The sequence below is a fragment of the Gopherus evgoodei genome, chromosome 5 (genome assembly GCF_007399415.2).
Source record: "Gopherus evgoodei ecotype Sinaloan lineage chromosome 5, rGopEvg1_v1.p, whole genome shotgun sequence".
NCBI lineage: Eukaryota > Metazoa > Chordata > Testudines > Testudinidae > Gopherus > Gopherus evgoodei.
In genome coordinates this window covers 45,696,756-45,840,934 of record NC_044326.1, presented here as the reverse complement: position 1 = coordinate 45,840,934, position 144,179 = coordinate 45,696,756, and the positions used below count along the sequence as shown (strand labels likewise).

Genomic DNA, 144,179 nt, shown 5'->3' with positions numbered 1-144,179 from the left:
GATTAGGGCCTGAATTTTCTTAATTCATAGAAAGATTTACTGTGAACAACTTTTTTATTCTTTGCAGGTGCAGAGTACATTTATAGCCAATATGCCACTCCCATAAAACACACCAACTACATAATGCTGAAATATGGCTGCCATGAACCGGTGTGATCTGATGGAACAGGTAAATAAAAGTTCAATAAAACCTTTTTGTCTCAGTGAGCCTGGTTAGCAATGAGCTTTTGGATAAGTTCCTGGTCCTTGGTAGGTGGAGTTGAAGGAGACTAGCGATGTAAGAAATCTGGAGGGTCCTTTTGATTTAATTTACTTTCATATTTTTAAAATGTTTCAAAGCATTGACCAGATATCTGCCACCTAACGTCTCCAAATATTAAAGTTATTACAGCCACACAAGCAAAACACACTTTTAATACCAATAAATGTTACTTTTTTTTCCCAGTGCTCTGAACTTCTTTGGGCGAGTCCATTAGCTAAATAATGTATTTACATTTGTAAAGAAGGGAATTATACTAGATGTAAGTTATAGATTCAAGGGTTATATTATTGGATAGGGCTGGACAAAACTTTCTCTGTCAACTTTTTTTCAATGGAAATTTGGGTTTTCAACCAAATGAAAACTTTTTCAGAAAGTATCTGCTGTCCTCAAACTTTAAATTTTTCACTGGAAAACCAAAAACCCAAGCCAAACTTTTGGTTTTTGGCTGAAAATGTTTTGTTTTTTCAACAAAAAGCTAAAAAACAGTATTTTCTAGAAAGTATTTCATAGTGCATTACAATGAGAGATTTTTTTAAAAACAAGACAATGCTTTCCAGGGGTGGATATAACTCTTATCCTGACATGAAAGGAAACAAGGACAGGGACTATCTTGTGGCTAAAAATCTGGATAAGGAGTCTGACACTCTAGGGTCTGTACCCCTCTCTACCACAGTGTTCTTTTGTGACCTTGAGTAAGTCAGTTGACCTTTCTGTGCCTTGCTTTTCCCATCTTTAAAATGGGGGTAAATACAGTGCTTTTGTGAGATTCAGCATGTTGAGATTCTTCTATAGAAATCTGCTATATAATGCAGAATTTTGAAATTTTTGATGAAAACAATTGCATATAATTTTTTCAAAAATGTATCCCTTTTTAATCAGCCCTATTCTGAGTCCAAAGCATTAGACAAAATACAAGTATAAAGCTCAGTCCCCAGTTGTGAATTCTGTTCTTTGTGCTGCTGAGGAAGTGCAGAGCAGCCAGAAAGCTGACCTAAAAATGGTAGCCAAGGATTCCCCCCCATCACAAGGGAATCCTTGCATGGCACAATGTTGGCCTAGCTGGCTCTATACCACACCCTTTCCTGGTACAGAGTTTTTTTGGGGAAGGGGTAGAGGTATTACAAGATTCTTTATGCTCCAGATTAACTGCCGCAGCTGTTGACTTTAGGTAGTATAACTTAGAACAGCCCTGAAGCTGCTCTAAATTATGATGAAGATCTTTTCAGCCCCCCATTTGGCCTAGAATCATGAGCAGAAAGGTGGCATGGAGCCTCCTTTTCCCCCCTCTCCTGCATATTATTGAACCCAGAAAAGCAGGTTTAAGAACTGTACTTTAAAAGCAATAAAACAGAAATTCACTTACACAATTGTAAGTAGAAAGCGTGTCTAAGGAATGAAGAGAAAATTAAATCAGATTGGCTGAATTAAATCAGATTGGATGAAAATTCTGCTATCAGAATTTCATTACCTTTATTTCATTGGACGCACACCGCTTTTACACCAGCATAACTGAGATCAGACTTTGGCCTTCTGTGTTCAGGATGCATTCTGGCCGATACTTTAAACTCTGTTAGAAATCTGGTTCTTTTCCAAGCATTTACAATACTAGAATATAGTAATAATATTGATCACTCACTTTCTTTCTTCTTTCTCTGAATCATGGACAATGGCTTTTTCATGTGATCTTCGGCCACTTAAGGAAGTTGTTCACAAATGTCAGGGAGGGATCTGTTGAGCTATGATTATGGCAATTTATATAATGCAGATCTTCCATTTCACTAGCATCGTGTCTCAGATGATTAAAAAACACATAAGAACCAGCCCTGAGATCTTCTGGAGACTCTGTGCTTCGCATCAGTGAGGCATTTGAATTTGATTCCCCAGCCACACCCCCACACCTTAGAGGCAGCGTGCTCAGCCTCTTGGGCAAGGAATGTGTCTTGTTGCTCACATATTACACACGGTGGATACATGGGAGGGGCCCTTACTCAGCCCTCCTCACCCACCCCATGGCATGAGATGTTTGCAGATGCAGTTGGGTGCTTTTAGCAGCCCAGTCTTGCAACTCAACAGCAGTTGTAAATTGGCAAATTCCCAATTCTATTATAAGGCTTCAAATCAGGGCACTGGAGAAATGAGGAGAACATTAACAAAGGTAAATGGTTAAGGATTAACATAAGAATGTGTCTGACTTTGTAATACTTCACAGTAGAGTACACAGAAACAGGCAGAACTTATCGAGATCAACTACTTGAGATCCCTAGGTCCCCATTACTAATAGTTGCAAAATTTCTTATTGCATACATAGGACAAAAGTAGAGAGCTGCCCCATGTAATTTAGGTTTATTTGTCAGAGAGCAAGACTCTGTGAGTAGAACAGCAAACTGGTGATTGTCCTAACACTTCAAACAAGCCAGAGGCTAGATTTGCTACAGCTGGCTAAGGGCAGTGCAAATTTCACCACCTTACACCAGCAGTGTAATACAGGGAGAGAGAGAGCTCATTGGTTTAAGCATTGGCCTATTAAACTCAGGGTTGTGAGCTCAATCCTTGAGGGGGTCAGTTAAGGGTCTTGGGCAAAAATCAGTACTTGGTCCTCCTAGCAAAGGCAGGAAGCTGGACTCAATGACCTTTCAAGGTCCCTTCCAGTTCTTAGAGATAGGTATATCTCCACTACTTTAAAGTGCCCCCTTTATGCCATGAGATATTTAAGCCTTGCACAGGCATTTGGTGTTTCTACTGTCATCCTCCCCCACACTCTCTGTAGAAGGTTAAGTATAACTTCAAGGTCCACTAAAGGCTCTTTAGATCCTCTGCCAGTAGCCACTGAGGAGATGAATGGATGCTTCCTTTCCTTCCAGCTCTGGCCACTTTTGGATGGTACTAGCCTTCCGAGTCTTCCTCCTCTGCAGGAGAGAGGCTGCAGCTTTTTGTGCCGTCACAACTTCTTCCTTTGGAGTTTCCACATGCAAGATCTACGCTGGAGTCTACATCTGCAGAAGTCATCACGTGGTGCCGCAACCATCATCTTGGCCAACAGAGTGGGGACTGAACTGGAGACTTCCAAAGCAAAAAAAAGCAGCTACTGCTAGTGCCAGGGCTATAATCGACTTATTTAGCCTCTGCAGATCTGGCACAGCTGTAACACACACTTACCAGTAGATTACACTGCCTCTGTGGTTTCCACCACAGCTTGTATGAAAAACTGCTGCAAAGATTGCTCAAAAATAGTAGTGCATAATATTGTGCCCCTTACATGGCATAGACAGTGTAGTTGTGCAGGCAGACAAGGGAGGGGCCAGCGGGAGTACAGCATTGCCATAAAGAAAGGGTGAGGCTTAAGGGCACAAGCTGCCTGGGAACCTCAAGCACATATAACCTCCTATAAACAAAAGCATTTAGTGGCATATGCAGGCACATAGAAGGGATGTGATGGGGATAGGAATGAGGGAGAACAGGAACAAAAACAGGAAACCAGGACACTCACCCAAGCACAGTACAAACCAGCCAGCAGCACCTCTGTGCTGTACCTTTGGGACAGTATGAGGTAAAGGGAAATGCTTTATGCTTGGTCTCTTACTTTACTAAAAGTATCACAAAAGTACTCTCAAACATTTTAATTGTTGTTGCCACTCCTCCAATTCACATCCTAGCTTCTCCAATATTAGAAAGGTGTGGTAAGCCAGATTCATATTAGGGAAGGAAGAAAGAGACCTATTAATACAAAATAGTCACAGAAAGTCTGAAAGTCCAGTACAAAGCATTGCCATTAGGCGTGTTTTGTGATTTTTTCCTATAATAATCAGTACAGTTACAGTGCTAAGCCAGAGGGCCTTTAAACACATGAAGGTGAACAAATGTGTGTGTGTCTTTGTGTGTAATGCTTTAAGGAATGTATAAATGACTTGAATCGCTTTCAAGGACACGACTACCTTATTGGACAAAGCCAGCATTGTAAGTCTCATTATGACAATGCAAAGTGCAAGTGCCAGATCACAAGACTAACTTTCTCGGTAAGTAATTTGAGTACTGGTGTACATAAAATTAAAAAAAAAACCAACTGGCAGACATTTAAATTGTGCAGTTTACTTTGAAAACATTAATGTTTGTCTTAGCTTGAGAAGTCTTAAGAAATTATAACTTTGATCTTAAGAACAACTTGTAATATGAGGTCTGCTGCAATCCAGGTCAGTTGTGATGCCATCAGCATAACGTCAGAAGTAAAACATATAAACATATCGCTAATTTATCTAGATGGCACCTAATAAGCCAGGCTCATGGAAAACTGCAATAAAGATATGGTACTTGCATATCATTTTCTGCAAAAATTGATAGGGAACTGCTACCTTGGTCCCATCTCATTGATTTTTTTTACCAGTAAGATGTTCTGTGCCTTCTTGTGTCCAACTAGACATTGGCCTGAACCAAAGCTCCAGACAGAATTACACAATGTGTGTTTGAATTCCAATAGGAACGTTTTTGCTGTGCTCTATTTCAGTATCAAACCTAGACAAGATCCTTAATGCTGAGCACCCCTGAATTTTGAAAACCAGATCTAGATCCAGTTTGCTGCTGATTTACTAGAAACAAAAGCAAATCCACATAGGCAAATGGGGGGAGGGATAACTCAGTGGTTTGAGCATTAGTCTGTTAGATCTAGGGTTGTGAGTTCAATCCTTGAGGGGGCTACTTAGGGAACTAGCACAAAATCAGTACTTGGTCCTGCTAGTGAAGGTAGGAGGCTGGACTCATAGATTCTAGGGTCAAAAGGGACCAATATGATCATCTAGTCCAACCCCCTGCACAAAGCAGGCCACAGAACCCTACCCATCCACTTCAAGGTCCCTTCCACTCCTAGGAGATAGGTATATCTCAAATTATAAACACTTTATGTATTATCACCTCAAAAACCACAATGCATTTTTAAATCCTCCCACTGTATCTATGGGCTTGGAAAGATTCAAGTGTTATTTGTTTATGAATTTTGATGGATAATATTGATATTTTGAAATCTATATATGTACATTTGTTTTGACTTCCATTTTTTATAAATAACAGTGTGATGGTGCGTTCACCCCTCACATGCCCTGAAAGGGCTAATGTAGGCTAAAAGGGGAGCCAGTTTACCAGACAGGCTCCGGATGAGGGGAATGACATCACTGATAGAATGAAGAAGCCCAGCTGAGGAGGAACAAGCTGGGTTGGATTTATAAAGGCAGGAAGCTAATAGCAGAGGGGGCTGCAGGGAAGTAGGGTGCAGTCACTCCCAGGAAGAAGGAAGGTGTGAGGCTGGCAAACCCAGAGGAGAGCCAGAAGGTATGGAAGCAGCTCAGGGAAAAAGCAGTAAGTCTAGGAGGGAACAGACCTTGGCTGCTGACTAGAGGGTCCCTGAGCTGGAACCTGGAGTAGAGGGTGAGCCTGGCTCCCCTGCCAGCCACAGGGGAAGTGGCACTATTAGGGTTGCCAACCCTCCTGGAATCAGGCTCAATCTCCCAGAGGCTACTGAAGCCAAACTAGGAGATTTTAGGCTACTCAAAGTCTGGCAGCACAGTAGGGCTAATGCAGGCTCCCTGTCTGCCCCAGCTCCTGGAAGAGGCAACATGTCTGGCAGCAGCTCCTAAGAGGAGGCACGGCCATGGGTTTTCTGCATGCTGCCCCAGCCCCAAGCACCAACTCCGCAGCTCCCATTAGCTGGGAACGGTGGCCAACGGGAGCTGTGCAGGGACAGTGCTTGCAGGCAGGGGCAGTGCGCAGAGCTCCCTGGTTGCCCCTGAGCCTAGGAGCTACTGCTGGACATGCTGCTGCTGCTGCTGCTTCCAGGAGCCCACCTGAGGTAAGCACTGCCTGGCTGGATCCTGCACCCTGAACCCGCTCCTGCATCCCCATCCCCTGACCCAGCCCACACCTGAACTCCCTCCCAGAGCATGCACTACAAACCCTCTCCTGCACCCCAGCCCTGAGCCCCTCCTGCACCCAAACTCCCTCCCAGAGCCCACACCCTAAATCCCCTTTTGCTCTCCAACCCCCTAGCCCTGAGACCCCTTCAGCACCCAAACTCCCTCCTGGACCCACACCCTGAACTCCTCTCCCATACCCCAACCCACTGCCTCAGGCTCAGCCCAAAGCCCCTGCCCACACTCTGAACCCCTCAGCCCAGTCTGGTGAAAGTGAATGAGAGTGAGCAACGGAGGGAGGGGGCAGGGCCTTGGAGAAGGGTTGAGGCAGAGTACGGGGCAAGGGTGTTTTGGTTTTATGTGATCAGACAATTGGCAACCCTAGGCACTATAGGGGCAGTGAATGGGAAGACTGCCTCAGAGTGCTGGTAAGGAAAGATTTTGATACATCAAGGTGGAAATATGCATCGTGGCCTGGCTGGAGGGCCAAGTCATGAAAAGGAAACACCTGGAGTTGCAGAGGCTGAGGCCTGGTCTACAAAATTAGGTTGATGTAAGGTAGCTTATGTCGACCTAATTATATCAGTGTACATACTACAGCCTTGCTCCCACTGATGTAAGTGTCCTACTACCCCAACATAAGCACCTCTCATGGAGGTGGAGTTATGTCGGTGTAGTTAGGGTGATGCAGTGTCTGTGTAGACACTTCCGGTTACGTACATAGGCTGCTGGCTGTCATTCTTTTCAATTTCATAGAGCCATGAAATCAACAAGAAAGCCACTCACAGGTCTGTCATCCTGGGGTGAGGGCTCCAACTAGAGCTGGGGTTCCAGGCACAGAGCTCCCCACTTGGCAGCCGGGCACCCAGCGGGAAGCTAAGAAGTGGGGGCAGCCGGGCTCCCAGTGGGCACTGCCCCTCTTAAGTCACTGGAAGCAGTCCTGGTGAGGACATGCACCTCCATCAAAGAAAGGCAGAGTGGACATGACCCACTGCAGTAATTACTGTGGTGGCTGTAATGTAGTCAACCTAACATAGGTTGACTTACGTTTGTAGCGTAGACATGCCCTGAGAGAGCACAGCGTCAGGGCATGCAGTGAGCAGCAAAAGGGGCCCTGGACTTGAGCCGAGCTAATCCCCAGAGTGACCAGGAGGAGGTGCCCCTAGTGGTGAATGGATACTGTGACAAACAGTATCTTTTGTGGGGGGTTAATATCTTGCTAATGCGGAACTGTAATGATTGCAGAAGTTGTAACAGATTCAAAAATAATTTATCTGATGTTTCATAACACATTTCTTAACATTTAATAATCAACCATAATAATAAAATAACCTTCTTTCATACTGTAACAAACGCACACATTTTTATTAACTCATGAGACATACTTACTTTCCCTTTTCAGACATTTAGAGTATCAGTGATGGAAATTTATTTTCCAGGTTCTAGGCAGCAGATTGCAAGGGCAGGGACTGTTATTTTACTGTGTTTGTACAGCACCAAGCACAGTAAAGCTCTGAGTCTTGATTGGGACTCCTGGGAACTGCTGTCATATTAATAATTATGCAGCAGATATTGATTGTCAGCTAAAACCAATTTATTCCAGCCCTATATGCCTACTGGTTGAGGCTATGGAGTGGAAATGCTGGCCCTATCGCTAACCAGAGCACCCTGTGGCTACATTTGGAATTTCAAAGCGCTGCCGCGGCAGCGCTTTGAAGTGTGAGTGTAGTCAGAGCGGCAGCGCTGGGAGAGAGGTCTCCCAGCGCTGCATGTAAACCACATCCCTTACGGGTGTAGCGGACTAGTCCCCGGAGGAGGCTATGCAAATATAGAACCCCTTTCATGATTTATAATAAGTTTGCAGTTAAGCAGTCCCCTGCCTTCCCGGCATTTGCTCCCAGTCTTGATTACTCCCAACACAAACCTGTTCACTAACTAATAGCCTGGGTTTCTGATTACCCTGAGCTGTGGGAGTTGTCCCAAAACATCTCTTCTGTTGTGACTGCATTAACTGGCATCTCTTTGAAATGCAGACTCCTGGTGATTGACTTCCAAACAAGTGGAGCTGAATGGGGGTTTAGACAGATTAACATTCTAACAGCAAGTGGCAGCCATTCCAAGAAGCTAAATCAAATTCTCAAGTGCTCATTAGCAAGCCCCTCCCGCCACAAAAAAAAACTATTTTAGAATGAAAACAAGGAAAAAATTGCCCCATAAAGGACAAATCTTTGGGGCAGCCGCTTTCTTTACTGAATCAGACTTTCATTCTATCCCCTTAAAACAGTGGCAACTGCAGGGTAACATTTTTTTATATATAACTTTATGTATGGAGGCTAAAATGAATCAATATTCAAGTTCAATTCAAGTTCAGATGCAGCCAGGCAAAGTTCTTATTGCACTATACAAGAAAACAGAACTATGATACTTCAATGTTAGGAAGGTAAACAGCAGCAGTAGTGTTTATCTTGTGCTACAAGGTCTGTTACACACTTAGGCCTTGTCTACACTGCCACTTACAGCACTGAAACTTTCTTTGCTCAGAAGTGTGAAAAAACACCCCCCTGACAGATGCAAGTTTCGGTGCTGTAAAGTGGCAGTGTAGATAGTGATACAGTGCTCCCAGCGCTGGTAGCTATTCCCCTTGCAGAGGTGGTTTTATTACAGTGCTGGGAGAGCTCTCACTCACCACCTGGAAGTGCTGGTGGATTCAGATAACTCTGGTAATTTCATGGACTTGGATTTGTGCAAGCACATATGATCCTTGTCCAGCATAAAAGCTTCCCAGTTATCCTCAGCTTGACCTGGTTTGCCACCCACTTTCTGCATATCTGTTAGCAGGCCAGTGCAATACATATCATCTCTTTGCACTGTCAGCAGCCTTGTCTCCCCAAACCTAGTCACATCATAAACCCTCTGCAGCTCAGTTTGACTCCTTGGAGAATCCAAGAGAGAGGCTGTTATTTTTCAGGGAATCTGCATTTTCTCCTACCTCTTCTGCAACATCTGCAAATACCAGGACATCAACATGTTCAATAAGAAGACACTTTGCCACCTCATCAGTTAAGACTGCCTCATTGACCTTCACCAGGGAGCAGAGATTCCTTTCAGTCACATCTATTCCTCTCAGAGCCTGAAATACAGGCTCTGCAAAGCTACCTTCATGAGAACTATCAAAAGGGTTTTATTCTGATCTACTTTGTAAAGAAGGACAGATCTCTGCGGCTCTGTGTAGACAACAGGGTGCTAAACAAGGTTACCATCTGGAACCAGTATCCCCTGCCCCTTATCAACAAGCTTTGTGAATAACTACACTCTGCCAAGGTCTTCACAAAGTTAGACCGCCGCACAGTTTATAACCTGGTGCAGATTAGGAAGGGAGACCTTCTGTATTCATTACGGACATTTCAAATATCTAGTTATGCTAGTTATACTCCAGCAACCTTCCAGCACTTCATCAATGGCATCTTCAGGGGACATGCTAGACTATTTTCTAATTATCTGCCTTGATGATATTCCCATCTTTCAGAAGATCAAGCTCTTCATGATCATGTATGCAGCATCATCGGGAGACTCTGTCAGATCATCCGTATGCTAAATCTGAGTATTGCAAGTTCAACAGAGATATAACTGAATTCCTTGAGTATATCATCTCTCCCAAAGGGCTAACCATGGCCCCAGGCAAGATGGCAGTCATACCTTACTGGGCCACGCTAAAGGAACATCCATAGGCTATAGCGATTCCTAGGTTTCACCAGTTTTCCTAGGTGATTTATCAAGGGATTTTCTAGTTTTCTTACCTCTATGACTGCCCTGCTGCCTAAGGGAGCCTGGTTCACCTGGTCACCGGAATTTGAATCCGCCTTTGAGCAACTAAAAGAGAGATTAATCAGGGTGCATATCCTGACCCACTGAACCCCACAAAACCATTTACAGTAGAGGCTGACATGTCAAACTTAGCTCTGAGCATGGTGTTGTCCCAGCCAGCAAGCCCCCATGTCTGACTGCACCCCTGTGCCTTCTACTTACACAGGCTAACCCAGGTGGAGAGGAAATATAATATGTAGGACAAGGAGCTGTTAACCATCAATGTCCTAGAAAGAGCCAGGTTCCCAGTCCAGGTCCTTACAGTTCACGAGAATTGGAAATACCTCCAGATAGCCAGGCACATTAACCAGTGCCAGATCTGCTGGTCTCTCTTTGCCCAGTTCGATTTGGTAGTCACCTATCATCCAGGGGAAAGAAACGGAAAGGCCAATACCTTGTCCTATAAGGACGAGTACATTGACTCTGGCAGGGAATCTCCATCCATTATTCTTAATGCAGCCAATTTTTTAAACAGGAAAATAGACAGCAATCTGTAACACATCCATTCCTCATTGATCAATGGCCTGTGCACCAGTTGGATATGCCAGGCCTTGGAGGGTGCCAGTACCCAATCTGTGGCCAAGTTCAGATTACAGAAGGCCATATTTATGTCCTGGAGGGCCACCTCAGGCTTCAGATCCTCAAGTTATGCCATGATAGACCACTAGCTGGTCACTTCAGCCACCTGAAGGCCTGGTGTCAAGGGCTTTCTGGTAGCTTGGCCTACGCATGTCTGTCAAGAACTGTATGAGATTCTGCAATCTTTGTTCCCAAACCAAGAACCCATGCTTGAAATCACATGGCGTCTCCAGTCCCTGCCTGTCCCATCTCAGCCATAGGTCACTGTGACCAGGGACTTCATCATGTAGCTGCCACGCTCTCAGGGTCACAGCAATCTAAGTCAAACTTTTCACCAAGATGGCACATCTTGTCCTGTGCTGCCCTGTCCCTACTATCACGGAAATGGCTCACCTTGTCTTAGAGAATGTTTTTGTTTTCACAGATTGCCAGTGTGTATCGTGTCAGACCAGGCTCTGTTTGTCTCCCATTTGTGGCAGGAGTTTCTAAATCTTCTGGGTTTAGAACCACTGATCTTGTATGTGTACATAGTGAACTGGGGGGGTTACAGTTATGATGAATGATCCTGGGAACCAGTAGAAAATATTCACATCCCAGACCTGTAGTAGGAGATGCATGAAACCTATCCTGACAAGCCTGGCCCTAGGTTCCCTTGGGACTCACTCTCAGAAGGGGAGGCATTGTCAGGAGTGTGGACCTTCAGCTAGCAGACCTCCCACCTCTCAGGATCCTACAGTGTGGGCTGCAGCCTGAGCCTGGAAGTCTACAAAGCAATGAAACAGCCCTGCAGCCCAAGCCCCGCAAGCCTAACTTGGCTAGCGTGGGCCAGCTGCAGGTTTTTCTTTACTGTGTAGACATACCCTTTGTGTTCTACAGCCCCGTCAGGCACCTAAAGCAAGAGAAAGCAAAAGAGATCCTTCAATCTTCTCTCCCCTTCAGAATTTATTTACACTGATAAATGGGACCTGTAATTCACCACCAGGATAGCAACAACGGAAGCTGTATCTGAATGTTTTACCGCTGCTTTTAACCTTGCTCAGAGACTGTATGCTAGTGGAAAATGGATATAGCTCTGCTTTGCTCTACCACATCCTCAGTCCACCTGTCCTGCCACACCCTCTCACCCCCTTGCACATCCCTTATGCCCCTCCGCTAGCTCCCCCAGCTTTATGACAGTTTGTCTGATGAAACAAAGTATTTAATTTGAACACATGCCCTATTCAATATATCGCCTACTTGTGAAATGTTTTTGGTGTATTATTTTTTGCTTTATATTTCAGAAACAATAAAGACAGACCCTGAGAAAGTCGTTTGTCAGATCATTCCTCAGTCCTCCCATGCTGATTGGTTTACTTTGAGAAATATTTTCTGTTTCATGCAGAGATAATGAGTTTAAAACCCAGTTGGTTCACACCAGCTATGTGATGTGAGAATGTAATGCTCAGCTGTACCAAATGTACAGACTGGACTAGAGAAGAGAAACAGAACAGGAGGAAGTCATATTTTTTTTTCAGTAGTCAGATTACATGTTTCTGTTATGGGTTAAGCTTGAGAGTTATTATTACACTGCTCTTGGTTTTCAAAAGAGAAAGAGCTGGGGGTGATTTTACACGACAAATTCCCATGACAGCACTCAGATGATATGTATCTACCAAGAAAGCCAAAACAAGCTAAAACCATATAGCTTCCCCTACTTGCTGTGTAACTCAATAATGTCACGTAGTGATGGCTTAACACAACAAGATCCCTTACAGCTGGAGATGTTAACATTAAAATTATATGTTATTGAAAGATACTGATCATTCAGTTTAAACCATGACCCTAACCCAACTCTCACTATCCACCTATCATCACCGTTCCCTCTTCTGGGGCACCCTTTCTTTCCCCTCTTCCTAGTTATTAAAATTCAGTTCAGTGCAGTGCTAGAGACCAAAGTTATCCACAGGACAGTACACCACAGTTTCCTTACTATTGAGCCTTCAGCCTAACCTGGAGGAACCACCTCCAAAGGGTTTTCTGCACTGACAGTTTTCTCCCATCATCAGTCTGGCATGACTGCAATTCCACTCACAAAGGTGGAAATGTCAGAGTAGTTCCACCGCCAGCCGTTTTACTATTGTCATCTAGGTTGCTCACTCTGCAAGCTACTTGCAGTTGCTCCAATTTCTGAAAATTGTCAGTGTAGACAAGTGCAAGAGTTTAGTTCAGGCTTTGTGCGAATGCAATCCTGGGTCCAATTGTTGATGCTGCTGCAAAGGGAGCTAGCTACATGTAATGGCGTCATATCTACACTTGGAACTGGATGGATCTGATCAATGCACTACAGCCAGAAGATGGCAATGACTTTCAGTGAATCAGCAGCCCTGAGATGAAAGACAACCCTGCTGTCCAGTCCTTTGGATTTTCACTATTTCTGAAACTTGCAAGCTATAGGCTAATGTCTCTGAAAATGGCTCGCATTGAAGCTGTTGGGACGGTTAACTCTGTAAAAGAGTATATCAAAATTTGAACTAGCTATAAAATCTACCAATTTCACAAGGCCATTTGTCAGCCTACTCATGTGGGAAAGTAAAACATTCCAGGCGTCCTACCAACACCTCAAATGAGAACAAACATAGGAAGAAAGTCAGGCAACTACACACAAAGTCTGATTCATAAATAACAGAACATCCCTTGGGAAGAGTGACTTGTTGAAATTAATCTATGTTGCAGAGGACCAGTGCAAGGCCCCTCTGCAGCACTTCAACCATAGAAGGGAGGAGCATGGCCATGGGGGAGAGGGGAGCCGAGCAGCAAGCAGAGTAGCTGTGAGAGTCCATCTCCTATGCACTGCACAAAAGGCCTTTTTACCAACCCCACAGACAGCACAGAAGGTCACAATGGGAGCAGGCAGGAAGAGGAGCTACAAGCTTAGTGTTATGTAGCTCTCATAGACTCATAGGTCAGAAGGGACCAATCTGATCATCTAGTCTGACCTTCTGCACAAGGCAGGCCACAGAACCCCACCCATCCAATTTTATAACAACCCCTATCCCAGGACCGAGTTATTGAAATCCTCAAAATTGGTTTGAAGACCTCAAGCTGCAGAGAAACCACCAGCAAGCGATCCGTGCCCCACGCTGCAGGGGAAGGCGAAAAACCTCCAGGGCCCCTGCCAATCCGCCCTGGAGGAAAATTCCTTCCCGACCCCAAATATGGCGATCAGCTAAACCCTGAGCATGTGGGCAAGAGTCACCAGCCAGCACCCAAGAAGGAATTCTCTGCAGTAACTCAGTTCCCATTCCATCCAACATCTCCCCGCAGACCACTGAGCAGACCTATCTGGTGGTAATCCAAGATCAATTGCCCAAATTAACGATCCTATCATAACATCCCCTCCATATACATATCAAGCTTTGTCTTAAAGCCAGGAAAGTCTTTTGCCCCCACTACTTCCCTCGGAAGGCTGTTCCAGAACTTCACTCCCCTAATGGTTAGAAACCTTCGTCTAATTTCAAGTCTAAACTTCCTAATATCCAGTTTATACCCATTCGTCTAGTGTCCCTAGTATTACGCAACTGACATGGGGCAGCCCCAGACCCTGGCCTCTGGTTGGAGGGTGGATTTCAATTCCCTTCCCTCCATACACAGCTTCTACATAGAATAGTCAGGCTTTCTGTAGGTGGAATTCACTCTTGCCACAGAAAGAGCAGCTGTTCTTGAAGGCACTCTGGTACTATAGAGACAGGCTCAGCATACAAACCTGGGGAGACAGATGCTTAAATATTTCTCTTGCAAGCTTGTATTCCTTTTTCTAAAAAGCGGTTGTAGCTGAAAAAAGCTGTGAAGAGAGCAGGACAACTAGGAAGCCCTTTTGCTGACAAGGTGAAAAAAACATATTTTTCTTATCCAAAATGAGAGAACAAGCTGAATAAGCCACTTCATTTTCCTTCCTTTCCCCTTTTCACTCACTAAGACTCTCACATTTATAAGGACACTCCAGTCATTTGGTATCCTCCCTAGCGTTTCCCAAATCAGACTTTACTCTCTTACATATTCAGCCCCAGGGATCATTCAAAAAGTGCTTTTACTGCCTGCACTGGACAACTATAACTTAGCTATTGCTGTTCTTAGACTCCACTGTCTGTGACTCTTATTAGTGTGGAAATTTAAACCCTACTTGTAGGTGACTCAGAATTTTCGGGGCCTATAGAAGCAATGTTTCTTAGCAGCACTTAATATGGTGCTCATATTCCAATGTTTTCATTTGGCTTTTGCACAAACACAGTTCCTATAATGTTTGTGATGATGTTGCACACTTTGTGCTAGATCAGATTGTGTGGTTAAATTGGTAGCCAGTTAATCCTCTTCTCTGGGAGAAGTTCTAAAATGATTGTTGCTCTCGGATCTTGTCTGATTTGGTTGACTATTTGCAAGTAGTCAGTTTGTGGCTCTGAGGCAGAAGTTATGTTTGGAAGAACTGCACACAGTTGAAACGCCGCAGGAATTCTGGCTGACTTCTGCATGGAGATGTTTTGTGTTGCTTCCAGTCCAGCTACCAACAAGTATGTCCCTAATATAAAAAGTGACTAAATTAAAAATGGCTGCCTTTGTATTTAGAGTCATATCTCTTGACTTCAATAATTAAAGTAAGTGTTAATTGCTTTTACTCCTATAAGCTCTGTAGAGCAAACATAGGTAAGGGGCAGTGAACTGGACTCTATTCCTTCCTGTACATCAACGGTTGTTTAAGACCTTATTAGTTACTCCTGTGCAACCTCCATTGAAAACACTGAGAATATCATTTGGCCTGCCGAACCTTTATTACATGAGCAGGAAAAAGCCCAGCTTGACTTCCAGATCCCAGGTTAAGTTTTCAGGGCTGGAATTTAGAAACAATAAATCATTTAGACTGTAAATAAAGATTATAAAAAAGATGTGAAGAACCTGGACAATATTTATATTATATTTATGAATATCATATGTATCTCTATTTGATTACTGTCATGATGTCTGCTACATCGATGCAAAGGATTAACTTAGTCCCTGCAGATGTGCAAGCTCCACAGAAGGCAGACAATGGGGTACGGATAGCCCAGTCATTGACACTTAAACAATACAGTACTGGTGTCAAGACTGGCTGTCATTTTGCCCAACTCCAGGTGGGGCACAACTGAGCTTTTTTGTCTAACTCCAAAGGGAGACTACCATCCAAAGACATAGAGTCAGTCTCTAGCCAGGGCTCAGACTCATTAAGCTTAAAAGCACATGGAATCCAAGCTTTGGGTCGAATACAGACAGTGACCATCCATAAGGAGGAGCTTAGCCAAGGCTCAACATAAGACTATAGACAGAGCCCCACCATGCCATTTTTACGTAGGGTAAAATTTCAGAAGTGATTTAAGAACTCTTGAAAATATTACCCTAAGTCATTTTTCAGTTAGAAACACACTTTAAATTGAAATTATGATTACAAGACTTTCTGCTAATAGGAACCTCTCTGCTAAAAATGGCATTATTTGTGACATATACAGAATGAGAGCCCAACATCAGCCATAAGTCAGTTTCCATCTTGCTACCTTTAAATTTTAGAAATTTCTTTTCTAAACCTCCCAGAATGTGTACAGACTTGGGGTAAGCAAAGGAGAGAGAGGGTCAAGGAGAGAAGAGAGACACCGTGAGTTAGGAAAGGGAGGGTGAAAGAGAAGATACAGATAAAATAATGGGGGAAAAAATGGGAAAATGGAAATGGAGTTTGGAGAAAAAAGAAAATCCATCCCTGCAGAAACAGCACCCCTTGCCATTCAGACAGGAAGCACTATTCACAAGAAAGCCAGTTCAGGTATTGGCAAGAAGGAAAGTACTTTTGTGTCACAACTTGAGGTATTCCTTTCAGAATTTTTATTGTTTAAAATAATTTAAAATGCAAGTTGCAGTCTTCACTTTAAAGTTGTCATTAATAACCCACTAATTACTATGTTAACAGTAATAAAAAAAATAAGGCCTATAAAATTCACATAAACTTCACATCTTCGTGGAAACCGGATGGCACAGGATTGTGGAGTCTTTAAGCCTGCATTCATTGGTGTCTACTTTGCCTTAAGTCACTGAGTGCTGCCATGCAATAGCATAACATAATCTGAGATTCATCAAATGTTTTAGAGTTCTGTGACAGTTTGTCTCAGAAAAAAAGTTGGCAAAGCTGGTCATTACAGAGTAATAATTCCTACTTTTGAATTTGTATCTGAAATGCTAAATAAATGGAGCGCATATCTAGTGGTTATTCTGACAAGAGCTATACCAGCAATATCTAAACTGGTGTGGTTGCTTCCCATCTATATTTCTTTCCTTATAGAGGGACTAAATTTGTAAGATAAAAGAACTAATCCAGAAAGCTAAGTGAATACAAGTACAGATGAGTTAGTACTGGTTTCTCTTAGCCTCTCATGTCAAATGTAAGTTCCTTGTCCTCACTTTCAAAGCCCTCATAACTTTGCCCGCTAGTCTTTACTTTTGCCTCCTTCCACACCCTTTCAGTCCACCTAAGCTGCACAACTAACTGTTGTCTTTGTGTCTGTAGTGAGGCGCCCTGGCTCCCTGCAGCACCTGAGAAGGACGGGCCAGAACTGACACCAGAGTGGGCGGAAACACCGCTGCCTGTCACCGCCCCCCGGAAGTCCGGGGCAGGACAGGAAGTATAAAGGCCCGGCCCCAGTGCTCAGTTAGGCGCAGGCTGCCGGAGAGGACAGATGCTGGTGCTTGAGCTCCCGCCGGGCCCAGCCTGCCCCGTGCCCGGTACCCTGAGGAGCACTGGCTGAGCCTGCCCCGTGCCCAGTACCCTGAGGAGCGGCCGGAGCTTCCCTACGCCCGGTATCCAGAGAAGCGACCTGAGCTTCCCTACGCCCGGTACCCAGAGGAGCGGCCTGAGCTTCTCTACGCCCGGTATCCAGAGGAGCGGCCGGAGCTTCCCTACGCCCGGTATCCAGAGGAGCGGCCTGAGCTTCCCTACGCCCGGTATCCAGAGGAGCGGCCTGAGCTTCCCTACGCCCGGTATCCAGAGGAGCGGCCGGAGCTTCCCTACGCCCGGTATCCAGAGGAGCGGCCTGAGCTTCCCTACGCCCGGTATCCAGAGGAGCGGCCTGAGCTTCCCTATGCCTGGTATCCAGAGGAGCGGCCTGAGCTTCCCTACGCCCGGTATCCTGAGGAGCCCATGGTCTGGGACCCACCAGACGACGCCGGCGAGAGACAGGTACCCAGAGAGGGGGAGGTTGGAAGTGGTCCGGGGGTAGCCGACCCTGGTTTGGCTCCCGAAGAGCCAGAACCCATGTCAGTGTGTTGCGGCCAGGATCCCCACTGACAGCAGCGTGCCTTTGCCGCTGCTAGGGCCCTGGGCTAGGACGCAGTGGAGTGGGAGGGCCTGCGGTCCCCCTGTCACCCTTCCAAGGGTGGCAGACTCCCCCTCCCCCTGGCCTGAGGAGGCCTTCTTTATAGACTTACTGTGGGAACTGCTGCTCAGCCTGCTGAAAGGCCTGAGCCTGAACTGCTTACTGCCCTGCCCTGCCCAAGGGCCTGGGCTTATATACTGTGCTTGCTCAGCCCTGCTGAAAGGCTTGAGCCTGACTGCTTACTGCCCTACCCTGCTTTAGGGCCAGGCTTATAGACTCCGCGTTTACCCGGCCCCTGCTGAAGGGCCGGGACTCTGCCTTGTTTAAAGACCATTTGTTTGCTCAGCTCCTGCTGAGGGGTCTAGGCCCCGAACAGGATTGCTGCCGGTAGCAAGGCGCCCTGGCTCCCCACCGCGCCTGAGAAGGATGAGCCCTAGCACCGGACTCTTACAGTGTCCTCCTCATTTCTGTCTCTCTCCATGTGGCCCTGTACAACTGGAACCCTCTGTTTGACAAGTCCACCAGGACTCCATCATCTCCTCCTTCAAGTCCCTCCTTAATGGACACACATTCTATGGGATCTGTAGACCTGGCTCGCTAGGTGGGGAGCTGAGACATCTGCATGATGTATTATAACTTAATCTCTTTTCTGTTATCTTATCCACCCACTCCTCATTTGTTTGTCTCATTTCACCCGTTGCACCTTAGAGCTGATTATCTGAGCTTACAATATCCCAACTTCTTTTGACTAAAAATCTTGTGACAGGTTTTTCTGCAGCTGTGTTGTAAAAAGGTTTGATGCTTTATTATTATTATTATTATTTGTATTGCAATAATGTCTCATTATGGGTCAAGACCCCACTGTGCTAGGTGCTGTACAAACACAGAATAAAAAAAAAGACTGTCATGGACTGTGGTAGAAATACGACACAAGAATTGGCTTTTTCACACCATTTCAGTATCACATGTCCTGATCAAAACCTGGAAGTATGAAAGCTAAACCAATATGAAAATTTACAAAAAGTTAATAAGCTTTTCCAACCCTTATATACAGCTTGCTTTTTCTGTGATCTAAGGTCACAGCCATGTTTTGGGCTGGTTCTTATTCTGTCTGAATCAATTCACCCACCCCTAATTACCCTATTTATAATTTCCTAATGAAACAAAGAATTAGAATATAGCAATAAAGAAGCTTAAAACTATATGCTTGTGTGACAGTTTGTGGGTATAAATAATGTGCACATACACACTGTATTTTACTTTTATATATACATGCATAGGAATCTGTAGCTTTCAAGTTTGCTGGGTGGTCAGATTTTAGTATTGCATATTTTTAATAAATTCATAGAAAGTAAAGATGGAATTAATCTCTTGAATCATCCAGTCCAAATTTCTGAATCTAGTTGGAAGGAACCAAAAATAATAATAAAAAAAAGCAGTCATCAAACTGCTGATAACTAAGTAGTAATAGAACCTCAAAAATAATATGGAACTGAACTTGTGCTTTGATATCAGCTGTTGTGAATATTCACAGCCTCTTTAAGGAATTCTGAGGTTAGTGTATACTTCTACGGATGATTAATTTGTTTTCATCTTACAATACAAGGTCATGGGACACAGAATATCCTGTTCATGTATTTTTATCACCAACATTATGTCTTTGTGTGTAATTGTAAAAGATTTGCTCTACTAGTCCTTTTTCTGGAATTATAAAACCAAACATTTCAGCTTTCTATTCCAGTCATGGACAAATTGATTGAGCCTTTCTACCAGCAGGGGGAGACAAATCAAAACTGTACTTAAAACATTTTTGCAGAGTTTCCTACCAGAGCTGACCATGCTGTCTAGGTCTCAGGTTGGCTAGACACATAGTCATAATGTTTTTAACTACACAGTGTCTGATTTGAGACATCGCAATTCCAGTTCTCCTGGTGGCTTCTAATGCACTATCTGAAAAGTAGGGGATGAAAATAATACCTGCCCTGAATCATTATGAAGATTCATTTTCATTTAAAAGAAAATAGAAAAACAGGTTCCAATCTGTAAGCTATCCTATGAGGCAGCCTACTGTACTTATTTATCAGCAATTGAGTGAGCATTTTATTGCATTCAGTTACTTCTTCAATCCCCATCGTGACCTCCTGTAATTTCAACTTGTATTAGCAAGTGCCATCTAGTCCTTTCCTATTTCACATCACTAGCACTGTTAGATTTTGACACATGTTCATTATGATCAGAGACGGAGGCCCTCAGACTGTCAGGCTTTTGCTATTGCTTAGTCAAGTCACATAACCTGGATTTTAGGATCTTCTCGCTGATGGTGGACACTGATTGGTCGCTGGAATACTATGGGATGTGACTTCAGAAGTGATAGGCCAGATCTATCTGAGGTGGCCAAATTTATGTCTTTCTCCCTGTACATCATCCCAGTATTTGATGTACTTATATGACTCCCATTACTGTATCTGAGTGCCTCACAAGCTAGAGGCACTTATCTGCACATGACCCTGGTGAGATAAGGATATGCTATTATATGGGATTAGGACTCCTCCTTGGGCCATAGATTTACTTTTAATAACAAGAAAGAGTATAAAAGGGCAGGGACACCAGCCCCAGATAGTTTCCCTGACACAGCCACACAGCAGCAAATGGCCCTTATTTCCTTTGCTTTGTGGGCTCTCATGCTCCATGCTTTAATCTGCCAGGGGAATTCTGCTGCTGTGGTAGATTATATTCATCAGGCTACCAGCTTTACATATTTTCCACCTAACAGCCACAAGCCTCTAGCGTGTGCGTGTACACACACACACACACACAATCTCAGAGTCCATATTTCTCTCTCTCTCTCACGCACACACACACACACAAACGTGAGATCTGAGTCGGGGTCTCACAGGCCCAGAGTCTTTCACATGTTTTTGTACTTAAAGATTGGGAATTTTTACATGAATTTTTAGGGCAGATTCTCCCCTGAGCCTTCTCATTTTTGAATGGATTAATTATGACCGTATAGATGATTGGCAACTAAACTCTGCTAGAGCTGGTTTCCCATGGTCTTGGAGGCTGCTTCAGCATGAACGCTGACAATTTCCTTCTGAAAATGCTTCTGCTGCACTTTTTCTCTGTTTCACTTCCCTTCGAGCAGAATGACTTTGGAGTAATTATCACACCAGTACTCAGTCACCCAGCCATGGTTAAGTCTAACCACACTGTCTTATGATTTGACCCAGCTCCTGGTTTCATCCACTGCAGTTTCTACTCTGTGCAAGAGTTATCAGACTTTAGCAATATGTGCAACCTGGTCTTTAGAAGGGGCTTATTGAATCTATAATGTCCCAAATATGAAGTAACCACTCTGTTTTCTTCTGGGAAATGTAACAGGGATATGTCCAGTTCTAGATTCAGAGCCTTTTATTCTATCAATTTCAGATCCTCATTTTCTTACGGGACTATCAGTTTCAGGAACAAGAAAGCCATATCTTCTGTGTAGGAGAATCAAGCAGTGTGCATAGGAGTTTAGCAATATTATTATTTGTAGTTAATATTTTGACCCTGAATATGCTAGGTGATATCCAGGCCCATATGGAAAAAAAGGCTCAGTCAGGGCCGGTGCAACCATTTAGGCGACCTGGGCGGTAGCCTAGGGCACTGGAATTTGGGGAGCACCATTTTCTTTGGCAGTGACCGCTGCGGCCAGATCTTTGGCCGCCCCGGTCACCACCAGCATTTAGGCGGAGGGAGCTGGGGCAGGAGAGCATGGGGAGGGCTACCTGCAGCAAGTAAGGGGGGGGCGGCACGCAGAGGAACTGATTGGCGTTGCAAGTGGGAGGTGGGAGAAGTGAAGCAGTGACGGCGTGCTCAGGGTGCTCGTGCGCAGAGCAGGGGTGAGCTGGGAGGGATGCCTCAGGGCGGAGGGGGGAGCTGCCGCGAGCAGGGGCGCCTAAGGGTGAGGGCACGGGGGAGGGGGCGCAAGGTGGAAGTTTTGCCTAGGGTGTGAAACATCCTTGCACCGGCCCTGGGCTCAGTACTCTCCTGAGACCAATGGAAGTGGAAGAGCCACAAAGCAGCTTGTTGCATAGGCTTAACGTAGAGCAGCACTGGGCTATTTTTCCCCTCTGGCTATAGCAGCTCCAAAGGCATTGTGTGCTAGCTAAGGTTGCAGAAGCACAGTGTACTCCAACTGGCTACATCAAATTTATACAATCCAGAGAAAGCCCCTATACTGGAGAATCTCTAGCAAGGGAAGTCAGCCTCTTTCAGCCTACAGTCCTTACCCCAAATCACATACTGTTAAGGTGACCAGATGTCCTGATTTTATAGGGACAGTCCTGATTTTTGGGTCTTTTTCTTATATATGCTCCTATCACCCCCACCCTCTGTCCCGATTTTTCACACTTGCTGTCTGGTCACCCTACATACTGTCTGAAATCTAAGTGCTTCCATCTTGTGTAGGCAGTTACTCCTGCAAAACCTACAAAATAAGAAGAGTAGTATTTTATTCCCACTTTGCACAGGAGTAACTGACCACACAAGATGCAAAGCAGTGGAGAATCAGGCTATAGAGACTGAAGAGAGAGTCACTGCAAGAAGAAGGGAGGGTAATAGGATGTTTAAGCATTAATAAGCTATACCATTCAATATTGCTTTGTATGTCAGCTACTGTAAAACGTTACAGCTAAGGAACCATCTGGGAGAACAAACAATTGGCAGGACTGAGGGAGGGAGGATTAAGTTACTGACAGTAGGACACAGGGGGCTGTATAGATTAGTTATGTGCATGGCTAGATGGGATGAAGCAATTTAATATTTTGAAGTAAGCGATCAGATCAAAAAAACAAAATAGATATCAGGTAGATGGCTATTAGAGGCTAAGACTATGTTGGCAGTTTCCTATGTGTACCATGGTAGAAATGGATCTTAAGGAGTGATTTAAGGAGGACACAGTAGCAGTTTTATTTACATACAAGTTTAGAGAGGGTGATGTATATATAAAGAGCAGCATGGAAGAAAGTGTAAAGACACTTGTGAAAGAAGCGGACAAAGGAGTGATTGGGGTTGGCACTGTAGATGGAACCAAGGAGGCAGGGGCAATGTAATAAGATGCAAGGGTGGATAAGTACGCAGAGGCTAAGAGGTGAAAGGCCTTGGAAAGCCTTAACTTAATCCAGTGGAGAAAGGAGGGCCTGTGGAGGGCTTACAGAGGGAAGTGACATTGTCAGAACAGGCCAGGAAGATGATCTTAGCAGCAGCATTTTGAACAGGCCTGAGGGAAGTGAGGGGAGTATGAGGAAGGCCATGGAGGATGTTGCAAATACTCAAGATGGGAGATAAGAAGGACCTGGATGTGAGTTTTAGTGGTGTGAACACAGAAAACTGGTAAGTGAGAAACCTCAGTGTCAATGACACAAGAGAAGGGGGAGAGAAGTGTCAGATTTTATGATCCTCTCATCTTGCCCCCTACAACTCTGGCTACTACATGAGACTTCTCCTATAGCTTATGCAATGAGATGTGTTCTCATATGAATGTGATGAAAAGAGACATGATTTTTTCCCTGCTTGTAAAATATTTTTGTGCGAGTTCCTCTCTACAGGCTGTGACACCATCCACTAGGTTATGTTGTTGCATTTTGTTATTTGAAAGGAGGTTTTTCTTATAATTATTATATCATGGTCCTGGCTGGAATATTTCATTGACCTGGTATGTTTCTAAGTCAGTTTTGCTGGCAGGAGGCACTATGTCCTAAGCTAAGGGCTGGTCTACACTTAAAATGCTGCAGTGACACCACTGTCGTGCTTCAGTGAAAACGCTATCAATTCCAATGGGAGATGTTTGTCCATTGGCATAGGCAATCCACCTCCCCGAGAGGCAATAGCAAGATCTAGAGAAGAATTCTTCCATCCACCTAACACTGTCTACATTGGGAGTTAGGTTGGTTTAATTGAGTCACTCAGGGAGGTGGATTTTTCACACCCCTGAGCAACATAGTTATACCGACCTAATTTCCTAGTGTAGACCAGGCCCAAGTTTGAGTAAAGTGGACTATGGGGAGAAGGGGGCTAATTAGGAATTACAATAACTGGTGCTTTCCCCTGATATTATAGGTAAAGATGTTTGTTCTTTATATGGTACAACCCCTAGAAACACATTATGATTTTATCTATAGGCTTCCAATCAGAAAATGTCCAGTTCCTTATGACTCATTGAAAGTTCGTGAAAAGTTAAGCATTGCTGAATATGTTAATTTCATTGGTTTTGCCAGCAATGTAGTTCACTTATCTGTATCTACATTTTTACACCATACACATCATTAAGCTATCTGAATCTCTTAGGTCCAACAGGGAGAAATTAACAGTGAATCTGAAGGTGAACGGCAGTTAGGATGAAATTGATCATGAAATGAATGATTTCCTGATTCTAAGGAAAGGAAGGCATGAGAAAAGCAGAATAAGGACAACTGACTTCAAAAAAGCAGACTTTACAAACCAGTAGGTAAGGTCCCGTGGGAAGAAAATCTATGGAGTTCAGGAGAGCTGGCAATTTGTCAAGGAGACTATATTAAAGGCACAAATGCAAACTATCCTGGTGCCAAAGAAAGATAGGAAGAATAGTAAAGTCCAGTATGACTCCACCAGGAGCTTTTTAATGATCAGATCAGCATCCATGTTGCATTCCCTGTCAGTACCCAGCCCAGGCTGAGGAAGCTAATGAATCGACTGGTGGACCAAATTGGGTGATGAATCCTGGTCACGAGCCACCTGCAGCATGTTTCACATATGCTAAGAAGAAGAATGGCCTGAAAAATAAAAAAATAAAAACTACAAAAAGTGAAAAAATGGATGAATTACTAAGGAGGAGGACAAAAGAATAGCACAAGCATGTAGAGATAAAATCAGAAAGGCAAGGCACAAAATCAGTTGGACCTAACAAGGGACAGAAAAGTCAATAAGAGGAGTTTCTTTAAATACATTAGGAGCAAGAGAAAGATGAAGGAAAGTGTAGGTCCTCTGCTTAGCAGGGAAGGAGAGTTAATAACTGATATCAAGAAGGCTGAGGTATTTAATGACTACTTTGCTTCTGTCTTCACTAAAAAGGTTAGTGGGTGACCAGATACTCAAACACAATTAATATTAACAGAAAAGGGAAAGAAAGACAAGCCAAAATAAGGAAAGAGCAGGTTAAAGAATATTCTGATAAACTGGATGTATTCAAGTTGGCAGGGCCTGATGAAATTCATCCTAGGGTACTTAAGGAACTAGCTGCAGCAATCTTGGAACTATTAGCAATTATCTTTGAGAGCGCATGGAGAACAGGTAAGGACTGGAAAAGGGCAAGCCTAATACCTATCTTTAAAGGGGGGAACAAAGAGGACCCAGATAATTATGTCACCCTAAGTTTGATACGTGGAAGATACTACAACAAATGATTAAACAATCAATCTGTAAGTACCTAGAGGATAATAGGATTATAAAGAATAGCCAGCATTAATTTGTTAAGAACAAATCAGGCCAATCCAACCTAATTTCCTTCTTTGACAGGATTGCTAGCCTAGTGGATAAGGGGAAGCAGTAGACGTGTAAGTAAAGCTTTTGACACAGTCCCCAATGACGTTCTCGTAAGCAAACTAGGGAAATGTTGTCTAGATGCAATTACTATATGGTGAGTACACAACTGGTTGAAAGACCATATTCAAAAAGTAGTTATCAATGGTTCGCTGTCAAACTGGGAGGGTGCATCTAGTGGGGTCCTGCAACAGTCAGTCCTGGGCCTAGGACTATTCAATGTTTCCATGAATTACTTGGCTAACAGAGTGGAGAGTATGCTTATAAAATTTGACGATGACACCAAGCTGGGAGGGGATGCAAGCACTTTGGAAGACAGAATTAGAATTTAAAGTGACCTGACAAACTGGAAAATTGGTTTGAAATTAACAAGAAGAAATTCAATAAAGACAAGTGCAAAGTACTTCACTTAGGAAGGAAAAATCAAATGCACAACCACAAAATGAGGAATAACTGGGTAGGTGGTAGTACTGCTAAAAAGATCTGGGGATTATAGTTGATCATAAATTGAATATGAGTCAGTGTGATGTAGTAACAAAAGAGTCTAAAATAATTCCGGAGTGTATTAACAGGAGTGTTGTTTGTTGGAGAAGGGTGGTAACTGTCCCACTGAACTTGGCACTGGTGAGGCCCCAGCTGGAGTCATGCATGCAACTGTGGTTGCCACACTTTAGGAAAGAGGTGGACAAACTGGAGAGAGTTCAGAGGAGAGCAACAAAAATGAGAAGAGGTTTAGAAAACCTGAACTACAAGGAAAGGTTAAAAAAACTGGGCATGTTTAGTCCTGAGAAAAAACTCAGTGGGGACCTGATAACAGTTTTCAAATATGTTCAGGGCTGCTATAAAGAGGACTGTGATCAATTGTTCTCCATGTCCACTGTAGATAGGACAAGAAATAATGGGCTTAATCTGCAGCAAGGGAGATTTAGGTTAGCTATTAGGAAAAACTATCTAACTTTAAGGCTAATTAAACACACGAATAGGCTTCCAAGGGAGGTTGTGGAATACCTGTCACTGGATATTTTTAAGAACAGGTTGGACAAACAACCATCAGGGATGGTCTCTAGGTTTCCTTGGCCCTGCCTCAGCACAGGGGGCTGGACTTGATGGCTTCAAGGTCCTTTCCAGCCCTACATGTCTGATTCTATGATATTTCAGCAGGAAGTCCCATAACTGTTAAGATAAAGCATGTAAGTATCTGGCCAGAATTTTCAGTTACAATTGGCAGAATCAGTTTTGAAGGGCACCTTCCTCGATCAAGTGCTTTTGCTTTTAAGGTTAGTGTTCATAGTCTAATCATGCTACACTTAACTTAATTCACTTTGCTGTGAACTCATTAAATTCTTTTCTTTTAGTTAGAAACCCTACCATGGCTTGGCAAAGGAACAGGAAACCTGTGTTGACTACTACAGAGTTCTGAAAGCACTTGGCTCATTTAACCCGACAGAGTGATGGGTATTGCAGCAAATTACAGCACATCTCATTTACATTCCTACGCTGGATCACTTTTTGCTCAGCACTTAAAGAGCTCCTCACAGCTGGATTCACTAAACATATAGGAAAAGAAAAAGAGACTCTGATTCCAGGTTTGGCATTAGTGTCTTGGATAAATTGTTCTGTGTTATATCTTTAAAAATCCAATAATGTATATATATTTGATCATAAATCTCCAGGGATACTTTAATCCAATTTTAATTATTTAGAGCTAAGCCTTAAGTTAACAGGGTCAGTAAGAGGTTTTTCTCAAGTCCTCATTATCATCTGAGTCTCCTATGGTATGCTGAATAGAGAGCGAGGACTTCAGGATATGGCCTTCACCCACCTAGTGTCACATTTGTGAATACACACTTGCAAAACGCTCAAAATTTGCTTTGCAAAAGTCTCAAAATTTCCTTTGCAAGAATATTTATTCTATCAGTGCTCAACTGCCCAAATGTTCATGTGAAATGGTTATAAATACATTTCAATAACATTCACACTTTAATTAAAATAAATGCTTGTGGACAATTTTTTTCTCCCATTATTTGCTCAATAATACTTGTGACTTTCAAAAACATTCACCACCTTTGGGGTCAAAATTTCCTATATTTGCGTTCTTCCTCAAGATGCATTTTTGGAAAATTTGAGCTAATCCTTTTATCCATTTTTGAGTTATGGTGCAGTGGAAAAAATACACTTCTCACAACAAAAATTCTAACACTAATCTATTTGAGCAGAGCTACAGCAAAAAACAGCTGACGTTTAAACTAACATTTGGCATAATATAGACTTCTTTGAGGAATAGTGTATTTGATTGGTTAGGGGTGGAAATGGTTTTGATTACATAAAAATTAGGAACACTGAAACTATGCATTGAGCAAGTGCATGAGATTCATTCATTAGGCACTCATTCCATGACTTCAAATTTTAGGCCATGTCTACACCTACAAGCTTACAGTGGCACAGCTGTACCAATACAGCTGTGCTGCTGTAAAAGTGCTCATGTAGCTGTGTTATACCGACAGGAGAGAACTCTCTCATTGACATAATAAAAACAGCTCAACAAGTGGCGGTAACTGTGTCTGCAGGAGAGAGTCTCCCACAGACAGTGCTGTGCACATGAGCGCATATGTTGGCAAAACTTATGTTGCTCAGAGTGATTTCTTTCACACTCCTGAGTGACAAAAGTTTTGCCAACATAAGTGCTAGTGTAGACGTAGTCTCAATATGTGGCTGTTTGGTTTTATTATAGTAATATGGGCCCAATCCTGAAGTTCTTATTCAAGCAAAACTCAGTAAGAATTACTGTAACTTTTGCTTACATAAAAATTTAACAGAGAAACTTAGTCTTAAGGGACAGAATGCTGTAAAACATTGCAGGTTTATTATCTTCCCAGGTGATAAAACTGTCAGCATTTTATAATACTTTACAAATATGGTCGCAGAATATTGCCAACAGTAGCTTTAACCCTCAATACTATCTACCTTAAACATTTTATTTTTTATGACTTGATTATTCTCCTGTTTGAGTTCTTATTGTGTGTAAGTATTATACAGTAAAGGTACCATGTACAACTCTCATAAGTTACAAAAAGTAATTTGAAAATAAAACCTAGCTACAGAAACATCCCTTCCCCAAAGCAGGAAAACTAATGAAAACGTTCCATAGTATTCTGAAAAAAAAGCAAATATTGTTCTGTCAAGTGTTTGCATGCAAATGATTAAACATCAGAGTATTAAACTTTTCACACACAAAAGTGAATTGCCATTGAACAAAAGACTCTAAGGAGAAGTAGAAACATTTTTCAGTTGCATGACAATGCAAGCAGGAATTAGTACTTTTTATAAATTTCTGATGTGTGCTTCCTGTTCCAGTTTGTTTAGTCACAAGTACTGAATTAGATTTCTGTTGGCTGATTGTATTTATTATAAACAGGTTTTGTGCTTTGTTTAAATACATCAGGCTACTTAACCCTTGCATAGGCAGCTAAGGTATAGGGAGTGGTAAGGGAAAGTTTACTCTCTGGCATCACTGTTTCTTTTGAGGTTAAAAAACAATTGTCAGAGAGATCACAGAAAGGTTAAAAGAGGGCTTGGCTGTTGCTTCTAAAACTAGTTTCTCTTTTGTTCCTTTTCTAGAAACTAGATGTAACTTCAGGTCAGAAGGGGTTGAAATGAGGCACTTATTTAACAAGCACAACTACTGTACTGATGAAACTGGATCAGAAAAGTTTGTGTGTTTCTCCTAGTGCAATATCTTCCTGTACTAATTCAAGCCATGCTATGCCTCAGGTGAGTACTATTGATTTGTTTTCCCTTTAAATCTACATCTCGATACTGAAAACCTACATTGTTTAATACCAGGGGGAAAGAAACCCATGATTTAACATTTTGTTCCTAAAGGCTTTGTGCAGAGATAAAGCAGGTGACTCAGCAAATAGGTGGTTCCATTTTAGTGAGGGGATATATTCTCCCTTTCTGATACTCACATTGGAACTCCACCTTTTAAAAAAAATACAAACATGGGGTGTCAAACAATACTTAAACTGTTTCCAAGTGTCTCTCTCATGCCAGCCTTTACATATCTTCAGGTTATCCTTGCCCCCGTCCCAGTCCCCCCGATTTTATTTTTTTTTTTAAAAGCAAAGATATCTGCACTCCTAAAACAACAGGAATGCTGCGCTGGCCTTGAGCCAGCAAAGGCTCTGAACAGGATAAAATTTCAGTGCAGATTTACGGGAAGTTGCTGGTGTCGGGAGTAAAAATCTGGTTTGGTGAGTTTAAGGGCAGGGAGTATACAAGAGACAACCTTGCTACTGTGAGCAGGGAGAACAAGAGAGGGGGAAGAAAAAAAGAACAGAGAGAGGAGACACTTAACATTTTCCTCTCACAAGTCACAGTATGTGCTCCTGAGTCCTGAGATATCGCAGGCTTTACCAAGCCAGTAGGCAGAAAGTAGGCTCTGGTAGGGCAATATCTTAGCTTAACTTTCATGCTTTATGTCTAGTCAGGAATTTAGTCTAAAAGAGTGCCTTCTGATTAGCACTCCTGTTTAGTACTTTGGAATGTGCAGCTTAGGTCAGTGAGAATCAAGGGTTTTAGCTTAGCGGTATTACTAATTGCAAGTTTCTCTGCAGGCATTTCAGTGTTCAGAAACTCTAAACTGGCAGAGAGTGAAAGGAGGGGGTTAAACAGCATTGTAGGGAGTTGCTCAACACTCCTCATTTAGCAGAACATTAGAAAAAGTAAGAAGATGCATTGCTGCCCAGAAACTTTTTCTTCTCTGTGAATAGTGCTTAAGTGTAGAGACTGTCTTCAGAAACACAATACAGGTAGGTAAATTTTTGTGTTCACCTTGCTATCCCTGTGTCCTTACTGCAGGGTTTACTCTCTTGTGATTGTTTTAAGAACATGGTGGGACATAAGGTATTTTTGAAAAATTGTTTTATGTAATCTCTGTAAAAAAACAGAAACAAAACCACAAGTTGAACTAAGTTTTGATAAATCCTTTCAAGTGATTGAGCAATGGATTGGATTCTTTCTTTAAAAACTTGTAAGATTAGAGAGGAAATGAGAAATATCAACTAAGAGAAGACTGAAAAGTGATTTTTGGTACATACACTATTTCAGAAGCTAAGTTTAAAAGAGTATGTACATCTTCATATCAAACAAATTCTAACATGCCAGTATCTTCTTATCTGATGAGTTAAATAGTGTTGAAGTAAATACATTTGTATTTGTTTTTAGTTAAAATCAGTCTGCGTAGAACATGTAGTGGTGACATAATTCTGATGGATGGTAAATTACAAATTAACAGGGCAGCTAGCTGGGATCTCTGATTAGAGACATTAAAATGAGGAAAACAAGACTTTTCTAATAGCTATTTAAAAATAAAATACATTATGGTAGATCTCACCTTCATATGCCTTTAGTTAGATTCATGTGTGATTAGATGAGGATTGTTGGGGCATGTCTCTCTCCCTATACATGTAAAAAGAAACAGTTTGTGTTACAAATTAAAATTATACAGTTCATTTCCCATTGAGGCTTTAAAATAAAGATTGGGGCTAAAGTCACAGAATTTTAAAAGTTGGATATAGCAAAACGAGGGATTAGATTCTGAAATCTGCCTTAAGTTCTACCTATGCCACCCAGCTGAGGTCACAGAGCAGAACTTGGCCCCAGGGGCTAGTTTGAATCTAATAGTGGTTTCTTTATGAGCCTTCCAGTTTTATGTAATAATAATTTGGACAATCTTGCAATATTTCTTTACAAGTCTAATGCTGAGTTCACATGGTGGTCAGGGGGAGAAAAGAAAAAAGCATACATCAGCCTGTTGCAACAAATATGTAGCAAGTTGTTGTACTTTAGGACTATTGCCAGAAAGATATGCAACATTATGTACTAAACATCTCCAAGTACTGCAGGTGCCAGATCATAAAGGTGAAAGATCACTTGTGGTATTAAGCAGAGCCTGGTATAAAATTGGAAAACTGAAGACAATGTGCACTCTTGAGAAAGGAAAATAAGATAACACCAGAAATATACTGCTATTCGGAGTTTATCTAACAGAGATTCATGTTTAAATTACTAACAAGGCTAAAAATCAAACTATACAGTCAAAATAACATTAGAGTCTGAAAAATAAATTAGAGGAAAACATTTTGCTTGTATTCTCAGTTTCTCTCCTGCTCTTATATTCAGTCACTGGGTCAGGTTCTTCTTTCACTCATGTTTTACCCCAAAGAAGTAACTTCATTGACTTCAATGTAGCTATTCCTGATTTACAATCTGTCTGAGATGAGAATTGGGCCCTCTCTTTTCCTCATATATCTTGGGATTTCAGACACACACAACAAGGCAGGCTAGCTTTGCCATGTAAATATGACTCCTAATAATATCTGTACCTTAATATTCCAGTCCAGTCTGAAAAATCAATGTTGGATTAAAAAAATTAAAGGAATGTGCTGTAAATCAGCAAAGTATAAAATAACATCAAACACTTTTGGATAAGAGTACTTATTTTAAGCAACTAAAATGGCAAATGTTTATGGAAATATTGTTTCAAGAAAAATTTTAACTAAGAGCCTGAGCCTGCCAGGAGGTCCATGCATGGAGCCCCATTGATTACTGTAGGACTTTTCATAGGTGCAGGAGTCCACCTGCATGGAGATTACTGCAGGATCATGGTTTCAGTCTGTGGCCCATGGCCATCCATATCTCTAATGGTTGGTGTTATAATTTGCTGTTCTACACATTGTACAGACGTTGAATTATGCTGATTCAGTCATCACTGTCATATGATAGAAGCCTGTCTGTGAAAGCTGTATATGTGTCTGATATCAGGGAAATTCATAAGACTGCTCATGAGGATTTTTTAAATGTCTGCTGTACTTTCTCTGTTAACTAAAAGCAGGTGCTCAGATCTAGTTTGAGCTGGTTGTCAATGTAAATATCTAATAACAAAAGTTAGATGGCACACTATTTAGAGCTGAACACTGTTAAAGCTATTCTGAACATACATATGCATGCTCATATTGGTTTAGAATAATGAGTTGTGGATGTATTTTTCTGGACTTTGGCAATTGTTATATTACACTTATCTGAATGTATAATTTCATCTCCCACTTTTATAAAATTCAAACTCTTTTCTCTGAGCGTGCATGACTGAGTTCTCAAATTAAGAATGATCCAAATGACTAAGAAGTATACTAAAAGTGTCTGCATTACTACCGACAAACAATAGTAGAGACTTAAGGGCCAAATCCTTTCCCTGCTGAACACAGTGGGAGTATTGCAATTGATTTCTATGGGACCAAGGAAAAGGATTTGGCCCTTAGGGAGGCAATACATCTGCCAGGCCTTTACTTGTTAACTTTCAGGACATTTACATCTCAATATTGGAGACGAGTATAAAGCAAAAGCCCTAATCTGAGCACCCTTTGACCTAAATTATACTTGGGTCACTGAGAACTGTGTTCCCATCTATCATTTTTCAATTTTCATGTTTCTAAAACTGACCAGTGCATGCTATACACTTGTAGTAAGGACACTGCTCATTGTCTTTCCTAGTAAGAGGCCTAAAAGAATATTTCTTTTCTGTTGTTATTTTTTTTAATAACATGGTTCTGGGTACACCTAGCTCCTGCCAAGATCAGGCACATCTTCTCAGTATCCTTGTCAAGACAATGTAGGCTTTGTATACTTAAGACTTGCAAGAGATTGGTGACACAGTAAACTCAATAGAGCACAACTTATTAACTGCAAAGTCGACAGACAGCCTCATGTTTGGGGAATTTTTTGTTTGTTTTCTTTTTACATTTTAACCGCTGAAAATCATAGAGGAACTCTCTCTCAGCAGAGAGGACTTTTTTTTAGAATATACTTTTCACAAGATAATATTCAGACTCTATTTTTTATTTTTTACCTAGTTAACTTGCAGAAGATTTGAGAGGGGATACAGGCAAAGGTGGGATATTTTGGAGAATGAAGGGGTGAGACAAACTACAGATGCATCAGACTTATTTCAAATAGAATATTAAAGAGCCGTTCAGATAGTAACAATTTTCAATCACTAACTAGGGTTGCCAACTTTCTAATCACACAAAACTGAACATCTCAGCCCTGCCCAACCCCTTCCCAAGGTCCTGCCATACCCTGCCCCTTCTCTGAGGCTCCGCCCCTGCTTGTCCCATCCCCCTTCCCTCCGCCACTCACTCTTCCCCACCCTCACTCACTTTCGCCAGGCTGGGGCATGGGGTTGGGGTGCGGGAGAGGTGTGAGGGCTCTGGCTGGAGGTGTGGGCTCTGGGGTGACGCTGGGGATGAGGGGTTTGGGGTGCAGGAGAGGGCTCTGAGTGGGGCAAGGGGTTGGAGTGCAGGGGGTAGGGTAGGGGTTCTGGGCTGGAGGTGTGGGCTCCAGGTGTGGCTAGAAATGAGGGGTTCAGGGTATGAGAGAGGGCTCTGGGCTGGGGCAGGGGATTGGGGTGGGGGGGATGAGGGCTCCAGCTGAGGGTGTGGGCTCAGGTGGAGCTGGGTATGAGGGGTTTGGGGTGCAAGGGAGAGCTCTGGGCTGGGACAGGGATGCAGGGTCACGATGGCGCTTACCGCAGCTCCCAGGAAGTGGCTGCCAGGCCCCTGCAGCCCCTAGGTGCATGGGCAGCCAGTGAGGGTCTTCATGGTGCCCTCGTGCCTGCAGGCACCGCCTCTGCAGCCCCCTTTGGTGACGGTTCCTGATCATTGGGAGCCGCTTAGCCAGCACTCGGCAGCCACTTCTGGGAGCCCTGCGGAGCCAGGGCTGAGCTGTGGACTGGACTTTTAATGGCTCAGTTGGCAGTGCCTACTTGAGCTGCCAGGGTCTTTTTTTGCCCAGGCATTCTAGTTGAAAACTGTACACCTGGCAACCCTATCACTAACACACTGGGCTGGATTTAACTGACAACCCAGAAGCAGAAAGCTCTGATCCTATTTACTAAGCCCTGAAGTCATCTAGTCCCTCAACTGGATTTACTTTGTTGAAGCACCATTCCAATTGTAATGCATCTTACCGAATGAACGAGAAGAACTCCATGTACAGACCACGGAGCTAAAAAAGTTAAGGATCAAGTTTAGCTCTTTCCCACTTTATACAAACAATAGGGGCCTGATCACCCTCTCGTTTACACTGGTGTAAATTAGTAGTAACTCCACTGAAGTCAGTCTACTGTACTGATGCAAAACCTGTGTAAATGAGAAGGAGTATAAGCACTAAGTAGGAAGTAGAATGACTTGCTTCATCCAAGACAGGTTTAGGTTTGTCGGTGAGTAAACAGTAAAGCCAACTTGGATAAGTCACTGTATAAATAAAATATCTAGTTATCAGGGATGATCACAAAGCACTTTATAGAAATGTACTGAGATACACATAGGGATAATAAGAATACAGATACCTTTGGAGTGGAAATATCACCCATTTTACACCATCAATTACTTTTTTTTTAAGAGGGTAAATGAAACCCTCAGCAGCTAGACTAGGCCCAGATGCCAGGGTTAATACATCCACTCTTGTGAAAAGTGCCAAGGCAGCTTTAATGACCACAAGATTTTCCCCCAACTAGTATTTTCTGAACCCTTGAAAAATCCATTTCCATCTAGACCTGCAGTAAACCTTTATACTTGCATGGACAAGTATGTTTAAAGACTGCAGAGTAGACCAACAATCCTGTGATTACTTATTAGCACTGTGTGAAACACTGAATTTTCAATTCAGAGAGGATTAGACATATTTTGTTGTTCGTGTCCTGTGAGTATCACTGTGAGTTCGAGTCAAAGCAGAACTCCAGCAAAACCATGGGATTTAAGAGCTTTATTAGAGGTGAATCTGTACTGTGTAGAGTACAGTATATAGTACAGAATTGCTGGCTGCTATTGTCCCTTTGTTTGCTCCCCCAACTTTCTGTATGTATCCAGTGCCAAAATGAGGGTAAGGCTAGTGAGGCACTTGCCTCGGGCGCGGAAAGTGAAGGGCACAGAAAGTCTCTCCTTCAGCGGCAATTCAGCAGCAAGTTCTTCCCTCCAAGAGGGACTGAGGGACCCGTCGCCGAATTGCTGCCGGTCGTCAGCAAAGGAGAGGGGTGGCACATCTGACTCTTTGGCGGAAATTTGGCAGCGAGTCCTTCCCTTTGAGAGGAACCCACCGCCGAAGAGCTGGATGTGCCGCCCCTGTCCATTGCCTCGGGCACAAAAATCCCTAGTTATGGCTCTGTATGTATCCACTTGTTGCCTCTCTTCTTATACTTAGTTTGTAAGCTCCTTGGGACAGGGACCCTCTTTTTATTCTGTGTTGGAACAGTTCCTAGTACATTAGGGTCCTGGTCCATGACTGGTGGTCCCAGGCACTACCTCAACACAAGTAATAATGGGCAGGGCTTTAATAAATAAGATGAGCTAAAGAGCTGTTTTTATTTTGATTAGAGATGGTTCGGATCTGGGTTCTATTTTATCCAAAATGCCAAGATTTGGATGGAAGGGGGAAGTCTGATAAACGGTTCTGATTTTTGGCCTGTCTCCAGTCTGTGGGCCTGGGCTTCAGGCCTCCGTATGCAATTAAAGAATCTGAAAACAGGAACCAGTTTTTTTGTTCCTTCCAAATACTCTAAACCATCCCTCCACTTTTAGTGCATATTCCCCTCCCGTGTCTTATCCATTTGCCATGTTGTACTTGCATGTGTAATGAGACAAACTATTTATGATGATGTTACGCTTCCCTATTTCCAGATCAAAGTATGATCTTTTGCAAAAACCTGGAAGCTAATTCTACTAGCACTTCATTTTTAAACCTGTCCTGGGTTAAGCACTAAAGATACACAAAGAACATTGATTTAACAACATTTATTTAGAATTTATTAATAATTTATATAGAATTAACAATTGTCTAGAAAGTAAGTGCCAGTGGACGATTCTTGTATTTTCAATCTTGGTATTTTTGAAGTTTTTCCCAAACTCCAACCACAGCTGAAAGGATTCCCTCTGAAGTCACACACTAACTTTTCTGTATGTTATATACACACAATAGGTTTTAAATCAGTAGCTGAATGAAAAAGAAGAGAGGAATGAATGGGCCAGTAGTTGCAGCACAAGCTTTAGACCTGGGAAATCTGGGCTTAAGTCACTTCTCCACCACGGACTTCCACTGTGATCTTAGGCAAATCACTTAGGGTATGTCTATACTGGAATTTAAAGATCCGCAACTCACTCAGGCTAAGGGGCTTGGGCTAAGGGGCTGTTAAATTGCAATGTAGACATTCCAGCTTGGGCTGGAACCTGGGCTGTAAGATCCAGCCAGGTGGGGGGGTCCCAGAGCTTGGGCTGCCGCCTGAACCAGAATGTCTACACTGCAATTAAACAGTCCCGCAGCCCAAGCCCCATGAGCATGTGTTAGGTGGCATTGGCCAGCTGTGGATGTCCACTTGAAGTGTATACATACCCGTAGTGTCTCTGTGCATCAGTTCCCCATTTGTAAAATGGGGATCATAGAACTTCCGTACTTCACAAGGGTGTTCTGAGGATAAATATATTAAAGATTGTGAGGTGCACAGAAATTATGGTAATGAGGGCCATATAAGCATAAAAAGCTCCACATAAACATTTATACCACGGGTGGTGACGATATCCGTGTGATAAACTGCATTTATCTTATACCTTTCTGTGGCTTTTCAGCACTATATGCCCCCTCATCTCTCTCTGCCAAGACTACTACTAACAGCTTTCAGACACCTTTCAGAATGTTAATATTTAAAGATGGTTTCCTTCTTTCCCCCTTCTTTCCTCCTTCCCCCCAAAATTATACTGCCTTGAGATTTAGGATGGGCAATGTTAAGTCCTAAACCAGCGACAGGTTAAAGGTCCAATGTCTCCTGCACTGTGAAGTGACAAATGCATGTTTTATACTAGTGGTTCTCAAAGTGCAGTGACACCAAGGCTGAGACTCCAGACGTAGTTGCGTTGGTCAGGATTAGGGCCTTAAACACTATATGTGGGATTTTCAAAAGCACCTGAGGGAGTTAGGCAGCCAGCTCCCATTGCAAGTCAGTGAGAGTTGGGTGCTGAACGCCTTTAGACGCTTTTAGAAATTTTGCCCTGTATCAAATGATCATTTTAGACTATGGGTTCTGCCGGGGCACAGGGGTCCATGCACATGGACCCAGTGGTAGGTTTGCAAATTTGGACCCTAATCTAGAGAGGTGCTGAGCACCTGAAGAGATCTTGTAAATCCTAATAAAGTTGATAGGAATTGCAGAGTCTCAGCAAGGACGCAGCATGCTTCAAGATCAGACTCTCACACTACCCCTCATATTGTATATTACTTACACACACACGCGTGCATGCACACACTGTGACTGCTTTGTTAAACATAGGAAATAGAGTGTAGAAATCCACTCTGTTCCACTGAGGGTTCCCCCCCGATAGACAATTATTCATAAATTAAGTTGACATACCATTTACCTGAAATGAACCTGTGTTTTCACATTAGAAGGTAATGAATGGGATATTGGAAATATGATCTCTATTCATTTATTGTCCTACGTGCTATAAATATGGTACAAATTGATTTGGACCTTAATTTTTTTATATATAAACAGCCTTACAGTATTGAGTGTTTTGGCGGCGACGTGATTAAATCAGAATCAGCAATGTTCAAATTGCTCCTACAGGGTGGGATTTGCATATTTGCTTGACATGAACGAGCCAACTTAACAGAAGGGGGGAAATGTGAGTCTAAACTTGTTTAATTCTGAATAGTGAAGGAAAGGGCTTTTTAAATATTCTTTTACAGACAAGTTAAGAGTACTGAATAGGAGTTGGCCCGTAATCATTAGCAGTTAGAGATTATGTGATTGCAGACTCAGATGTATGTGTGTTGTTTAATACTTTCTCTCTGCTTTGCCGAATGGATATCGCAATTGGCATTTTGTTTATAATCAGACCCAATGATGAGGTACAAAGTTTCAGAATGGATGTTTTGTTCCTGAAAAAAAGTCTGTCCCTCTTGAAGTCAGTGGCAAAACTCAATGATTTAAATGGTGCAGGTTCAAACCCTTCGTATGCTAAACATACTTGACAAAATCCTCAGCTATGTAAATGGGCATAGCTCCATTCTTGTTTGTGTTTTGTTATAGTAGATCCCCATTGTTCTAGGCACTGTGTGCACAATGAAATGAGTCCCTGCCCCAACTAACTTGAAGCCAAGAGTCAGAAACAAATCACTTAGGTAACCATTCAAACACTATTCATACCAAATAGTTGAAGATAGAGTCCAAGCACTTCACAAATAAGATGAAATGCCATATATGCCCCTCAAGTGTTAATTTAACAATTCTGAATAGTGAACACCTTCCTAAACACTATCGTGTGGATAGTTCACAAGCAGAAGTGCTCATGTAAATTACTCCCTAGGAACAGTTTTCCAAGTTTTGAGGCTTGATCCTGCATTCCAGGCATACTTAAATTCCCATTCACTTATGAATGGAAGTTCACAAAGAACATGGGATAGCTCCCTTGGTATCTGAGCCATTGTCGAAATAGAGGGGTTAGCCCTGATTTCAACCAACAGCAGATCACAGCAACCACCATAGCTGCGCTAGCACAACTCTCTAATGTAGACAAGGAAAACCACAATCTACACTGCTTTGAAACTTACACACTATGCTGATTACTGGCCTCTGATGGCTGAAATCAGGGCTAAACCCCAGTGTACATGTACTCTGCAAGTCATCTTATTTTTTTACAGTTAGGCGATCTCAATACCTTTTTATATTATTTCTCTTTTTGGATTTTTTTTTATTTTTAGTATTCTAACAAAGTTGTTGTTGTTTAGTTTATTTCTTAATGCCTATAAGTTTCCTGCACTTATAGTCAATTTTTATGAAGAATTGTGGGAATACTTAGAGCTGTAAATTAGTGCCCTTTGCAGTTTTTTTAACAGAAGGAGTTAAATGAAACTATTTCTAATCTCTTTATCCTTGTCACACCACTCTGCTATGCAGTAATACACCAAAGAATTTCCAGAAAGCAAAGGTTGGTGACTTAAAGTAGCTCCCTCCCTGGCTAAAAAAAAAAATATTCATAGTATAAATTCATGTTCTTTTCTATTTGGTGCTGAAAGTTTGTTATGCTTGTGGATAAAGAAACCTTAAATGCAAAGGAGCTCGAGGCAGGAGAAAGACTGGAGCAGAAAAATGGAACTCTTTCTCATTTTTTATTAAAAGTGAATCCAAACAAACGATTCCCCTCTGAAAGTTAGATCAGGTTTTGAAATGCTGAAAATAAGACATTTTATAGGGAGATATCAATGGCACATTGCTAATCCCTGGCAGAGAGGTAAGCTGTAAAACAAATAGCAGTATGTCCTTGAGTGCATCAGAGTTATGTGCTAGACAGGTTTTCATTTTTTACCGTATTACATAATATCAGCATACTCATAAGGACACGTAGCATCTGAACGGCCCTTTCATTACTGGGCAAGATCCTGCTCCTATTCAAAGCCAGGCAGTACTCTCATGGACTTCAACGGGACCTGGCTCTTTTTCCATATTGGATTCTACCATAGCCTGCTAAAAGCTGGACAGCAATTTTCTAGAATGTCATCCTTCTTCCACTCTTTCCCTGCTCGCCCCAGCCTCCTCCCTCCCCACACCCACTCACTCATCCACACACACCACTACTGAAGTCACATAGCAACTGATGGTATTTGCAACCTGCCTGCTCCCCCCTTTTTTACTTAAATAGAGGCCCAGTTATTACTTAACTTTGAGATATTCAAGGCAAAATGCATATTGATTTTCTTGGCACACAGTAGTTACTAATCTTACTGAAGTTGCATGTGTAGGTGGTATTCTGCTTAAAAACAAACATATAAAAATGTAAAATGTGGGTGGAGGTGAAACTGTGGCTGCTACTATTCAATGCATTTGTATCATCATAAATCTCTCTCTTCTATTATGCAACAAGCTAGAAATCTACAGATTACTTGAATCATCCTTTTGTCAACGGACCAAAAACTGTGTGGATTAATGCTTATATCATATTAGCAAGATCCTTATATACTAAATTTATATTTCATACCTAGAGCCAGCACCAGCCCACACTGACGTGATGAAATGTACCAACAGAGAAAGATGTATTTTTCCTAACACTACATAAAATCAGTATCTCTCAGCTTCCCTCCTTCTGCTCCGCCTCCCTGGTGATCCTATTTAAATCCAGAGCAATGTCACTGAATATAGTACAACACTCTCTTTCAACAAAGTTTCCCTGAGTAACTCTGGCAAATGATATGTCATAGTAAAAGTGCACCTGCATAAATTATTCAAAAGAATTAGTTTTTCTAAACATACTTTTTTACTGGCAACTCGGGTTTCCATGGGACCATAATTTATTTCAGAGCCAGCGGTATCATATATTGGCAGAATTGGCAGACTCCTAAAATTGCAAAATATTAGGAGCAGCAAAATGTTTATGGACAGCTTTTTAAATGACATCCATACCCAACACCTCCCATTTTAGGCACCAAAAAAAGTGGCCGGATTTTAAAAAATACTCAGCAATTCCAAATGTTCTCATCCTCCCTAAAGCAGTAGAACAATAGCACATATATAACATGCCAAGACGTCCCAAAAACGCTAGCTATAGAACTCACGCCATGATTCTAGGACTTAACTAGGATCCTGTTTCCATGGGGAGCAGTATGGCTGAATGAAGTAGAATAGAAATTTGTTACAATATTCCTACACATCTGATCATTCTCTTCTAAATTTCCACAGATCATGGATAGGGTCAGTGAGCCTTGTCCACTAGAGTTTTATTTTGGGTGGTGGGAGAGGGGTTTAGTTATCTATTTTTGTTCTCTGTTGTCTCTGTTTATTCCTTACTGGCACTGGAAATGCACTTCAGTTCACTATTGCTCCTTCAAGGTCACCAGTGTTAGATATACATGCTTAATGCATCCTGATTCAAATAAGAGCGTGACTCGTCAGTTCAGGAATTATTACCTAGACAGCAGAAGTAAATCTTTCTAAACTGGGACTTTGGCAGAACAGGACAAAAACCTTGGAAATTTTGGGATCTCTGCTCCACAGGTCATCTGGAGCTCTAAAGGAGCAAGGCAGAGTAATAAGTGACAGCAGAGGACAATGCTGAGTGTTGCGGGTTGCCTGCTGAGCTGGACTGCCTCACTTGGGAATTGGCTCATGAATTTATGAGTGGGAATAAGACACTGGTGTGTTGGAAGACCATGAAGTTCTATTTTTGTTGTAGTTCTTTGGCAGGGTGGGAATGCTAAGTGGGTACAATACATTGGTAGAATTACATTCCAGTTAGCTGTTACCTACCCTGGTCAGGGCAGCTCTTGAAGCAATCCACTCCCAAAGGAACCAAAAGGTTAGTTTGGTTCTGAGTCACACACACACCCCTAAAATAAACTGGGTTGTTTTTTTTAACAACAGGGACCTAACTGAAAGTAAAAACATAATGTGGTTAAAAATCACAGACTCCATAGCTGGTAAATATAATATTAATGAGGCTTTATGTTATTCTTCAATCTGTTAACAATAGACAAATATTATATAAACCAGCGGTTCTCAAACTTTTATACTGCCAACCCCTTTCACATAGCAAGTGTCTAAGTGCGACCCCCCCCTTATAAATTAAAAACACATTTGTATATATTTCACACTATTATAAATGCTGGAGGCAAAGCGCGGTTTGGGGTGGAGGCTGATAGCTCACGACTCCCCATGTAATAACCTTGTGACCCCCTGAGTGGTCCTGACCACCAGTTTGAGAACCCCTGATGTAAACCAAATGATGGCCTGATATTTCAAGTATTATATGAGATCACGTACTGAAATGCCTGCTGATTTGTGATGGTTAAATATTCTTTGCTTCAAATGTTACTGGAAGGTGAGAATACTAAGAAAGGGTAGGAATTACACTGTCCTACCATTTTGATTGGGGCTCCTAGATCCTATAGTAATACATAATAATAATAGTTTTGATATTAAAGATCAAACAACTTTAATCAAGGTTGCTGAAATATTCAGTATGCAAAATGAGTTATTCCCTTTTTAGATGGAAGTGTTAAACTTTGTAAAGCTTGTCAAAGGTTCATCTGAGGAAGGTATTTTTTCCTAAGAAATATGCCAGTTGATTTACTGTCTTCCTGTTAATTCTCAAATGATAAAAATGCTCTGGGTTCAATAGCAGGGTTTTTTTAATTTGCCAGATTAATGTCATCATCCACCAACTTCACAAAAACCTGCTAACGGTAACAAATTTTAAAATTAATAGCAACAACTTTATTTCCTACTTATATCTAGTTTAACTAACGTGAAAACATCTAATCCTCTTAGTTTTTATACTTTCACAAACAGGGATTTGTTTGATTAAAAACTTTTAATTAGTCCAATCACATGGAGTAAGTATTTAACAACTCCAAGGCAAACCTATTACAGACATCAGAAGTGCCTCTCACATCCAGTTTCTAGAGCTTAATTCTAGGACTCTTTAACCATAGGCTAAAGAACTTGCATAGCAGGGAAGGTGAATGCTAACCCAGTTTTTCTGGGTTAGCATTCACCTTCCCTGCTATGCAAGTTTTTCTGGATAAGTGGGTAACATTCCTCAGAGGTAGCTCCCTCACCTCCAGAGATAATATTGGCATCTTTTGCTTGCCTGCATTATGTGCTCTCTAACTAAGGTAATATCTCACTTTGTGTATTGAAAAACACAACTAAAGAGAGTAATAACCTTCTCACAGATTTGGTGGCATTGTAGAAGAGCTGAGTGAGGTTACTGAGGCAGCTGATCACATTAAAACCATGGGGTGCTGAACCTACTGAACTTTTGAGCACAGTAGCGTAAACTCAAAATCAAGACTCCACAGTGAGTTTACAGGTCTTAACATAGAAAGTGTGGGGTCACCCCTACAGAAAAGAAGGCGAGGCTGGAAAAGGAATGCTAATCAGCAAATGGCCATGGATTTCGTAGTGAGTGAAACCAGATAAGAAAGGAATAGTTGATATAAAAGGAAAAAATAGTTACAGTAAAAAAGGCAATACAAATGTTTGCATAATGGGCTAAATGTGTACATTTATTTGTATCCCAATTAAATTCTAGAGGTGTCAGTCAAATCAACAGACTGATTCACTTTTGTATTGCTTTTATAGGATTTTCACTTGCTTTGGAAATCAAAGATGTGAAAATGGGGTACAATTCAAATGCAAGTAAATTAGAAAGTATGCAAACCTGAATCTGTAGAAATCATACACACAGTGAATATAGATTTGTGTCTAGTACAGTGCAAAGAGCATCATTAGCAGTCAGTAATAATAATGGTGCTAAGGTATGATTTCAGCACATGCACTTCAGCCCTCACCCTACGGATCCATCTCCCAAAAATGTAAAGGGCCTGATTCTCAAAGAGCAAAAACAAGCTGTAAAGCTGCCATGACAGAGGAGTTCTGGGCTGACATACAGAGGATCTGCGTGTATGGGAGATGGGGCCAGCCAGTGGCAGTACAATAACAAATATAGCTGAGCAGCCAGTGCTGCAGGGGTGATAAATAGCGCTGGTATTACCATGGATTTCTGTGAGAAGTGGCAGCCATGCTCCTTGAATATTCCTCTCTGCTACTAACCCAGCCATCAGCAAGGGTGGATGCAATAGAATATGAAGTACGCAAAGGCCATAGCCTGCAGTGTTCCCTCTAATATTTTACATCCATGTGCGGAATGAATTTTGTTATGTGCACCAGTATGGAGGTGATGTGTGATGGGGGTGGGGCCGAAGGGTTGGGGAGGGGGCTCAGGGCTAGAGCAGAGGGTTGGGGTGTGGAGGGTGAGGGCTCTGGCTGGGGGTGGAAAGTGTATCAGAGGCAGAGGTGCCATGGAGAAATCTGTCTGCAACCCCTCTCTACCATGGCATCAGAACCAATCCAGGGCACCCCACACATTGGCAGGACCAGGTGATGCATTTCTCAGACAGTCTCTATTAGCAGGGATTTTAGGGAGTCCTGGCCAGAATGTAAAACTGCCCCTTCCTCAGGCAGAATCCCAAAGGGAGGGTGGCAATGGTATCAGTTTGTGTCCTTTCCCAGAGTGAATCCTCCTCTGCATAGACAATAAGCAATTGGAAACCCCTGTGCCTACAGGAGTAAATCTGCCTGCTTTTGTGTAAGTATATGACTTCTTAGTACCACACATTTCTTCTTGATGGGAATTGCCATTAAAAATGTAATCTGACAAATTAGAAGAACTCCACTTTCTGGCTGGCTTTCCTAGCTGAGTTGAAAGTGAACAGGAGTAAAATGAAAATCAGGCAGAATAACTTGAGAAGAGAAAGAGAAATTATGATAGGGAGCATAACTGAAAAGCTAAATAATGAATCTAACTAATTCCTTCAATGGCACATGGTTCAGATATTGTAACTCACGAAGAAAAATGGACTAGAAACTTGCCTCTATAAAGAAGCAAGAAGAGAACAATTATGGGAATTTCATTATGAGGTTATCTATTAAATCAGTGAATACAAAGTCAATGTAATAGGTATCACAGGGAAGACTAGGTTGAACAAATAGTGACAGGGAAGATGCATGATAATAGAACTGATACCAAAAGCAATCTCAGACCAGAGAGCAAAGCTTTAAAGACACAATAGAGGTAATTCAACATCCATTGAGTAGATGATGTGTGGACTAGACTTGAATCAAGACAAACACATTTGGTGGAGAAATGTTCACTCAAATTTAAAAAAGAAATTTGTTTCATTCAAGTGACTGCCCTTCTTCCATTTGCCTTCTGTGAATATTCATGCAATATCGTTTTGCTTACTTTAGCTCCCCTGGAGAGCAAATGTTAGGCCTTCACATTTAAATAATTGCATCAGAAGCACTATATTCTGTGTGGGATGAGACACTGCTTGATCCAGATTCCCTAGAATTCTTTGCGAGGGTCCAGAGAGAAAGGCAGTCAAACAAGCCAAAAAAGGATCTAAACCTTCATCTTCACAATTAGATCATGCACATGCACTCAACTGCTTTGTGTGAATATGACCAAATAAAGTTTATATTCTAAACCCAAACAGCACTGGCAACTTTAACATCAAGATTGGAGGCTTTCCTAAAACATATTCTCTAGGAATCGTTTTGGGGCTATTCTATAGTTTGTGTTATGCAGGAGGTCAGACTATATGATCACAATGGTCTCTTCTGGACTTGGAATCTATGAATCCCCACAGTAATCTAATTTTTATACCAATGATGCTTTACATAGTACAGCCCCAAAAGGACATTTAATATTTTCTAAATTTCCCCTAGTCTTCTTGCTGTGGTTGAAACCCTTCCCTGTGCAGAAGGCCAACACAAAATGTATGCACTACTTAAATGGGGAATGTGCTGGCCCTCTGCATGGGGATGAATTTCACCTTCGGAGACATAAAGCCCAAGTGGCTTCATTAAACCTTCCTCCTGATTTAATAGTTATGCTCATCCAATCAGAGCACTGAAATAATACCATGTAACTTACGCAAGCAATCACACCTAACCAATACACTTCAGATTTCAGTAATAAATAGTTGCAGTGAACTGTATGTGATCAATTCATACAGTAAAATATGGACCATATTCCTTTATAAATCCACTTTTAATATCCGTCAGTACACTATAGCATAACTGCAACTGTTCTTTAGGCTAAATTTGCTATATGGTACAGCAATCAATTGTAAGCAGAAAAGTACTAACAAATTCAACCACGTCAGGGAGAGGTAGGAACACTCGTGTATAGAAAAGAATTTGACCAGGATAATGCTAAAAGATCATCATCAGCAGAAATTGAAATTTTAGGTGGAAATATTATCATAGGATTCAGGGACAAGATTAAAAAAAAGATTTTTCCAAATCTATCACCTGTAGGATTTTTTAAAAAAATTATTTTAGAAGTAAAGGGAAGTAAATGCTCTAATAAAGAAGAGCGTGAGAGAGAATAAGAACATGACAAGAAAAGGACGAATCTTTAAAACAAGCAGGTAAAGAAACTGGAAGAGAAAGAAGAAAGATGGAAAGTTTGTTTGTTTAAAAACTGATGGGAGAAAGAAGGGAAGGGCTGGGGGATTCATCACAGGATGAGGAAGGCAAGGCAGCTGAAAATGATGACAGGGACAGAAGTATAATGAGGAAAGGAAAGTGGTAGAGGACATAGAAAATAAGTATGTTAAGGAATGGAGAAAGAGAAACAAGAAGGCAAGAAAGCAAAGAAAAATAAGAAAGGGAAGAAGGTTTTGAGGATAAAAAACAAACTGAAGCTGAGCTGGAGGATGGATCTGGAGATTTTTAGGGTAGGGAACCCTTCACCTTCAGGCTGCCAGTTCAAAGCCAGCCCACATTAGCTGTTACAATCTGATGACTGTTAGATGGCCTTCATAGATTGATGGGCTGGCTTTACCTTACAAAATCCACCAGTTAGCACTGTTTTACAGAATCAAAAAGGTGGCAAATGCTCTGCCTAGAAGGTAAGCATCTCAGTGTTGATGCAACAGAAAAATCAGTAATACTCTCCATTTGTTTGCAGAAGTTCAGCCATTTCTACTTTTTAGAAAATATATGTAGAGGTTCTTCTTAGCATACGCACAACCTGCCTCAGGTGGCACGTGACAGGATTCATCACCGAATTTGGTCCACTGGTTGGATCATTAGCTTCCCCAGCTTGGGCCAGGTACTGATGGGAATTGCAACATAAACACTGATCCATGCCCCCATATGTAGCACTGAGACTTGTCTTCATTCATTCATTCATTCATTCATTCTCCGGCTTATGGAGAATAAAGTGCACACTTTGGATCACCCGTTTCCAGAGAGCCTGGTCTCCTGCCAGTGTAGTGCTCTATATTAAGGCTGAGACAGGCAAGGTCAGAAGCCACACCATCCCTCCAGTGTGTATGAGGCCATCAGCAAAGTCTTTCCATCCAGCTTCTGTTGGATCTACTACATAAAGCTGGTGGGCTGGTACTAGGGTGACCAGATGTCCCAATTTTATAGGGATAATCATGATTTTTGGGTCTTTTTCTTATATAGGCTCCTATCACCCCCCACCCTCTGTTCCGATTTTTCACATTTGCTGTCTGGTCACCCTAGCTGGTATAGACTCCTGCATGCAGAGCAGAAAGCCAAGCCACTTGAGCCAGTGTTGAGTCAGTGGAGAACACATTGGAGGTTGGTTGGTCTGATGCCTGACATTCTCATTCATAACATGATAAAACCACTATATGACTTCAATATGTCACATAGAAAACGTCCAGCAGCCACATGTGTGTCTCTGTGGTGGCCCAGGTTTCAGAACCATACAAAAGGACAGAAGCCACTGCTGCTTCACAAGTATGCATCTTAATATGAATTATATGTGGTGCTAATTCTACAAAGATTCCCCAAAAGTGTGTGTAATACCCTTAACCTGGTGTTGGGATGCTTATGTTTGACCATCAATATGGCCTGTACAAATCATGCTGGTGAAGATATACAGATGACCTTATGATGACCTCACACTGATGTAAATCAGAAATAACTCCACTGAAGCCAGTGGAATTTCACTGGTATAGAACTAGTGAGATTAAAATTGTGTCTGTCTTGCTCACTTTATTATGATGAGAAATGAACCTGAACATAAAATGAAATGGTTCATCAGCACAGCTTGTGATGACCTAATTTTATAACCCATTCAGTGTTTCAGGAAAGCTAAGAAAAAATGGAATAGCCGAAGTCTTGTAGTACTCTGCTGACTGAACAGAACTTTCCACTTGAGGATGCAAAACCCAACACCAAGAATGGTTTCAATATTGCCAATCAACATTCAAAAGCCATGAGTCAGACCCCCCAAAATCATGGGGTTAGCTTAAAAGATCAGGAGATTTTTTAAAAAGTAAATGTAGAGTTCTTTTTATTTGCCTTCTAGTTTTTGAGCCATTGGGGTTCACAATTTCAACTTTTCCTCTACAACCAGACGTGCTAGAAGCATTTGTTTAAAGAAAGTAAGGGCTTGTCTACATCACAAAGTTGCAGCGCTGGTGAGGGGGTTACAGCGCTGCAGCTTAGGAGGTGTACACATCTGCAGGGCATCACCAGCGCTGCAACTCCCTGTTTGCAGCGCTGGCCGTACTCCCGTTTTGTCTCGGGTGTAGAGGATCCAGCGCTGGTGATCCAGCGCTGGTAATCAAGTGTAGACACTTACCAGCGCTTTTCTTGACCTCCGTGGAATAAGCAGGTATCCCAGCATACCTGATGAAGCCTCTGGTAATCAAGCAGGTCTCCTTCCCCGGTTTGCTCTCACGTTCCCCGAACCCCCGAGCAAGCAGGTCTCCTTCCCTGCGGTTTGCTCTCGCGTTCCCCGAACCCCCGTGCAAGCAGGTCTCCTTCCCTGCGGTTTGCTCTCGCGTTCCCCGAATCCCCGAGCAAGCAGGTCTCCTTCCCTGCGGTTTGCAGGGGGGTTCGGGGAACACGAGAGCAAACCGCGGCGAAGCTGGTCTCCTTCCCCGGTTTGCTCTCGCGTTCCCCGAACCCCCGTGCAAGCAGGTCTCCTTCCCTGCGGTTTGCAGGGAGGTTCGGGGAACGCGAGAGCAAACTGCGGCGAAGCTGGTCTCCTTCCCCGGTTTGCTCTCGCGTTCCCCGAACCCCCATGCAAGCAGGTCTCCTTCCCTGCGGTTTGCTCTCGCGTTCCCCGAATCCCCGAGCAAGCAGGTCTCCTTCCCTGCAGTTTGCAGGGGGGTTCGGGGAACGCGAGAGCAAACCGCGGTGAAGCTGATCTCCTTCCCCGGTTTGGTCTCGCGTTCCCCGAACCCCCCTTGAAGCCGCCCAACAGCGCTGCAGTGTGGCCACATCTAACACCACTTGCAGCGCTGGTTGCTGTAAGTGTGGCCACTCTGCAGCGCTGGCCCTATACAGCTGTACTAATACAGCTATAACAACCAGTGCTGCAAAATTGTAGATGTAGACATACCCTAAGTTAAGATTCTCATGTAACCACATGATTCCAGGAGATGGGGCTTTAAGAAAAACACCAAATATTGTAAGTCTGGTAATAAAATAATGAGATGTGGCAACTCAGGAGTTTAAAACCAGCAATGGTAGGGTGGTCTATAAGACCCATTGGTTCTTACCACAGAGTGCAGGTGGGGCCCTGCTCTTGTGACACCCCACCCTGTCCGCTGCCTGGCCAGGGGTTATGGGATTTTTGTGTGTGTGCACGCGGTGGTCAGGGGGCCCTGTGCAGGTGTACTGAGTACACATTGGTTAAATCAGGGCTGCAGCTGAGAATCTGGCTTATCTAGTCTCAAGAGAATTATCAGGCAATGATTTGATGCATCCCAGTGACTTCTATGAACTTTGATTAATAAACTCTTTTGTATGCCTCTAAGCCTGTCTAGTTTTTTCTTTAGACTGCAGGGCATTTGACTTTTATACTGCCCCTAATACTTCTTAGCAAGGAATCAGGTTTGGAGACATTTAGGATTCTTCATAAAACCTAGAACTTTATGAAAGAAGAATACATGTTTTGTGAAATATTTTAGAACTGTTTTCACCACTCTTTCAAAGAGAGAAAAATAACCTATCTCCCCTCATCCCTTACCAACTCAAATAAAATCATCCAAAGTTTTGGATTCTAGACATGAAAATTTCGAAAAGGATATAAGTTTTAGGTTCTCCTGTCTCTAAAAAGGAGGATTCCTTGTATGGAAATGCAGCTTTTCACTCACCTTCCCTAGGATTTGTATTATTCTTGTAAAAGCAGCAAAGAGTTCTGTGGCACCTTATAGACTAACAGACGTATTGGAGCATGAGCTTTTGTGGGTGATATCCACTTCTTCGGATGCATGCATATTATTCTTGGTGTCCTTCCTATGCTAAACTCTGTCACTTATGGGTGGGATTTTCAAGAGCAATCGGCAATGGCCTAACTCTACTTCGGACGAAGTCAATGGGAATTTTTTTGGTTTCATTGGGAGCAGTTAGGTCAACATAGAAAATCCCAACCTTCGTCTCCAGTTTACTGTTTAATCGCAGGTGGTACAACAGCTCTGACTTTGGTGACCCCTTCTGTGGAGACTTCTCTTTCTACTGAAGTGTACCTGATGCCTCTTTCTCTCTGTCCTTTCACCTCCTTAGGGCCTATTTCCCTCAAAGGGTTAAACATATACAGTCTGCTAACACTGATGTTTATAATATCTTAGAATATATTATTATGAACTTCCATTCCCCTGATAGCTGGGCTAGAGGTGAGTATGGTTTGAGAGAAGGAAAACTGAAACAAAGTCAGGGTTGCATCGCTTGTTGCCAGCTCCGGGGGAGGCAGTCACTGCTTTGTGAGGGCTCTGGCTGCATTGAAGCTTGTTGGATTTGTTGATACTGTTGTCCCCCTGATGCTACTTCAATATGAAATAAATAACTGGACACTATCATCAGTTAACTGAAAGCAGATATTATAGTGCAGGATTCAGTTATTTATTTATTGTTGCATCTGATGAAGTGGGTATTCACCCATGAGCTCATGCTCCAAAACGTGTTAGTCTATAAGGTGCCACAGGACTCTTCGCTGCTTTTACAGATCCAGACTATCATGGCTACCCCTCTGATACTTGTTTATCAAAGTCACTTAGATTGTTATCTCCATGGGGCAGAGAACCATCCTTTTATTATAGACATGTACAGTGTCTAGTACTGATATCTGACTGGTGCCTCTGAGCAATACTGCAACACAAAATAAGAAAAAGGAGTTCCATGCACAAGAGTTCCAGGAGAAGTTTATATAATCAGATCTAGGAGTCCTTCACAGCTCCTTCACAGCTCCTTATACTACACCTAGTCTCCTTCCACCATGTTGAGACCACACAGCTCTTAGGAGTTTCTGCAGTTCTTGGGCTGTGGTGATTCGCCCACATAGCCTCTATATGGAACAAATCAGGCTACAGCAGGGATGTTCTATGTACGTTCAGCCCCTGACATGATAAGGCATGTTGTGCTCTGGCAGGTGAGCTATCTACTGGTCAGTGCAGTTTGAGTGGCTCTCCTCTGTCAGAGGTCTCCTATGCTATCTGATGACCAATTGTGCTGGGAAAGCAAGTGCTGCATGGTTCCCTTCTGTTTATATAGCTGACAGCTCCATTTCAGAAATCCACTCAGAAGAGGTGACAGTACTTCACATTTCTTCTATGGATGAATTACAATCTGTTAGTAAAAACCTGGGCAGACTCTGAGGGTTCACTGAGCACAAGTCTCCTGTGTCTGCCTATCAGGTATGAATAATAATACAGGAATAGCAATAGAGTAGGGTGGAAAATTATTCCACTCCAGGGAATAGGTCAGTCTAGGATAGTTGTAGAGGCATTCTGCAGCTGTTGTTTAGATATAAATACCATCAGAATTGGTTGCAACCTCAGAGTTCAGAATTTTGGAAACATGCCAAGTTTGAGGGCCAGCAGCATCAAAATTTGGGAATGGATAGTGTTCCAATTTAACCAGTGCCCATTTTTTGGTACAGTCCCAGAATCTTAAAACTGGCTCTCCCTCATTCTTCTCCCTCAATGTAAGTAAGGGCTTGTCTACATCAGAAAGTTGCAGCGCTGGTGAGGGAGTTACAGCGCTGCAACTTAGGAGGTGTACACATCTGCAGGGCACCACCAGCGCTGCAACTCCCTGTTTGCAGCGCTGGCCGTACTCCCGTTTTGTCTCGGGTGTAGAGGATCCAGCGCTGGTAATCAAGTATAGACACTTACCAGCGCTTTTCTTGACCTCCGTGGAATAAGCAGGTATCCCAGCATACCTGAGGAAGCCTCTGGTAATCAAACTGGTCTCCTTCCCCAGCTTGCTCTCGCGTTCCCCGAACCTCGAGCAAGCAGGTCTCCTTCCCTGAGGTTTGCTGGGTGGTTCCGGGAACGCGAGAGCAAACCGCGGCGAAGCTGGTCTCCTTCCCCGGTTTGCTATCGCGTTCCCCGAACAAGCAGGTCTCCTTCCCTATGGTTTGCAGGGGGGTTCGGGGAACGCGAGAGCAAACCGCGGCGAAGCTGGTCTCCTTCCCCAGCTTGCTCTCTCGTTCCCCGAACCCCCGAGCAAGCAGGTCTCCTTCCCTGCGGTTTGCAGGGTGGTTCGGGGAACGCGAGAGCAAACCGCGGCGAAGCTGGTCTCCTTTCCCGGTTTGCTCTCGTGTTCCCGAACCCCCGAGCAAGCAGGTCTCCTTCCCTGCGGTTTGCAGGGTGGTTCGGGGAACGCGAGAGCAAACCGCGGCGAAGCTGGTCTCCTTTCCCGGTTTGCTCTCGCGTTCCCCGAACCACCCTGCAAACGAGAGCAAACCGGGAAAGGAGACCAGCTTCGCCGCGGTTTGCTCTCGCGTTCCCCGAACCACCCTGCAAACCGCAGGGAAGGAGACCTGCTTGCTTGGGGGTTCGGGAACGCGAGAGCAAACCGGGAAAGGAGACCAGCTTCGCCGCGGTTTGCTCTCGCGTTCCCCGAACCACCCTGCAAACCGCAGGGAAGGAGACCTGCTTGCTCGGGGGTTCGGGGAACGAGAGAGCAAACCGGGAAAGGAGACCAGCTTCGCCGCGGTTTGCTCTCGCGTTCCCCGAACAAGCAGGTCTCCTTCCCTGCGGTTTGCAGGGTGGTTCGGGGAACGCGAGAGCAAACCGCGGCGAAGCTGGTCTCCTTTCCCGGTTTGCTCTCGCGTTCCCCGAATCCCCCTTGAAGCCGCCCAACAGCGCTGCAGTGTGGCCACATCTAACACCACTTGCAGCGCTGGTTGCTGTAAGTGTGGCCACTCTGCAGCGCTGGCCCTATACAGCTGTACTAATACAGCTGTAACAACCAGCGCTGCAAAATTTTAGATGTAGACATGGCCTGAGGAATGCATAAAAAACCTCCTCATTGACAACTCAGAGGCGCAGTATATCACATGGGAAAGATCGGTACACTAAAGCAGTTGTGAGCAAGGAGCCTTGACTTGTTCCTTTTTTCCTTTCCCATTGTATGATAGAAGAATATAATCAGAAATCTGAAGACGCCCACAACTTTGACTAATAAAGTTTCAACAAGCATTAATCAATGTGCTATTTAAAAAAAAAAATTTGTTTTCAAAAGATCACTGCAGACCATGCAAAATGGTCCATAGGCTGACTCATATCCTGGCATTTCACACTAATACACCATGTGATTCTACAAGGTTTGTATTCATAAATAAATGACTAGCGTGCACATATTTTATCTAAAAGTACACATACAGAATACAAACCCACAAGAAAATTATATTTGGCATCAAAGATTGACAACTGCAAATAAGCAAGTGAATCTATCTAATCTATGCTTATGAATTTTTAATGCATCTATCAGTTCAGTATCTAAGCACCAATTGCATAAGCAAAAAATAGCAACAAGTTTAATGGACCAAATTCTCCACACTTTTTGAGTGTGGTATTCTCACTTGTTCAGATTACCTGCGTGATGTTGCACAACACATTTCATTGGCTTTATGGACGGAAGGCTTGTATGAAGGAGGTCTTATTTTGTGCCCTAACTGTGGGAAGTCCAAAGCCCATGCTTAATTCTGGTAGTAGGGAGTTCCACAGATGAGTGCCTGCCAGTGGGAATGTCCAGTCCCCAGTTCCTGCGAGTTTCACCCTAGACTCTTTCGGACACAGTATCTCCAATATTGCAGCCAATTACAGAGCAAGTGGTGACCTCTGACATAGCTAAGCGCGAGTCTTTGAGGGCTTTAATGAATAATACCAGAACCTTGGGTAAATTTGGAATTGGATGGGGAATCATCCACAAGTTACACTTTCTGTCATCTCCGGTTCACTAGAAGACTCCATCCCATCTTGGTGGACAATGACTGGGCCTCAATTATCCCTGTCTTTGTCACCTCTCCTCTCAGCTAGTCTACAGCAATGCAATATACCTGGGCATGAGGCCTTCAACACTTAGGAAACTTCAGCCAGCACAGAACTGTGCAGCACATCTTCTCAGCAACACAGGGTACCACGAGCACATCAAACCTGTCCTCTACACTCTACACTGGCTTCCCACAGATTTATGAATCAAGTTCATGGTCTCAGTCCTTATCTTCAAGGCCCTCCATGGCCTGGGCCCCATGGAATCCAAAAGCTTAAAGCTCCAGATGGAGACGATAGTCAATAACTATGCTCTCTGGCACAATAAAACTTTCTACCCCCTGAGTATATGCAGGAGACAGGACTTTCTCAGGGGCCTGTCCAAGACTGTGGAATTAACTCCTGAAGGAATTAAGAACCATCAAACCTCACCACCTTCTGCTCCAAGTGCAAGACACATGTTTTTGATCCCACCTTCTCTAATATACACATCAATATGTATGTTAAAACACCCTACTAAAACAAGGCACTCTATTGCACATGCTTCTTTTCCTGGAGAGAGGCTGAAAGAACAAACACATGACAGATGCTAGTGACATTGCTTAATGCACTACTGGAAGGCACTTAATTACTGTGCTGATAAATGCAGTATAATAATTGATACAAAATAGAACTGCGTAAAATACAGAGCACAGGTCTGATGTATTCTTGTGCATTGAGCACTATGTTACCTAGCAGGCAGGGTACTGCATGGTAACTATGTGCAACAGCTCTAGAAGAGACGTTGCAATTCCAATTCTCTCTTGGGCTAAACTAGGCCCTGAATATGCCAGATAGCTAGCTGGAGAAAACGTATATTTTTAGTTGAAACAAAAACCAGGGAAAATAGGAGTTTAAAAATGGAAACATATGAGACCCCAGCACTGTAGCAGCACTATGAAAAACCATACACAAACTTGATAACAGTATATTCATCCCTGCTTCTTTTGTTGTATTGGATTTATGAATCTTGAATTAATATTCTTCTCTTAACAACTCAATTTTAGCCAGTGCTTTCCCCCCACTTATGCACAGTGGTAAGTACAGCAAGCAGGACTGGGAAACAGAAATTCCTGAGTTCTAATCCCAGTTCTAGCAGGTGGATCCCCATTTATGGTCTTGGATAAGTCACTTATTCTCTTTGCCTATTGTTTCCCCATAACACCACTCCAACTCACAGGGCTGTTGTGCAAATTGTTTGTGATGTACCTTGAGTATGAAAAATACAAATAATTAAGTATTTCTAGGGTTGCGTGTGTTAACAATCTGCTTAAATTAGTGTGTGAGACAGCATAACACAAAACTGCTGTTGCTGGGGCCAGCCTGGCAGTTTAGTAATACCCCAGTGAGTTGACATGTGGAGATCTGAGTTTGGATACCATGCTTCCAGGACAGCAGGAAGCGATGCTGCAAAAACAGGCAGGACGCTATGCCCCTGAGGGAAGGAAGGGAGAAATCTTGCATCACTCTTTAGCGCTCCTTTAGGTCACTGCATGGAATGGTGTTTACTGACTCCAGTGACAGACAAATTCAGCCCTTCTCTGGCGGAGAGAAACAGCCTCTATAAAGGACTTTGGAGAGAGGAATAGTAAAAATAGGGAAGTATAAATTTCCTTAAGTGGAACAGAGGGCTCTGATAAATATACTTGTTTTACTGTTGTCACATCCTTACTGAGACCTGGACCTGGTTTTGGATCTCTTAAATATGCCACCAAGCATAGAAATAACCTACCATGACAAATATATAACTGATCTAGAAAAGTTTTGTGGTGGGTTTTTTTTTTGGGGGGGGGAGGGGGAGGGGAGAGTGGCAAGGCCTTTTAAGAAAGAAAGTGACTTTTTCAAAGTGCTTTAACTAAATTTACAAATCATGCAAACCCTTACTCATATGAGTAGTCCCACTGAAATCAGAAATCATTAGATAAATAGGAATAATTTCATACCGTACTGACATAGAGCCATCTTAGGTATCTATTGCTTGTATTTAAGTATCTATGCTTAGATCTCTGGCGTAGAATGTCAGTGTACACAAATATTATTCATCAGTTCCGGACTAGGAAGTGATAAAAAAAATACTGTGTCTAATTTAAAGTACAAGGAAAATTCTAGGTAGTCAGAAAAAAATCTAATTTACTCCATCTGGAATTATTTTTTAGAATGCACCTTTTTATTTAAATGTCCAGAAAATAATTTTCAGAGTAATCTTTTTATGCTGGTAGTGGAACACTTATCCTAAATTCTACATTTGCCCCAAAATGACAGAGATGAGATGTGCTCTGTTTTTTATGTATAAAGATATTCTGGTTTGTGGAGCCAAAGAGCTATGTTGTATTTTGCTTTTTATTGCTTTACTAAAGGAAAGAGGCAGCCAATTATCACTTCCAAGGACTTAGCAGTAATTACGGTGAATTACTTTTTTTATTGTGTCATTTTCTTTTTGATTATCTGTCAAACTTTATTTAGACTTTACCTTGGGGAAATGGTGTACTCTTTTATAAAGAGTAGTGTGGCCTTATAAGAAGGGAAATTACCTTTTAAAACTTATCAGGATGCTCAGCTCTTCAGACACCAAAGCAATCACTATGCCACCAGTACTCTTCATCTGGAAGTTGGTGTAAACACTTGTGTCTAATTCAGTAGATACATTCTGCTTACCCAGAAACCCACTGTGATTTCAGTGGGATGTGGTATTATTAATTTCCAACCTTAAATGTATAGCACAGTGTTCCTCTCCAGAGATGGCTGCATTTCAAGAGTGGGTGAAGTAATTAATGTATAAATGTTGCAGTTTATCAAGTGTGTTGGGATCCTTCTAGATGAAAGACACTGTGTAAATTTAAGTCATCAATATAAATAATACAACAGTGCATAAATATGATGTCAAATACTAACCATCACTTCACAATACTTTAAGGTTATTTCAAAACACCAATAAGCTTTATATTTAGATTCATACAGTAGGTTTCAAAAGATAAAGGCAAGTAGAAGTAATTACAAAGCATCCTGTTTTCCACTTTGCAAACTCATTATCACACGCGTTGACGTTACTAGTAAGATAACATTTTGTTTGGGTTCAGAATTTGATTTTTTATTTAGGATTGGATGACTCAAACAGCTGTCCTGCAATCTGAACTTCCTGCTTTAACATTTTTGACAATCCAGTATTAAAGTGACCCTCCAGGGTTGGTAAACCCCCAAATTTGATCTACTTCTCCCCTCCTCCAATAGCTATTTGCAGTGCTTATGCAATTTTTTAATGTGCTTTGTTTCAAAACTTGCTTCAGTGGTCTCCCCTCCACCTTCCCCGCCCCCAAAAATTCTAGTAGTCTGTCACTTCTGAGTAATCCTCCAATAATAAAGCAGGTTTATATGCATAATGGAGACAAAAATTCAGTGCCCCTTAAAGTTTTCTCTTCTTCACTGGAACAAATGGGAACATTTAGATCCATAAATCACCTGATCCATCCATCCATTTTAGGGACTTAGATCATTCAGCTTTTAAGATTCAGAGTGGTCCCTAGAGCTTTGGTTCTTGTTCAGATGCTGCCGAAGCTATTTCTCCTCAGATTTTGCCCTAAAGTGGCAGAAGTCTTGCAGAAACATGCTACTCTCCTGAGATTTCTGCCCTTTAGTGCCAAAAGTTAGTGAGAACAGCTCATGAGATTTCAGTGTTGCTTATGTAAAACAAATCCAAGCCTTAAACCTGAACACTAACATAAACCTAATCGCAACTGAGATCCAAACACCAACTCCCTGGCACATCTCTACTTACAAATAGAAGCCCAAATCTGCTCTCAGGTATGCATACACAGCACCTATCAATTTCAAGGGAAGATGTATTGGTTTACACGAGGGCAGAACTTGGTCCACATGTCAGGTATCTAAAGACCATTTTATTTTGCATACGCCAAAACATTAAAATTTCTTCCTTCAGATAATCAGAAAAGGAAAAGATTCTAGATTCTAGAAATGTGTCTGACAACAAGATGTACCCTATAAATTGAAGTTTTAATCAATACATTTCCACTAACAACAGCATGATCCTTGGGAGAGCCATAATGAAAGGAAATTCAGTGTGGTTGTTGTAGTTCATAGTTAGATGTTTCAAAATTCATTTCAAAGTGCCTTGCCATAGTATGTATCCCCATGATTTTTTTTTTAACCTCTCTCTTTGCATGGAAAAATAGCTAGTAAGACAACTTGAGCTGTAATGGGGTATCCAGAAGATAGCAATAACGCAAAATTACTGTGGGAAATTTATATATTGGATAAATGCAGCAGTTTTCTGGTACAGAACACTGTGGTGTTCATCCCTTGAGCTCTCATATGATAGAATAGACCACTACGACCATAAAGTATTACTGGCTATGTGTGCGTAAGAGTAAGTGTTATCTAGTTTTAGTTCCTGCATAGAAGAGGAACAAGTTTTGCAAAATAGTTGATATGCACATGTGATACAGCTGATGTAAGAGGGTATTATTGATTCTTCTTGGCTTCTTTTATATAAAGATTCTTAATAAGTAAGAAAATCCATCTAGTGCTACTTTAATCAAGAACAGTGAAAAAGATACAATGTTCTCAGAAAAATCACTACTATCCAAAGCCCCTTCATCTCCCATTCTCTCCATCTCCGGCACTAGCAGAATCCTGGATCCTGCCCCTCAACTCTCAAAACTGCCTCTGCAGTAGCTCACTCTCTCAATGCCCCCCCGCAACCTCTCACTTCAGATTGTCCCCACAGGATTGTCAGGCTTTTCCTCTCCTGCTCCTCTCACTTGCGGCCACTTCCACCCTACATATTGTCCTCCTTCAAACATCTCTCATCTGACTTTGCTCTCTTTTCCCACTTCCCAAAGCTACATCAACCATCCTCAACCAGACTCCTCCTCAGCCACCTTCCACTCTGACTAGAACATCCAGCTTGCCTCTTCCTCTCCTCACAATCTCCAACCTTCATTCTCAGTGAAATCAACTTCATTTGATGTCCCACCTCACCCACTAGCTTTCCAGCTCCTTATCCTCATTTCTATGTTTGATCTTCAACGCTGAATCGTTTATCTCACTCATAGAAGAATTACCTAGTCTTCACTAAACACTGCCCCTTCTCTGACCTTTGAATATCTGAGTTTCCACTCACGATCAACTCGTCTCCTTTAGCATTGCCCAGCTGCCTGACATCACCTCTCCTCCTAGCTCTTCTGTGACCTTCAATACATCTGTGTCTGACTTCCCTACCTCTGTCTTCTCCCTGCTCTCTCCTCCTCTGGTGACAACTGTCAGATCCCTCCACTCCACTATGTCCTCAACTCCCTTCCCTGTCTTTCCCAGGGCAAAGTCCATTCTGCCAGCTTTTGAGCCTGGGTCACTTCCAACAGCCAATTATATGCTGCTGAATGCCTCTGGTGAAATCCCATGACCATGCAGATTTTCCCTACTACAAATTAGTTCATTCCTTCTTCAGTTCTGCATATTTCTTAGCAAACAGCACTATTTTTCTATCTTCACTGGCTCCCAATACCAGCCACCCCTATATCACTTACAGTATTTACAACTTCTGAGTCTCTCCTAAATCCTCCCCTCCCCTGCATCCTCCTTCCTCTCTGCCTAGGATCTTGCTGACTTCTTCAAACAGAATATCAATAAGATCAGCCCTGATTTCCCTCCTCTCTCCCTTTTTTCACTTTAATTTCCTTCTTGCTCTTTGTTTTTCCCTCCTCCTCCATCACAGACATCAAGGTTTCTCACCTGTTCTCCTCCAAAAACCTCCATCTGTCCCACATTTCCTCCTGCAGCATCTCACTTGCTCTCACTCTCGCCATCTTCTGAGTCCTCTCCTCTAGCTCCTTTATCTCACAATAAAAGCATGCTCAGATTTCTACTATCCTCAGAATGCGGACCCTCCACCTGATTGCCCCACAAATATCATTCCACTTGCCTTTTCCCCTTCATCAACAAACCTCATCCAAGGGGCAGTTTACAACCACTGCCTCAACTCCCTCTCCTCCAGCTTTACCCTGGATCTCCTCCAGATCAGATTTTACTCGCTTCACTTCAGTGAAAATGCTCTAACCAAGTTTTCTATTAACCTCTTCCCAGCCATCTCTCAGGACCTTTACACTCCATCCTAATCCTCTGTGATCTCTACCATTGCTGCTGCTGCTGCTCAGTTTCCAGCTTGTATTTGGCCCACATTTGGCTGCCACAACACTGTCCTCTCCTGAGGCCGTATTACCTTTTTGAAGCCTCACTCCATACTGGGGTTCCCTTTGAGAGAGGTCCTGGAAGGAGTATTATTCCTCTGGAGTGGGGAGAGAGGGTGTCACTAGGGACACAGAATAAAGGATCCATAGTGTTTGTGGCCAGCTCTGCAGCTCCGTGCCCCCCCTCCCTCCCCTAGCTCCACCACAGTGTAATGGTGCACCTTTAACAAACACCAGTGACTATCTGGTAAAACACATGAGAACAGAAAGGATTTTATCCAAATATTTTACAAATAATATGGTCAAGGTTCACCATTTTGCTGGCAAGACTGATTCAGCTGTAAAATCCCACTCAGCTGTAAAATCTCCATACACACGATCTTCTTATGTTTTATTCTTTAAACAGAAATTATGTTCACCTCTTGGAGTTCACTTACAGCAGCCAGTCACTGAGCCAGAGAAAGAGGCTGTATATAATCAAGTGTTTAGGACAGAATATTAAAGTTATATAGCAAATATTTGTCAATGTTTAACCCTTAGGATGCTAAGGAGTTTTTGTAGTTCACTGCTAACATGATCAAATGGCTGCAACCTAATCAGAGTTTGTATTCTACAGCCTGGAACAACAGGATTAATGCATTATAAACAAGTCTTTTTATAATTTCTTAGAAGCACTTACATTTTACTGCCCCTTATAACCAATGATGTTCCCCAAAACACTTTTAAAACTTAGTAGATCTCCCCTGTGTACCTATACATATAACTCGATTGTAATACAAATACATTATTGTATAGAATAAACCATTTATTTACTGTCTCAGAGAACTACAGTAATTTATCAAAATTGTAATCAAAACTTTCTGCACTAAACAGTGGCATATAATTATATAACTCATAGGAATAATACACACCATTTTACGTTATAATTGAAAATGTCTAAACTGAAAAAGATTAAATGGAAGACATCATTCTTCATAGTATTACTTTTTAAAGAAGAAAAACTATGAAGAACCACTATGATACTTTGGGAAAGTAATTTTTTCAAATTTTTACTTTTCTAAGCAACAAACAGCTATCTTTGCATATTAAGCAATTTACAAACATCCTTTTGCCTTAGAACACATAAATCAATCAATCCCTTATTTTTGTGGTATTTTCCCTGTCATCTACACCTGCTGATGAGGGAATATGGTTATGAGACTCTACATTGCTCAGGACAGTGTATGTGGTACTTACAATAAAAACCTCAGGTCCTGATTTTGAGCTACACCTCATGAGCAATGCAGTTCTGGAGTATTAGCTCACAGAGGGGGACAAAGGGAGCTAGTTGGGTCCTATGACTAATTTTATAAACAAGATAGAGCACAAATACTGAATTTTAAAGTACGACACCCGTCTCAGCATAGGCGGGATGTTGGTGGTTATCTTATAACCTTTAGCCCAGTTTTAAGAGCACTCATAGGATGTGGGAGATTCAAAATTCCCGCACTGCCTGATATAGATCAGGGATACAGGTGGAACAGTTTCAACAGAAGAGACTGAGAGACACCTACCCCAGATTACTCTGCAGCTCAATGGTTAGGACACTTACCTGAGAGCTACTGCTTCATATCAGGCAGAGTGGATTTAAATATAGGTCACATCCTGGGTGAGTGCCTAAGCAGTGGGTTAAACTCTGTAAGGGAACACTGCCAGCTCTGATCCAGTAGGCGTGCTCTGATCATACCTACTGGATCAGGCCCTGCAGGGAACACTTTGTTTGAAGATCCCACTGGGGCATATGTGTGAGGTAGGTGCCAGGACATCAGGGCTCAGGTGGCTTTGCATATGTCCAGAGATGTGTTGGGAATTCAGGTGCCTACAAAGTTAGGCAGCAGCTGAGTGGGGGAGAGTTAGTATCTACATTTTGGACTAAGGTGCCTAGTTTAAACTCTGCATAGATTTGCGAGGTGTGGGTATGTTCGTGGTTTGTTTTTTAAAGTAGCTTGCTTCCTGCTTGGACTTTTCCAGTTGATTACTGTTATAAATGTGACCCCGTGTGGTATGGTGCAATAAAGCAACACATGCAGAAGCAAGCTGGATGGCTACAAGGAAGTATTTTGAAATACTTGCCTGCAGTCAGAGCTTGCTGAATCACCGTTGTAGCCCTTTCCCACAAAATGCAGATAAAAGCTAGACATTTCAAACATCTTTGGAACTTCTAAACGAAATGTGCATGTCTGCTTTCTAAACTTTTTTGTAAAAAGCAACAAGTAAAGAAGTGAGCAGACAAATATTTTATCTGGTTTTTTAAAAATTCCTTCTTGTGGGGGATGTTCTCTAAGCCGTTATTGCAGGATTTTGTACTTCTTTTACCCATCTTTTGCTAGTCAGCTCTTTAAAGACAGAAAATGTTCTTGAAAACAGAATTGCAAACAACAAGTATTTCCTCCCATCACATTCAGTTTTTCTATGGATCGTGGACAATTTTTTTCCAAGTTGCATGCTCTTCCAGCCACAGATGACAGAAACCCTGCCTGGTGAAAACACTAATGATGCCAGCCTGTGGATCGGCCAATAGAGGAGTTACGTGAATAGCCATGCTATTATCTCCTTCTCCAAAAGCACTCACATTGCTTATAGCACTCATTCTCTGCTCTGGTGAGGACTCATTTTACACTGGCTCTGGACCTACAGTTCTTTGTCTAAACCCTTTGAGGAAGGCACTGAAGCTATATTCAAAGTAAAGAATAGGCACAGAAGTTGCAGATAAAAGCTAGACATTTCAAACATCTTTGGATCTTCTAAACGAAATGTGCATATCTGCTTTCTAAACTTTTTTGTAAAAAGCAACAAGTAAAGAAGTGAGCAGACAAATATTTTATCTGGTTTTTTTAAAATTCCTTCTTGTGGGGGATGTTCTCTAAGCCGTTATTGCAGGATTTTGTACTTCTTTTACCCATCTTTTGCTAGTCAGCTCTCATTCTCTGCTCTGATGAGGACTCATTTTACACTAGCTCTGGACCTACAGTTCTTTGTCTAAACCCTTTGAGGAAGGCACTGAAGCTATATTCAAAGTAAAGAATAGGCACAGAAGTTGCAGTGGCTGAACTCCTTGGTGGCCACGTAGGTAGGGTATGTCTACACTGCAGCTGGGAGTGAGCCTCCCAGCCTGAATAGACAGACTTTGCCAGCAGGGCTCACACTTCAAATAGCTGCATAGACATTGCTTAGATATTGCAGCCTGGGGTCTCAAGCTTAAGGGGTCGGATGGACGGCAACATCTACCCAGCTACTTTTAGTGTGCTAGCACGGGCCCCGCTAGCACAGTTTGGTCTACCTGGGCTGGGAGGCTTGCTCCCAACTGCAGTATAGACTTGCCCATAAAAATCCTAATAAGCACAAAGTACTATCTTAAAGTAACAAGCAGAATACATTCTACCCTGGTGAGTGCCATCTTCAGATCATTGCTAGGGAGCAAGTTGCCAATGAATGCTCTTGATGTTTGTTTTTGTTGTTATTTTCCCCCTGTGGTAGAGATGCTTAGGGTCCCACATGGAGCCTCAAGGATAGATGCCCATTATCCTTTCTCCTTTACACCAGTTCCCTTACAGCTTCTAAGGGCTGCCAGTCCTTCTGCTCAAGAGGGTGGCATGAAGTTACCTTTGGTGTTTGTCAACTCTGCCCTGATATTTATTGGAGGGGCCACTACAGAGAAGTTCAAAACACTCTTTTCTCCTAGGAGTGGGGATGAGTCTGAGCACATTATCTCCACAGTGCTTGCTATTCTAATACAGTAAGCTCTTTATTATGAACATCAAACTTTTAAAGCTTCTACAGCAGCCACAGGGACTTGCTCCTGGCTGCCATGCTGGATTTATCTGCACTTGGTGCATTGTTTATGGATCTGAATATCGCCATGAAGGATGAAACACAAACATACCCTGAATGAAGTGGGAACTATTTATCATTTACTAACTAGTGCAGAAACACACTAGTGCAAATAGAAATTCACCCAATCGGGTATTTTACCTGCAACATTTTAATTCTGTTGTTGTTGAGGCTATTAATATTTCCTGAGTAACTGACGTTTAACTGATAATGCTTCTTCCAAACGCATTATGGATTTTTAGGTGCTTTTTCCATTTCTGAAATGTACACCTTTCTCTTGCCTCCAAACCAATCTGAGGATATAAATTTTCTGTTCTAAGTTAACATTTGACTTTACAGCCAGAATGCTGTATGACACAACATCTCTTCCATTTCCAGTAAGCAAATATTCAAGTGTTATAATTGCCCTTGAAATCTATGCTCTGTGACAAAGGTTGGACTCTGAGAAGAGTGAAATGCCAAGTTTCTGTGGGTCACAGTTTCTTCTGTCACTGATATGTTAATCAAAAACTTGCCCTTGGTTATCTGTGTAACCATGATATGGGGGACTTTGCAATAGATGATGCAGAGATGGGCTGAACTGCCTGAGAAGTGTTTGGGTCACGCTGAATGCTGCAGAGCTCTGAAAAACTTCTGTTTGGAAACAGAAAAAGAGGAGAAATGAAACTCAGTCCAGGTTTATCAATCCTTACAAATAGTTTGGAGAGAATGTGACCCTGTTTATAGATTTGTGCCAAAACTGTGAGAAACAAAATCCATCTCTGGCACTGTCTTGCCACATCAAATCACTTTACCTCATTGTTTTCCTCATCTTCAAAATGAATGTATTAACATTAATCTTCTGACAGTGCTTTGCAGGATAACTTACCTCATAAGTTTAGTTTGTACTATGCTTTGAAATGTTTGAAATGAAAGAAAAGTGCTAAATATTCTTACTGCTTCATTCCAAAAGCAGATGAAACTCAGTGGTTTTGGTTGAGTTTTGCTGTGAGGTTTGGAGTTAATTCCTTGGAAATTAGAGAAAAAATTTGCACAAACCCATATGAATTAAAAACACTGAGTTTCACAAAGCCGTAGCTCCACACAAATAGGAGAGATACTTTATCACTTGTGTATCAACTTAACTTGTTAATTAACAATAGGTTCTTCTTCGAGTGATTGCTCATATCCATTCCAGTTAGGTGTGCGTGCCACGCGTGCACGTTCGTCGGAAACTTTTTTACCCTAGCAACTCCAGTGGGCTGGCAGGTCGCCCCCTAGAGTGGCGCCGCCATGGCGCTTGATATATACCCCTGCCGGCCCACCCGCTCCTCAGTTCCTTCTTACCGCCGTGTCGGTCATTGGGACTGTGGAACACAGCTTGGCTGCCTTCCACGTCCCTAGCTCTCCTTCGTTGTACAGTTCATAGTTGTAGTTAGTAGTAAATAGTTGCTAAGTATAGTTAGTTGAGTAGTATTTTGTAAATAGTTGTAAATATTTGTTAGCCGGTTTGGGCCGTAGCCCTTCCCGGCACCGGGCCCATGCCTGGTTTGCCAGGCTTCAAACAATGCACGGCCTGTAAGAAGCCGATGCCGACCAGCGATCCCCACAACGCGTTCCTAAAGTGCCTGGGGGAATCGCACATCTCGGACAAGTGCCGCATTTGTAAGGCTTTTAAGCCTAGAACAAAGAAGGAGAGAGACCAGAGATTGAGGACTCTCCTTATGGAAGCGGCACTCAACTCGGCAGCTTCACAGACCGTCACCTCTACACCAGCACCGGACCGCGCCAGCACCGGAAAGACTCCCCGGCACCATCCTTCCCCGGCACCGGGTCCCGAAGTAAGGCCCTCGAAGTCTGCAACTCCATCCAGGCAGACTCGAGTGGAGCGCCCGGCACCTATCTCGGCCGTGGCACCACCGACAGGGATCCCGTCGACTCCGGGCCCGGAGGGTCCATCGAGTCCGATCTCTCCTAGCTCCCCCATAAGATCTGGGGTTGAGCTATTGGTCCCATCGACACCGGAGACTTTTGCCTCGGCATGGGACCTAATCGCTCTGACAGAGCCAGCTCAGCCTCCACCCCCGGTACCTCCGGTGTGGGTTGTGTCCAGAGGCAAGCCGACGATGAGAGCGCCGTCTCGGGACTCACGTTCGCTGTCCAGGTCCCATCACCGTGGACGCTCCCGATCCCGGCGCCGCTCACAGTCCCGGCACCGCTCCCCTTGGCGGTACCGGTCGCACTCGCGGCACCAGTCATCCTCCAAACAGTCCCGGTCTGGTTCCAGTCACCGATACCGGCAGCGGGACTCTAGGAGCCGTTCCCGCCATCGATCAACTACCCGGTCGACCTCCCGGCACCGAGCTGGTGGCAGGTCCCAGTCGACCTCCCGGCACCGTGTCGGTGGCAGGTCCCGGTCCCGATCCCGGCACTGAGTCGGTGGCAGGTCCCGGTCCCGGTACCGAGTCCAAGACAGGCCCCGGTCCCGGTCCCGGCACCGGTATGACTCCCGGTACCGGTCCCCGGCACCGAGAACATCTTCAGCGTCAGGACGAAGGGATGGCTACCAGCCGCGTTCGGCTCCTCCATGGCCCTCCAGACAGCCGTCTGTATTGTCACAGGCAGACAGTGTTTATGCACTGGACACAGACGGGCACGCGGCCCTTTTTCAAGACCCTCCTCAACAGGACCAGGGACCGCAGCAGTGGGGATTCTGGACACCCTGGGCGTACCACCAAGCCCAGGGCCCCCAGCAGCTTCCTCCTAGGCCTGCGACGATGGAGCACAGGGCGCCGGAGGCATCGTTGTCTCGCCCCCCTCCCTCTCCGGATGCGGAGGACAGGTCCAAACAGCAGGACCCTGAGGTCCCTCCGGAGTCAGAGGCGCAGGCTCAGACAGACCCCCCTATGGACACTCTCTTGCCAGGGGTCTCCTCATCGTCTTCTCCCGATGAGGCTGTGGCAGGCACTTCTTCCACCAGCCCTCCCCCACTCGACCTCAGTGCACACCAGGACCTCCTCAGGCGCGTAGCGCAGAACTTAAACCTACAAGCGGAGGAGGTCTCCGAGATCAAAGATCCCGTGGTGAGCATCCTCTCCTCAGATGCTCCCACCAGGGTCGCCCTGCCCTTTATTCGGACTATCCAGGCCAACGCCAATACGATCTGGCAATCGCCGGCCTCCATCCCCCCTGCGGCGCGAGGCGTGGAGCGGAAGTACATGGCCCCCTCCAAGGGCTATGAGTACCTCCATGTGCACCCGACACCCTGCTCCCTCGTAGTGCAGTCGGTGAACGAGAGGGAGCGTCATGGACAAGAAGCCCTAGCTCCCAAAACCAAGGAGGCCAGGCGTATGGACCTCCTCGGCCGCAAGGTCTATTCGGCGGGGGCCCTTCAGCTCAGGGTTTCCAACCAGCAAGCCCTCCTTAGCCGCTACGCCTTTAACTCTTGGGTGGCAGCGGATAAGTTTTTAAGGAGCTGTTGCCACAGGAGGCCCGTCAAGAATTTGCGGCAATTCTTGACGAGGGCAAGAAGGTCGCAAGAACCTCATTGCAGGCCTCCTTGGACACAGCAGATTCGGCCGCTCGTACCCTCGCCTCAGGGGTTACAATGCGCCGCATCTCCTGGCTTCAGATTTCTGGCCTTCCACCGGAGCTCCAGTATAGCATCCAGGACCTCCCGTTCGAAGGCCAAGGCCTGTTCTCGAAGAAGACAGACCCCAGACTAAAAAGTCTAAAGGACAATCAGGTCATCATGCGCTCGCTTGGGATGCATACGCCCGGGAAACAACGCAGACCCTTCCGGCCGCAGCAACAGCAGCAGCGCCGGCCGTTCCCCCAGCTCTGCCAGCGCCAGGACCTTAATAGGCGCCGCGGCAGAAGTGGCAGGCGCAGACAGTCGGGGAACCAAGGTGGGCAGAATCAGAGCTCCTCCAAAGCCCCGCCTGGACCCAAACCTTCGTTTTGAAGGTGCGCCCGAGGGCGCAGTACCAGTTTTCCCCACGGATCCTTCCCGCCCATTTTCCAACCACCTTTCGTTTTTCCTCCAGGCGTGGACCCAAATAACATCTGACCAATGGGTCTTACTCACTGTGCAGACGGGATACTGTCTGCAGTTTACGTCTTTCCCTCCCTCCCGCCCCCCACCCTCGTCCCTCTTCAGGGACCCCTCTCACGAGCAAGTCCTCCGCCAGGAGGTGCAGACGCTTCTCGACAAAGGGGCCATAGAGGCAGTTCCGGAGAACGAGAAGGGCAAGGGGTTTTATTCCCGCTACTTCCTCATCCCCAAGGCCAAGGGAGGCCTCAGACCTATCCTCGACCTGCGGGAACTCAACAAACATCTGGTGAAGTTGAAGTTCCGCATGGTATCCCTGGGGACCATTATCCCATCCCTGGATCCTGGAGACTGGTACGCCGCCCTCAACATGCAGGACGCTTACTTTCATATCGCCATATTACCACATCACAGGCGTTTCCTTCGGTTTGTGGTCGACCGCCATCACTACCAATTCGCGGTCCTCCCGTTTGGCCTCTCTACGGCCCCGAGGGTATTCACCAAATGCATGGCTGTCATCGTTGCATATCTTCGACGCAGTCGCATTTACGTCTTCCCTTACCTCGACGACTGGCTGATCCGAGGCACATCGGAGCTGCAGGTCCGCAACCATGTCCGCAGGATCAGCGGCCTCTTTACTACCTTGGGCCTCATTATCAACGTGGACAAGTCCACTCTGCTCCCCACGCAGAGGATAGAGTTCATCGGGGCCGTTCTGGACTCCACCTTGGCCAGGGCCCTTCTGCCGTTGCCCAGGTTCCAGTCACTGTCGGCCATTATTCAACGCTTGCAGGCAGCCCCCCTGACCTCTATAAGGACATGCCTAACCCTCTTAGGCCACATGGCGGCCTGCGCATTCGTGACAGGTTATGCACGGCTCCACATGAGGCCCCTCCAATCTTGGCTCATCGCGCAGTACCGACCGACCAGACATTCGCTGGACACTGTTGTCACCATCCCCCAGGGGGTGTTGGATTCCCTCCGGTGGTGGCTAGACCAGTCCGTCATGTGTGCGGGTCTCCCGTTTCATCCGCCCCAACCCTTGGTGTCCCTAACAACGGATGCCTCAGATCTCGGCTGGGGGTCCCACCTGGGAACCCTGAGGACACAGGGCCTGTGGTCCCCGCAGGAGGTGGATTTACACATCAACATGCAGGAGTTAAGAGCGGTCCGCCTTGCTTGTCAAACATTCTCTCATCAGCTCCTAGGTCGTTGTGTCGCGGTGTTCACCGACAACACAACGACCATGTACTATATCAACAAGCAAGACGGCACCAGATCCTCTCCCCTATGTCATGAGGCGATGCAACTCTGGGACTTTTGTATAGCCCACTACATTCACCTCACGGCTTCCTTCCTCCCCGGAGTACGGAACACGCTGGCGGACCGCCTGAGCAGATCCTTCCACGCACGAGTGGTCCCTTCGCCCGGACGTCGCCCTCTCGCTCTTCCAGAGGTGGGGTTGTCCCCGCGTGGACCTCTTCGCATCCAGGGGGAACAGGAAATGCCAGGCGTTCTGCTCCTTTCAGGGCCGGGAACCCGGGTCTATAGCGGACGCCTTCCTTATTCCGTGGACGACCCACTTGTTCTACGTGTTCCCTCCGTTTCCACTGGTCCACAAGGTCCTTCTGAAGGTGCGCAGGGACAGGGCCCACGTGATTATGGTAGCTCCAGCGTGGCCCAGGCAACATTGGTACCCCATGTTGCTGGACCTGGCCATAGCCAACCCAGTCCCCCTGCCCCTTCACCCGGACCTGATCACCCAGGACCACGGTACTCTCTGTCACCCGGATCTCCAGTCGCCGCACCTAGCAGCGTGGCTCCTGCATGGCTGACCAGATCTGAATTACGCTGCTCTACCCCGGTACGTGAGGTACTCTTGGGCAGCAGGAAGCCTTCCACCAGAGCGACGTACTCGGCCAAGTGGAAGCATTTCTCCTGTTGGTGCACGGAGAGGGGTTTCCTCCCTATGGAAGTTTCGGTCACCGATATTTTGGACTATATTTGGTCCCTCAAGCAACAGGGCCTGGCGATATCGTCCCTTCGGATTCACCTGGCGGCTATCTCCACCTTTCATCCGGGTGGGGATGGCCGCCCCGTTTTCTCTCACCCGACGGTGACTAGATTCCTGAAGGGGCTGGTACGTCTATACCTCAACGTCCCCCCCCCGCCCCTACCTGGGATCTCAACCTGGTTCTGACTCGGCTCATGGGGCCCCCCTTTGAGCCGTTAGTGACTTGCTCCCTGCTCTATCTTTCTTGGAAGACTGCCTTTCTAGTAGCCATTACCTCAGCTAGATGGGTGTCGGAACTCCGGGCTCTCACAGTAGATCCCCCGTATACGGTCTTCCATAAAGATAAGGTGCAGCTGAGACCGCACCCGGCCTTTCTCCCCAAGATGGTCTCAGCCTTTCACGTCAACCAGGAGATCTTCCTCCCCGTTTTTTCCCCGAAGCCTCATTCCTCACGCAGGGAGCAACAACTCCACTCGCTTGATGTCCGTCGGGCTCTCGCATTTTATGTGGAGAGGACCAAACCGTTCCGCAAATCCCCCCAGCTTTTCGTGGCAGTAGCGGACCGCATTAAGGGGCTTCCCATTTCCTCACAGAGGTTATCCTTGTGGGTAACGTCCTGTATCAGGGCCTGCTATGACTTGGCTCATGCTCCTACGGGCCGTGTGACTGCGCACTCTACCAGGGCGCAGGCGTCGTCGCTGGCTTTCCTCGCCCGTGTGCCCATCCAGGAGATCTGTCGGGCAGCGACCTGGTCATCGGTCCACACCTTTGCTTCCCATTACGCCCTGGTCCAGCAGTCCAGAGATGACGCGGCCTTCGGCTCGGCAGTGCTCCATGCCGTGACTTCTCACTTCGACCCCACCGCCTAGGTAGGCTTGGGATTCACCTAACTGGAATGGATATGAGCAATCACTCGAAGAAGAAAAGACGGTTACTCACCTTTGTAACTGTTGTTCTTCGAGATGTGTTGCTCATATCCATTCCACACCCGCTCTCCTTCCTCACTGTCGGAGTAGCCGGCAAGAAGGAACTGAGGAGCGGGTGGGCCGGCAGGGATATATATCAAGCGCCATGGCGGCGCCACTCTAGGGGGCGACCTGCCAGCCCACTGGAGTTGCTAGGGTAAAAAAGTTTCCGACGAACGTGCACGCGCGGCGCGCACACCTAACTGGAATGGATATGAGCAACACATCTCGAAGAACAACTGTTACAAAGGTGAGTAACCGTCTTTTATTTAGTTCACTCTATATCTCCCCATATCAAGTGTGAAAAAGTGGTTTGTGTTGTGTGGCATTATAGTGATATGACTATAAAATGCAGTGTGTCACCCAGACCTCTACCAATCGTGATGACTGAACAAAAATTTGGCCACTTGACAAGCTAAACATTATTACAGAGAGTGTGTATAACCCACTGGGGAACATGAGGTTTTGGCCATTCTTTCTATAACAGCTGCTGGATACTGGCCTGGTCTATAGTAGCACACAAACTAAGGTCAACCTGGTCCTTTAGCTCAAGCAGCAGAGTCTCATGCTTTTACCTCAAGAGCAATCCCTGATTCTGACCCAGCCAGGGGTGTCATTACATAAGAGATACTGCGACGGTCTAAAGGAGTAGAAAATTTAGATTTAATTGACATTAATAAGTAGAACTAGTCAGAAATTAAAAAAAAAAAGGGGGGTGTTTGTGTAATGCTGATTCATCAAAAACCGAAACTATTCACAGAAACATCATCAGTTTTGACAAAACTTTTCTTGGGACTCAATCTCAGGTCCAGGATGGAATTTCTGGTCAAAACAGAAGATAAAGTCCATGCATCTCTCACATCCTAGGTGAATGCCCTAACCATTGGGCTAGAAAATAAGTTTCTTTCTCTCTGGCCCAATGGAGCTGTTTCATTTTGTATAAATAATTAAATATTCAACAGGAGAGACTGAGAAACACACCCCAGAATAGCCAATACCTAGTGGTTAATCCTGCACTTGGCTGTTAGCTAGTCTGGGGTGATTCTCCCCCATAATTTCAAAGAACAAGTTATAAATTACTTAGACAAGTTAGATGTCTTCAAGTCACTAGGCCTGATGAAATGCATCCTAGAATACTTAAGGCACTGACTGAGGATATATCTGAGCCATTAGTGATTATGTTCGAAAAGTCATGGAAGACGGGTCAGCTTCCAGAGGACTGGAAAAGGTCATATATAGTGCCAATCTATAAAAAGGGGAATAAGAACAACAGGGAATTACAGACCAGTCAGTTTAACTTCAGTACCCAGAAAGATAATGGAGCAAATAATTAAGCAATCAGTTTGAAGACACCTAGAAGATAATAAGGTGATAAGTAGCAGCATAGATTTGTCAAAAATAAATCATGTCAAATCAACCTAACAGGTTTTTTTGACAGAGTAACAAGCCTTGTGGTTACAGGGGGAAGTGGCAGATGTGGTACATCTTGACTTTAGTAAGGCTTTTGACACTTTCTCACATGACCCTCATAAACAAACTAGGGAAATACAACCTAGATGGAGCTACTAAAAGGTGGGTGCATAACTGGTTGGAAAACTGTTCCCAGAGAGTAGTTATCAGTTGTTCACAATCAAGCTGAAAGGGCATAACGAGTGGGGTCTCGCAGGAATCAGTTCTGGGTGGTCTTCTGTTCAATATCTTCATCAATGATTTAGATAATTGCATAGAGATTACACTTATAAAGTTTATGGAGAATACCAAGCTGGGAGGAAAGATTGAAAAACTGTTTGCAAGTACATAAAAGGTTGTTTCAAGGAGGAATGAGAAAAATTATTCTCTTTAACCTCTGAGGATAGGACAAGAAGCAATGGGCTTGAAATGCAGCAATGGCCATTTAGGTTGGACATTAGGAAAAACTTGCTAACTGCCAGGGTAGTTAGGCACTGGAATAAATTGCCTAGGGAGGTTGTGGAATCTCCGTCATTGGAGATTTTTAAGAACAGGTTAGACAAACACCTGTCAGGAATGATCTAGATAATACTTAGTCCTGCCATGAATGCAGGGGACTGGACTGGATGACCTCTCAAGGGCCTTTCCAGTTCTATGATTCATCCCCATGTGAAACTGGGAAGAGGAGGTGGGAAGACATCTTAAAAATGTTTCCTGCCCAGCTTTAATAGGTCACAGACTTCAGAGTCTGTAGCACATTTTAAAAGGAAAAATGTAGACTTGTGACTTTAAAACTCTGGCAAACTTGTGTGTCCTATTGAACTTGCCACAAGTCCTGTACATACTCCACGTGGCTAAGACTACTTTGGTCATTGCCCGTGATCAAATAAGCTTTTCTGTTGAAGAAGAAGAATTTGCATATACATAGCTCCTCCCTTATGAGGGTCCCAATGCTCTTTATCTATAATGAATTAAAATTCACAACACCTGTATAAGTTACAGATGGCAAAACTGAAACACAGAGAGGTTAATGTGACTTGTCCAAAGTTACACAGGAAGCCTGTTGCAGAGCTGGTAATAGATCCCAGGACTCCTGACTCCCCATCCTATGCTTTAGTCAAAAGACCACACTTCCTGACAGAAAGGAAAGCAAATGTTTTAAAGCAGCTGTGAGGTGCCTTGCTGTCAGGAGAGAATCCAAGATGATGATTGGGATTTAACAGGGCCCACACACTAAGCACTGCATATTTTTGTAGAGTATCCCATGGCATCACCACAGTCACCAGTTGATATGAACTGAATTAAATATGAATTGTCTGCAAATGTCAAGGACCACATTAATACCTGACTCCCATCCTGTATGGACATGGGCTGCTGGAATGACATTCTTAAATACAAAATGCTGAGAGAAGCTCATCAGAATCCTCCCTCTTTTTCCAACTTCCAGGCAAAGGACAGATTATGTAATGGGAAGTCTTTTGGGAACATCAGGAGTGAGTGAAACTAATAAAATATAATTTCTACATTGTCCTTAGCAACTGCTACCATGTTGACTGTTTCTGAGAACTATCTAGGCTCATTTACATATGGGCAGGGCTGTGCAAATAGTGCAGGGTTCAGTTACAAACCAAGCTCAGTTTGCTTGGAGGGATTGGCAGTGAACCAGCTCCTGTAGGTTCACATGCAGACTTAAGTTGTGTGACCACAAAAGGCAAACAGGAGCACCAACTCTCATCTATTCCCAGGTCACCCCATATTCTATCTTTGTGGTGCACAGGAGTGCCAACAGTAGGGCTGGGCAAGTGACTTTTCAGTTCACTGGTCATTTTAAAAAAAATTCATTTTAGGTCAACTAATAAATAAAAAATTTCACCGTTCCTGGCAAATGGAGAAGTCAAAAAAATCATTTTAGGTCAAACCAAAAATCTTGTGCTTTGTTTTTGAGCATTTTTAAAATGTTTTTAAAATAAAATTAAAGGACATTTCCAAATGAAAAATCATTTTGAATAAAAATAATTAAATGTTTCTATTTTTTCAAAATTTATTGTTTGTTTTTTGATGAAAACAATTTGGCAAAATTGACATAAATTTGCTAAATTGTTTCACCAACGCCAAATCTGCATTTTCTCCAAAAAAAAAGTTGGTTGAAAAATTTTACCCAGCTCTAGTGAGCAACTGACCAATCCTCTCTCCTCCCAGCTGGCCTTTCAGTCCTTCTCCTTGTCTTCAAGGGCTGCCTAATAAATGTCACTAACTTCCAGTCTTTACATGTGTTTTCTGGGGTTGGAAGCAGTTGCACATGCAAACTTCAGCATCAGCCCAGGTATGTGAACTGTTCACCTGCCCATTGCCGTTTTCTCATTACTCCACCTTGAACTGGGACTGGATTATCCAAAAAAATAGCAATTTGCCTTTATATTAGCATAAGAATAGCATCATGATGAAAAATTACCTGTACTCTGTGTTAGGAAACCTCTTTGATATATTGAGAACTAAGATGTTGCCTGTGCTTCACCATCTGCAACACGCTCAGTGAGCCTCTTCATTGCTGCTGGTGATATTGCTACCGCTTGCACAACCCAGTGCAGCCAGCACGGCTCATTCTTCTTATATGAATATAGAAAGGTTCCTAGGTTGTACATTTGCCCCTCTAATTTACAGCTGACTACAGAAGATGGACCAGAAAACTATTCTCCCTTTCTGTGACACATCAGGATGAGTCTACTCAAAGTCTGGTTGCCGACTGGAATGCTAACTAATTCATATGCGAACATGTGTGTCAGATACAGTTCTGTACATTAGTCATGCTCCTACTGATCCATTGGCAGAACTTTCCAAATGCCAGTGGATTGAATTAAGGTATCTGTAGGAGGACCTAGAAGCCAGAGAAAAATCAAAAGTAGAGTTGGGATTAATTTTTCATTAGAATTAAGCTATCAACCTAACCAGATCCTTAGCTGATCTAAATTAGCATAGGTCCACTGAAGGTAATGGAATTTCTCCAATTCACACCAGCTGAGGATCTGACTTACATAGTGCAAAATCCACACTCTACATAAAATCCAGAACACTGAAATACTCATCACCGTCATGTATACATCATGAAAAACAAGCCACCAAATAGATTGTTACAGACAGCTTGGATGTATGCATCAAGTGATTGATTATATATATATTAGTACAATTTAGGAACCTTAAAGAAATCAAATTAGACAAAATAAATCAAACTTACCCAAAACAAGATAGAACACAGCAGACAATATACTGTCTCAAAATACAGGTGGGGAAAGAAAGGTTTTTTTGTTGGTTCGTGTTCATGTGTCAGGAGTTAGTGAGGGTTCTTCTATTCTATTGCACTGTTGTGTATGATTCAGTCATTTGTTTAAACGCTCGCTGTCATTTTCAAGTTAGTTCACTGACCTCTCCTCTTTTGGGACCAGTGGTGGTAGTTTGTCAAGTCAGTGTTCACTGTTTTAATGCCAGCTGGTTTCTGCTGTCCTCCATTTTTAATTGTTAACTTGAATGGAATGCAAAAACTCTGGTTTGGGACTAGTAGAATTTTAACTTTGAGTAAGTTCAGGGAAGTTGAAAAGTGGGCAGGTTACTTATTAGGAAAGCACCTTGTTGAGAAGTGACTTTTACATTCATTTTACTTGTCACTATGATTTGGTTCTGTTCACATAATTTTACTGTGTGATTTCAGAGTCCAGTAGGGCTGGTCATGGGTTGTTGTTGTTGTTGTTGTTTGTTGTTTTTTAAATTGTAACTGTCATTGGGATGACTGTTCCTCTGTGCCAAAGAGTTATTTAGAAATTATATACTCCATTTTATTAACCTGTTCGTCAGTTTTCCTGTTAGACACGCCCAGGCTTGCTTGCAGATTAGAACAATGAAGAAAAAGGTTGTCATGATTTACTCCTTGAAAAATATTTATTAATAGTCCTGCTGATGTGGTTTTTTCCCTGGCACCCTTCTCTCATTATCCCTCTTTCATATTAGGGATTTTTTATTTTGGGAGAAGAGGGAGTCAAAACAGGGTTTCTTTGCTGCATTTGCACTGCCCTGTACTGCATGTGTGTGCCTTTGTGACCATGATACCATGTTCTCGCAATGGTGTTTGCATGGAGGGTGGGACAGAATGTTGCTTAGTGTCTCGTAAAACATTTACCAAAAGCAGTCAGCCATGGATTTGAAGGGCATTCCATTGCCAAGCTGCCTGTGGGAGGGGAGAGAGAGTGAGAGAGCACAAGAGCACACCAGGTACTTGCCAGGTACTGTTTCATACTTTGATTTTTCTTGAGTTAGAAATTCTAGAAGAGCAATGGTGTTTGACTGTAAAGGTTGCTAATGGTTTACATGGCAGAACTTGAAAATCAAAACAGTAACTAGCATTTCTCTTTATAGTTTGTTTTTGTCAAATATAATTCAGTTACAAACTGTGATATAAGGCATCGATTGATCAATGTCTATTTGCTATGGGTTTTTTTTTTAACTGCAGAAGTAAAATTCATATGAATTATATAAGTAGTGATCTTCAGACGGTTGAGGTTTTCTAATGAATTAAAACCAGCTGGACTCAGTTTGTCCTGTAACCAAAGGGTTAGAACAAGAGTCAAGGCTTCTAAAATAAAATGTGTAATCCAGTGATTGAAACAGGGATGTGGTTAGTGACTCAGTCTGTTAGAAGACATGCTAAATGTTGAATCAAGTTTTGCTAAAAGAGGCAACATGACAAACTTTTTCAGGAAATTTTTTTCCTGTGCTGTCCAAGTTCCAAGACACAGACAAATCAGAAATCAGATTTATAATTTTTTTCTAATATAATTCACATATAGAAAAGACAGAAGTGAAGCTGAGTAGTTTCAAAGAACTGCTCTATGAATATTCTAGACAGAAAAATATATCACATGATATAAGCTGATTCAACCAAATGGTAATATGTCCTCTTTCTGTAATGGTATAATTTGATAATTCTAACATGCTTTGAGAAATAACCTTAATAATGACCGAACCACCCCACCCCCATGATTTCCCAGTTAGTTCTCAGGTAATCACAAGAGGTGAGTTTTCAATAATAGCTTGATGTGTAATAAATATTAAATGTGTGATAGGTAAAATTCTATGATTATCTACAATATGTTCGGAATCCAAAAAGGGGAGGTAAAATAGGGAAAATATATCACTAGAAAGGGAAAATCTGTTATTTCTTTATAGGGAAAAATGCTACAGTATCTGTTGCTTCAGCTTTCCTTCTACTAAGTCAAGCTCAGTGCAACATCCTATGCAGTTTTGCTTTAATACCTCTCTGATGTGAGGGAACACTATAAATCTGTGTGTTGCTTACTGTACTCACATGCTAGAGAGTAGCTAGATTTAGTAGATAGCCATTGCTGCTGGATGCTATTAAAGTTTAACAGCCCCTGAAGTATATTAAAAGTTGCTTAACCAAATGTGATGTCGATGTATCATGCTGCATGGGGCCTCTAAAAACCTAGTACAGAGTGCAGTGGTCACAGCTCCTGCAAAATAGACAATTTCTGGAAAACAAGGTCTCTGAAATCCCACAACACTGAGATGTAAATAAATGAAACAGACCTTCAGAAATGTAAAGTTTGGGTAAAACTAGCACCCTAGTCCTTCAGCTATTACATAGAAAAGCAGCCCTTGTATTAAAAACAATCCAGGGCACCACCAGTGACTTTGATTTCTAGATCTCATAGTAAATATGAGTCTTGTATTTGCATGCAAATAGTTTTATGTCAATGCCAGATTAGAAATTAGGCTGATATAGTTTAAGAACTTTTGGTTACAATCGTAAAGATTACAGATTTTATCTCGAAGCTCAGGGACTGGATTAAAAAAAGTAAAAATCTGAAACAAAAGAGAGCAATGTTATCTCGCCTATTGTCATGTGATGATAGAGTTCTAGCAGGTCACCATAAGGATGAATTAATGGATTAAACAGAAGGGATAAGACTGTTGACAAAATTTGTTCAGTCTTTCAGTCCTGTTTACATTTAAAAAACCTACTATGGTGGGATTCCAAGTACTGTATACCTATGAATCTTGTTCCCAAATGCCTGTGCACGAATGCAAAGAAACACTGTCAAATAGATACAAATTTCAATTGAAAGAGGCCATAATAGTTAAAAGGTCCATGAGCAAAAGCTGCTGTCCATAGTCTGCTGTCATACCGTGGCTGCTCTTAAACCTTTTCTAATTATGCCTTGGATAAATAGAGAATGTTACTTCAGGATATGCTTTATTCTGTGCCTGCTTTAACTCTTTGCTAAGCCTCTTAACCTCAGTGCAACTCACCATTGTGATAATATTACAATATAGCTTAATTTTGTATAATGTGTTTCATACAAACTGTATCCCAGAATGAGTTACAAAGTTCCTAATGAGAGACAGCCCACAGTATAGCATAAATTATAAACCGCAGTGTAGACTTTTGGCCCATCCTAAACCTTGTTGCAGCCATTTTGTATCAGCCCTAGAAAATAATCCAGCCCTGTGCTCCCACTCCATTTGCAATGTGGCTTGCTCTCCCAGAGGTCTCTGGAAAGGGCATTTTAATGAGTCAGACTAAATATTTGTACCCCCATGGCCCCCAAATAACCAGACCTCTTAATTGGCTCAGGAACTGCAATTATCTCTGCCCCTTGCACTTCTGTCAGGCACAATCTTTGTAAATTGTGTGTGTCCTTTGAGATTGCGGCAAATTGTCAATCTGCTCTCTGCTGGGCAAAGTTTGGGTATTCCAATATTCTGTTCCGATTTTACTGTTCATTCCAGTGACTGTTATTCATTCTAGTATTCTTGCACTGCAATTGCTATGCAATCAAGAAGATAGTGTGGATTACATTTTATATATATTCTTCCTGGTCCTACATAATAACTAAGATATTTAGTAGTAAATCTATTTGATATGACAGAACTGTTCGCTCCCCCCTTTTGTGTATGTGTGTGTCTGTCTTTCTGTCTCTCCATACAGTCTTTTTACTTAAGAACAGGGATGGTGAATCTTAACCCTGCTGTTTTAATATTTATTATTTTTTCACGACTTGAAATGGGAACTGGAAACACTTTGAGCCTAGGACTCAAAGAGGAGTTTCACGGCAGCTTTTGAAAATACTCCTGCATGTTCTATTGAAATGTTGATTTTAATATCTTCCCACACGTTTCAGTGATCAAAACAGATATCTCTATTTATACCACACTGAAAGGTCAGACACCACGCCAAACAGTCCGTGGAAAAGGTCCCTGCTCCAAGAAGCTTACAGTCTGGAAGTCAGACAGGACACAAATGAATGTGATGAACATGGTGCTGGGTTGTGCTCAGACAACCTTACATGAACAAGGTTATGGGGTCACTCCGTTAATTCATGATGAACAATCTAAAAAGTGTATATGTTTGTCAGGGGCCAGCCAGCAGTAGAGCCAGTCTCTAGACAACCCAGTGAGCCCTGGTAGAAGTTGTCTGATGGACCACAGGAGTATGCAGGCCGATACATAAGCTCGTAGCCGTCCAGTGGCTACTCAATGCATTCTAGCCTGCTACTGTGCTTGGTCCTGGCCCTGCCTCCACTATTGCTAGCTTTGCTCTTGCTTCAGCCCCAGGCTGTACCAGCTCACACCCCCAGCTCCTTCCTGATCTCTGACTTCTGGCTCAGACCCTCAGCTCCACCTTCAATTCCAGCTAACTCTTCAGCTTAGGCTATGGCCTCTCACTCCCAGCTATGACCCTTGGCATTGCTCCTGGACCCACCCCATCTGGATTCAGCTCAAACTAGTAGGCCTGATTCTTGCTCCAACTGCTAGGCTAGACTGCCCATGGTTCAATTGCTGACAATATTTTAATTAGTTCACTTCTTTTAGACTCAATAACACAAAAAGACTTTTACTTGGGGGAGGGGAGCTCTTTTTTCCTCTTATGGCAGCAATACATTACTGAAAGGAATTTTTTCCCTTTCTCCTCTAGAACTGTAAGTATATTTGTGTCAGTGGGACTTGCCCTCTACATTAAGGCTAATGGAGCTATTAAAGAGCCAACCTAAGAAAGTGAAGATTTAAAAAAACTACATAATTTAATACCTGCCCATTTCCAAATGTGAACAGATACTAACATTCTGACCTCCAATTTCACTTTTGCTAAAATAATAATCTGAACAAACTAAAAGAACTCTAAAATCACTGCTCTAAATGAAATGCAGTTTCTATTAAATGAAGCACCTTTAATTACCTACAATATTAATTGCCTACAATATTATGTGCACTTCCCAATGATGTCCAGGAGAATTTCTTGCATAGATGGAGGTAAGATATTCCTCTGATTTTTCTTTCTTTGTGTTCTTTGAATGGGAATATTTTCTTTGCACTTTGCTATTATATATATTTGAAAGTCAGATGCTGCAATGAGCAGAAGACACTGTATAAGCTGGATAGATATAATTGGCCACCTATTCAAGAAATAATAATATGGTTAAATACTACATTTAAATTACAAATGGCCCCAACTGAAAGCCAAGATCTGAATACACCTCTTCCCCATATAACACGAATTGATATAACATGAATTTGGATATAACATGGTAAAGCTGTGCTTGGGGGGGGAGAGACGGGCAGGGCTGCATGCTCTGGCGGATCAAAGCAAGTTCGATATAACGCCGTTTCACCTATAACGTGGTAAGATTTTTGGGGTCTCAAGGACAGCTTTCTATTGGGGTAGAGGTGTACCTCTGAACTCTGGGGAGTTCTTATCTGAATTTGATGGCTCAGGACGTTCTCCAGCCTAAATAATGCAGAGCCTCACAAATCCTCACATTACTAAACCACCACATGATCTAATTTACACAGACATACCTAAAATGTATGGTTTCTCTCCACTTTTTAGCCAATAGACTATAGTGAGGTCTCATATTAATGAGACTTACAAAATAAACACAAGAAATTTGCTCACACGCCATAGAATATAATATCAGTCATAATTAAAACTAACCTGCAACTGACCAAGTAAATTAAAATATTTTAGGATAAACCATCCTGGCTTTTATATTATATATAAATTTGTTTTCTCACTCAATTGTAAAATTCAGTGAGTTGCAATGAGTCTCCCAGTCATTAATTTGTGAGGAAGGAAAAAAAAAGACACTGTTAGAAAGCTTCCATCTATGTTCCATGATTGGAATGAATAAAGTCTGACATTTTGTAAGAACAGATATGAGAGAGGTCATCTGAGGAAGGTGTGTCTTACAAATGAAACTACATAACTCAAACTGAAACCTTTTCTGTTGTTGAATGGAGGAAGTCATATTCTGCAGATGCAAAGCATTACGTGGATTTTCATTCTTTTCAAAGGGCTTCAAAAAACATTTATTATCCTAGCCCTTCCTTTCCTACCCACAAAGAGTGTGCAAGGCAATGAGACAAAAATAGCAGCATCATAGCAGTGAGGTCTTTTTATTATTGTCGCTGATGAAAACGTGCATCATGCTTGGACCTCCTTCCCTCAAAGTACTTTCTGTGCTCATAAGAAAGTGATGAACAGCCCCAGAAGCATTACCTGGACTGGGATCATATTAAGCTTTTCTGAACTGATTACTTTAGTTTAAATTCTACCCAAATTCTCAGCTTCAAGTTGTCATATAAACATTCTGTGATACATCGAGACTGTATTCTTTTAACCTGATTATTGACATATCTGTAAAATTTTTCTCCTAGAATCACTCACTGGCAGCTCCTGTACAGTGCAGCTCTCACCTTTCTAAAGCCCTCAGAGATTGCTCACACCACCCCTATACTTAGCCACATGTACCCCCAAAACGGAAGGTGCTGCCCCAAAGAAATTTCAATACAAGGCTCCAATTTTGCAAGGACTTACACACATGTTCATCTTTACATTGACTTCACTGGGGCTGCTCAGAGTGTAAAGCATGTATGCACATTTTTCTGGGCATAGATCTTATTACTGCAAGTATTCCTCAATGTGACTACCTGGTATAACAAGTGCTTACTACTATAAGTTCAGTGGGACTACACATAATAATAAACACTGTGCTTGACGGTTGTGATTCCTTGCTGTGTTCTGCATAACTAACAGAACACTGTGGGGCAAACCAGGGTTATAATAGTGACAGATTATGGGAGATGGATATGGTTAAATACATATTTTTAAAATATACCAAAATGTAGGTACAGTGTCTGGGATTGGTGCTCAGGTATTATGGTGATGAAGGCCATACAAGAGGATGGAGAAATGGATAGAAGGATGGGGTGGATGGATGAGTTGGAGGTCAGTGATGGAAATAAATGATAGAGGCCAATTTTGTACATACAGCATAATATGAGTACACAAGTAGAGAGAGCCTTTATCAAAGCAATATTGTACCATTTATCCATAAACATGTGTAAATGTTATATAAAAGCACAATAAAGAAAGAAAAATCATACAGATAGACAAATGAAGAAAGGAGATAAAGGGAAACCGGAAAGAAGCAGCTGAAGTACATCAGACTTTAACATACTGGTGGTTGAAAAAGATCTGCCTTTGTCAAAGCTTATTCAAACAAGGTCTTTCAGATAAAAAATCCAAGGTGATGATATCAAGGAGGAGTAAGTAGGGAGCAAAGAACAGAGTCTTCATGAGGCACATTTTACCTGCTCTTAGGGTCCGACCCAAGTTTCAAATTTCAGGAAAGCCTCAAGCCTGTGTATGTTATTATACTCAGCCAGAAATGGAAATATTAAAATTTGGTACAACCTGAGAGTGAGAGACAAGGACAGGAGCAGAGTACACTCCACTCTCTTCAAAACGTCAGGGACAAGAGTTAGCAGTCAAAACCTGGGAGAAAATTAATTTGACAGACTCCGTGGGCCAAACACATCCTTGATAAGATTTCCCTGGTATCACCTGGTTGCCTGAGGTCAGTGGAGTTACACAGAGATGGATCTGGCCCATTCTGTTCTGGGTTTTCTTCCTATTGTTTGCGAAAGCTTATCACATCAATGCCTTACCACCTTTGAATAAAGGTCCAAGGGAGGGAAAATATACAACAGGAACTTGGAGGTCAACTGCAGAAGTCACAGACATCACTTTTCTGTTCTGAATATTAGACACAGCACTCAGATATATGATTATGACTGTGAAACTTCAAAACTGAACTAGACGTTATTTTAAAGAAGCACAAGGTTTTATTTAATCAAAATGACAGACTTGGGTCCTAAAAATAAATAGGTTGCATATCGATGAGAAAAAGCCCCAGTTACCCAGTAAGGGGAGCCTGTATTTCACTCCTGAATCGCAAGGGGTCGGGGGGAAATCAGTGTACAAACTGATTCTCTGCTAGGAGTTTGACAGTATTTAATTATAGAATAATATAATAGAAGATATTCCTAATTGAAAAAGTACTCTCATCCTTTCTAGTGTAAGGAATACATGTACAATCCCATAAGGTTGAATAGAGGGACTCGTCATTTCTGCTCACATAGGGCTTCAAAACAGCAAGAGATCCATTCTTGTACTAATATTATAATTACATATTATTCATGCTATAACTATAGTCATTGGTACTGTGTAGAATTCTCATCCCTGTTTAATAAGATCATTAGCCTTAAATAGTAATATATTATTCACAGTAGCTGTGAAATGTTTTGACTCAAACAGCTGGTAGTGGATACTTAAAGAGCTCTGTTAAATGCAAATAATACTGCAAGTGAAGCAATGTATACAATTTTCTGGACACCTTTCAAAGCAACTGTATTCTGTCACAATGTTAGAGTTTTGCTGGAGTCAGAATTGTTTCTTTTTAGTGTTTTTTTTTTTAACATCATTTAAGGTAAATAGAATAACTTCTAATGTCAGCAGTTTTCTCACATAAGCACAAACAGAGGGATTCATATGCCTAGTGACACTTTTTTAAACTAACAAGGACCCAGTTGCACTGCGAAGGTACAAACTGGAGGTGGTGAAGTTAGGTTAAGTAAGAAAACATGGAATCATCTTCACAAGTTAGGTTGTGGTGATGAACTGCTGTAGGCTCAAATTCTCTGATATTTGCATTTAATGCAAAGAAATGTTAATAAACAAACCCTGAATTACCAAGGATGATCTTCAGGGCAGCCAAAGAGACCTTGCTGTGTACACTAGTTGAACTCTTTCTGATATTTTAGTTGGTATTGCATGGAGGTTATTGTGATGTCAGTCTTCTGGAGTGTAATAAGCAGCTAGGCTTTGATCCAGCAAGGTATTGAAGCACATGAGTAACTTTAAATCCATGCACTGTACCATTGAAGTCAAAGTGATTAGTCACATACTTAAACACACAGAATCCTAATGAACATGAAGATAAACAGAGACAACATTTAGTGGAAAACTGTAGAATTCTTAGGTTAAAAAAATTAAATGTAGACATTCTATTATAAGAAGTACCCAGGATTACTCTCTCAAATAAATCTGATGTACAAACCTAGAATTTTACAAGGAAGTATTAAGGCTGGCAAACCCATATTTTATACTCCTACCCCTCAAAACTTGCCTACTTATCTACATTCTTTCTTAATAAAGATAAAATCATTTGGGATTTTTAGAGTATTCCATGGCTTATTTTGACTCGAAGGCATGGAATACTCTAAAAATCCCAGATGATGAGTTGAGTGGACAATGTGATGAATTCCTAGTGTAGCATTTATTTGGATAGCAGTTTTCCAGGAGCGGTGTGCGTGTGGTTGTGTGTGTGCGCGCATAGACACACTCCAGCAACCCTGCCAAACATAGCATCCAACATAGTTTGTTATTGTTCTGCTTGCCAAATTAATTAATTGCGATTTAAGATGGTAAAAGCTCTACTTGTTGAGGCCTGATAGATTTGTTCTACAATCTGTTGGCATGCAAAAAGTATAATTATAAAAGTTTAAGAGGAGTCAAATTTTGGTACGGTTCCTTAAAGTAAATGTAAAATTCTAATAACAAGCCAGACTAGAGAAGATAGGATCACTGTCTTCTATACATTTTTTGTGCAGTGGACTTCTGGGAAGTTTGAGACAGTACATTTGGTATTTTGTTAAAATTCAAGTTCTTCCAGAATTTTAGTTATGTGGATCATTCATATCTAGTGTTATGTTTAGTTGAATTTTGTGTCACATCTAAGTCATGGGTTCCTTCAGCATATAGAGTAACCCAGTGATAAGGCTACAGCCAGTTCATTTTGAGAAGAGAAGGAAAATGAAAGGTTGTAAAAAGAATAAGATGTGAAAATGTCTATTCTAATCTCCAGTTCTGGGTGCCTGCTTTAATTTAGAGACACCCAAAGTTTGTTTCACAAAGGGCTTCAATGGTAAGTTGACAGAGGTCTATATGTAACTTGCATAAAATGGATGAGACTGTAGCCTCCCACTTCTTCTCATCTTTTACACAAAGGAACAAAGGTGGGACCCACCAGGACTATTTAAGATGGTGCACTGCATGCAGAGAGCTGTGGTCAATGCAGAAGGATCCTTTGTATTAGAGGTGATGGCAGAGGTGAGCCACTTTATAGAACTGCATGAATGGCATTTGGCCATCACTGATCTAACATTCATTTTATTTCTGTCAGATTTTGTGTCACTAAATTTCATAGCTAGAATTTTTCTGGATGAATAATGAATATCTTTCTGAGTACGTCTTGGCTACATGTATCACACTAGCAGTATATTATTTGTAAACAGTTATGTTTTCCTCTTTGCTTATAATCAGTGTTTATAGAATGACATTATTTTGTATTTGCAATAGTTTATAGTTTTTCTTTCATCCCTTTTGATCTTAATAGTTTTACAAATACAGACACACAACCATTAATGCTCACTGATTCAGCTCTCAGTGGATGGCTTCCCATTGACTTCAGTGGGAATTACATAGAGCAGGGGTTCTCAAACTGGGGGTTGAGCTCCTCAGAGGGGTCATGAGGTTATTACATGGAGGGTCGCGAGCTGTCAGCCTCCACCCCAAACACTGTTTTGCCTCAAGCATTTATAATGGTGTTAAATATATAAAAACGTGTTTTTAATTTATAAAAGGGGGGTTGCACTCAGAGGCTTGCTATGTGAAAGTGGTCACCAGTAAAAAAGTTTGAGAACCACTGACATAGGGCCAAAAATTGCAGTATGTTAATTTGTGGTAGAATGTGGAAGCTGAAGGCCCTTTAAGAAAAACCGTCCTGGGAAACTGTTTGGGGCTGTACCAGCCTGTGATCATGCAGTTCAAGTTAGCTTTCAAAAACCTAATTCATTAAGAATATAAAATCTGAACAGACTTGTTTATTTCTCATTGTTTATTCTTGTTTATTTCTCATAAGCCATTAGCACCTGGCTGCAGGGCCAGCTCCAGGGTTTTTGCTGCCCCAAGCAGCAAAAAAAAAATTTTTTTAAATGCTGCGATCGTGATCAGCTCTACTGCTGCTGCTTCAGTTTTCAGCAGCAATTCAGCGGCTGGTCCTTCGCTCCGTGAGGGAGTGAGGGACCCCCTGCCGAATTGCCACTGAAGAGCCAGTTGTGCTGCCCCTCTCCATTGGCCGCCTCAAGCACCTGCTTGCTGGGCTGGTGCCTGGAGCTGGCCCTGCCTGGCTGATCACAAGAAGAAAAGACAAAAAACAAACAAACAAACAAAACATTTTACCAGCTTCAAAGGAGGAATGTGCAGCCTATAGAAATGAGATGCAAAATGGCCAAAAGAACACTGCAGCTGCTTGTTTCCCCTGGTTAAAAGGATTAACTATCAGAGAGACATTCAGGGAAAGACTTCTATGGGAGAGTGAACCCACATCAGACCAGGGCTTTGGAGTGGAGCCCAGAGATGGAGCGCGGAGCAGCTCCAGAGCAGTGGAGCTGCAGGTTTTTGCCTGGAGCTGGAGTGGAGCTGGAGCACAGCTCCAAAGCCCTGCATCGGACAGCTGAGTGGTAACTAATTAATCAGAGTGAATAGCCAGTGGAAGGGTCTGAATTCCCATCTTTCTGAGGGCAACACACCAGGACTGAAAACATCCTGAGGTTTTCAGAGCTGAAGTTTGCTGCTTCCTGTGCCTAAAGTTTGCTGTCAGTCCTTCACAAATGCAGTATAGAGGAAGGTAACATGTTAATGAACAACCATGAACTGCATTTCATCCCGAAGTGTGTTACAAATTTAAGCTCCAAACCTGCAATGAGTTCTTGTTTCCTGCACCTGTGTGCAGCCCCACAGAATCAGCGATGCACAGAATGGGCACAGGAATCTGTCTGCATGGATCCAGTTGCAGAATCAGGGCCTAGTGTTTCTGTATAATGTTAAACAGTTGTGTTTCATCCCAAAGGTTTCTCCCTTTCAATAGCGGGTGAAGCAATCCTTACACATTAATTTAAAATGAGTGTCCCATTCATGACATCATTTTTCATTAACTTAGAGCCAGGGCCGGCTCTAGCCATTTCGCCTCTCCAAGCACAGTGGCACGCCGCAGGGGGCGCTCTGCCGCTCCTCGGTCCCGCAGCTCCAGTGGACCTCCCACAGGCGTGCCTGCGGATGCTCCACCGGAGCCGCGGGACCAGTGGACCCTCCGCAGGCATGCCTGCGGGAGATCCACCAGAGCCGCCTGCCACCCTCCCGGCAACCAGCAGAGTGCCCCCCATGGCATGCCGCCCTAAGCACGCGCTTGGCGCGCTGGGGCCTGGAGCCGGCCCTGCTTAGAGCATCTGTAACTCTTCCTCTTCCCCCTTCCCCTCCGCCTCCCAAATAAGAAAGTCAAGATTAGCTCTTCTATGAAAAGAAAGCACCAAGTAAAAATGAATTTAGCCACACCTTTAAGGGACACTTCTTCCTCGTGTGAGTAATCCCATTCATGTCAATGTTATTACCCTTGGGGGAAGGCAAATAAGATTTGGCCCTAAGGCCCTGATTTGTCAATGATCTCCATGCAGCTGGATCCCTATAGCTGCATTATGGATCACCGCTGAAGCCAATGGGATTACATCTGTTTTAAACACGTGCTTCAGTGCTGTGCTGGTCTAGAGCCTTATTTTTAAAATATCTTTATTGCTCATTTTAAATAAATAATAATCATGGTTTTTTTTATTATTAATTCTAGGTCTGATTGTGCAAACCTTTATGTGATAAGAATTACCTATGTGAGCAAAGATTTGCAAAAATCAAGCACATTGTCTATACAGATTTTCACATGGTGCAGAAACATTAAGAAACATGTTATCCAAATACTCCCAAGTCTTCTTAGCATTGACGGAGGCTCCAATCCTGCAAACACTTAACGCATATTGGTAATTGGTAAACACATGAATAAGGGTATGGCTACACTCGAAATTTCAAAACGCTGCCGCGGGAGCGCTTTGAAGTGTGAGTGTAGTTGCAGTGCCAACGCTGGAAGAGAACTCTCCCAGCGCTGCACGTACTTCATATCCTCATGAGGTTTAGCTTGCAGCGCTGGGAGCTGCGCTCCCAGCGCTGCGGCACTGTTCACACTGGCGTGTTACAGCTCTGTATCTTGCAGCGCTCAGGGGGCTGTTTTTTTCACACTCCTGAGCGAGAAAGTTGCAGCACTGTAAAGCGCCAGTGTAGCCATGGCCTAAGAGTTTACAGGAGCTGGACTTAAATGATTATTTACCATATGTACTAGAGCAAGGGTTCACAAACTGGGGGTCTTGAGATTGTTACATGGGAGGCTGCAAGCTGTCAGCCTCCACCTCAAATCTCACTTTGCCTCCAGCATTTATAATGGCGTTAAATATATTTTAAAGTGCTTTATAAGGGGGGAGGGTCTCACTCAGATGATTTCTATGTAAAAGGGGTTACCAGTACAAAAGTTTGAGAACCACTGTATTAGAGTATATTTGGCTACATGTGAAAAGTATAAATAGTGTCAGACCTTTGTAATTTCTAAGATTATAATAATGCTAATGACAATAACTATCCAAAGCCTACAATATATGAAATCAGATGACAGGACACATTGTATTATTAAATATAGCACTGCAAGAATCCTTTCTTAGTGACCTCCAGTTTCTTATTTGGTTCAAACTTCTAAGTAAGTACTTTCACTGTAAATCTCTGTGTCAAACACACTGTGAGGAGAATCCCATAAACATAGCTGGGATGCCATCCACATCTCAGCTGGTTCTCTTCTAGATACAATACAGCATGCAGCTTACCTTTTGAAGACATATCTCATCAGTTCCACAGCCTCTCAGCTGTAAAATATAACTCCTTCATTCAAATATGGCTATGAAGTCTGATTTTCTACTTTGCTAGTTAACACCAGAATTTTTGCTATATTAGTTAAATATGATATCACAATTAACTGACTGAATAACTGATTTTTTGGTTAAGGAGCTGAGCCAAAAAACTGAAAAATAATTCAGTTAAAAACCAACACTGAATTTTTATGTGTTTGTCACAAGATAGATAGATATTGTTTTGGAAACATCCTCACATAGTGATCTGAAAAGAAATTTGCTCCCCAGGACTGGCAGTTGCTGGCGAGTCTGCCTGTGAGTCATGGACTCTAGTGCTTCCTGAGTCCCCAGCAGCCCGCCAGGAATCCAGGCAGGGTTCCCTTTGAATTTGCAAAAAGTTTGTTGAACCCAGATGTCTCTGGTGAAACATTTTGAGCTTGATGAATCCACATTTTCCAGTGAAACTTTATTTAATTGGAAAAATATTCTACCAATTCTAATCGCAGTATTTCAATGACAGTAGTATTATAGGTGGGACTCATGGACAACCTTAATAATAAGTGGTACTAGGGCCGGCTCCAGGCACCAGAGCAGCAAGCAGGTGCTTGGGGCAGCCAAGGGGAAAGGGCGGCATGTCCAGCTCTTCGGCAGCAATTCAGTGGCTGGTCCCTCAGTCCCTCTGGGAGCAAAGGACCAGCCGCCGAATTGACCCCAAAGAATGAAGCGGCGTGGTAGTGCTGCCGCCGATCGCAGCTTTTTTATTTTTTTTTGCCACTTGGGGCAGCAAAAACGCTGGAGCCGGCCTTGAGTGGCACTAACACTTCCCATTGTAAGACCCTCCTGATCTTGATTGAAAAAGGATGCTAGTTTCTCTATCATTAGCATTGAAATCACTTTCTGGCAGTTAGCCTGATTTTCAAATATCTGCTCTTCAAAATTATCAAAATCAAAGTGAAGTTTCTCAAAAATTGTGGTTGTTTACTTTCAGAAATTGTTTGTTTGTTTTGTGTGGATCACCATAACTTCTAAACTGCTTGAGCTGCATGTGGATCACCGTAACTTCTAAACTGCTTGAGCTGCATGTGGATCACCATAACTTCTAAACTGCTTGAGCTGCAAACTCCTAAATTGATTTAACCTGCTTGGCTTTATCAGTAGTACGGTTGACTATTTTTGAAAGGGCATATAAGGCAAGCAGTTAGACAGTAAGAGTGGCTTTCATTTAAATACTGCAGCACAAATGTTGTTTGCAGGGGGGAAGAAGCATGTATCATTAACATATGAGCTACATATATTACACACTACTGGGCATACTTGCAGCCAACATGGACTTTATGAAGTCTGCACGTTTTTGTGGCTTATTATGAGGGTATATGGTCCACATAGTTTGACTGAATTCTGCATGATCTGATGCAGACTCTAGAACATCCATATGACCTGACACAGACTTTATACCTTCCACATAGCCCAGATGTAAATAGCTATGATTGGAGGGGAATGGCAGGCAGTGGGCTCTGGGGGCCTTGCTGCAGAATTTACATGCACCTTGCCATACAGTATGGCTACTTCATTAGTGTCCAGGGTATTCTAAGGCGACCTCAGGTTATGCACACTCTTTCTGCCATTTCTTCGAGTTCTAATCTGCCCAACTGCTGGCTGCACAAAGACATGTGAACAGAAAGAGAGTAGCGTAAATCATCTCTACCATTTTGCTTACATATGAGAGATTCTTCTTTTGGGGACACAGAAACAGCCGACGCGTTTCTAATTTTTGCACTAATCCAGATTTGAAGGTAAAGAATATGCTGTCAGTCTAGCTTGTTGATTATCTGACCATCCCTTAGTGTTTGACAAGTGCAATAACAATAACGTTAAAGGCATCTTCAGGATTAGTCAGCAGCACTTAAATGCATTTGCTCAAGAAGTTTTGGTTTTCAAATCAGCTTCCCAAATCTGGAACTACCAGCTCAAACCTAGGCACAAAATGTGCTCAAGCACCCTTTCCCATGATGATAAGAATGGTAAGGATATTCTTGCTTGTCAAGAGAATTCTCACCCGCGGTGAGCAGATGAGTGGACATTAGCAAGTCTGTTTTAGGTTACCTGAAACAGTGTACACAAGGAATTCCGGAAAATTATCATAGCCCATGAAAGTTATCTCCTTCCTTCCATTTCTTTGTAGCACTAACATTAGCAATTGCTAAGAAGTTCCCAGTTTTAAGTAAGGTGGTTATCCAGTGTGAAATAAAATCAATTGATACTTTGCTCAAATTAATTGCAACATAAGGAAACTGGCATTTATAAAAAGGAGTTCACACTATCACTTATAAACAGTCAGTTGAGAGTTCAAAACCTGTATTTCCTGATCTACTGTGAAGGGTCTGCATTCACATATGTTCTATCATCAGGAAACTATTGCACTATTTGAAGTAGTTTCAATTCCTAATGCTGTGCTGGCTACACAAATACAGTTTGTGAGTTAAAGGAGGAAAAGCTAACTAGTTTGTAGAAAAGTCCTAACAGAAAGGCAAATAAGGCAGCATGTCCCTGTGCTGGAAAAACAGGATTGTTAAAATTGCCACAATGGGTCGTATTATCGTTAGCAATTAATTGAGTTTGTTTAGGGAGAGTAAGCTACTGTTATTTAACATGGGAATAAAGTGCCATACTGTAGGCAAGCATAGTCTAGGTAGTCTGTTTACTTACAGAGATAACTATTGTTAAAACAGGGAGCATAAGGAGCCAAAGTGTCTGCTTTTATATCTAGCATTCATTGGAAGCAGAAATCATGAGGGTACTGTATTTTGAATGTTTTTGACACCTTATCCCACTCTATGCCAACAGGGTAAAAATTAACAGGACTTCTCATTTGTGGAAAGCTTATGAGTAAAGATAAGCACTGAATGAATAGGCAATTTACCAAAGGATTGAATTAAGAGAATCCTCTCTCCAACTAGTGACAGGGCATGGGACATTCACACACTCATTCTGCAGCCTGTAGTGCAGTCCATGGGCTGTAGAAATGGCTCCACACTCTCTATGTTTTACAAACTCCCAATATCTCCCTCCACAGTTGTATGGAAAGTGATGATGGAGCAGTGTTTTAGAACATGCAGGGGGTGTGGAGCAGGGGCAGCGCCAGACATTTCACCGCCACAAGCACGGCAGCATGCCGCAGGGGGCACTCTGCCGCTCGCTGGTCCTACAGCTCCGGTGGACCTCCCACAGGCGTGCCTGCGGAGGGTCCGCTGGTCCCGCGGCTCCACTGAAGCCACGGGATCAGCGGACCCTCCGCAGGCACGCCTGCAGGAGGTCCACTGGAGCCCTGCCTGCCGCCCTTCCAGCGACTGGCAGAGCACCTTCCGTGGCATGCTGCCCCAACCACGCACTTGGCATGCTGGGGCCTGGAGCCGCCCCTGGTGTGGAGTGCCCCCATGCCACTGCTATGACATAATTGGCTCAGCTGCCTTTTGTGCCTTGTACACCTGGGGATAGGGGACAGCATTTGGCCCGCTGAGAAGAAAAGCAATTTTATCATATTTGAACATGTTTATTCATGAATGCAACTTATTTGTATTCCCACAACAAGGAATGTCAGGTCACAGTTCTTCTCTTATTTTGATCTGAGAACGTAGTAGGTTGCAGGTTGTAAAACAGTGCACGCTTAACTTGGTAGGCCATTTTTAGAAACTCTGGCAGGTACTGATGGGTTCTGTTTGCACTGTTGTAAATTATCCCTGCCTTCATTCAGTTCCCTGATTTCTTTGATAATTCTGGTCTAAATTTACCACAGCCACAGTCATAATTTATTAATAAGCTGAAAACCATTCTGAAATCTCGCCACCTGGACAGATCCACAAGCTATGGCTTCCTCATTCAGATGAGAAACAAGAACATTGTTCAATATTAAACACTAGAGTGTTTTTGGTACTTCGGCTTCCTTTGACCATGAAAACACAGGAAACAAAACCTTTAAAAAGATAATAAGCAAACTGATTTTTGGTCTCTGCAGAAAGCTTAAAGGAGGAGGATGCACAAAGCCACTATACAAGCCTTCATGGACACCCAAACCTTCAAGCAGACATCAGGAGATAAAATGTTGCCTTTTGCCATCCTCATTCATGAGTATAGCTGATTCTTTAGGCTGCCACATATCTCCTGATTTTTGTGATTGCTTCTGGTTTTATTAGAGGGACGCAGTCAACTTCTGTCTGGAAATGTTTTCCTTGTTACTATTATGTTAAAATTAACTGCTATACATTGTACCGAGGAACACCAGAGATTACTATAAATGAAAGAGATTAGAGAGAAAAATATTTTTCTGGTATTTCCCCATTATGTTTACTATGTGCATTTGACAGCAATATGGGCCAGAGTTTCAAAAGAGCTCAGCATATTGGGGTTCAAATGTCACAACAGACACAGCTGGTTGCTGAGCATATGAATATCTGGTGCTATGCATATACTCAGTTTTGCTATTTCCCCTATTAGTCACTTGGTCAGTTTTCCCTGTTTGTGTCGGTCTCTCATATAGCAGAAGGGAGAAAAACACTTTTTAAAAACACTTCAAGGAAACATTATTGTAACATCAAATAAATTAGCAGGGGAAATCTCAGGACTGGCATAAATATAGCAGCTGAAATTACTGAAATTCTTTTGTTTTTAAATGGACTAAATTTCAAAATGATTATATCCCTTTATTAGCAGTAATTATAAAGTGCCATTGGCATGCATGGCACTTTACAAACCAAATAAAGACAGAGTCCTTGCCCCCCCAAATTTATAATCCAGGTTAACACTAGAAAAACAGGAGATAATAGACACAAAGAGGAAGCTGATGGAGGAAAGAATGGGAGTGAAGACAGTAAGATCATGAGATTTTTGGAAGAGAAGTCTATTATCTTAAGAGTTACACAGCTTTTGCTTGTTTTCGTGATTGTTGTTAATATGAATATAACATTGTAGTTTATAAAATTTCTTCAAGCAAGAGGTTTTGAGAAGTGGCTTAAAGGAGGAAGATGAGGCACGAGAGGCAAAATTTAGAAGGGGGTTTCAGGCAGAGAAGATCACATGAAAGAAGACACTCAGGAAAATATGGGAGAAGGACACCGAGACAGTAGTCAGGTAGTCAGATGTGAAGCCTGGGCTAAGTGCAGAAGGCACTGGGAAGCGAAAAATGATAAGAACAGAGATGTAGGAAGGAGATAAATTCAGGAGGCCCATGAAAGCAAGCAAGCAAGCAAGAGCTAATATGAGGCAATAGGGAGACAGTGAAGGGATTTTAAGGCCTTATCTACACTACTGCGGTAAGTCGACCTAAGTTACTCTACTTCAATTATGTGAATAACGTAACTGGAGTCAACGTAGCTTAGGTTGATTTACTGCGGTGTCTACACTGCACTGCATTAACAGGAGACGCTCTCCCATCGACTTACCTTCATCTTTTCCTTCCAGTGGAGTACCGGAGTTGACTGGAGAGCCATCTGCCATCAATTTAGTGGAACTTCACTAGACGCATTAAATCAACACCCCTGCATCGATTGCAGCAGCACCGACCTACCAGACATGGCCTTAGAGAGGTTGAATATGATCATACTATCGGGAGGTAGCTGACTTTTACAGCAGAGTTTTGGATAAACTGAAGGGTACATGGTGAACATTAAAAAGGCCAGAAAGGTGGAGGTTTTAGTACGGCGTAGAGCAGTGTTAAATTTTTTAGACAAAACTTTTTTTAATAGAAAAATGCAGATTTTGCTCAACCAAAACATTTGATGAATTTGCCTGGAATGGTTGTGGTTGAAAACAATTGCTGATATGTCTTGCTCACATGTTCTGCATCAACCGGATCACCATTTTTGAGGTTGGGAAGGAATTTTCCCCAAAGTTAGATTGGCAGTGACCTTGGGGTCCTTTCCCTTCCCCTGCAGCCTTGTATACTAGTTGCTTGCTAGGATCATCTGCGTATTTCTCACCAGATCAATTCTTTACCATTGCAGGAACCTCGGGCATTGGTGCACCATGGTCCCTCGTAGTCTCTGCCTGTGTCACACAATAGTTTAATCTTTTGAGGGCTGATACTTTAGTCTAATCCAGGCTATTAGGCTCAATACAGGGTAACTTGGTGAGATTGAGTGACCTCTGATGTGGAGGAGGTCAGACTAGATGTGCTGGTGGGTCCTTTCTGGCCTTAAATGCTATGAAAAAAAGTAAACAGAAAAAAATTCTGAAAAAAAAGTCAAAATATTTCTTTTTGACATTTTAATTTGAACACAGTTTTCATTTAGAAATTTATTTCAATTTTATTTTTAAAGGTAAAAAACCTTGAAAATAAAACTAAATGTTTTGTTTCATTTGACCCAAAACAAAATATTTTCAACTTTTTATGTTTGCTGGAAAATTTGAATAATTTTCCTTTAGAGTGACTTGAAACAACTCTCCCCTCCAATTTTTCTGTTTGGCCACTGACCCAAAAAATGGTTTATTCCCACGGGTCTAATATGGATCACACTAAACCAGAGATTTCCCAAACTGATATTCCACAGAATATTTCCTTGTTGACCATGTTTCCAGCTGTTTCTGAAGGTGTGCAGGCTCTTCAAAGTAGGGCTCGAAAACCTGAAAAAAGGATTTGGAAACAAGGCGGAAGACCCACTCTAACTGCCTCCATTAGGGACCATGGCTACATTAAAAGAAGAAGAAAGGCAGTGGGAGAGACTTTTAGGTACTGGAGCCATCAGTGTGGATTAGAGTTGTCAGCCACTAGCAGGAGAAATATGTCTAGGAGAACAGGGGAGACAAGAACAAAGTAGGTGATCAGTATGTCCAGAGTGATAGGAACAGACTGCTATGGTTCCTACAGACATGTTATATAATTGTAAATGAAAAGGGAGGAGCCCACAAGACACCCTCTCTATTAAAATCCAGTTCACACTCCGAAAAGCTTGAGAATCCCTGCATTCTAAACAGTTTGCTAAACAGAAAACATTGCTAGGCAACACAAAAACCATTTTGATAAACCAATATCCAGTTTCACATTTTCTGGTGTCATCAAATCACAGTGAGTAAAACAAAAAAGATTTTGGACGTTCTGCAAAATGTCTTGGCCATATTCTTATCAAATACTGCTTGCTAAAAATTTTTTCCAATAGCTAGTTTTTTAAATAAAATAGCCCAGAGATCATATTCCTTCTCTCCTCAATGATAATGGTTTCTTTGTAGCTTTCCCATCCCATTAAAGGGAAGAAAGCAAGCAGCTCCCTCTGGAGTCAACGGTAGTGCTGCTTTGTAGTTAAAACACTATAGAATAGGTGCAAGAAACTAAAAATCATGATTTTTCTGCAAATATGCTCAGTTTAAGGCCTGTTCCACACTACGCTGTTAAACCGATTTTAACAGCGTTAAATTGATTTAACGCTGCACCTGTCCACACTACGCTGCTCTTTATATCGATTTAAAGGGCTCTTTAAATTGATTTCTGTACTCCTACAAAACGAGGAGTAACGCTAAAATCGAGATTACTATATTGATTTAGGGTTAGTGTGGACGCAAATCAATGTTATTGGCCTCATTCTTTTACAGTAGCTACCCACAGTGCACCGCTCCAGAAATCGATGCTAGCCTCGGACCACAGACGCACACCACCGAATTAATGTGCCTAGTGTGGACGCGCACAATCAACTTTATAATATCTGTTTTATAAAATTGGTTTAAGCTAATTCGAATTTATCCTGTAGTGTAGACGTACCCTAAGATTCCAGCAGACTGAAAATGAGACAAGTTTATTGTTTCCTTATCTCTTAACTCTATACCCTGACACCAGTTTTCCTAGATGGCTTAATTATCCTGTTCTGTTATAAATTACAGTACCTTATTTGTACCTACAGAAATTTTAATAAGGTCTGAATTAAGTCTTTCTGATGAACGACTTCTTTTTTAGAGCATATGTCAGTTAAAATGTAAGGTAAACTGTTAAGTTAAACTAAAGATTAGTATGGTCTAGGTCCGGAAGTTCACCTTTTGCCCAGAATATAATTACATGCATTTTCAGATTTTGACAATTTTCTTGACACTATTTCTGGAGCACAATTTAGTGGTTAAAGTGAGTGCCTGGGAGACAGACGTTCTGGGGGTTTATTCTTGGTTCTGTAATTGACTTATGATGTGGCCTGTGGCCAGAGGTGAAAGTAAGCCAGTATGCCCCAGTATGGCGTATTGGCTTCCCTAGGTGGCAATTTAAAGGGCCTGGGGCTCCCAGCAGCAGTAGCGGCGGCTGGGAGCCCTTGGCCCTTTAAATTACCACAGGAGCCCCGCCGCTGCTACCCCAGGGCTCTGGCAGCAGGGCTTTGGCAGCAATTTAAAGGACCCAGGGCTCTAGGCACCGGGCCCTTTAAATTGCCGCCAGAGCCACACTGCCAGAGCCAGGCGGAGATTTAAAGGGCCAGGGGCGGTACCGGTGGCCAAAGCCCCAGGCCCCATAAATCGCTGCCCGAGCCCTGCTGCCAGAGCCCCACTGTAGTGGCAGCAGCTGGACCCCTGGGGCTCCATTGGCAGTTTAAAGGGCCCGGGGCTTCATTGTGGTAGTGGTGGCTGGGAGCCCCTGGTCCTTTAAATCACTGCTGGATTCCCCACATGCTGCTGCTACCCCGGGGCTCTGGTAGCAGGGCCCAGAGCTCCTCTGCGGTAGCCGGAGCACCAGACCCTTTAATTAGCCCCCAAGCCCTGGGGCTACCAGCCACCTCTACAGCTGGTAGCTCCAGCAGTGATTAAAGGGCCCGAGGCTTCCAGCTGCCACTACTGCAGCCGGAACCCAGGGCCCTTTAAATCTCAATTTAAAGGGCCTGGGGCTCTAAAGGTCCTGCCTCTTTCAGTTGAGGCTCTGCGCCCTGCTCAGGACTCCAGAGTATCGATAAGTCCTTTAAGTTACTTTCACCCCTGCCTGTGGCAGTTTACCTAACCCAGAATTTTCAAGTGTGGATATCTAAAATCAGGCTCCTAAGTCTATATTTAGGCACCTCAGTAAAAGATCTGATTTTCAGAGTTCCCATTGAAATCAACGTGATTTTCCACTGAGTGATTTGACCTCATAGTTACAAAAATATTGAGCATTCATTACCCTTCAGAAATAAGGAGGATATGTGGGTGTGAGGTGTAGTGTCCAAGGGTGAAGTTCACCACATATAAAGGGCCAGCATGATGCATATCCACATTTAAGTTTCATTTAATGGGAGTAGTGGTGCATAAGCCTTTGTCGTCCTGCTGTTCAGGAATGAATTTTACCCCAAGTTTAAGTCCTTTTAGTAGTTACAGCTAAGTAAATTTTCACAATAGCTTCGGTTCAGTGGTGTTTAGGATTAAATTGTTAGTTACTGTTGGACCTTGTTCACTTTGACATGGTGACCTTTGAGCATCAGAGGTAGTGGGGGAGGTTGGTTGCTCTTAGCAGAGCATGATCATAGTGTACTCAGGGAGGCACCTCTTGTAATCTGACCTTTTGTTACTGTATATAAGAAAATCTGGTCTTGAATTACTACAATATCTCTCCCTCTCTCCCTTGAGATTGTAGTAATTCAAGACCATGTTCCTTTATAATTCAGCCACAATAAAAGCTAAAATCACAAGGCTGTAGATGATTTTTTGCTGCTTTAAGAAATCTCTACTCCAATTAAAAATGTTCCAAATTTACTGATAAGCTGGGCTGCTCAGCCCAAATTAAAAGGCACTTGAACATGCACAAGGGACTAACTTCTTCCTTGTTCTCTGCCTCACTGGGGTGAACTCAACCACTGTGCAGAGAGTTTAAGTGGGACATAAACCTTGCACTAGACTTCTGCACAGGGGTGAATGGTATATTAGGGGCCCTATCCTGTAAATATGTACTACCGAGCTTAGTGCTTACTACTGTGAATGGGCCCGTTGGCATCCAGAGGGCTACTCAGATAGGTATACAGGAAATGCCATATGGAATCAGACCCCAGTAGTTCATGTAGTCCAGGGGTTTAAGATGAACACGCAAGAAACTATGCAGTAGTCAGTGGTGGAACAACTTGCTCTGAGAAAATGTTTCCTCCTATTCTAAATAGTTAAAGGTTGACTTATGCCTTGGAGCTAGAGGGTTTATGTATCTTCTGACTGTTTATCTTCTTTAAAAAAATATATTTACTGCTATAACTATGAATAGTTTTGCTATTCACATAAATGTCTAGTCTGTCTTTACATCCTGCCAAGCTCTTGGCCTTGATGACATCTTGTAGCAATGAGTTCTATGGGCTAATTTTTGCATTGATGAAAGAGTATTTTCTGTTACTAGTTTTAAATTTGCCACTTCTGAGTTTCATTGAATGTCTTATAGCAGTAGGCTCTATGCCTACCATTACTGAATTCACTGGGGGTGATTCACAGCAATAAATGATAAGATCAGTGTTTTTCCAGAATGGGTTAGTAAGCATCAGCTGTATGTTAGAATTCTGTTCTACTGTAGGCAGCAATACTCTAATCCTTGTAGAGTAGGTACAGTAGCATTAATAGTGTTGCAATTCAGAACTGATTAATAATTGCTTTTTTAAAATTTCATTTCCCAACATTAGCAACATCAAGCAAAAGTAACCTTTCCTACTATATAACATGTATAAAATACCCTTTCAAATGTGAATGTAATAATTTTTTCCTCTCTGAACTAGCATATTTGACTAATTATATGGGGGCATGACCTTCTCTATGTCGGCATCTTCTTTGAACTTAATAAAAAGTAACATACAAGACACCTTTCATTTCACATAGATTTAAATTTTGACCATAATTACTCCCAAAAGAATTAATAGCGTTTCCATACAAAAAAGTGTTGTGGGGCCTCAGTTTAACCTTACTACTTCACATTAGTTTTGTCTCACATCCTCTCAGACATCTTCTGGAAGTTGCAAAAACCCACAGCACAGACTATAACAAAAGCATGGAACCAACTTTGCCTGATTATTTTATTCATGTTTTCTGAATGTATAATTATGCACCAATTTAGTGCCTTAAAATTTGTATGTAATGGGACAAATTCATGTCTGGAGTAACATTACTGATTTCAGGCTTGGAGTTGTTATACTAAGAATGAACTTGGCTTACTCTGTATTTTTATGGGCATATGTTCACTCAAAGTCACATTTCCTCCATAGGTTCTTTACATACACACATATAATTATAAACTAAGCAAGCTATTCCTCCTACCGGCTGGGAAAGGAGAAAGAGAAAAGTTACTTCTATTTTAATACATTTGGGAGGCACTCAGATACTGGGGTAATGGGGCCATAGAAGATCAATATGTATGATTGACTGTACATTACTATGCTAAAATCATCTCAGGAAAAAGAGTTTAATACAGAGTTATCAAAGAGGATTATCATTGAAGGTTTAGTAGTGACTAGTCAGCTGACAACCTTCAATTTAATTGAGAACATGCCTTGTAAAAATCTAAGATTTCTGACTATGTTCAGTAATTGAGGCTAATTCCTGTTCCCCTTGTGTCCTCCCCCACCCTTGCTAGTGAGGAGGGCTTTGGCTGCAGCAGAACTGGTGCTGTTTCTCTAAACAGCGGGAGGGTGCCCCAAAACATAGGAGATTTTCTGAAATAGTGGATGCGTGGCTACATGGATCCATCAACTAAAAATACATGTAGAGAAACATAAGAACTAAAGTAGCACAGCTCTGAAGATGCAGAAATTACTTGGAAGTAATTCTGTAACCACTCCACAGCCACTGGAAATTATTCCTTTTTGCTCAGGCCCTCAGCTTATAGACCAGGGGTTCTCAAACTGGGGGTTGGGACTCCTCAGGGGATCACAGGGTTATTACATGGGGGTGGGGGAGGTGAGCTATCAGCCTCCACCCTAAACCCCACTTTGCCTCTAGCATTTTTAATAGTGTTAAATATATTTTAAAAGTGGTTTTAATTTATAAGTGGGAGGGGGGAGTCACACTCAGAGGCTTGCTAGGTGAAAGGGGTCACCAGTACAAAAGTTTGAGAACCACTGTGACATAGACTCAGACTTTGCATAGGCTCAAGGATTTGGTCCTTTGTGATTAGGGAACATCCACTTGAAAATATGACCCCCTAGAAACAGGAAGCTTGGAAACAAGACACATCCTGCATTAGCTCACAGTTTGTTGTCCACAAAAAAGCTAGGGATTGAAGAGAATTCTGAATCATTGTAGGCATATTTTGTGGAGCAGGAAAGGTAGAGAGCAGCTTTATTGCTTTCTTTACAACGTATACCCATTCACACCTTTCTTTCAATTCAGCTACAATGTTCCTAACAGCCATTCACTATTTACCCTCCCACCTTGTCAAAGGCCTCAAATTTTTCTTGGAGAGAGAGAAATATTTTATGGCAAAAGTGAAGCATAGGACTGAAAAGAGTATCTTACCTTAGGGTTTTGTACTTCTGCCTATCACTATAGTACCTGCACTCCTTCCACATTAGATTGGCAAGAGAGGATGCCCTCACAGAGTCTCTGGCACTTTTGGAGGGGTGGTTATAAAAGCTCTGTTTGGTGTAGGTTTTTTAATCTAAAACTTGCCCAAAGATATGCAGGGCTACAAGTGAGGAAAGGGTTCGTGGTACAAAGGTTGACATGCATGCAGCTCAGCAGGGCGCGGTGACGTGTGGCTAGGGCATATGGCATCCTATCATGGCGCAATGACATAGACAGCAATCTGCATTCAGCTTAAGGAAAAAGGTGCATACCACAGACTGAGGGTGTGTAGTTAGTAGCGAAAGGGGTGTAACTGCTTCACAATCTGATGTGAACATAAGCATCATGCACTAGTTAGCTTATCAGCTGAGCTATGCTGGGAGTACAGAGGGGAGGTGCAGAAGCATCTGAACCCACAGTGGAAGATCAACTCCTCCTTGGCTTTCACTGTCTCACTGTTGCTTCAGTGACAAAACATACTTCTCCTTCTATGAAGAGTTCTAGTAGGGTGACCAGGCAGCAAATGTGAAAAATTGGGATGGAGGTGGGGAGTAATAGGAGCCTATATAAAAAAAGACCCAAAAATCAGGACTGTTCCTATAAAATCAGGATATCTGGTCACCCTAAATTCTGGACACCAGCCTGCAACTCTGTGGGTCAGCCACATGTGAGACATCTTTACCTGTGATGGCAGGATTCTTCTGATCATAGATGCATCTTCTGCAGTGTGACTCTACCTTGATCCACCACCTTTTTGCTATACTTGCTATATAACTATTGTGTCAGGTGTTGATATTGTAATAATGGTATAAAACATAGTCTGAATAATCCTTATAGTGATCTAATATAAAATGTTATGTATAGAATGAATACTGGCAGTTTATAAACTGCTTAATTGACAACTAGCTAATCCCCCATGTCAGTTTGTAAATAGAGCATAAGCTAAAAGATTTGTGAGAATTAATTGGTCTAGTAAAAACACCCTTGCAACACATTCAGCCTTATTTATTGGTAATCATTTTTCTCATATAATTCAAGTTTATTTATCTTACTTAAGAAAAAGAAGAATTGAAGACAAAAAGCCATTTATTTTAGCTTTAATAGCTGTTGCCCTCTCTTAATATTAAAATAAGGAAATCATGTATATTTTGCACAATTGTTTATTTTTAATAAAATATTAATAACTAAAATAAAGGAATAAAGGTAGTCACCTAACCAGAAATAATTTTAGTAGCTGAAAGGAACCCTTTCATGTTCAAGTGTCATCACTTTTAAGGGATGGGGAATAGGTGGAAGAACAAGGCAGTGCAGCAGGTTAAATGTACAGTATTAGTTTTTCACATGTGGAGATTAGAGACCTAGTTTCAAATTCTGGTGGTGTCATCCTAGATTTTAGTGGACACTTGACTGCATCACAAACACATTGTTTCCTGTGCAAAAGTTCAACAGGGGAATAGCATGGATGTGACATGTCAGCATTAAATTTAATTAATGGAGCTGTGTAGTGAAACCTTCACAACTGGGTGAAGCTCACCGTTGTGCAGAGCGCCAGCATAAAACCTGGGCAGCACTTAATTCCACTTCAGTCTGGCCTGAAGTGAGGCTTTAAGTGGTGTATAAGAGCTTGTGCTGGCTCTCCAAACAGGGATGAATTTCACTGTTCCACCTGACTCTAACCAGTGCTATTAGTCTCTGACTTTCTTGAGCACTCACATTTATTAACTGTATCCAAACTTTTAAAAATTGTTGTTATACCCTTGGGATGGTTCAATGAGTTTGTGAGTATCACTGAAAGAGAGCACCTGTTCTGGCTTCTTTTGAGATCCCAGTGACTTCAGTGGGAGCTAGAACCATCTCATAATGCCATTTTTAGCATTATATTTGTTTTGTTTTATTTTACTTGGTCTCACAGGTAAATATGAATTTGCTCAATATTAAAATACTGACTTTTATCGCTCAAAACAGATTAGTCAGTTAAACAAAGCTTCCTAAATGTAGAGCAAAAACTAATTACTGCACCTGTATAGAAGCCACTTTGGGAAGTTTAATAGCTATTCATTTAATGTTTCTTCCAAAAGAGTATAAAATATTAGGCCATATGTGGGTTATTCAATATGTCTCAATTTGCATTTTGGAAACTCAAACTTACTTAGAAGCACAAAAAGCAAAAATGTATATCCAACAAAAACTGTATAACTTTTACAGTGCTAATGACAAATATTCAGAAGAAGCTTTTATGTGGTACCAAATAAATGCACCTAACTCCCACTGAAACCAGTGGAAGTTAGGCACCTAAACTGCTTAGGAACTTTGAAAATCCCATTAGGTGCTTATTTGCATTTTAGGGCACCTAAATACCTTTTGAAAATCTGTCTCATGAATGTTAGGCTTCTAAGTCACTTAGGATATTTTGAAATGCCCCTGTACAAGAGAGAGGTTCATACCTACAAGAAAAAGTACTTCATAAACAATTGTGGGTCTTGAATTTTATGTAATAATTTTTTTATTCTTGTGACCTCTTCCCACACACCTAAGTGTCTGCCATTTCAGGAGAGATCAGGTCAAGCAAAGCGTGCATCCTTAACATGACTGTATACATTACATTTGAACACACCTTTAAAAAATTGCATATGCAGCCTTAAGAATCTATGGCTTATAAATTAATTTTTCTAGAAACACTAATTTATCCTCCCATGTAATAAAAATGAGCAGTTATCACAACATCTCTGGCAACACATGATACCTATGCTACCTCTGAGATACTGTATGCTCTGCAAAGACGCTTATCAGTATACAGCAAGTACAAATTTTTATAAAACTTTGAAAGAAAAGATTGTGCTATGATAAATTGTATTTCGTAAAAACAAATGAAAGAACATGTTATGCTTTCAAATAAAGTGATGTTGTCTCTTTAAACATGTAAATTGGCAAGAAAATAGTTCTAAGGACATGTAGAAACCTGTTCTGCAGAAATTCAAAATGGCTTGTTAAAAAAAATTAACTGGTGGTGCAGAATTATCAGAGAACAGGCTACAGTATTGCTGCTAAGAATTGTTTTAGATGGATTCAAATTAGTGAAATGTAGCCACCTCAGAAACTTGAAATCTGGGGACTTCGCAGAATAGCTTTAAATCTATGTGTTTTGAAGGTGAATTACTTCAACTGGAAAAGTATTTTCTGCTTGCTCCAGTAGAAGCTCTCAATAGACTTTTGAAGTTCAAACTCAGCCAATAAAGTCAGCTTATTCACTTCATTTTTTTCTCTCACTTTCATCTTCACACTATCCCCTACGTCTAGAATGACCTCTCTATCCCAGTATGGCAGGCTAGTATCCTATTTTAATTCAAATACCTCCTGAAAACCCACTTACATGACAACGAAAAGTGCTAACCCACAAGATAATGACTCAACTATATTCTCTTCTTAAAATATCTAGTCACCACCATCTTGATCTCCCAGTGTGGTGGTGGTTGATATTTATAAGTTTCTTGGGACCAGAATCATTTCTGCATCAGTGCCTTTTACATAGCTGAACATACTACATGCTTAGGGTGACCAGACAGCAAGTGTGAAAAATCAGGACGGAGGTGGAGGGTAATAGAAATCAGGACGGAGGTGGAGGGTATATAAGAAAAAGACCCAAAAATCAGGACTGTCCCTATAAAATCAGGATATCTGGTCACCCTATACATGCTGCTTCTTATAGGAGGAGCAACAGCAGATGGGGGAAACATACTGCCCCTCTATAAGGCCTTTTCTACACTAGGGGACAGATCACTTTCTGGTGTGAACTGTCATAACTGCATTGAAGTCACACTTTTTTCTTTAAAATTTTTAAACATCTCTACTACCAGTACAGCTCCAACAGCAACAGCAATGGAAAGAAATTCTTTAGGGAAAAAAACCTTTAATTCTCCACCAACTGGAGTTGATGAATAGCAACCATGTAAGGATCCATTGTAATTTTGCTGTGGAAAAGAATGGAAGGAAAGTGGAAGATGCTAATATGAGAGAGTCAAAGACTAGACTAGACAGATCTTGGGTCTGATCCATTATGATAATGACTATGTTATTATATGCACCTCTCCTGCTTTGCCACTCACATAGCTGGAATTCATCAAGAAAATAATTGTTTTTTAATGTTTGCATTGGCAGTTTAAGGGAGTGCGACACTCTGTAACTGCTTCCAAACTGTAGATGCGGGAAAGGATCACATACTATAAGGAACCAGTTTGTGCTTTGCATCTTGCTGAATGGGGGACACTTCAAAGCATGGGGATAAAAAGCAAGTATGAGAAAATTCATGTAGAGAATCTATTGATCCAGGTACTTGTATCATCTAGTATCAAAGCTTCTCCACTGTAGCTGAGCACCATTTTTAATTGTACTGCTCAGCATGATATTTAGGTGCCATTATAATGAGAGATTTTGAGTGAGTGCATTGTCACTCAGCATTATTGAGAAGCATTCTGCACCTGCAGGGAAATAGACTAGGGCTGGGATATTCCAGGGAGCCTATGGAGATAAGGAGCCCAATTTTCAATGAAAGTCAATGAGTGCATTAATTCTACAGATGTAGAATTCTACCTAATTCTCTCAGGCTTCTTTTAAAATGCCAGCCTAGATGTCCCAATAATGTGGTGGTTGTCGAACCACTATGATTATGACACTTCATAATCCTCCCTAGCAACTCTGTCTCTTCATGTTTACTATTTAAGTAATAATGATAGAGGATCAGGGTATCTACTGGAGATTAATGATCATCTGGAGCTAAAAGGGAAAAGAGAAACAACAAAGGAGTATGGATTTGTTTTGATTTCATGGGTGATACAATTTTCAATTATTATGTAGAGGACATTTCTACAGAATGAATGCACTGCATATTAGATGTCAGATTACTGGTATAATTGCTTTTCTATTCTGTTTCATTATGATAATCTTCCCTATGCAGACAGAGGCACATGGGTGTTTGGTTAGTTTCCTGGAAGTTTAATGTACGTTGCTGAAGATTCTGGGCAGTAAAAGTACAGGCCATTTCTATAATTTATCATCCCACAGAAAAAATGTAATACTGATTTAATTAAAGAAGAAAGTGAAGTACTATTAAAAACATTTGACTTCAATGGGGCTATACCAGTTTACACTGCTAAAGATCTCACTCATCAGCTCTTACATGAAATACCTGCCAACTCTTAACTCCAGTTCTCCACTTCTCTGTTTAGGGCACTTGGAGAGAAGTATGGTTTGATCACAGACCTCCATCTCCTAAATTCTAATCCTAGCCCCGACACTGGTTCCCTCTGTGGCCTTGGGCAAGTCATTTAATTTCTATTCTTCAGTTCCCCAATCATCAGAAAGGAGCTAATACTTACTCACCTCACGGTGGTGTTATAGTGATTAATTAGTTCATGTTGGTAGAGAGGAACTCTGAAGATGAAAAATATTATACAAGTACTATTTGAATTCAACCTCTTTGAGGCAGGGATGATATCTGCCTGTGTGTTTGTACAGTGCATAGCACAATGGGACCATGATAATGACTGGGGCCTCTCGGCACTACCGCTCTACTAACAACAAATCTAAATGCCCATAACACATTAATTATAATTAAAGTAGCCACCTGTCCTGCCAATCCTCAAAAACACTGACAGAAGATATTTTCTTAGCCAAAATCCTTTGTTGTTTTCTCTCAGCTCCTCCTCCCAGTCCCTTCAGCCACCTGATCTCTTCACTTTCCTAACTCCAGTCTCTGCTTTATCTCCTCTGTACCTTTTTTCTATAGATTATCCAAAGAATCCATATAATAAGTACATGTGATTATCTCTCTTAAGGGTTGTGTGCACAGATCAACCCACTCCCTGAAGTGAACATGTTTTTCTATGGCCTCTCCTGTTCCTTATGGAAATATGGCTATGATGGGGTGGGCAAACTATGACCTGGGGGCCACATCCGGCCCTCCACACATTTTAATTGGGCCCTCAAGCTCCTGCCAGGAAGTAGGGTGGGGGCTTGCCCCACTCCGGCGCTCCAGCCAGGGAGCAGGGTTGGAGTATTGCCCCACTCCGCATGGCTCCTGAAAACAATGGCATGTCCCCCATCTGGCTTCTACACATAGGGACAGCCAGGGGGCTCCGCATGCTACCCCTGCCCCAAGCATTGCTCCCGCAGCTCCTATTGGCTGGGAACTGAAGCCAATGGGACCTGCAGGGGCGGCACCTGCAGAAAAGGCAGCTTGCAGAGATGCCTGGCCATACCTCCATGTAGGAGCTGGAGGGAGGACATGCCACTGTTTCTGGGAGCTGCTTGAGGTAAGCACTGCCCGGAGCCTGACCCCCTCCCGTGCCCCAATCCCATGCCCCAGCCCTGATCCCCCTCCTGCCCTCTAAACCCCTCGATCCCAGAGCAGAGTACCCTCCTGCACTCACAACCTCTCATCACCAACCTCTCACCTCAGCCCCACCCCATAGCCTGCACCATCAGCCAGAGCCCTCCTGCACCCCAACCCCCAATTCTGTGAGCATTCATGGCCCACCATTCAGTTTCTGTATCCCAATGTGGCCCTAGGGCCAAAAAATTTGCCCACTCCTGACCTATGAGGTGCTGTAGGAAGACATGTTCACTGCCATGGCCAGTAGGGGACGACTGGTCTATATGCATAAAGCCAGGCTGTCCCAAGTCCAACATTCTGACCAAACCAAACCCATACTGGGTGTTACACTTGCTGGTTTGAACTTTAATCTCTGAGGAAAAGGAATGGATGTGCCAGTTAAAATACAACCCGATTGCAAACCCGTTGCTATAACTAATGAAAGGTGCATGTACTTTGGCCGGGCAGATTTTATTTAGTTTGCTACAACCAAAAATAATTAAAAGTGTGGATGCACAATAGCCATGTCCATTTTAAATAGAATATACACACTGCCAATATATTTCATTGCATGAGATTTAACAAAAAGGGGGCAGTGGGGGTTCAGATCAAGTCCTAACTTCTAGATAAAACTTTACCCTCAAGGAATCTACTATTGAGACTCTTGAGAAGTCTGTCAATTAATACTCCCTTCAAACCCCTATGGAAACAACTCACTTTGCCCATTGTAACAGTATTCCTGAATATGTTTCAAATCAGCATTCTGAAAATAGTTTTTAAGCTAAAGTGGCAGCCCAAAACTCTGGCTATAGCTTTAGGAAGAATTGTAACCTACAGTTTGTTTAGTTCATGCACTACAGTTTTTGTTTTTAACTTTGTATAGGTGGGCTCCAACCCCAGACAATTAATCATATTCTGGATCACACCCTTCTCCCTCTTTTCCCACTGGTTGGTTATACTGACAAATCCAACATCCAAAGAGTGAGGAGTCCTTGTGGCACCTTAGAGACTAACAAATTTATTTGGGCAAAAGCTTTTGTGGGCTAAAACCCACTTCATCGGAGACATGCAGTGGAAAATACAGTAGGAAGATATATATACATAGAGGTGCCACAAGTCTTCTCGTTCTTTTTGCTGATACAGACTAACATGGCTACTACTGTGAAACCTGCCATCCAAAGAGTGTTTCAGTTTAGTTTCTTCTCTTAACTGCTTAAAAAGGTGTGTTGTTTACTTTGCCTAAGTGCTTCTGGGGCCTAGTGTTCCGTTGTTATGTACAAACCATTTTTACTGTCATGAATCATGTTTTACCACCCGTTTGCTTTTCCTTCTATACTAGGTTTCAGTTTTTGGTTGTTTTTTTTTTCTTCCCCTTTCTAAGCAAACACATTCTGAGTTCCGTGTTTGCAAGCTGATAGTACACGCCAGGTATTCAGCTGTTATTATTCTTTCATTCTTGGGGCCTCCGAGATCAGTAAAAGTACCTTTCAGTGTTTGAACTACAGTTGCTTTTTAGTACAACCAAAGGTAAGCTAACTAAAAGTAGCCTAAAATAAAGTTGCTAAACAGGCATAAAGAAAAATACTTTACTGAAAACATCGCATTGTCAACTAAAATTTGTGCTTTCCTTATCTTATCTGTTTTGATTAACACAAGCTATTTGCACAACGCCTTGTGCTAGGAAGTTGTTTGTACATGATTCACTCCCTTTTTGCAAGTTTCAAAGTTTGAATGAAATCTTTCTGTTTAAATTCCTCCTCCCTGTGAAAATGTCAGAGCGTCTCTCTTCTATTCTTCCCTTAAGGTTCAGACAAGCCCTCCAAAAAATCCATTAGTTACAGATGGGTTTCTATTAATTTTCAAATTGCTGTTGGGAGCTTTCTTTCTAGATCTGGCTGTTTTAACATCGCTTTCCTTTCTGTTCCACCCACTCAGACTCATTCCAGGTGCCCTTAGCAAATGACTTCCAAGGAATTTAAATGGCCAAAGCTCATTGACCAATAAAGAGATGCATGTGCTGTATAACAGAGTTACACAATTCTTGTGATTAGGAGAAAGGTTGCTCAAGCAAAAGGTGCTAATACTATTAACCTGTCGCACTTAGATTTCAGGATTGAAGAGGTAAGGGAAACATTTTTAATATAGGCTTTTTGGTTTGTTTTGTGTTTGCAAAGTAATTGAGAATAAAAGTATGCAATGCAAAGGGTACTGAAAAATTGTATGAGGAAGAAGCAATTACTTCTAATCTTGAGCTACAACCTGAACAAATGACTGCAAAAAAGAATTGTGTGTCAGATAACAAAACACATTTGGAACTGTTAAAACTAAAAGATTAATATGCGTAAACAATTTAAATATATTTATGCTTAATTAAATATTGTTTGTGTAAAAAAATAGAATCAGGTTTCAAGGAGTTACTTACTTGCCATTATTTTAAATTAATCAAGTGAAAGGCATTCATTCACCACCTGTTTGCACTTTATTTTTATGGGCCTGACTCTGCTACCCTTACTCACGTTCCGTAGTACGGCATTCCTAGCTTATTCAAGGAATTGAAATCAGAATCTAGCTCTAAAAGTGCACTAGTAGCTTTAGTCAGATGTCTTTAGGTTTCTAGATTGATGGTGGCTAGGAAACATGAGTAAACAGAATTATATATCATTATTAATATAATGAATCTACAGTAGTCCCTCTGTATACGGAAAGTGTTTGGTATTATTATGTTAAGAGAATGGAAGTCTAACACTGTCGTTCATATTCTGTTTATGAAATGTGGATGTTTAATGCCTGCATATTGTACAAGGTCTAGGAAGAATGATGTTAACAAAAATCCTTTTTGTAAGGTGAACAAGTTATCTTCACATGTTGTTTGTACTTTGGGGTTAATATTAACAGAGAAGCAGGGGCGACAGGGGCGTGTGTGTGTTGAACTCAAGTATGGGAAAAATATCAGTTTGATCAAGTATGTTTAAAGAAAGGAGAATTGACTTTATTAATGAAGTCTAGTCCTGCTCCCATTTAAATCAATGGCAAAACTCCTATTAATTTAAGTGAGAAGAGGATCAGACCTATTACTTTCTATATAATGGAGTGTTATTTTAAGTTAAACTTGATAGAAGATGTGTTCTGAAATGCACACTTGGGACCTAGTCCTTCACTCTTTGCACACTCAGTTCTCCCCGTGAAGTCAACAGGGTGCACAAGAAATGTAGGCGGGGGAAAGAGGGAAACCCCAGCAAAGCTATAGTCCTCTGTAGTGCTTCATGCTGAGTTAGGCCTTGTCTTGATCAGCAAAAAGGTGCATTTTTAAAAAGCCCTCTGCACTTGTTAAGACACAGGGTAATGACTGTATGCTAGCTGGCTGTGATGTAGCCAAGGTCCCACCTAGTGTTTAAAGCTTTAACAGAGCCTTTCAGTCATGTTAAACTAGCTCGATTGAGCTAACACAATTGAAAAATATATTCTTTTTGCTTCTCAAGACAAGGCCTTCAGAATGTCTATAGAAAGCAGAGTGACTGTTATAATGCAGTTGATTTAAATAATTTTTCTATGGATACCTTATATGGTTTTGCACTTCATAACAGAGATTAGATAAAGTGTTGGATAAAAATGTAGAACATTAGCAAAAGATGGAGTAGTTTGGCTAATCTTCTAACATGGTCGTTTTCAATTCTATATTGGAATCTAGAAGCAATCTTGTTATGTGAATTGCTTTGAATCATTTTTTTTTCCTCCTTCAGCTATTCATAACAAAAATAAGGGTCAATGAAAGGTGAATTTCAAATGACATCTGCCTCTCATTCCATTTTTTTCTTAAGCCCAAGAAACATTACTTCCAAAATCATACATCTTTTTTACCAAATTGTACTGACCTAAATTGTCTTGAATTGATCAAAAATTGTGTCCGTGGCTCCTTAGACAGTTCCTGCCCTGGTTAAACATTTTTCTAATTTATAATATTAACCCTGGACAGAGGTAACAATAATTGGCAATCTCATCCTACTACTAGTAAACTGAGTTTCTCAATTTCAATCAGAAGTTCAAAGGTTTGTACGAACTTCACAGATCAGGGGTCAGGCACAAATTGCTGTACTTTGCAGCTCAGTTCTGCCGATATGACAGAATTTCACAGCTACGATGATTGCTTTTTTTCCCCTCTTCTGCACACAGGCAATACCAGGCAATTAAAAGCATGATATGTACAAGTCAGTCATTGGTACCTGAGTTTAATGAGTAACTAGCTGGTGCCTTAGGTTTCCCTGGTGCAAGGTGCATATTATAAAAGGGGTCAAATGTCAGTGCACACTGGTTTAGTCACTGACTAAACCAAATACTTTGAATTTAATGTATTTTAACAATAAATGTTCCCATCCTCATAACAGAGGATATTTTGTGCTGAATGTTCATTCATTTGACCTGGAGAAAATATGTTGGACTATATTCACCTTTCACTTCCACCATTGCAAAGCCATTACCACCAAAGTTGCAGGATTAGCCCCATGATTGTTACAATGTTCACGTGGTAATATGAAACTCTGAGAAAGATCAAAACTCAATCAGACAAGAAACATGCTGCTGAAGATTAGAGTGAATTTAAAACAATTAATCCATGCTTTTATCTGTTCAAAATTGATTAAGCAAATAGGTTTTGTATTAAAAGTCAGTAGATGTCATTTAATTCAGGGACCTCCCTCGCAACTAGCTGAAAAGCCAGATCACAAACACTAAAAAAATGAAACTATAATATATAGATTTCTTTCAGACACTCTCAACACTGCTTTGATAACACTGTGGTGTGTAACATTATAGGATGGTCATTAGAAAATATTAACAGTGACCTAAATTCTACTCAGAGTTACATCCACACACTGCACCCCCTGATCTTAGTAGAAGTTACACAGCCATATTCCAAAGCAGAATTTTGGTCAGTCTGTTTATACATGAGAAAAGGCGAGGAGTGGACTGGATGAACTTTTGGTTCTTTCCATCCTAGGCTTTCTTTTCCCTATTGTCTATATACTGATTTTTAAAAAAGACACAAAAATAGACTAATCCTTTAAATTGCAAATGAAAAACCTTGCTATTTGCTGTCATTTGTTATCAAGATCCTACAGGTACATAGTCCAAAGTAAAACACTCCCTCTTTTCCTAGAAAGAAATGTGTTTCTTTAGCAGAGTATTTGTAAATAAAGCACTCTTATCTGTGTTAGAACTCTGGTTTTGTAATTTCCATGGCAAACATACTCTGTAAAAACATTTCTCATTAAAACCTAGACATCTATCATCACAAATATTTGGAGCATATTGAATTATTACACTGCACTTGATTCATTTTCATTACTAATGACATTGGTAAGACTATTCATGCATATAAAATAGGTCCAAGTACAAGAATTTGGGGGTTTTATCGTAGTGTTAGCATTATTACTATTATTTTTATAGGTGTGTTTACAAAATAAAGATGGGGTGAAATCCAGGCCTCATTAAAGTCACTGGGAGTTTTTCCATTCACTTCAATGGGACCAGGATTTCACTTGTGACACTAACTCAGAGCAGCTGGCAATCTAGGGGCCCCAGTCCTGCAAATTTTTGCTACTGAGCATGTTGATCACTGTCACCCATTAGTAAGCAATATATCAGGTAGTATTTTACAAGATCAGGTTCTAAACAGCATATGACCTAACATGATGTAGACAAGTGACCTAACATGATGTAGACAAGGAAGTTTGCACAGTACAAGGTGACTTGATTTTTGTATGGGAAGCATGTTACTTACCCTAACATTTTTATTTAATCGATTTGTATTAGGCTTGTATAGTATTAGATGGATTTCAGAGGTATAACTAAGGGCATAATTTGGCCTGCAGAAACTTTATATCGTTGGTTATGGTGATGATGACTGAGGTGGAAAGAACTCAGCTTGACCTTCAGATCATGGGTTGAGTTAGCAGGGGTGTCAATTAGAAAAAAAATATTTTACTTCATAAACTGAACACATTTGATATTGAAATCCCTAAATATGGAAGCCTGTGATTCCATTTGAAAAGGCACTTCACAGAACAAAATTGCATTCATTTTAAGTCCAAAGTCATGGCCAGAAACTCCACTATTCCTTTACCCAGTCTACACATAGCACTGAATTTCTAATCTGGACAGTGAAGCCCTAGGCAGTTTATTACTATAAGGATCAAGAAGTACAAGAAGACATTTAAAAGCATTTTGTTGTTGTTCATTTAATCAATGAATTGTTGACACTAAAGAGTTTTTACTGTGGTATAACATTTTGGGTAGCAAGTTTGGGGATAAGAAAGGGGACAAAACTAAAGGACATAGGGAAAGCATTTAGGTTGGGATTTTCAAGAGCACTCATCATTGGCCTAACAGTGCTCCCACTGAAGCCATTGGGAATTTTACCATTGACTTCAGTGGGAGGAGAGTTAGGCTAACGCGGAGCACTTTTGAAAATCTCACTCCTAATTTAAATCTCTTTGCTTTTCTCAGTGTTAAAAAACAAACAGCAAAAAACCTTGTTACCAACCGCATAGTTCCAAAAATGAAACTGAAAACACTGAGTGAATTTCTTCTAGTGTGCTTACAGGACCCAATGACTTGTTCTCCTCTTAATAATCCTGTGGAGCTTTGCCCCAGTCCTTATGTTGTTAGCAACAATCACCTCACATATGCCCATAACATATGCAGTAAGAAATAAATACTGTAATTTCTATAAAAAGTGCTTTGTGTCTGTAATGTAACTCCCACATGTAAAAGTGGCTATGCATTTGGGGATATTCTTTGTCCATGAATGTCAGGGCATGGTGAAAAATCTGACCTTGTGGGCCCAGGCCTGAAGTCCTTTCTCAAGACTCACTCAGGACAAACTCCTAAATACACGTAAGCACCTATACTGTCACACAACTTCTTTTCAATAAACATACTAAAGTCTGCGGGAGTTTTGGGTGAGTAGAGAAGACAGTTTTGGGCTTATGGGGCTGATCCAAAGCCCACTGAAATGAATGGAAAGACTCTAGTTGACATCTATGAGCATTGGATCAGGCCCTGAATGAATAAGTGACTCCTTGTTGAAAGTACCATGTTAATATGATAATGGATCGAATACATCTTTACATAGACTCTCTGTATACAGTTTGCTTATTTTATAATGTTACATTTAGATAAACAGTCTATAGATGTAGCAGGACAGCACTTTTTTTGTTCACAGTTGTTAATGTTTCTATAGCCTTAACAGACAACACCATATATGTAAGAAAGAGTGGAATACAACATTAATGTTAGCAAAGTGAGAATATTGTGATAATTAGTAGAGGCAGGAAATCTAGGTGGCCTGCTTCTCTTAACATTTTGATTTTTATAAATATTCTAGCCCAAAACGGTAACTTTCCATTTGTAATATTAACATTACTAATTGCTCAGAATAAGTTTAAAGTCGCAAGTATAAGGTCTGATACTGCTTCCATTGAAATCAATGGCAAAACTTCAGTTGATGTTAATGGAATTTTGGTTAACATACCTATGTTTATGGACCTGTAACTAGGGAATTAGGGAAATGGGAATTCCAGACCCCATAATTGGAATTTTATAGTTTAGAGAATCCCTATGGCCCTGTAAAAACGTATATGGCTGAAGGAGAACAAAAGAGGATGAGAGAGAGAGATTCTCTTCTCTGGGCTTTCCTACCCTAGATAGCTACACATGTTTAAGTATTATAGCACATCATAAAGGTAGATATGTATATGTCAAGCAAATATTGAAAAGAAGTTGAAATATGTATAAACAAATGACATTTAAAATGAATTTCTTTGGCATGGAAGCTTATTGTACGAATCTCTGAAATGCTAACATGAAGATACCCTTTAAAAACTAAGAAAAAAATATTGTCTTTGGTGGCGTTATATGTTTTCCCCTTTTCTAAAGCAAAAAGTTTCAACAGACAAAACAAATAATAAATATAAAAAACTAAAACATGGCCTATATATAGCTATATGACCTTTCCTGATGTTAACCAATAAGACTGAGATACACTAGGCAGGCCTTAATTCCACTGCCTTAGTGATTGATGTTGGCCTTGGCTACTGTGAGATCTTCCTCTCTACACTTCTCACTCCTTCAGTCTATCTAAAAAGATGCAGCTGAAATTATCTTCCTTTGATTTTACTCTGATCATGTCAGCCATTAATATCCCTTAATTGGCTCTCTCTGTGTAACTCTATCCTCACCTTCAAGGTTCTGCATAGCTCTACCCTATCTGTGTGTCAGCCCCTGTTTTGTCCTAAACATATTGTTCCATGAAGTCCTCTCTCTCTCTCTTTCCTTCTCCCTCTCTCAACTTTGTGACTTTTTTCATGCCTGTTTGGAACAGCTTCCTCCTTCCCATCTGCCAAGCGTTCGCCCTCTCCTCCAAATCCTCTCAAAATGAATTCCCTTTGCTAGTCTCCCAAAGCTGACCGTCTCCTATGCTTTACTGCTTTGCAGTGTATCTGTCTAAATTAGACTCAAGGGGTAGAGAGCCATCATCATACACAGCTGTATACACGTGTACCCCTGCCACCCTAAACATTGTCATAAAAAGAAGCTGTATATGTTACCTTTCAGATCTAACACCCATCAAAATCAATGGGATTCTTTCCATTAATTTTAACAGGACAGAGCTCTATGGCCCTAATTCAGCAAAGCACATGCTTTATATTCACTTTAGATTTTGTGTGGGGAGGTTTGTTTTTTTTTAAAAGAGGATTGGCAAAAGAGACCGGCTGAAACCAGTTACTCCTTTTTTGCAGTAACACAGAGTACGAACTTCAGCCTTCAGCTGAAGTAACTTTTAGGGTCTGGCATTTCACTGTGTGGCTGCAAGTGTGGATAGAGACTTTAATTCAGCTCCTCTCAAAGTGAGCGGGAATCTTTCTTTGACTTCGGTGAGAACTGGATATGGCCCTTAAAATAAAAATTTGGCATCATGACCTATAAGAAGTAACCTTATCTGTGTGGCCTTGCCAATTCTCAGCTGACTCCTCTGCCAACAGGCTCCTACTAACCCACCTGTGATGAATACACTGTCTACACTACCAGCCCAACTAAATCAGGTAGCCTGGTTACCAAAGGTTGTTCCCTAATCTGGTTACACACACAAGGCCTGATCCTGTATTCTCTTGCAGTAGAAAGTAGTGTACCATGTAGTAAGTGTTTACAAGATTGGGCTACAGCATGGTTCAGACCACCATGTTGTAATTAGGCTCCCTGCTACGGTTGTACCTAAATATAGCCAGGACTACAACTAAGTTTGGAGTCAGAAGTCTCAGTCTTCTGCAGCCATGTACAGCTTAGCAGATGAAAGAAAAATATTTATTATATCAAATCTAAAGTGAATGCCTGTACTATACCTAAGTGTCTGTCAAAGTAGGTCACATGACAATCTTGCCAAGAAGGGGAACATAAATTAGATACAATTGCTATATGCAAATCAAAGACAATTTTAAATGTTATATATGAAACACAATTCTAGAGCCAATACACTATTTTTGATTAAAGTTTTTAACTTCATTTTTATTTCCTCAGAAGGGATCTTCAAACAGGTATATTGTTTTCAATATTCAAAGTATTGCCATTGCACTGAAAAAACTCACACTAACGCTGGTATTTCTAAAACTGGATACTTATTTAATTTATAACATTTTAATTATTATTTTAAATCAGGCATTGCAAATAATTTAACTTTAGTGCTTTTTTAAAAACAACAAGGATGTTTTAAAAGACTGACTTTGACTTTCTCTACAACTGTAATGGTGCTTTGTAGCTGCAAGTGAACTTCAGAGGCAGGGCTACTGTATACAAGGAATTTTAACTAAATAAAAGGGTCACACCTAAAACTGAAACTAATGTGTGTCAATATTACGCAGGACCTTTTATTAAGATGCCCTGTATGGATGCTTTGTTTATTGCGTGACTTTACTATAACACCTGATGAAATCAGCTAGCAAGGTTGTATAGTGCAAAATTGAGAATTTTCTGGCAGCAAACCTCACTGACATGTTTTCACTAATGAATGTGGCATGATCTTTTTATGCAGTCTATCATAGGAAATGTATTTTAAACTTTTATATTAAAGTCACTCAGTAATCATAAATGCCCTTCTGAAAACCAGACTAATAGGATTTGTCCTAGAGCTTAAAATAACTCACTGGTGGTGATATTTTAGAGAACCTCATCAGATAATCAGGTAATTTTATTTTCAAATTTCCTATTTTAGCAGGTTCCAAAAATCAACCAGAGTTGCACTATATAGGTTTGATCCCAAATTAAATTATCCTGTGCTGCTGATGTTTAATAGAAGCTCTGCAGACTCCTGGGCTCCATGGCCATGGAACCTACCCCACTTCTGAAGGGGGAGATAAAGTGCAGATTGGCTGGTTTATAATCCAAGATGCAATGCTGCAAACCCAAACCTACAGTGAATGCTCCTCTTCTCCTGCACTGGCCAAGACCATCCATCACATTCTCTTCCCTAGTACAGAATCTCTTCTCCAGATAGTTTCCCACCAGTTCATATTTCCCAAGAAGTTCTCCCATCCATCTTCCCAGTGCATAAAGATAACTTTGTCCTCTTACTCCCCTGCAAGAAGAAGAAGACACTATAGTCAACTTCTTGTCACCTAGCACCTCTGCCTTAAAGTGCTGATCCTGGGTGGATCAGTGTCTACTGGAGTTGCTGGCACAGTCTTTAATTGTTGTCTGGAGTGTTGCTGTAGCCATGTTGGTCTCAGGATATTTCTTAGGCTTTGTCTACTCTAGCACTTTCGTTGTTAAAACTTTTGTCCCTCAGGGGTGTGAAAAAAAACAACCCCTCCCGAACAACAAAAGTTTTAATGACTAAAAGCGCTGGTGTGGACAGCATTTCGCCAGGGGGAGATGCTCTCCTGTCAATTAAGTTACCACTCCTCATTGGGATGGTTTTATTTTGTTGCTGGGAGACAGCTCTCCTGGCAACAAAGAGCAGCTACACCGCACACCTTGCAACAGTGCGGTTGTAAGGTGTGCGGTGTAGACATAGCCTTAATCTTTAGACATTCAGAATCCACAGTAATGGCTGAGGTACAAGTGTCTATGCAGATTAGATAGATAATCAACCAGAGGGGTTGCTGATGAGCAAAAGAAAACTATCATGTATCCCAAGGGCCAAGTGTTCTGTCTCTCCTGAACCCCTGGTTCCTGCTCACCTGGGCAGTGAGAGGCCAGGATAGGGGATTTAAACTGAGATTCCTGCATACCCCTGAGGAGCTCAACCAGCAGCCCTTAAAGGTAGCCCAAATTGTGTTTGGTTTTTGGAACATAAATTGTTAAACTTTTAATTGGAAAGAGGATGGGAGGGGAGGCATGAAAGGAAAATAGAGTCACACTGTATATCATAAATACCTTATGTGTGCAGATATTAAACAAATGATTTTCAAAAATAGTCTTGAGGTTAAGGCACTGCAGTAAGACTCTTGAGATCTGGCTTCAGCTCCTGACTCTGGTACAGACTTCTTGTGTGGCCTTGGGCAAGTTACACAATATTTCCATGTGTCAGTTCCTCATCTTCCACAATGGAATAAATACTTCCCTACCACACAGGAATGCTATGAGGAGAAAGTCATTCATTAATATTTGTGAGGCGCTTATATACTACATAAGTAGGTAGGTAGATGGATGGATATTATTCCTTAAATATATTCCATTTTTTAATCAATGCTTTGTATCATTTTTTTTAATTCCTGAGTATTTCAGAGACTGCACATGCACTATAGCAACCACAATTTTAATCCATTTCCAGATAATTAGTCACATAACACTTGTTAACTCCTACAGTCTCATTTTCACAACAGTTTAGATTAGGAATGGTCTTTTCTTCATATGATCCTGTGTCATTGTTAAGCTGGTGCAACCTACTCTTTGGATATACTAGATGAGGAATTGAGCTCTTATGTATCATAAGACCATGTGCTTCAAAGTGTAAATATATATTTTCTGGTTTTCCCCATATTAGTCATTCCTAATGGAAATAAGGAAGTCATCTGACTCAATCCAGCCTACTAAATGTGTACAATATTAGCTCTCACATTGCAGAGATACAGTTTTCATGGTAACAGATTTATGTTTCAATTGACAGTTTATTTACAATAATAAAATGTACATATGGTTCTGTCATTTCAGAAAAACATTTTAAAATTAATATTGTGCATGAGATTGGTTGCTATAAAGTCTTGCCCACTCATCTTTGAAAAATCAATCTAATGTATGAAAAGTAACAATAAAAGTAACAGTAAAAATGAGAATGCCCTGAAAATGTGCACTGTGTGTTTTTCTGGCCAAGAGACATTTTACCTGAACTTTGTGAAGATTTCTGTTGTGTCATGCAGCAGGCGAAGCTAAAATGTGTGTTTAACTAAGTGAGTAAAATAGATTATGTGGGCCAAAGTGAAGTCTCTAAACAGTTCTGGTCTCTGCACTCTGTGTTACTGCAGTAACAACTGGGCACCCACAAGGAGCCATGTTCTACAGTACCGGTGGCTAGCTATGGATGAGAAAGAACACAAGGAAATGGAAAAAGTAGAGCGGGGAAAGAACTTGGAGGGAAACAGTGGGAGAACGTGGGGAAACAAAGGGGTAGATAGGTTGGTGAAAGAAGTGGAATGGAACAGACAGGAAGAGAATCTGAAAAAATACCCAGGATAGAGAAAAGAGACATGAAAAAATAAAGGGAACAGAGACAGAAAAAGTCAGAACGCTGAGGCTTGGTATACATTTATAGCTTTTATTGGTATTGCTATATCAATCAGGAATGTGAAAAAACTATACTCTTGACCAACATAGCTATGCCAACAAAACTCCAGTGTAGAAGCAGCTATTTCATCAGATGCTATGCCATCAGCAAATCAGATCAAAACATTGTGTTTTGATAACATTGAGTTTTATTTTCATTTTGATTTTAATTGTTTTTATAATATATATTTTGAAACGATTGTTTTGAAACAAAAATATCAAAATGTTCCCTTCCTATATTATCAAAATGGAATGCGCCAACCTTATTGACATTTTTGTTAAAATTTTTCTAAATGAAATTTCATCAAAATTGACACACTCCCAAAGAATGCATCAATTTTGATGAAACAGCATTTTCCAACAGGAAAATATTCCATCAGAAATTTTTCAACCCACTCTAACTTGAACCGCTATGTGCACATGTTGATATATTACACTTCCCACATCCATACATCAAGTGGGTTAGGTACCACTGTCTAAAGTTTACATTCAGTGCGATGATTCTTCTTTTCTTTGTAAGAAGTGTTGTTCTAAGACGTTACTTCTCATAGTGTCTTGAGGTACTCTAACTAAACTTGATGTATTACTAGCAGTGGATAACTGAGTCCAGGAACAGATATAGTAAGTATAGTTATCTCACTGTGACTCTGAAGTTGTACACATATCCTGAGGCCTTATTGCAAAATTAGGGAAAATTCCCTGCCAAAGGCTTGAAATAACTGAAATGACGGAGTTGATTTTTAGAATTCTTAAGAGGGAAAAAAAATGCAAAATTTCTTAATGAGACCTCATTAAAAGAAAGGAAATACCTACAAATGTCCCTCTCTCTAACCATCTAACATGCACTCACTGCTCTATCTTTCACTTCTGTGAGGAGTGCTGATGTTTAGATACAGAATATTTCTGCTTCAAACAATGACAAAAGATATGAAAGGTCACACAGGCAGGTTTTGAAACTTGTTTTTAAAAGTGATATCAGGTATAGAGCCCATAATAGTCTCTGGCTCTAGCAACTGGAGTTGCTCAAAGATTATTTATATGCTACTACTGTTGAAAGCTACTGAAGATTCCCCTTTATAGATGAAACTGTTATTGGTCGTGAGTTACATCCTTTCCACTTGCATCAGACCTGTTTAGATACAGAACTCTTCCTTTCATCCCCCCATGATACACAGACTCCAAGGAGTTGCTCTGTGGCACCTGTGACCCAGGCTTCTGCTTCACACCCTCCCTCAGCACATCAGAACCTCATTAGCTCCACTGCCTCTTGGGCAGTATGTACCTGTGGAGTGCAACATTTGCCCTACATGCAAGAGATTCTCCACTAGCTTTCAATGGTAGCAACACTTATAGCTTCTTTTCAGAACTCCTGTCCTATAAAATTAGATATTTACGTGCTTCCTCTCTTTTACATAAGCGCTTAGCTCTGAACAGACAAGCATAAAGACCTGGCATACATATTGTCCTAGCAGAACTACATCAGACTAACTAAAATCTACTAACTAGGACCAATCTGTCCATGCTCGGACTTCAACCAATTTTACAGAACATAGATCTTGTCAAACAATCATCATGGAATAGGGGTGTTTTTAGTGATGTTCTGCAGGGATCAGCATTAGGCCTAACACTACTCAGTATTTTCATCAATGATATGGAATATAAACTGGCAGGTGACAAAGTTTGGCAGAAAGATAAATAATGATGAGGACAGAGCAGTTATATAGAGCGATCTGGATCACTTCATAAACTGGCCCCATTCAAACAAAATGTGTTTTAATGCAGCCAGATACAAGTTGATACATCCAAGAGCAAAGGATGCAAGCCATACCTACATAATGGGGGACAATATCCTAGAATGTAGTGAAAAATGTAATGTAATTAAATGAATGTAATGAAAAAATTTAAGGGCTTTAGTGAACAAACAGCTCATATGAGCTCTCTGTGAAGTGCTGTGGCAAGAAAAGCTAATGGGATGGTTGGATTTATAAACAGGGGAGTTGTGAGGTGTTTTTTCCTTTGTAGATAGCATTGGTGAGACAGATACTAGAATACTGTATGTATTTCTGGTGTCCACAGTTTTAAAAGGACGTTGAAAAACTGAATAGGGTGCTGAGAATAGTCACAAGAATTATTCAAGGGCTGGAAAAAATTCCTTATTGTGATGAACTTAAAGAGCTCAATCTGTTAAACTTATCAAAAAGAAGATTGAGAGGTTGTGCGTATAAGTACCTTCATGGGGAGAAAATACCAAGTACTAAAGAACTCTATAATCTAACAGACCAAGGAATAATAAGAATCAATGGCTGGAAGCCAAAGTCAGACAAATTCAAATTAGAAATAAAGAACAATTTTTAACAGCAAGGGGTGATTAACCAATGAAATAAACTACCAAGGCAAGTGATAGATTCTCCATCTCTTGATGTCTTCTGATCAAGACTGGATGCCTTTCTGGAAGTTATACTTTATTCAAACATAAGTTATTTAGCTCCATACAGGGACTACTCGGTGAAATGTAATGGTCTGTGATATACAGGAGGTTACACTAAATAATCTAATGACCCCTTCTGTCTTTAATATCTTTGAAACAAAATCCAAAAGCAACTATTCTTTTAATTGAGCTAGAGGAAAATCACCATTAGCACTCAGTTGTAGTAGCAGTTAGCATTTCTATCCTCTTTTTGAGGCAAGACTATCTCAAGAAGTAGACAGACAATACCTCCCTCACTGGTGTTCTACTTGGATGCAGAACAAAATTTCATAAATTGCTTTTCCTTTTCCAGCAGCTTTACTGTGCTGATTGTGTAGAGACACTAGGTGGGTGAGGAAATATCTTTTATTAGAGCAACTTCTGGTGGTGAAAGAGAGAAGATTTTGAGGTACACAGAACTCTTCCTCAGGTCTGAGAAAGGTGCCACAGCTAAATACAAGGTGGAACAGATTGTTTAGCATAAGTAGTTAACACATATTCTAAGGGACCATACAAGGTGAAGTGGGCAATTAATGCTGGTTTGTAATTGGAGATTTTTTCTGTAATTCCTGAATTATTCTTTTCAGCTTCTGTAAAGTAATTAATTAATTTACTAAAGAAGACAAATGTGTTAGACACCATAACAAAAACAATTAACTCAACTGGCAACTAGAAAGCTCATCTAAATTTACCAGATTACTGCAAGGGGACCAAAACCATTCTTTACATAAACCATGTTAAAATGGTTTTACTTCCATTTCAGGTTTTATTCTGCAAGTCCATAGAAACCTGGAAGTTCTTCGTTTATAAGTACTGTTCCCAGTGCTTAATAAGCCTTGCCCATATTTTGTTGTAAAATTACTTAGTAGCGAATTGACCATGAGTATAGGGTACACTGATAGTGAGGATTCCATCTGGGAATCATGGAAATGGGCAGTGCTAGTTCTGTAGGATCAGTCTCGTTTTCTGATCCAGCAGTAGCCTCTTTTTACCAGAAGATCAGGCTCCATTGGGTTTTGAGGATCCAGGTGGCCACTATACTCTGAGGTATCCTTCCCTCCTGTGGCAGAAGCTATCTGCATCGAGTGCCGTGTCTACTCTACCACTTATGTCAGTAAAACTTATGTTGCTTAGGGATGTGAAAAAAAAACAATTGAGTGATATAAATTACACCAGCTTCTCCCGCTGACATAGCTACCACCGCTCATGGTGGGTGATTTAATTATGTTGACGGGAAAGCTTTCTCCCACCAGCATAGAGCGGCTACATGAGCGATCTTACAGCAGCACAGCTGCATTGGTATAGCAGCATTTACCCAGGTTAAATGTCTATACTCTGCTCAGAGTGGAACAGACTTAAGGTGCAAGAACAAGAGCTGCATCGTTCATGGGAAGTTGGACCACTACCTTCCTCCATAGACCCTTTTAGATTCTCTCATACAAGGGGAAGATTTGAAGGAAACATATCTCAGGGAGTTTCCTGGGCCAGTATCCACTGCATGCAGGAGAGTATATTTTGCTATTTAATTTTTATGTTTTTTATTTAATAGTCATCCCGTTCTTGAAAAATAAACTTGCACATAAACTGCAGAAAAAAGTCAGATTTCTGTCATGTAAACACCACCTAATTAATGTCCTCCTTTCCCCTCTCTTTGTTTAAGGTTTCATCCCACTTTGAATGATTTTGACATAATGACAGCTGAGGATTCCACTGCTAGGATGAGTAACGACTCCTCCAATGTGTCTACAACAAAAGTTCCTGAAGGTGTCGCTGGTGCACCTAATGAGGCTGCTCTGTTGGCACTCATGGAGCGTACTGGGTATACCATGATTCAAGAGAACGGGCAGCGCAAGTATGGTGGGCCACCACCTGGCTGGGAGGGGTTGCACCCTCCTCGTGGCTGTGAAGTCTTTGTTGGTAAAATTCCCCGCGATGTGTATGAAGACGAGTTAGTGCCTGTGTTTGAGTCTGTAGGACGTATCTATGAAATGCGCTTGATGATGGACTTTGATGGGAAAAATCGGGGCTATGCTTTTGTTATGTACACACACAAGCATGAAGCCAAACGTGCCGTCAGAGAACTGAACAACTACGAAATCCGTCCTGGTAGGCTTCTAGGTGTTTGCTGCAGTGTGGATAACTGCAGGCTGTTCATTGGAGGTATACCCAAGATGAAGAAGAGAGAGGAAATACTAGAAGAGATCTCCAAGGTGACAGAGGGGGTGCTAGACGTCATTGTGTATGCGAGTGCAGCAGACAAGATGAAAAATAGAGGCTTCGCCTTTGTGGAGTATGAAAGCCATCGAGCAGCCGCAATGGCGAGGAGAAAGCTGATGCCTGGGAGAATCCAACTGTGGGGCCACCAAATTGCTGTTGATTGGGCAGAACCAGAGATAGATGTTGATGAAGATGTAATGGAGACTGTTAAAATCCTGTATGTGAGGAATTTAATGATTGAAACCACAGAGGATACAATTAAAAAAATCTTTGGCCAGTTTAACCCTGGCTGTGTAGAACGGGTTAAAAAAATACGCGATTATGCCTTTGTGCACTTTACAAGTAGGGAAGACGCAGTTCATGCCATGAACAACCTCAATGGCACTGAACTTGAAGGCTCATGCCTGGAAGTTACCTTGGCCAAACCAGTAGACAAAGAGCAGTACACTCGTTATCAGAAAGCAGCTAAAGGAGGAGCAACAACAACAACAGAAGTAACTCAGCAACCCAACTACGTTTACTCTTGCGATCCATACACACTAGCGTATTATGGATATCCATACAATGCTCTGATTGGTCCCAACCGAGATTACTTTGTGAAAGGTTAGTAAGCACAGTTGAACATGATATAATTAGAGGCATTATTGCCAGCTCTGCATTCGGGGGGGGGGGGGGGCATGAATCTGACTTAAATAGGTAACAGCTGACATGTTTTACATTTTTCCGAACTTACTTTTGCAGCACGGTTCATCATAATTATACTCTGTCTTACTTTATTAATGCTAGTATATTGAAGATATTTTTCTTTTGATAATCCCTTTCTAAGACAGGTGTAAGGTAGGAGTGTACTAGTGGACAGAACACAGGATTGGGAGTCAGGAGATCTGACTTCTATTACCCTGGGCAAGTAACAGAAGTTTCCTATAGTTTGAGTACCAGACTTCTTGAGTCTAATTATCCAAAGTGTTGTACATCTCCACCTCCTTTTGACTTCAGCTACAGCGCTGGGTGCTCTGAAAAATCAGATCCTAGACATCTCAAAATAGGCATCAAAAAATTACAGATGCCTTTGAAAACCTTAGTCAGTCATAAACTATCTATGCCTCAGTTACTGCATCTGTAAAAAAAAATTGATCATACTGTACCCTCCTTTATGAAAAGCTTTGAGATCTGTTGATGAAAGGTGCTATAAGTTAGAAGTATTTCTCTAATTATTGGAATTTAATTGTTATTGAATTCTATATATTAAAAATTAACCAAAAAATTAATCATTCAGGCTTAAATTCCAACAATTATAACTGACATTTGTAATTGCAAGTGGTTTTGTACTATCATTACAGAGAGTATAATTTACTGAAATTCTGAAAATGTATTTCCCAGCCAAGTTCAGTTTAACAATAAGCATGATCTTATTATTTTGCCACCTACATAAATACAGAAATATTTGTAAACCCTAACTGGTCAAAAGTTCCAGCCTCAACTCAATCTCTGGATTTATATCTGTAACTATTTCTGCACTAGAAATCAGTTAATTGCATGCCTAAATCAGAGACACCAGAACAGGGGGTGGAAAAGGGGCCATGGCCCTCCCACTTTTTGCCAGAAACCCAGCCTCTGCCTCTCCTCTTTCCCCCACCCGCCTCCCCCAAAACTTTGGCAGCTGTAGGGAGCTGCAGACCCTCCACCTGGCCAAGGTGGAGGGCCCTGAAAGCAGCCCCCAGCATGTGTCCCCGCCCCTCAGGTCCCCTGCCCAGGGTCCGCAGCTCCCCACAGCTGTCCAGGTGGCTCTTACCATGGTTTGGCTGCAACTCATCGGCCCCTGAGGCCCTGCCCCAGGCCAGACCAGAAACCAAGTCAGGGTAAGAGCCATGTGTGCAGCTGTGGGGAGCTGCGGACCCTCCATCTTTCCTCAGAGGGAGGCCCAGGAGGCGGGGACATGGGCTGAGGGCTGCTCTAGGGCCCTCCACCCTGAGCAGCTGGAGGGGCTTGGGTTCCCCGGCCTGGCTCTGGCTTCGGCTTCCAGCTTGGCCAGGGGGCAGGGCTTTGGGGTGAAGAGGAAGGGCAGGAGTGGGGCCATGGGTGGGGCCGCATGCCCTCTCCCCCTGCTTTTATAAAAATTCCATCACCCCGGGTCTGAATATCCAGACAACCTGTCATAAAAATACCACTACATACCAGGACCAAAAGCACCATAGTAATATGTGCAAAATTGCTGATATAAATTTATATATTAATATATATATATATATTAATATAAATTAATAAATTCCAGAGAATACCAAAGTCTGAACTAAATCACTAAAATCTAGTCGTGCAAGGAATAGTACTATGAACAACAGAAAATGCATTGTCTGATTGTGCATTCCTGATTCGAGCAAGATTCCCTTTGTTTTCAAGAACAGAGTCATTCAAATTCAGCTATTTTAACTTCAGCAAGCTTATTACTATCCAAATGCCTATACATGGGGGTGTTAAGCATTTCCCACATTGCTGTTACTATGTTATTCATCCTCATTTTGTTATGTTGTTATTATAAGCAGGCAGCATAAGAGGCAGAGGGCGAGGTGCAGCTGGCAACAGAGCCCCTGGCCCCAGAGGCTCTTATCTGGGGGGATATTCTGCAGGCCGTGGCATATATAGCAGATACCACGAAGGGAAAGGAAAACAGCAAGAGAAAGGATATGAGCTTGTACCCAATTTGGAGTTGTCTGCTGTCAATCCAGTTGCCATTAAACCTGGTGCAGGTTAGTATAATTACTAGGTTGGGCAAACCTGTTGGGAGGTGGGTGGGGAGAAGAGGCTTGAAACTCAGCCTGTTCTTTGAACTGAGCTTGAACTTTTTAGATTCAGATTGGTTTGGGTAAATTAACACCTCACCCAACCAGCTGTGGTGATACTTAGGATATTTTTATGTCTGGGACCAGTAGGTCTGTATTCTTCCTGCTGAGTTTGTCCAATTGTTCTATTCAAATCTGACAATCACCATCTTCTCTACAAATGTGAGGCAGCAAATGCATTTTCCAGCACCACTCACTGATGGTTACTAGCTATGCTCACATATGTGGGCTCCACAGGCCAAAGGAACAAGATAGTCCCACACCTCGGTGTCCTCTCTAGGTCCAACATATAGCAACATAGCTGCTGGTTTCAGAGGCTGCTGCTCTGTTTGCTAGAGAACAAAGACTAGGGGTCACATTCCTCCCTGGTTATCTCCTTTGATGTTAGTGATTACATCGGGTGAATTTGGCCCCCTGACTACACACATCTAGAAGACAAAGGGGTTGAGAAACAGGCAGATCTCCCTATGTGAGGATTTCCTTGGCATGGGAGAGTCCCCAGCTGGCACAGAGTTGGCATCACTGGTTTCTATGCCACCTTTATGGAGCCTCCAGTTTAGGATTATGGTAGAGCAGGAATGGGATGGCCAGATCACACAGTGCTCCAGCAATTCCTGGCTGGCAAATAGCCCCTTAGGTGCTATTACTAGCCGACAAACTTTAGGACAGCCTCTAGGCTGTTCTAAGTTACACTGGGCAAGTGGAGAACCAGCCACAGGATCAGGGAACAGCAACTAGTTCCTTTCTACCCCCCCCCCTCCCCTTAACAACAGCCTATGGAAGCTGGGTGCAGCTGAGAATCTAGCCCTTGGTGTTTATAGGAGAAAATGGTAGTGGCTAGAATGAAGTTGTGGAAGTCCGCAAGACTCTATTTGAATAGCCTTCTGTTTGGGCTAAATATTATGAGGTAGAATCTACATTCAAGTGACTAGAGTGAGCCACTGAAAGAAGTAATCGTGTCCTCTCTCTAGTGTAATCATAATTGTAACAGACATACTAATAATAAAACACCACTGATGTTACAGTAAAAATGCACTTGATTGTAGTTGTAACATTATGAAATACTCTAATAACAATCAATTACAAATAAGTGGAAATCACTTTTAAGATATGCACTTATCTTAAATAAAATAAAAAAAGATGAACACTCCTAAAGGAAGATGCCATCCTGACAGTTTGATGATGTAGTTTGAGAAAAGAGGCATTCAGCTTAGTATTTGCATGACAAAAGTAGATGATTTTCAAAGACTAGGTCTGTTTTCAAAGAAAGATTTGAGATAATTTAACCTCTGTCCTCAGACTCTCTGGGCAAAATGTCAGTTATCAGAGAGAGCATTCTCACCAGGGCTGGCGCAACCCGTTAAGCAACCTAGGCAGTCGCCTAGGATGCTAACATTTGGGGGGCGGTGACTGCAGTGGCCAGACCTTCTGAAGCCTCTGTCGGGGATGGCATTTTGGGGGAGAGACCGTCCGCCGCCTCTGTCAGGGGTGGCATTTTGGGGATGGGACCTTCCGCCGCCTCTGTCAGGGGTGGCATTTCAGGGGTGGGACCTTCCTCCGCTTAGGGTGCCAAAAAAGCTGGTGGAGCCCCTGATTCCCTCCCTTCATAATTGTGAATATATCTTAGGAGTTTCAGGTATTTCTAAAGATTATTTGAAAAATGATTTTTGATATATACACTATATTCTTGCCTAGTAAATATTTATTTACAGTATCTGTCTAGTTTATTAGAACTCCAAAGACAGGCCAAAAGCAGACTCTTGAGTTTACATATTTCCAGATTTTAGGAAGGTTTGGATTCAAATCCCTAGAGCCAAACCTGCCTGTGGTACTGGTTCCAGTACCTGAATGGGAAGGGCTAAGTTCTGATCCCTGTCAACATGTGCTCAAACTCTTTTATAAAAAGAGGTGTTCTTGTGAAGTGGAGGTTTTTTTTGGTTTTGTTTTGTTGGGTTTTTTTAAACCAAGAATGGTGGAAAACAGAACTGCTGATCTTACATGATTTCTGCCAGTTTGGAATAAACTCTTGCAAGATTTATTCATAGAATATCAGGGTTGGAAGGGACCTCAGGAGAACATCTAGTCCAACCCCCTGCTCAAAGCAGGACCAATCCCCAGACAGATTTTTGTCCCAGATCCCTAAATGGCCTCCCCAAGGATTGAACTCACAACTATGGGTTTAGCAGGCCAATGCTCAAACCACTGAGCTATCCCTCCCCCCCGACACCATTGAAACCAAACCTTGATTGTGAGGAAAGGATAGCTCAATGGTTTGAGCATTGGCCTACTAAACCCAGGTTTGTGAGTTCAATCCTTGAGGGGGCCATTTGGGGATTGGTCCTGCTTTGAGCAGGCAGTTGGACTAGATGATCTCCTGAGGTCCCTTCCAACCCTGATATTCTATGATTTGGCTTCAGATCTGATCCATGGCCTAAAGCTAATTCAGATCCCAATCCAGACATTACCTCCTCCAGCCATCTGTTGTCATTCAGTTACCTATAAATATATTGTTGAAAGATTAATCAATCAAAAGCTGACTGTACATTTTGAGGAACACACATTACTGGAGATTTTCAGCAGGACAAATTTGCTTCCTAAGCAATGCAGCCAAACTCCATTCAGAAATGTATGCAGACTCACAGCCCTTGTGTTTATAACCCTCACTGTTCACAGCTCTTTCCCCTTGTTCTTCTATTTATTACAAGTTACCTGCATTTCGACATGAGAAGAAAGGCATAAGAGGTTTTTTTAATTAAATAAATAAGCTGAGACCAGAGTCAAGCAGAAAGATGTGATGACATATGTGCAGCTAAATTAAGCCAGAAAAATACACTACAGTAAGTAACTATAGTGCAGAGTTGGCCAAAGTGAAGCCTATAGGCCAGCTGCTACCCACAGAGTTACACAATATAAATCACAATCTTCTTTTCATGCAGCAATTCTATGGAAACTTCAGATCCCAGAATGCAATACTCCCACCTTGATCTCAGAGGCAGTAACTAAGATCAAGATGGAGCACTGCATGCTCAAATTTATCATCTCCTTAGGCCACTAGATGAGGACAACTGTAATCTGAACAGATTTCTGTAAATTTGATGTAGCCTTCAAGTTTTCAGTGTGACCCTCATGGGGGAGGGTCCTGCTTTAAGAGCCCATTGAGATAAAAGTGTTTGAAAACTATGCAGTACATACAAAATTGTAGTACTGAGTCCATGAGCACACCTTGAAATATTTATAGTAATTAACATATGAATTGAGAAGCACCCCTAAAGACCTTGTGTGTTGTATATCACGGTGATGAGCGTGATGTAAATTACCTAGCAAAAGAGGTTTCTTTTACCTTGGAAAGAAAGCACTGTAGATGCAACTCCAATATGTTTTTGTGTATGTGGTCTGTTCCAGTGGCAATCCCTGCTATTGGAGCCCAGTACTCCATGTTTCAGGCAGCTCCAGCAGCCAAGATGATGGAAGATGGCAAAATCCATGCAGTGGAACATATGATCAATCCCATTGCTGTCCAGCAGGATCCAGCTAGTGTGGCGGCAGCAGCAGCAGCAGCAGCAGCTGTTATACCTGCAGTGTCAACCCCTCCACCTTTTCAGGTAAAGAGCCCAGGAACTTGATTTGCCCCTATGGGTTCTGAGAGAACTGACACCTCCTACACCAACAAAGGCAGTGGCACCAGAGTGGGGAATGTACCCTTAGGTGAAGGAAGGCAGTGGTACCACGGCTGCCTCCAGCAGAGGAAAGCAGTTTCAGCTTAATTTAGGAGTTCCACAGAAGTTGTACTAGTGAAAACTACCAGGGAGATATCTGTTCATGTAGGATGCACTAGGTATTTTACAGACATTCGAGAAGGGACAGTCCTTTCCCTGAAGTGCTCAAGGAAAGACAGAAATGTAGACAGAGTTTAGGGAGTTCTGTCTTTTTGTATACAAGTCAGCTAGATTCACTATGGGCCATGTGGCAGAAATGCATCTTTAAGAGGGATATATATATGGATGGGGAGGTTGAACCATGCATAAGGACCATGTGGAAGAAGGCACGAAAGTGACTGTGTGGGCAGCTGAAAATGAGCAGACAAGGCTGGGAACACTGGTGGAGCAGATTTGATGAGGAGCAACACAAAGTTTGACAAGAGAGGATAAATGGGAAGGAGCAATAATATGTTAAATTTAAACTTCTTGTCTTTGCCTTCAGAAATGTAATAGTAGCTGAGAAGCCAGTGAGAGTCAAAGACAAAAGTGACATCACCCTTGTGCTCTAGCTCCCTCCCTCCCTCCCTCCCTACACAGGTGGCCCTGCCTATTTTCTGGCCTGTGCTTGCTAGTTCCAGGTCCCCTGGAAGAGCAGGTGATGCACATGGCTTCACTGGCTTGCCTTCCCCCCATCACCCATGATGTGCTGTCTCTACCCTTATAGACCCACAGCCTTGGTCTTGCCAGCAGAATCAAATCCACAGTCTCCTAACTCCCAGTCCTATGCCTTCACCACAAGATCATCCTTCCTTAACTTTAAAGGATTCACTTCAGTTTTTTATTGTGTGAAATAATTATACTCATCCTGGTAGATTAGATTGCTAGTGACTGCATAAAGTCTGTGAGTTGGAACGTTAAATGCCAATTTTTTGTCCCCAGGGTCGCCCCATAACTCCAGTATACACCATGGCTCCAAATATTCAGAGAATTCCTGCTGCAGGGATTTATGGTGCAAGTTATGTTCCGTTTGCAGCTCCTGCTGCAACAACAGCAACGATAGCCACACTACAGAAGAACGCAGCAGCAGTTGCAGCAGCAGCAGCAGCTTATGGAGGATATGCCGGCTATATACCTCAGGCATTTCCTACTGCAACAATCCAGGTTCCAATACATGATGTCTACCAGACATACTGAGACTATCAAACAGTGGGGGGCAAGGGGTGGGGGGACGGGAAGGGAGGGACAAACACTGAAGGAACACTTTACTATTTATGAAGAAAGAACCTACTGCAAAAGAATATGTTTGGACTCAGTAAACTGAAAAAAACCCTGAAAGTGAAGAATGTTATCAAATATTATGTATGAAATATTTTATATATGTGACGTTTTCACTAATTTTTTAGGATATTTTTAAAATTTAACATACCTGTATTCATACATTTCTAAGTGACCTACATGCATTAAGCCCATTGCCTATACACATTTATATAAAGTAGTGGGATTGCATAGGGGGTTTTTTGGCTGGGTTTTTTTTTAAGCAAATTATATTTTCAATATATTTGTGGCATGAAGGTTATTTTTTAGTAACTTCTGCACTCCAGAGAATTCTATTTTGTAGTGCCTTTAATAATATATCAACTATATATATATTAAAAAAAAGTACATCTGAGCAGCTAGGAAATGTATAAACAATATATTTTGAAGAATATTTTCAATATTTAAAGAATACATACAATAGATTTTTGTTTGTTTTTGTTTAAAACAACAAGTATCTTATTTAAAAAGTTATACTGGAAAGTGCAATTTGAAAATGAGCGAGACCTCTGCATTTTGTGCTGGCATTAGTACAGTTTGTTTATCACTATCAAAAATCACAGGCAACAAATATCTATTTAAAAAAAACAACTTCATAAAACAAACCTCTTTAAAGCATGATTTCGTGAATCGTTTTAGCTAAAGAAGAGGCTGCTGTGTTTTCCGTAACATCTGGCTTTTATATTTATTGAAGTCACTTCTAGTTCAGTCTCTGAGCACTGCTCAGAGTATCTAATATTTCATGAGAGGTATCTTGACTTAGATCTTCTTCCAGTATAAAACCTAGTTTCTTTTTAAATGCTCTTTTTATTTTATTCTTTTGAAGTGTAAGTAGTAGTGACAGAGAATGTATGATATCTTAGACAGGGCCAAATGTGCTTTTGTCAGCAGGAAGTACTGCATTATTTACCTGTAGCTTCATCATGTTTCATGCAAAATTTCTAAGGTACTAGGGGTGTTAGTGATATTGTTCTTAATAAAATGGGGCTAGCCTCCTTCCCATTCTCCCTTTCACGCCTAATTCCTATTAGCGTTAATTGGAGTTATGCATGCACATCAGGGAAGGAAGAGACTATACCCCCAAGAATTTAAGAAACAGAGTTTGTAAATATCTTCTAATATACATTTTTAAAGTCATTTTATGTTGCTAATTTACATGGTATGTGGTTTGTCACAAAACAAAACAAAAAACATTTTATTTCAATGTTATTAAAAAGTTTGTTTTATTAAGTAGTAAATATATTATTGCAGTGTTTTGTGGCCTGTTTAAAGGCTTTTATTTAGTAATGCAGTGAATGTAAAATACAGTAAAATGTCAAAGGAATAGCTCACTCACTTTAGGAAGTGCATCAGCTTTGCCAAGACAACTCTAATGAAGTGTGGTGTGCAATAGGGTAGTGAATAAACAATTTTGCTTTCTTTTTTAATTTAAGAATCAACTGTAGGTCCATACAATAAAGATATCTTTTACCCACTAACAACAATTTCAGATCATATCTAACTAAAATAAGTGACCAGCTAATATGCATTTTCTCAGCTTAAGTTGGGCCATTGTTTTTAACTCAGCAACACTCAGTTATATTTAATGCTATTTAACTATTATCAAAAGTACTGTGAGGAAGCTAACCAATAAATCAGATTCTGCTCCCAATGCTTCTTCCCACGAGAGTTTTATCACATGTTCCAGCCTTTCCAAAAACACACTAGACCTTAGGCCCAACCCAACTGCAGTGTTATCCAAGGGCTTGATTGCATGGAATGGGCAGCCTTCAAAACCAATCTCTCCTGGGAATCGGTGGGGAATAGAAGCCCAGCCCAGTGGAAGTGGGAAATAGTTCCCACCTCTCCTGCCTTTGGCTAAGTCATCTCATACCGTGCAGTGGCCACAGATAAGACCCAACATGAGTAAATGCCACTTCATGCAGCTTCAATACCTGACTGGATTGCTGCATAGAAACCCATTGGGTCAGCAGAGAATAATACAATGGAATGTGGGTTGATACTCTGCTTCACCCCATCCCAGCCCCTCCACCAAAACCTTGGCAAGTTCCAGCAGTGGAGAGATGGTGGGAGGGATAATGTTGAAGCCATCACTTCCCTGCCCCCATTTCTGTGCCCACCAAGAGGAATCTACCCAAATCAAAGTCTCCTCTGCTTGCAGAAGCAGAGGGTGTGATCCATTCCAAGGTATTTAGTTTAAACAGCAACTAGAGTCCTTACTGTATTTTACATATGCCTGTATATTATGTGCAACAAAAATAAAGATGGAGATGATATCCTAACGTGGCAGACACCAAGATACTTTAAAAACAAATGGCCTTGATGACTGGGGTCTGTGCTAGAAGCTCCAATGGCAAGATTGGGGCCAAAAGTTGGTAGTACAGTCAGTTAGGTATCTCTGAGCCCCGCACCTGTGGTCTGTCTTTATACTTGTTTTCTCCACCATTTCATGTACACTACTGAGGTAAGTTTATGACTTGAAATGTGAACATTTTTAGATTAAGAACAAACTATATTAAGAAATATATATGTATATATAAATATATACATATATTAGCGTGCCTCATTTTCAGAAGTGCTAGTATTTTGGGTGTTTTACTATATCTCTGTTCTTTGTATTGTTTAAAACTTCTGAGTTTATTTAGTTCTTGCTCCATTTATGGTACGTTCCTAGGATGTAGTAAATAAAGCATTCTTTAAAAACAGATATTGTTACTTCATTTTAAAATGCTGCTTGCCGGGTTTAGTCACAGAGAAAAAGCTGGGACATGTGATACATTCTGTCTAATTATTTGCAACAGAAGTTGGGCAAATGTGTGAACTGAGTAGAATTTTTGGGTTAAAGTAAAGTAAATTGAAAAAGGAGGCTTTTGCCGTATGGCCAGAGTTGAGAGAGCACTCTCTAGATTTTTAGCAGCACCAGACAAGGAGGAACACTTGGACAAGGAGGAGCATACACTGTTTTTAATAGAGAAAGGGGAGATGTGCTGCTCCACTTCCCTCCCTTACTTTAATCTTTTAGCAGAACATACCAACTATGGACCCCACTCCAACTCCCGCTGAAGGTAATGGGAGTCTTTCCACTGATTTCAATGGGACTTGGATCAGGCCATATAGAATTTAACCAAGAGGTGAAAAATTTTCTCTGGACACAGATGGAGCTGAGTTTGGTGTCTGACTTTCATTTCCATTTATCCACAACACAAAACTACCACATAGTTTTGCAATAGCAGGGATGCTGCAGGGCAGCACTAAAAGTGAAATATATTGGCACTCTGGCATAGGGAATCTGCCTGCATTTACTACGCCTGTCGCAGTTCAGGACTATGAGCCCTTCATTTGTTTTTTTCATTTGCACACAGACATTTTAAAGAAAAAAAGATACTGATCTTTCATATATTTGTCCCTTCTCTGCATGTCTTTTCAATATATAGAGTTTCCTTTTTAAAAGTTAATTTCAATGGCTATAAAAGGCTGTCTGCCAGTCCTGCAGGCCAAAGTCTTCCTCAAAGCAGGCAGTAGCAATACCATATTCTCCTCACGGTCTCAGAACCCCCAAATACATCTCTACCCTAATATAACGCTGTCCTAGGGAGCCAAAAAATTTTACCATGTTATAGGTGAAACCGCGTTATATCTAACTTGCTTTGATCCACCGGAGTGTGCAGCCCTGCCTCGGCGGAGCACTGCTTTACTGTGTTATATCCAAATTCGTATTATATCGGGTCACGTTATATCAGGGTAGAGGTGTACTTTTAAGTGTCAGATGATAGTTAAGACTCTGTGCCAATTCAGTCTTTGCCTTACTCCCTTGACTGCCCTTGTAATGTAGACACCTGTATTGGAACTGGACTAAAGCCAACAACTCATTTCACATAAGCTACCATGGACCTGAATGACATTTGAATTAGAACTACAGATGAATGACTCCATGGTCTCTTGTCTGTCCCAAGGGTTCTCAGCCTTTTTCTTTCTGAGGCTCCCACAACATGCTGTAAAAGTTCCATGGCCCACTTGTGCCACAGTTGTTTTTCTGCATATCCAGAAGATTAAAAAACCAGGGCCAGCATTAGGGGGTAACAAGCAGGGCAATTGCCCAAGGCCCCACACCACAGAGGCCCTGTAAAACTAAGTTGCTCAGGTTTTGGCTTTCAGGCCCAGGTGGCGGGGCTTTGGTTTTCAGCCCTGGACCCCAGCAAGTCTAATGCCAGCTCTGTTCTCTGGTTTATTTTGGCAGACCCCCTCAAACCTGCTTGCGGCCTTCCAGGAGGCCCCAGACCCCTGGTTTGAGAACCGCTGATCTATCCCTCTGCGTCTTATACTTGCAGAAGCTCCTGTGCGGATTTTCTGCCACAATGAAGCATGCACTACTGAAACCCAGGGTAGACTTGCTCTCCTAGAGTGTTTCAGTTCTGCATGTGTCAGTCTTCAGGCAGGGTCCCCCCTTAAACAGAATGTGCTAATTTTGCCTATATCTGTTTGGGTTTCTGCATAGACTTTTAGAGAGTCTCTGTCTTCTTTTTCTCTCATGGTGTGTGCGTGTGTGCGCATATTCATCCGTGGCCAAATTTTCTGAAGATACCAACATTGGAGGAAAAGCAAATATAGGGGGAACGGAACCAAACTGCAAAGCGACCTGGAGCGATTAGAGCAATGAGAGCTGCAGGCAACCAGGGAAGGATTAGTACTAATAAATATGAAGTCCTACATCCAAGGAGAAGGACATCAACTGCATAAATACGTCACATACAGTTACACCCATCATGTGAAAGCAAATGTTTTTATAATTCACCTGTCCCTTAGCATGATGGATAATGGCTGAGAACCTTTGCTCACATACCCTGGTGATCAAAAATAGTCCGAAAATAGTCTTGAATACAAACTGTTAGAGGAACCCTCCAGTAGGTTTCTTTAGTAGGAATTTTTTCCTAAAAATTCCCACTGCCGTTAACACCAGCTCAGCTGTACCTGTACAGGGGCACTAACCATTGCACACCAGCATTAGCAACCCTGGCAGGTCAAGTCTAGACGATCCACCTGCTCCAGCAGTCATTTTCTGTAGCAGGTCAATTAAGCCTGTTCACAGCATGACTAATCAATATGATGCTGAAAACAAGTTTCAGATCCAGAGAGCCATCCACACTGTAGATTAACAGATTATAAAACCAGTGATCTAGTGTGACCTCCTCCATAATGAAGGCCACAGAGCTGCCCTGAATTAATTCTTGTTTGAACTAGAGCATCTCTTTTGGAAAAACATCCAATCTTGATTTTAAAATTGCCAGTGATGGAAAATCTACCCCAACCCTTGGGCAATTGTTCCAATAGATAATTAACCTTACTGTTAAAAATTACATGCTATTTCTCTGAATTTGTCTAGCTTCAACTTCCAGCCATTGGATTTTTTTTATACTTTCTCTGGTAAATTAAAGAGCCCTCTTCTCAAATTTCTGTTCCTCATCTAGGTACTTATAGATTGTGATCAAGTCATCACATAACCTTCTCTTTGTTAAACCATTCAAAGAGCGCAATCTGTGTCTGTCAGGGCGACTCGGCTGCACTTTTGCGGTGGGTCCTGCTTCGGCAGTAATTTGGTGGCGGGGGGCACGCCACGGATCTTCGGGGCACTTTGGCAGTGGGTCCCACTTCAGCGGTAATTCAGCGGCGGGGAGCCCATGACAGGTCTTCGGGGCACTTCGGCGGCAGGTCCCAGAGTGGAAGGACCCCCAGCCTCCGGATTACTGCCGAAGCGGGGACCCCCACCGCTGAAGACCCCAGGCCCCCGGTATCCTCTGGGCGGCTCTGGTGTCTGTTACTCAAGGAACTCAATACAGTGTTTTCCAATCCTTTAATCATTCTCGTGGCTCTTCTCTGAACCCTCTCCAATTTATCAACAGCCTGCTTGAACTGCGGACTCCAGAACTGGACACAGCGTTCCAGTAGTGAGCAAACCAGTGCCAAATACAGAGGTTTAATCTCTTTCAGTCCTAGGGCTTCCAACGTTGCTAACACACTAACTGCCACACCAGATCACACCAAAAATCCAAATGAGGGCTTCCTGGGTTTAGCAGAGGGCCCTATCCTGTGAACTGCTGAATCCCCTCAGCTCCCATTGCCTTCAGCTGGAGTTGGGGATGCACATCACTTCACTCAGGGTCAGAGACAGCTAGCCCAACTACTGTATGTTAAGGAAGCAGGGAGGCACAAGCACAATTTTGCCCTAGCTGTTCTGAGTGAGATTTGGGAGCTATTGTGACCTTGGCGTGTGCACATTCCATAGGTGAGGTTCATTTTTGATGTGTCCAATTAGTGCACTGACTCCACCACAATTAGTCCCCAATTAGTGTCCCACCTACATTTATGCTGAAGGATAAATAAAAGACACCCAAGCTCCTGACTTGTGTTTGCAAAGAGAAGCTTTGCTAAGACCTACAACACAGTTTTCTGTTAACTATAAAATCAAGCACTCTTCCCAGGGAGATGAATAGTTGTAAAGAGTGACACTGGGGCTCTAATGGAATATTCCCTTAACTTTGCATCAGATCCTTTTTAATTATTAAAACAAAACTGCAAACCATACATTTTATAAGCATTCTGATCTTTTAAAATAGAAACATTTACAAGAGTTTCTTGTTTCTCAAGCTTCCTGGCATCTTTTCCCAGTTCTGTAAGCTCTTAATTAATGATTAACCTATCATAAGGTTCAAATATGCCTGAGTCATGCTGAGGATATTAACATAAAAAGTGCCACTGAAACAGATGTGTTTATAAGATGACCTTGCTGAACTAGGCTTGGTTCAAAAAACTATATTGGGTTCCTGCTTGCTGAGCCAATTAAAGCCTCTGCCAAGCTGATTTTATTTCTTTTTGAATACTTCTATCTTGAATAATAATTTTTTTCAAAGTTTTTCTACTAGTTATAATAGTCAATTGATTTTTAATATACCTTATTATTTTCCTGACACAAACAGCACACACAAAAGTATAGCCATACTACAATTAACAAGAATACAGATTAATCAAAAAGTCAAATGGAGTAACACCATTTCTGCATTGCAACACGTTATCTATATAGTATTACCAGAGCTCAAAAAATACACAGAAAATATAAGTTAGGCCATACGCAAAAAGGTATAGCAGAGAGTGTGTTCACTGATGTGAATCTAAAAACCAGAAGTCAGATTTTATGAGCTAGTGAATGAATTTTCCAGTCTATGCTGAATTCCCATTGAGAGGATTTAAGGAATAAATCATAACCTGCCATGTAAAAAGAGTGACCAAGTGGGGAAGTGGGAAGCTGAAAGTTAGAAAACTTCATGGGTTTGGCTACAGAGGTTCCACTCTCTAAGGCAAGGGTGTGCTGCCCCACACATTCCAAATTCTACACAGGAAATCATATAGTTCTTCGGGCATCTGTGGTGGACAGAGGAATCCAGGCTGAGGCCCAGTGTCCCACCTGATTTCCTTGGGACCCCTGATACCAATCAGGCCTCGGGGACGGGAAGGGAAGAGAGAAGATGACATTATGGAGCAGAAATCCATGCAAATTAAGGTTGACAGGGCCATGTCTTACCTAGAAAAAAACAACATATGGTTTTATAGATGGATGATACTACAGAAAGCAGCTGTTCCTCTGTCTCTCCCTGCTCAGTAATTCTTCCCCCTCCCCTCAAAACCACAGAGCCCATCAGGCGTTAGTTGTGAAGTTTAGAGTGACCACTAGGGGGCACACAGCAAAGAGGTAAGAGTCAGTGATGAGCTACCAAAATCTTAACCAGTTCCCTATAAAAAGTTCTGATTTAAGTGATGTGCCACAGTATGTATTTTTTGTACCTTTCTCCATAAGAAGTGGCAATGCATTGAGTCATTGGGAGTCATACTTCACAAAAAAAAATATGTCCATATTTTCCTGGATGATGATTTAAGAACCAAAAAGCCTGACATGTCTGGGAAAATACGGATGTATGTTAACCCTACCTAAAGTTCTTTTTTAAAAAGATGGGCCTGAACTAGGAATGAGCTCCGTTTCACATGTGTGTGTCCCCATCATTCTCTGGGGGTGTGTTAGGGTGACCAGATGTCCCGATTTTATAGGGACAGTCCCAATTTCTGGGTCTTTTTCTTATATAGGCTCCTATTACCCCCCACCCCATCCCAATTTTTCACACTTGCTGTCTGGTCACTCTAGAGTGTGCACATGTGTGGGTCCCAGCTGCTCCCTGCCCCCCTCATTGAAGCAGGTGTGCAGAGTTACTATCCTGGGAACTGCAGGGCACCAGTGGATGTGGGACCGGCTGCAGACAGGGGTGTGGGGCAGGGCTAGCTGGAGGCAAGGGGTGCGGGGCTGGCTGGAGACAGGGAGTGGGGGGCTGGCTGGCTTCAGGCAGGACTGCAGGGCGGTGCAGCAGGGGTTGGCTGGAGACAGGAGTGTGGGGCTGGCTCGCTTCGGGCAGGGGGGCGTGGCAGGGGTTGGCTGGAGACAGGGCAGGGGCTGGCTGCAGGCAGGCAGGAGTGCGGCAGGGGCTGGCTGTGAGTAGGCAGAGGGGTGTGGCAGGGGCTGGCTGTGGGCGGGGCAGGGGATGCAGCAGGGGCTGGCTGTGGGCAGGGATGTGGGGGGTGGCAGGGGCTGGCTGGAGATGGGCTGGCTGGCGAGTACTTACAGGGAGAGTGGCTCAGAGCAGCCTGAGCAGCAGGACAAAGCCCAGGCCCAGCAGAGCAGCTGGCAGGGGCAGCTCCAGGCACCAGTGCAGCAAGCGTGTGCCTGCGGCGGCAAACCGGGGCGGGGCAGCATGTCAGTCATCATGAGGGCGGCAGTCAGGGAGCCTTCGGCGGCATTTCTGCAGGAGGTCCACCAGTCCCGCGGCCTTGGCGGGAATTCGGCGGCAGATACGCTGAAGGCGCGGGACCGGTGGATCACCCGCAGAACTGCCGCCGAATCTGCGACTGGCGGACCTCCGGCAGAAATGCTGCTGAAGGCTCCCTGACTGCCATGCTTCGGGTGGCAAAAAACATAGAGCCACCCTGGTAGCTGGGGACCCACCAGGCAGCGGTGGGAGCCCCAGGGCCAGGGGTCAGGGGAGCAGCAGCAGCAAAAGGGCCCATTCCCAGAGCCAGGCAGCGGCCCACATGGCTCCTGCAGTGCAGTGCCCCTGGCGGCCAGATGAGGAATTACATCACTTCCCGACTGAAGTCTATCAAAGCCACAGCACCCCGTCATAGGGAAGCAGGTTAACAACAGGTTCTAAAACTGCTTCAAAATTTAACAACCGGTTCACGTGAACCGGTACAAACTGGCTCCAGCTCACCGCTGGTAAGAGTATGTGTAATTGGGAAAGAAAACTGTTGCATTCACCCCAACCACTGTGTGCTTGGTTTTTGTAAACTCTACACCCTGAGCATATGAAACTCATGTGGAGGGGCTTTCTGGTGCTCTGAGGGCGATGATACCACATTGGCTCCACTCACCTCCTTCCAGCAGAGCTTAAGCCCTGGGCTGGGCTGTTACACACTTTCCATTGCAAAAATCTGAAGACCCTTCATGGAATATTGCTGGGTTGGCTTCTCTCTTTGGATATGAATGCAGTCTAACTGTAATAATCATTGATCAAGATCACAAATAAAGGAAATATTAAAAATTGAATGGTTAAGTTTTTGCTGATGTTTTAACTGTAGGACTATTTTAATCAAAATACTTTCTCTGACCCTCCAATGAACTAGAATGGGATTCCATGCCTTTCACCCAAAGGCCAGGACTGGAGTAACCTGTTATTCAAGAACAGAAGGACCAGTCCTGCAGGCTATAGTCTTTAATCAAGAAGCACAACATTTTAAAGATGAGTAGTGAAATCCTAAAGCTTTATCAAG

General features: G+C 42.1%; 1 protein-coding gene across 9 annotated transcripts; it reads left to right on the top strand.

Moving 5' to 3' along the window:
• The first annotated feature begins 29,160 nt into the window (after positions 1 to 29,160).
• Positions 29,161 to 137,020, top strand: RBM47 (RNA binding motif protein 47). 9 transcript variants are annotated; one of them, XM_030564781.1, is made up of 7 exons: positions 29,764 to 30,334; positions 77,140 to 77,233; positions 86,380 to 86,481; positions 125,910 to 127,069; positions 129,004 to 129,210; positions 132,706 to 132,905; positions 133,941 to 137,020. In XM_030564781.1, exons 4-7 carry the CDS (start codon positions 125,941 to 125,943, stop codon positions 134,193 to 134,195), a joined length of 1,791 nt encoding a protein of 596 aa, XP_030420641.1. In that variant the 5' UTR covers positions 29,764 to 30,334; positions 77,140 to 77,233; positions 86,380 to 86,481; positions 125,910 to 125,940; the 3' UTR covers positions 134,196 to 137,020. The 9 variants fall into 9 exon arrangements, with proteins under 9 accessions (XP_030420645.1, XP_030420640.1, XP_030420639.1 ...); XM_030564785.1 differs by lacking the exons at positions 77,140 to 77,233; positions 86,380 to 86,481 and adding an exon at positions 29,161 to 29,294 and having other exon boundaries at positions 30,140 to 30,334; XM_030564786.1 differs by lacking the exons at positions 77,140 to 77,233; positions 86,380 to 86,481 and adding an exon at positions 95,604 to 95,754.
• Positions 137,021 to 144,179: the final 7,159 nt, after the last annotated feature.

What these genes read in the sequence shown, in the direction of transcription:
- RBM47 (XM_030564779.1), top strand. An exon ending in CCGAGATTACTTTGTGAAAG is followed by an intron (nt 127,070 to 129,003) that starts GTTAGTAAGCAC and finishes TGTTATTATAAG; the next exon opens with CAGGCAGCATAAGAGGCAGA. An exon ending in CAACCCCTCCACCTTTTCAG is followed by an intron (nt 132,906 to 133,940) that starts GTAAAGAGCCCA and finishes TTTTGTCCCCAG; the next exon opens with GGTCGCCCCATAACTCCAGT.